The following is a 144,179-nucleotide window of genomic DNA, read 5'->3' on the forward strand; positions in this document are numbered from 1 at the left end:
CAGGGGACAAGGAATTGGAGTAAGACTTCTAGTCCTCGCTCTGCAGCTGACTTGCTGGGGGATGATTCTCAGTTTCTTCCCCTTTAATTCAAGACATTGGAATCAACAACTTCTAAGCTTTTTTTGAGAACTTATGGAGACAGTGAAGGAATTAACATTTATGATGGATTCCTTGTGTGCGATAGCTCATTTAGACTTCACAACAAAAACATGAGTAGGTGTCATTATCCCACTTTACACTCCGGGATGCTGAATCTCAAAGAGATCAAGTAGCATTCACAGATCCAGATCTTGTGAGTGGCAGAGTCAGAATTCCAACCAGACTCTTCAGGCCTTCAAAGCCCTAGGCTTCTTTCCATGACCTAAGTTTTCTCAAAAGGTAAATAGGCTCATTCATTTTTATTTACTGAATTTTAAATAAACCAGTGTCTTTTGAAGCGAATCTGGTGCCAGGTGTAGCAGAATCACTAGGATGGAGTGGTGTTGTGGGTGGGGGGAGGAGTGTTTATTACGAATGCAGATTTCTGCACTGTCTCCAGAAGAACTGAGGCTGACTTTCTAGGGCTTCGTCCCAGGAATCTGCATTAGAAAAAGTTCCATAAGTATTTTGGAGACACTTTAAAGTTGAAGAACCCTGATTTTAAACTTACGATTTACTGTTCCAGCCTAACATGGCTTATTTATGGATCAGTGGTTCATGGAAATTTCCTTCTAATATCAGGAAGATGAAATTTAAAAATAGTCTATTTCTCCTTCCTGTTCCTCAGTTTTCTATTGAACACACTTGATTCCATGGAAAATGTTAAGGACCTGGCCATGTGTCATAGAAGAGATCCTCACACTGATTAACATAGGCTCTGTAAGGCAAAGGCATGGATTAAAATGAACTTTAATGCTGATTGGAATCATACAGAGCTGGAAAGGGGATGGGCAAAGGAAATGGCATTAACTACATATTTACTATGTTCCAGACACCGTTCCAGACACATTACGTCATTGAAGGGGCCCAAGACATGTGATTCATAAATGGGGTAGGTACTATTATTTTTTACGTTTTAGAGATGGCTAGAGAAATCACTTTCTGAGATGAATCATTCATTCATTCATACAATAAAAATCTCTTGAAGGATTATCTCATGTAAGCCATTGAGAATAGAACAGCAAAGAGGCAGTGTAAAGACCTCAGGTGTGACAAGGTCCATCAAGTTCCTATTGAAGGTGAGTCTGAGTCAGAGGAGAGGTAGCTGCTGGTGGGCCAGGAGCCCCAGATAGCAGGCAGAAGGCCTCGGGAGTTGCAGGCTGGGAATGGTTAACCGACTTGCTTAAGCGTCCTAGAGTGAGAAGAATAGGAGAAAAGCAGGTCTCAGACCCCAGCTCCAATCCCCCATCCCTCCCCTTTACAGCTCCCTGACGGAAGTCCCTCAGATAACATGCTCAGCTAGTAGCTCTACAGTAATTTACCAATCGATTACTGGAGGCTGGTTGATTCCTACCAAGCTTTATTTAATTCCGAGTTCAAATCACACAAAAAATAAAATTTTCTCCTTAAAAGGTTCTGCGGAAAAATGTTCTCTGTGCTATGGAACAGCCTCCTTGGCTGTGTTTGTGTCTGAAGAAAGGACTAGTCTGACAGGAAGAATTACAAATCTGGAGCTCATTTTGGCGTCCCAGAGGGAAGGTGGGTGGAGCGTCTCACAGTAAATTAGGAATTCAGAATGAAAACGTAGTTGAGTTTATTTGGGTTTTTAGTGACACCTCAGAATTATTACACAGGCGTGTCGGAGACAGCTCAAAGTAATGATGACTGCTCTCCCTCCACCCCCTGGCGGGCGCCGGATGCTAAGTAAGGGAATCCCTCTCCTTCGTGGGGTGGAGTGAGGGACCCTCCTGTTCCCACCTGGAGTAGAAGAGGGTAGGAGAGGGTAGGAGAGCGGCTTGGCTCCCCGTTATGGGTTTGTAATGGAGAGAGGAGGGAGGCTACTCGGGGGTGTGTCTGAGCTCAGGATCTGGGGTCCGAGGCTGGAATCTGAGGGCTCTGGGGCCTGGAATTTGGGGAGAGAGGCTAGGTTTGGGGAGGACGCTAAGAGTAGGAAGAAATAGGTGCCTGGGTCGTATACGAATGACACTGAGGGTCTTGGCGGGGGTCCGTTGAAAGTTGAGGCGTGGGTCTGGGGAGGGGAATTTGGAGTAGATGTTGAGGCCTGACCACAGTGCGGATCCGGTTGGCGCGTGTTGGGGGTTCGCCGATGCGGGGCTGTGAATGGAGGTTCAGGGTGCGGTTGGAGGTGGAAGAAAAGAGCGTCAAGTGGCCACAGTCTTTTTCCCAAAGCAACTCACACACTGACACACCCATCGGCCCGGGCCCGCGCTCGGGGAGCTGGAAGCTCCGCAGGCCGGGGGCAGGCTAGACCCTGCCCCCACGCGCCTCTGGAGTCGGGGGCCGGGATCCGCGAGCCGCGAGCCCCGAGCGGCTCGGGCTAGGGCAGGGGTCTGGCAGCACGGCCCCGGGAGTGGGGGGCGTGGCCAGAGGCTGGCGCCCGCGGCTCTACATTGGCTGCCTGGCGGGCCCGCGGGCGGGGCTCCGGGCCGGGTCCCGCTCGGGCGCTCTCAGCCGGCGGGAGGCGGGGCCGGCGGGAGCCCTGCAGCCAATGGGCGCGCGTCCCCGGAGCAGTTACAAAGGGCCGGAGCGAGGCCGCCGCGGCGGCGGGGGAGGTGGGGCGAGGCGAGCCTTGCTGAGGCGAAGCGGCGGCCGGGCCGGGCCGGGCCACAGGCGGTGGCAGCGGGACCATGGAGGCGGGAGCCGCTGCTCCGCGTCGCCGGCTGCTTCTCCTCGTGCTGGCGGCGGCGGCCACGTTGCTCCCGGGGGCGACGGGTGAGGTTCGGCGGGCAGGCGGGCGGCCGCGGGGCGCGCGGGCCGGGCCCGGCCTCTGGCTCGCTCCTGCTCTTTCTCAAACATGGCGCGGGGCCGGGGGCGCAGGTGGCGGTGCTGGGGCCCAGGCAGCGGCCGCCACGCGAGCCGCAGGCGGGCGGGAGCGTGGGTCCGAGCGCGGCGGACGTGCGGGGCAGCCGGAGGCCGTCCCACTCGGGGCTCCCCGGGGCGGCGGCGTCGGGAGGAGCCGTCCGAGTCTGGGCTGCGCTCTGGAGAGTGAGTGGGCGCGGGCCGGAGGTGTGAGGCTGGCCGAACCGTGTGGCCTTGCACTCGGCACCCCAGCCCCCAGCGGGCCGGGGCTGCCGGGCCCGGGCGGGGCTGGGGTTGGCGGCGGCTCCCAGGCCCGGGTGTGGGCTCTGAGCCCGAAGGGCGTCCCGGCGCGGTGGGAGGGGGGCGCCGTGTGGCCGAGACCCCCGGCTCGGCAGGGCTGCCCTGGGCTTTGGCGCCGGCCCCGGGCCAACCCTGCGGAAAGGGCTGCCTCTCCAGCCAGGAGCTGGTGGTAGGGGAGCTGCGAAGCTTTGTGTGAGGAGGCACGAAGATGCGCGGAATGTTTCTTCTTTCGTGCGTCTGGAAGTGTTGAAGTGAGTCCAGTTACCAGAAGGCTACGGATTGTTTTCGTAGTAGAAACTTGAACGTTTGCTCACTCTGCGGGGTTTGGAATGTTTGAATGGGAATGACTCTGTGAATTGATCAGATGCTTTTATTTCCTCGAAGGAACCTTGCTCGTGATGTTCTTTTTCATCAGTGACAGTATTTTAGAACCAAAAGTCTGTGTAACTAGTTTTCACGGGAGAATGCTTATGCGGTTTTCCAAAATATGAAATCCGGTAGTGATAAATGGTTGTCATCTCCTCTAGTGAAGGTAGGAGTGAAAAACTTTGTTGGCGACAGAACTAAAATATGGGGAACTAAAAATACAGAGTCTGAAATATTAGCAACTACAATACAGCAAAAGTACATTTCTGTTTCTGAAATCGGACAGCCAGAGTTGAAAAAAAACCTCAAGACTGGAGATGCCAATTATTATTAATCCTAATAGCTACTGTTTATTGAGTTTATTTTGATGTAAATGCATAAAGAACACTAAAGTATATTAATTCCCACAGCTAAACCGTCAGGGCTAGTGACTTTTGCCCCATTTTATTACAGATGTGAAAACTGAGGTGCGAGGTACTAAGTGCTGAAGTTAGAATTTGTACTTAGTGTTCTGTTTCCAAAACCTGTACTCCTGATGTATGCACCAAATTAGCATAGCCCATTTTTATCAGATAAGCATTTGATATTTATTACTTTAAGATTTTGCCTCCACAATTTGAGTATCAAATTGACTTCTTTTTGATTCCTAACATATTCTTGAGACCCTTTACACAGGCCTGCATTGGAGGAAACTGTGTTTTTGTCCTTGACCTAAGGAATGAGGTAGGATAACTGTGAATACATGGAAGAATTAATGTAATTATGCATAAAAAATATTATTTCAGTACTACTGCTTGAAGAATAGTTCACTCTTCCACCTGCAGTACTTCAAGTGTTATGTATTTAAGAAACAGTATTGGGTTTAATTGGATGTTCAGAATATTGCTTCGTTCAATCCTGGGAGGAGTTCACATTTTACGTGGCACATGTACAGTACAAAGTTGATATAAATGTTTATATTACTTGAAGCCAAGATTACCTCCCCTAATCTGCCTACTCTGGTTATGTGGATATTTCAGTCCTCCTCTTTACACATATGAAGAAGCTCACATGCTATGTGAATTTGGCTTCCCTTTTTAAGACTTGCAGTTGTTCCTTACTGTTTGAGGATCAGTGTTGTATTCTCTGCTCAGCTTCTTTCTGCTCTTTCCAACATAGATTGCTCTAGGGAAATTGGTTCCTTGTCCCTGGTACACAGTTAAGCACCACTGTGTCTACATATGTATCCCATCTGAAAATACTACTTGTTTCCTTTCTACCTAAAACCTAACTCTTCTGCCTTTTTTGGTATGTTGCCATCAGCTTAGTTCTGCCTGTCCTCCCCCATGTCTAGTTGTTTTCCAGTGCTCTCATCTAGGCTTTTCCATGGGCTACCGCCAAGCTAATCTTCCTGAGACATCTCTGTTCAAGTTTGTAGGACTTCCCACTTGTAGTCAGCACCCAGAACAACACTTGAGGCTTGATTAGGGTCATCTTGGAGTATCCAGCCAGAACTCTCACTTCTAAACTGCAAACCCTCATTTCCAGTTATCTCTGTTTTCCCACTGACTTCTGACTCTTCAGCCTTTTTGCTACATATTTAATTTTGGATCTTTTGTGGAGCATGAAGATAGTATTTTCAGACTTTACTTCCTGTACTGGTGTAGTTGTCTTTGAACTCTTTACCTCCTTGAACCCTACAGCACTTAAAGCTTGTGCTGTCCATTTCTACCTTCTCTTACTGTTATATAACTGCATTGGTGTATTTTAGGTACCCAGAGGGCAAGAGTCATAGATTTTCTTTCATGGCCTCAGAACCCAGTACTGTGTTTTATATCTTGTTCTGCATAAATACTTGTTGATTGAATGAATTCGATTTGAGAAGTCCTGTTTTATGCCAGTAAGGGTCATGCAATATTAATTTATGATTCTGTGTATGTAATCATGAAAAGTTGTATGGTGTGGTGAAAGAAGCAGTTACTTAATTTGCTCATTAGTCCCAAATTCACTTCTATTTTGCAGAAAATAGGTGGTACTTGTTTTGCCTGATTCATGAGATTGTGAAGATCAGATGAGAAGCTGTATGCATATTTGCATTTCAGGATACTCTTGTATTCTTAGTAGTAATTAGGACTGATGTTCAACTAGCAGTTCCCCTTGGACCACTTGTGTTTTGATTGATTAGATGTCCTTTCTGATTGGTTTGTACCTTTGTAGTGCCAATTATTACATATTTTTAATACCACCTCTGTAGAGAAGCATATGTATTCAAAGAGCGAAATAGTTAGTGTAGGCTGAGTGACTGGGGAAGCCTTCCCGGACAGTGGGACTTAAACTGGTTTTGAAGTGTGGCTAGAATTCAGAAAGGCAGGCAGTCGGATTTGATGAGTATTAAAGTTATATCCCCAAATGACCTGGGCCCTAATTCAGGACAGGAAACAAAAGTTTTTATTGATTAATTGACAGGTTACTCTTTAGTATTAGGTTTCTTATTCTGTACTGTGAGGTTTGGATGTATTAGCCTCTATTTTTTGCCCCCAATCCTAACAACTGTAGTAAGTGGCTGGAAACAACACAGAAAGATGACATAGGTAGTCTGAGTGACGGAAAATAACATGAAGGGGTGTTCACCAGGGCTTGGCATTCTAATGGTAAATTCAAAGGCATATTATCACTTCTGTTTACAGATGCAAAATACAACTAAGATTCAATGAATTTCTCATGGTTGCACAAGGGCAGAAGTGACACGGGAAGTATAATTTTCTGATTCCAAATCTTGTGCCCTAAATGGTGCTTTAAAATGTGAAGAATTTGAAGATGGAGGAGGAACAGGATTAGTGGGGTGACCTCCGTAAGTGAAATTGGTCTTGAATTTCCCAGAATTTATGAGAAGTGAGTTCTCCAAGTGAGAGAGAGGAAGAATGATTATAGATTAGAAGTCTTCAAGGGAAAGGTCAATTTTTTGTTTGTTTGTTTGTTTAAAATTGCTGGTAAAAGGACCTAGTATATTGATTACTGATTGAGAAAAATGAGCTTGTAGATTGGAAGACAGTCTTGGGTTAAGGAGTATAATTGAGTTAGGGTGGATTTGAAAGACCTCGGTTAGGTTTAGAATCTTAGATGATAATACTCTGCTTCTAAATTAAATGAGGGAGCTGGCCGGTGGCACACACCTGTGGTCCCAGACACTGGGGAGGCTGAGGCAGGAGGATCCAAGCCAGCCTCAGCAAAAGCCAGGTGCTAAACAACTCAGTGAGACCCTGACTCTAAATAAAATACAAAATAGGGCTGGGATGTGGCTCAGTGCTCAAGTGCCCGAGTTCAATCCCCAGTACCCCCCACCCAAAAAAAGAAAGAAATTAAATGAGGGAACTGATGTGATCAAACTAATAACGTGGGAGGTAAATCTTGTTCCTGTTGTGGCAGTGGTGGTGCTCATGTGGCAGTGACCCTTGCTGAAGCGTCCTAGGTCTGTTTGTAGTGTCATTCTCGAAGTGTCATTATATTGCATCAGATATGCTCCTGTATAATTGAAGTGAGTTTTGAAAATGCTGTTATCCATGGGGTAACCCTTGTGACATAAGGGCATGTCTCTTTAGACCACAGAGTCCCCTGAAGATGTTGGCAAACCACATCCCTTTTGCTGATCTTTTTGGTCATGGCTTACATAATGCAGCGTCCTCTGAGCAGATGGACTGTGGTTTGATATCATGTGATTGGGTCACATCTTTGCTTCCTGCTTCTGGAATTAAGGGCAGATGCTGGCATGTTTCTCAGGGATTTTTATGCTTTGTCTCATAAAACTAGCTCCAGAAAATTTTTAGTCTTCTCAAATTTATGGTCTATCTTGACCCAGCCAAACTCTAATACATAGGATAATATTTAATGCCTTTCTTAACTGAATTTTCTCAATGACAAATCTAAGCAGTTACCACAAACATTAAAATTTGCTGCCACTCTGAATTACATTCATTTTTGGCTGTGTAGTTTACTTTCAGCTCACATATTACAGGTAGATTTCTGGTGCTTGCTTCTCTTTAGTATGAACTTAAAATTGGCCAACTTGTCAGTTTTCTTCTTTTGGACATCCCTTATCAAACACTAGTGGGGTAAATATGATTAGTTTTTTGGGTCCAATTTTATACGTCATGTTTGACCTTTTATAAATTGCTTGCTCGTTTTGGCAATGTGGAATAATTTCTATTTTTGTGGGGGTGGGCACCGGGGATTGAACTCAGGGCACTCAACCACTGAACCACATTCCCAGCCCTATTTTGCATTTTATTAGAGACAGGTTCTCACTGAGTGGCTTAGGGCCTTACTACATTGCTAGGCAGGCATTGAACTCGCAATCCTCCTGTCTCAGCCTCCCCAACCCTCTGAGGTTACAGGCATTGGCCACCACGCCTGGCAATCTGAAACAATTTCTAACTTAAAAAAAAAAAAAAAAAAAAAAAAAAAAAATGACTTGCAGACTATATACCCATGGGCTGCTTTGGCATTTCTTGAAATAATATAATTATGTGCCAGCCATTCTACCTGTCTTATCCCATTTAATTCTCATAACCAGCCCTGAATGATAGTTGTATAGTAGTACACAAACTTTTTACTTACGTGCTGGTTAATTTCTAAAAGATTATTTTTAAGTCCATTTGTTTCCCGTCCAGGTGACCAGGGCTCAGAAGATTTCTGCTTTTTGATGACACTGATTTTAACCAAACATTTTTTTCTCCACTCTCTTCAACACTAACCAAGGATGCTAATATTTTGTCTTTCATCCTTTATTGATAAATTTATAAAAGAAAGACCCTACTCGAATTAGAACAAATGTAGACTAACAGTAGTCCAACCTCTGAGACTCAGTTGTTACCATTAACTCCAGCTGCCTGGATAGGCAGAGTTGACAGGAGGAGTTGGTTCATATTGGGACCTATTTTGTATCTATGAATGTTTATAAATAGAAGAGCCTCTGGTTTCCATTTTACCAACAAGGAAACTGAGGTCATGCTGTTAATCAATGGGGCAGCCTGCATGTAAGCACTCCAGGGTAAGTGCTCTTGCATTTATTGTGCTTCTTTTTTATACAGTAAATAATGTTCAAGCCCCCAGCAGAAAGGATTTCTTCTTTCAGCCATGAGAATTTGCTTCAGCTTATCTTAATTGCAGTTTGGCTCTTTTGCAACTGCAGTTTACTCAGGTGCTTGACATCTTTGACATTATACTTTAAGATAATTTGAATTTAACTGATGAGTCGAATGGAAGTTGATCACTTATTTTTATTGATTTATATGTGTTCATAGAAAACTTTGCTTCTGTAAGTAATACAAGCATGGAACTAGACATTTGAACTAGGGGGAAAAATCTATGTTATTAACACTTTATCCTATGCATTTTTTTAAAGTAAAAATCATTCTGTTTCAGTTGAGCAAAGCTAATAAGTGTTTTTTGTTTATTTTTAATGAGGCCGGGTTTGTAACTCCATGGCACAGTGTATGCTTAGCATGTAGAAGGCCCTGGGTTCAATTCCCAGGACACACACACATTTTTAAAGTGTTTTTAAGTTGGCAAAAGGCATTAACTTGTAGGAAAAACAGCTAATTTATTCTTTGCAAATATTTAGTAATGATCAACATGATGGGAAGTATAGAAAAAAAACATGAAACAGACTTGCTTTTAAGAAATAGTCTGGGCTGGGGGTATAGCTCAGTGGTAGAGCTACATGCATGAGACTCTGGGTTCAATCTCAGAATGGGGTGGGGAGGAGGACATGAAAAGAAAGAAAGAAGAAAGAAATGTAGCACTGAAGGAATAAGATATATTCAGACTCAATAATAGCAACTATGAGGACTACTTTTCAGAAGTGGTGTGGAGTTTGATCTCTGTGCCTTGCAGCATGGCAGGGTTTGGAGTGGATGGCATCTGGAAGGGAAGCACTTGTAGGCTAGGGAGAATGGCATGTGTGGAGAAGGACCATGTTGTCTTTCAAGAATTTTCAGGTCATGATATAAAAGGTAGGTTGAGAGAATTATGGATCTTGAAATTTAGTCAGGTGGTTTAGTATGGGAAAAATGTTTACTTTTTACCCCAGAGGAAATGGAGCAGGGTGGTTACCTAGGGAGGTTTGGGAGTTGTTTTGATGGCATCGGAATGGAGTGAAAATGTGAGTCTGTGGCATTTCAAACAAACGAGAGGAGTTATTCTCTTCCCTTGCATATGTGCTCTTCCCCCACATAATCTCCATAACCTCTTCCATGATGTCTTGCAAGCCTTTGTTCATACATCACCTTTTTCTCAGTGATGTTTATTTACCTTGTTTTCAAAAAAATTGTTGATATCCTACTCTGCTTTTCTGTTTTGTAACACTTCCTTCTAATATACTGTATTTACTTACTGTGTATATTTTATTACTATGGTTATTGTTTCCTTCTTCCTACTAGAATATAAGCTTCATGAAAGCAGGTACCTTTGTTTTGTTTACTAAGGTATTTCAAGTGCATTGAAAGTGCCTGGTGCATCGTAGGCACTCAGTAGATGTCTGTTAAATGACAGTGGATCTCAACTTTAAAAAGACAAGCAGAAATTAAGAAGGACTTCATAAAGGGGGGTGGAAATGAAGTTTTTATACCTAGAAGATGTCTTTAATAAGAAATTTGGTGAGAGAAAGATTAAGGGGAAATTAATTCTGTCTTGAGCATGTTGAGTTAGCAGTGAAGGTGGCCGAAGGAGTTGTTCAGTAGGCAGTTAAGATAAAAGACTGGATCCTGGTTGGAAATGAGAGAGAACCTAGAAAAGACAGACTTACCAGTATTCCCTTTTCTCCTCATTCTCTTTTTCTTTTGGATTCCAGTGGCCCAAAAGACCACCTTACATGGAATATTTTAATCCTGAAGTCCTCATTTGAGTCTGGAGCTCTGCTCACCATGGTGTTCTTCCCTCCTAGGTTGCAGATTCATGTTTTATATTTTTCTCCCACCTCCATAACACCAAAGCAGTATGTATTCCAAACATGATCTTTTGGTTGTACTGCAGTGAGTAAAATGTAGGTCTCTTGGGAATCTGTTCTGGTTTCCAGCTAAGGTAGATGATGGGAAGTTTTTTGTTTGGAAGATGAATTTACACTACTGATCAGCTCATGTTTGTGGTGGTATAGATGTCACCTTTGTTATCTCTTGGAGTTTTCTGATGGCTCTCTTATTAAATGTGTTTCCTGCTACTGTTTTGTTCAATGAGCCAAACATTGGTCTCATTGTATCTCTAGACCATCTTTAATTTTCTGTTTAGAGTGATCCAAAGCTTGCTTTCCTTCCAGTTTTGAAGGCAGATTCAATTCATGTGACTTGGTTCCCCGCAATTTAATATAATCTTTGTTTATAAGAATAGGTGTTAAAACCTGACATACTTTTTCTGGAATTATATTCTAATCCGCGTATCTCTCTGGGACCACATCCCAAAGGAGGATAACTCCTAACTTACACGGTCCTTGTGAAGATAGTTTATGCAGTGTTTTTAAAGTACCTAGCTTGACATCAAGCTTGACATCAGTTGGTATTATATAAGTGGGAATTGCATATTTAAATAAGTAGAAGATTATCTTTGGGAGAACTAGAAATAGGTAGTGAGAGGCAAATTTCAGCTCAATGTGAGGAAGGACTTTCTATCAAAAGTAGCTGGTGTGAAATGGAACATTATAAGATAGTATGTTCTCTGTCTCTGGAAATATCCAGGTAGATGCTAGATAATCTTCTCTTTGAGAAACTGGAAAAAACTCTTGCGTTAGGTAAAAGGTTGGACTTAATTATCTCTAAGCTCTGTTTCTTTATTCTAGAATTCTATACTTTTAGGTGTAGTCCCAACTTACTTGTTTACTGTTTAACATACAGGCTAAACCTTCCCCAGGATTCATGGTTTCAAAATGAGCACTATCTTGTACCTTCCTTGTTGTATGATAAAAATTTACTTATTGATTGGCTTATGTTCTAGCTGTTTTACAGAAAAGAGTTTAGTAAGCTTGAAATAAAAAAATTGGTGAAACCAAACTAGTGACCACAAAAGGTAAGAACAAGTAAGTAAAAGGAGAAAAGAAAGAGAACAGTTATCTGTAACTTTAACTGAGGAAAGCTTTGACAATTGACCATGATAATTAACTTTTACTTTTCTAGCAGCAAGGGCAAATAAGGAAACTTGATAGTTTACATAGATCTCATTGCCTGTTATTGAGAATTCATGAGGAGCCTGCCACTTTCATTAAAACACCAAGATTACAATGCACAGAGAATCTCCAAGTGAGTAAAGGGGTATCACTGGACCTGCAGTCCTATTCTTGTTCTCAGGCTTGGTTTGTTTGTTTCTTTTTTTTCCCCCTTTTTTATGGTACTGGGGGTTGAACCCAGGGATGCTCTGCCACTGAGCTACATCCCCAGCCCTTTTTACTTTTTGTTTTGAAACTGTTTTGCTAAGTTGCTGAGGCTGGCCTCAAACTTGAGATCCTCTTGCCGCAGCCTCTATAGTAGCTGGGATTACAGGTATATACCACCATTCCTGCCTCAGGCTTTCTCTTTAACATGTATTCAGGGTTTAGTTTAGTACTACTGCCACTATCTTTCTTGTCCAACTTAAACTTCTGATTCAAGTTTGGACAAATTGTCTTTCCCTCATGCCAATGGACCAGCTGATGTAAGGCTAGGACATTTAAATCAAGCTTTGCTAAAAGCTAGGGGATAATGAATAGAGAGCAACTTTAAACTATTCAACCTGGCTTACAAAGCATTTTCCTAATGTTCTTATCTTTTTGGCTTATTTCCATTTGGCAGACATCATCAGAGTGCTACCATCAAAGATGAATAGAGTCAGACATATACCTTTCTTCAAACAGTCCCAAATAGGTAGGCCAGGTCTAGAGTGTTTTTGCTTGGGTTTCCTGCTTGAAAAGCTGTGTCATTTCTGACTGATGGTTGTTGGGAATAATGACTTTAGGAGAGACCACACTTAAGCAGATTGTGGGCCTACTGTCCCAGTCTTACACTGATATAAAAGATACCCACATGCATTAGCATGAGAGGCATTCTTTGGTTAGAGGTATTCTCATTTCATGGGGGAAAAACAAACTTCCTGTACTTCAGCAGAACCTGTTGTAGAAGTTTTTGTATAGGAACCATTGGGAAATAAAGTGAACAATTGGTTTTTATCACTTCATTATTTACTTTCCTTATTCTGCAGTTACTGGGTACTTTAGGTCTGTTCCAGTGTTTCCTTGTGCTCACTAGAAGGACTGAAATCTTCTTATTTTTGTTCACATGCTTCAGGATATCTAGATTTCCTAGGTGTGAACCTCACTGATTACATAATAGTGTATATTTATAGTTCTAGGACACCTTGTGCAGGCATCCTATTACATTTCTACAATATAAGATCCTTAAATATGCATTGAAGTACAAACAGGTCTCATGAGAAAAACAAAACTGACTTTTTCTACTAGAAGCTAGAACTAAAGTATTTGTTTGTGAGCCCTGAACATGGGGGATAGCTCTGTACCTGAAGAGGAACATAGAGATAGAAAAGCAGAAACTATGATCTTTCATTTGTGTATACACACACACAAACACATGCACAAAATATGTATTTTTTTTTCTTTTTTGGCTTGATGTATTCATTCCCAAATTGAACTATAATGTGCTCTAATTAAGTGTCTTTGTTTAGCACATGGCTGTTGATTTGAGTATTCTCCAGTTGAGAAACTGACATTTTAATTTTGTTATTCAGTGTGCAGCAGATTTAAATAAAACATCAAGATGGGCTATTGTAGATTTCCTTCAACAATAATTATATATAATTATTTTACCAAAATAAACAAGTTAAAGTAGTTTTAGTTATTTTATCTCATTTCACATTTGGAAAAAAAAATCATAACTCAGAGGCCACCAGTTTTGCTTGTGTTTCTCAATGAGGAAAAATAAATTCTGATTCCACATCACACCAGAGCATTGTAAAATTAGTCTTGATACTGAAAATATAACTAAATATGTAATATAGCACTGCAGATTGCTTTCCGGTGAACAAATGCTCTGTGTTTTTTTTCCCCCTTATTTTTCTCTCCTCCTTTTCATGGTGCATTTTGCATTCATTCTTTGCCCTCTTATTTTTATCCATGTATAAACTTGAATCTTTCTGTTCTCAAATACTCATTTTCCCTATGATTACAATTATTTCTTCTCCTTTATCCTTTTTATTAAACACACACACACACACACACACACAAAGGCTACATAAATATTCCTCAAACTCGATTTCATCATTTAAGTTTTGTCAGATTCAGCTTACCCTTACCAAGGTAATTAATTAAGAGTAGTATGGGGGCTATCTGTTCTTCCCTATTAGACAACTGCATATTCTTATGTAGTATTAGCTGTGTCTCTGAGACATGATGGTGAAGGTTGAATAAAATGGATCTGACTGTATTGAGCACCTGGTCACACAACTCCAGCAAGGTGGATATTGTTTGCCATTAATGACCCCTTCACTGGCCTCAGCTACATGGTTTACTTGCTCTAGTATGATTCCACCCATAACAAGTTCAATGGCACAGTCAAGGCAAGAGCTGGAAGCTTTTTATCAATGGAAAGTCCATCTCCATCTTTTCGAATCAAGATCCTACCAACATCAAATAGGGTGATGCTGATGTTGAATATGTTATGGAGTCTGCTGGTGTCTTCACTACCATGGAGAAGGCTGGGGCTCTCTCAAAGGGTAGAGCCCAAAGGGTCATCGTTTTTGCCTTTTCTACTGATGCCCTCAAGTCTGTGAAGGGTGAGAACCGTGAAGTAGCTACCTCAAGTTTGTTGTGCTTCCTCTACCATTGTTTAGCATCTCTGTGTAAGGCATGGCAACTTTATCATCATAGAGGGCCTCATGACCACAGTTCCTCTGGCAAACTGTGGCATAATGGCCATGGGGCTGCCCAAAATATCATCAGTATATTCACTGGTGTTAACCAAGGCTTTAAGGTCATCTATGAGGTGAATGGGAAGCTCACTGGCATGGCTTTCAGAGTGCCTGATCCTAATGTGTTGGTCATGGATTTGACTTATTGCTTGGAAAAGCTGCTAAAAATGATACCAAGAAGGTGGTGAAGCGGGCATTGGAGGTCCCCCTACAGGACATCCTGGCCTATACCAAGGACCAGGTTGTCTCCTGAAACTTTACAGTGACATCCTTTTACCTTTGATGCTGGGGCTGAAAGTACCTCTCATGCTACTACAGCAAAGTTCTTAGGTTAGCCCTGTTCAAACAGTCATATTACTAGAAAACTGTTTGGAAGAGAGATAATTGCTCCTGTGAATGTTCACTGCTTTTGTGGCTGTGGTTTACATTGTGTTCTGTCAGTGTTGCTTCCTAGAGCTGTCTAAAGGCTAGCTCTGATTTTCTGTCCAATATGTAGAACACAGACTGGCTCATAGTAGGAGCTTTAAAGAAATACTTGTTGAATGAATGCATAAACAAATTTTGAGCATTTTATTAGATATTGGGCACTGTGTATGTTTTAGCCCTCAAATGAATCTTCATTTAACCCTTAAACCTTCTGTGACTGGTACTATTATAAATTTAGGAAATAATTTGAAGAAATTTAGGCTCAAATAAGTTAAGTCACTTCTGAGGATTACTTAGTGGATGACTGGCAAACTAAGAGTCAAATTAAGTCTTTTTGTCTCTGAATTCCTTGAGCTTAATAACTATATTCTTAATACCAAGGGGTCAAATTAAAATCTAATAAGAAACTATATAAAAGTATGTTTGGATTGGGGAAAGATAAGAAATTCAGTTATTGCTTCAACACTCACTGGCAGAAATAGAAGTTTCCCATTTCTTTTTAGGACTTTTGGTAACATTGAGTGCACACATCTGCCTTCTGTGTTAACGTACCCCCTCAACTCATTGAAGTGAAACAAAAAAAGTCACTTGGCAGAACAGTAATCATAATTATACCATACATAGTTTTACTTCTGCTCTTCCAGTTCAGTTGATAATGTGTCCATTTGCCTCTCTTAAACATGCTTTTAGAGTATAAGTTTTAATATTCATATAGTCTTCCATTTATGATTGCATCATAATTTATTCTGTCATCATTGTCATTCATAAAGGTTTTCCATCATAAAATTGTAACAGACATCTGTGTGCCTGTATCTTTGCTCTCATCTGTTATTTCTTCAAATTCTAAGGAGAAGAATGAATGGATCAAAAGGGGTAAACTTTTAAAAAGCTTTTAGTGAATATTGGCAAATTATTTTCTAGAAAGAACATAAATTTTAAATTAGTGTAAAGTGGCTATATGCCATATGATGAATATGAAGAGTTACAGTTTTGAAGGAGCAAGGGAAAAAGGATGGCGTATAGAGAGGCATTTTAATTTTTTAATAACTTCAAGTAGGTATAATACATTCAAATTTTTCAAAAGCGTAAGTGGGTATGTAGTGAAGTCTCTTCCCACTCCTATCATCTAGGCACCTAGTTCCTTTCCTGGGAGCGGGGTTACCTATTTCTTTTGTATCTTCATAGGGTGACACTTTGTAGTATACAGTATATAAGCCAGTATTTGTCTTCCTTCCTTCCTTTTTAAAACACAGATGTTGCTATACATCAAATACACTGTTGTACATGGTGGCTTTTCACTTAATACATATTAGGAAATGGCTTACATTGCTACATAATGAAAATCATCTTTTCTTTTTTTATAAATAGCTGCATGGTCTTTCATAGTAGTACCATCATTTTACCTTCCCAGTTCTGTTGATAGATACATAGTAAAGGTTAGAAACAATATAATATAAAAAAATTATGAAATTAATAACAGCATATAAGCCATTTACAATATGCTACATTCCTTCTGGTTCAGATGGTTTATTCATTTGTTATTTGGACATGTGCTGTTGCTCTCCATGTATATTGAGGAAAAGGTTTTTCTGTAGTGAGATTTATTACATCGAATGGGCTGGAGGGAGGTACCTATGTGGGAATTTGGGGTAGTTGAAATAAGAGCACTGATAGGAAAAAAACTTCAAAGAGGAAGGTAGTAAAGGATGAAAGAGAAAATTTGCTTGTTTTGCTATTTTATTGAGTCTTCTGGTGGTTAACAACTACCTGCATGCTAATGAAATATTCTGTGATTGTTCAAGAAACACACTGGATTTATCTGTGTACCAAATAATGAGCAAAGACCTAAAGACACAGACATGCAAAAAGCACTCAGTCCTTACCCTGAAGAATCTCACAGGGCCTGGGAAGATAGCTCAGTTGGTAGAGGGCTTGCCTCGCAAGCACAAGGCCCTGGGTTCAATCCCCCCCAGGACCGTGAAAAAAAAAAATGTAGGTTGTAAAATAAAAACTTGGGTTTCTGACTTGATATAACTTGTAAAATAGCAATCTTACTAAACTAATGGAGTGTGAGATTTTAGACCAACTTGTCATTCAGTGTGGAAGATTCCCTGCTTCATCTTTGACTATTGGTCATTAAGCGTCTTCTTAAAATCTTTTTAATGAAAAGGAAACCATGACATTTTGAGGAAGCCAGTTTCATTGTAGGGAAAAGCTGTAGTTGTTAGGAAATTATTTTTTATGAAACAAAATTTACTGTATTCTGTGTCATGGTTTAGTTTGTCGTTGTTGCTGTAGTTTTGGTACTGGGGATTGAACCCAGGGGTTCTTTACCACTGAGTTACATCCCCAGCCTTTTAAAAATATTTTATTTAGAGACAAGATCTCACTGAGTTGCTTAGGGCCTCACTAAGTTGCTGAGGCTGCTTTGAACTCTCAATCCTCCTGCCTCAGCCTCTGGGATTACATGTGTGTGCCACCATGGCTGGCATAGTTTAGTTTGTAATAAGATATATGGACTCAGTTGCTACATCTATATAAGGAGGTGTTTGTTTCCATAGCTAGGGTAACTTTCTGTTACTACTTTAATTCTTTGATTTTCTGACTGATGTGGCAGATTCATATTCGAGTGATACTAAATACTTGTCATATTGGACATTTGTGGGATTTTTGTGCCCTGTTTTTCCTACCATCATGAATATAGTTAACTGTAAATATTGTAAATTCTCTTAAAATTTGTTATTAAACAGTTTCCCAAGTCTGCTAAGTAGATCTTTTATCTAGTACTTGTGTAATTTATTTTATTTTGAACTTAAACGAGAGCCTTTGTGATAATCCCCCTCTGTTAAATCTCATCTTGCCATTGGACAGCTTATTCTTAGTGCTGCTTTCTCCAATATCACTTAACATTTTATTAGCTAATTCCATGGAGCATAAGAGATCAGAAAATGAACGTATTGTGGGAAAAAAAGTGGATGGGAATCCAGCAGTGCCTCCATTCTTCTAAGATGAGATATGAGTAACATTATAAATAATACTTCTTTAAAAGAGGCAGAAGTAAATATAATTTACCTGGGAAAATTACATTTTTATTCTGAAACCCTAAATTTGGAGAAAACGAGTCATTTAGATTAGATTGCTCTGTGTTTTGACAAGCTCACTTTGACATTACTGCTGCAGGGTAATCCCCAGGGTGTTGAGTTGAGAAGAACCAATGAATGCTTGAGGAACAAAACAGGCAGTAGGCTGGAGGGAGTAGGTAGTCAGGGTTTTAACCTTGTCTACACAGAAACAGCCTGTTAAAGAAGAAAAAGAACCTACCTGGTGCACTTAAGCCAGGTAAGAGGGCCAAGAAAGAGGAAAGGGGTCTCTTTGAGAGAGGGGCACAGCCTTGGGAATGGAGAAAAGGGGGAAGGAAGATGACTCAGGAGAACTGGCATAGAAGAATAGGTTAGATGGTGGAAGGGATTGACATTAGTACCTGAAAGGATTTGTTTATACCTTCTGACTTTTTCTTTTACCTTTGCCACCAGTAGTGTGATCTGCTTTTAACGGAGCTAAGTAGACTGAATAAAGGACTTGTTTAGGTCTTTCATCTGTCTGTTTGTGTATGTTTGTAATATGTGGAAATGTACTCACTGCAAAATAAAGTATAATTGTGTACTAGTGGTCAGGGCAAGGGAAACAGGGGTATCATCTGAAAAGTTAGAATGCTGAAAAGATTGGATTGCTGCCTTTGATCAGAGAAGTCTTCCTTTTTAGCTGCTGAGCTGTCTTAGCAAGAAAGAGCCTAGATCCAGGTTTTTTGTTTTTTATCATGGAATTGTAGGAGTAATACTATATTTGGTTTTGAATATGTTGGCTTTGCATTAGAAAGTAAGCCTAGCAGGGAATTTTCTGGAGGCAGTTACACATGAATTTGGAGCACAGGTGAAAGACCAGGAAGTTCAAAGATGCAGATTTGAAATGTAGCAAAAGACTGAAAGCACAATAAGTTCAGGAAGTGTAATTTCATGTCAACTAATAAAGGAAGGGTGTCACTGTGTTTCATATCCTAAGACATTTTAGAAAAAAACAGCAAGGACATCCCCAGAGAATTTCAGAGAGCTGTTTCAGTAGAATTTGGGATTGGGGAAAGTAGGTGATGGAAGGATAGAGAGGGCAAGAGCTGGAAAAGAAGAGTATTAAAATGGTTTCATAAAAAGAGGGGTTAAATTGGGTAGACACTTTCACTTCAGGCCTGGGAAGATGAGGTTTTTGATGCAGTTTTTTTGTTTCTTTGGCAAGGGTGATAGAAATGTGTACTTCATGTACTATACAAATCTCTCTGCTCTTCACTTCTCTAGACAGATGGACTTATGAATCAATCCTTGGAGGTATAGAAGTAACAGTGCTTCCAAGTGTGCCCTCCAGACACTTTGAAATGAGATAATCATAATAATCCTCTGTAGTTGGAAAAGCCAGAACCTCCACTTGGGATTTATCACTCTCAACTCTAATACAGTGAAGATAACTAATGGTCCTGCTGTCTCTTTTTATAATTATCACTTTCTTTAACAGGCTAGGTGTTTGGTTTTTGGTAGTCCTTCACATCACACCAACATCTACAGACTTTGAAAATTCTGATTTATTCTGTGATATTTGGAAATTTCATTGCTGGTATTTGGATTTCCTGGCATGGAACTCATGCTTTCCTGCAAACATAATAGCTTTTCCTTTTAGTACTGAGTGTAGGGAAGTCTTTATTCAGACCTTTTAATAAGGACCCAACTTAAGTTAAATTTTAGTTGCAGAAGAGCTCCCTAGGCAGATTAATTATAAAGTGATGGTTAAATGAATAATACCTTCTATGCATAGCCAAATTTGCACATGGGTAGGTTGCAGCAACTCCTTCTGTCCTGCCTGTCTGTTGGAGGAACTGGAGTTTCCTTTTTATCTTGATTGTGAGGTGTATCCAGATTTCGGAAATGCTGAAGTGTGAGGAAACGTAAGTCTCAGAATTAAGAAAGCTATGTCTACTAGTAGAGCATAGGAGCATGGTAGGGAAGTTGGACAATTTAGTAGAAAGGTACCAGGCAAGGAATTTGGGGTTTTTTCTTTGCTGTCAAGCAGAGAAGTTTCGAATTCTAGGGGTCTAAGGAGGAAGCTGTCCTTGATCCACCAGGGAGCCTTTAAAGTTTAGGGTTACGTAGCATAGGGGTACCAGTACAGAAAGTACCCACATTTATTTCATTCATGTTCATGATGATAATCCACTGAGAATTCACCTCCACCTGTAATCTGGATAGAGTATCATTACAGATCATTTTTGGTACTCCTTATGTTTTGGTTTCCTCATTTTCATAATACAACAGAATTGAATTACAGCTCGTTGATCTTCAAGTTTTCATGTGGTTCTGTCAACCTAGTATTCTACAGCACAATTTTAGGTACCACTTTTGTGAAGAAGTTTTCATTGTTGGTGAGTTTTTATCATATGTGGTAATTCTATATAATTACATAAAATTTTTATTAGTTTCAAAGTGTGTTAATGTATCTCACTTGATCTCAGTAAAACATTGTGTAGGTATGTTCATTTTTCTGAACCATGAAAGCATTTTATTTAGCATCTTGAATAGTTATTTAAACTATGAGAACTTACTTGGTATTCTGACCACTAAGGTTGAAATCCTGCCACCGAGGGAAAACACAAAAAACAAAACAAAGCCACCCTCAAAACAAACAAACACCAACCCAGTCAGAATTTCTTTCCCGTAAGTATCTATCTAACAGATTGTACACATTTTCCAAGTTCCAACTTGAATGCCCTGTGCAGCTTTTCTTGATACATTTTCTACCTCAGCAGAGTTGAGGTACTTTCTTTTCCTTGGTACTGAGTTTTAATTATCTATTTAATGCCTTACTCATCTACCCTAATGAACTACATAAGTGCAGATGACTTTGTTATTCATCCCTATATCTGGTAGCTCACATAATACCTGGCACTTAGAGATGCTCAATGAATTATTGCAGATACAATGGAAGAGTCAAATTGTGACCTGGTGTTGCAGAGTGTGGAGGCGAACTTGGGCTCTGGGTATGGTAGGAAGGACACATCATTTTATACCTCTTTTAGATGAAATTTTGCTGTGTGCATGCATTAAAAAATTAAAACTAAAACCTAGCTTAATAAAAGATGGAGATGTAGCTAGGGGCAAGATCTATTAGTAAAATTAATTTGAATTTTTGAGAAATGGGAATTAAAATTCATATGTTTACAGGAATCTTTAAATTTCTGTTTTAGTTTTTCCTTAAACTGTTTTGCCATGTCACATAACAATAATCTTGTATTTAATCAAGATAACTAAGAGTGACAAAATAGAATTTTAAAATTCACTAGGGATAAATTTATGTTGTATGATGTTTATATTTGTCTAGTGACCTGTTCTTATTGAAAGAGTAGTTAAGAAAAGCCTTTTAGTGAACTCTTTTTTCATGTTTGCTATAATGTAATAATCTCTTTGAAAGAAAAAGTACTGACATAATGTGTTTTTCATGATGTTACATAAATTGCATAGACATGAAACTAGATACAACCCCCTTGTGTTTCTGGTTCATTTACCACTATAAATCAAATCTTCAAATTAAATACAAAGACAACTATTAAAAAAACTCAAATTAATTCAGTTATTTAGTGTGACAGATGATGTTAGGTTTCACAGTAGAAAAAGAATAGCCTTAGGTCTGATTCCATTTCAAATCTGTTTCAGTGTTTTAACTTCAGTGATAATAAAAGCTGCAAGTGCCTATTCTCATCATTAGTGTTGTGTAAGATGATCCTAATGACTTCAGGGCTTTGTTGGTAAGTTCAGGATAATGAGACCTGATACCTAACCAAAACACTTGCCAGCAAATATTCCTCAAATATCAATTTTAATGAGATCTCAGCTGTTTTGTTCACTGGAAAATAAGGTTAACAATATTATATTATTGAAATCTTCATTAAATAGTTTTCTAAACCAATTAATTATTGCCAGAAGTGAGAATGGAGAAATATCATCCTGTACTTAGAACCACATTCAGTACTAATGAACTTTTGCAAATCGAACTACAAAGTTAGGATTCATATAAGATTTCCATATTTTATGTTTATGGGATTTCCATATATTATGTGCATGGTATTGGCTGTTAGGCTTTTGGCTTTTGTTTATGCTGTGCCTGTATTGCCAAATGCTCCTATGATTCAAGTTCTCTACATTTCTTATTGTTATAATTACAGTGAAGTTTTTCTCTGTGTAAAGTATGCCACAAGGACATTTGACCCAAATGAGATCTTCACACAGTTGCAGAAGCAGCAGTGAAAGCTTAGCAACAGTGCTTGGTTAGCTCTGGTGGTTACTTCTGATCCAGAACATCCAGAATGTTTATTATTGTTTTGGGATTATCTTTGAAATGAAAATATTTTTTAAATGTGTACACAACTATCTTAAACTCCTTTTCCCGCTATGTTTGTGACCTCTTGTATCAGAAACATTGTTTTAGCAAATGTTTTTCTGATCCTTATCTAGGGATCCAGAACTGAAAGACATAATGAAACAAAATATGGCCCTTCTTAAGCTAATGAGAGACATTTTAACAGCAAACTGTAAATAGATTGATTTGTCTTCAAGGTATGGAGAGGGATGTGGGAACATATTGAAAGGAGCTCTCAGTTTTCTGAAGGCAAGATGTATAGAGCACGTTTGGAGAAGATCTTGTTTGAATAAAATCTTAAAGGATGAGAGGGCAGAAGAGAGGGGTTTAAACTTAACTAAGAGAGTATGTATAAACCCAAGGTTAAGAAAGACATGATCATCTTAATAGTTAGAGAGTTTTACCCTAGTAAGTCTTGATTGTTAGACATAGTATTTATTTACCCCTTAGGTATACTATGGCAGTCATGGTGGTCTTAGAATACTTTGAACTTATTCATGACAGTATTTTTTAGATGTAGCAGTTGCCATATTGTATTGTACTCTCCTGCAGTTGTCATTGGAACTCTTTGAGGGCTGTGACTGTGAGTTTTGCATACTAAGCGTTTGGTAGAGTAACTGGTAAAGGTAATAATTAGACTACATAGGTTGAACAACTAACTACTCATGAGCAAGGAGGATTCAAGAGAGGATGATAACAGCATTGGTGGTTTTAGTGTTTTTTAAAAAATTTTGTTTTTAGATGTAGATGGACACAATACCTCTATTTTATTTATTTTTGTGGTACTGAGGATCTAACCCAGTGCCTCACACATGTGAGGCAAGTGCTGTACCACTGAACTATAACTCCAGCCTGGTTTTAATCTTTTGTAGATTACAGATCCCTTTGTGCATTCTGTTGAAAGCAGACTTTCTGCTTGAAAATGCAGATACTTAACATTTGGTCTTATAGTTGATGGGATTCATGTATTTGAGAAGCTGGACCATGAATTCCTAGCTCAGAACCCCTCCTTAGAAAATTATACCCAGGGGTCTTATACTCTAGCAAATATCACCATGAATAATAGCTATCTCTTTTAACTTAGGTTATTTTTGTGTCTGCTAGTTTTCTTGAGTTCCTTTCGTACTTGGGAAGATGTAAGTCAAATAAGTGTCTAGGAAGAAAGAGAACTTTTTTTTTTTTTTTATAATGGTTATGGCAAAACTGCTGGTCTGTAAAGATAGCAGACAAGTGTGATAATTATAGGAGCAATCAAGAAACAGCTGGTTGAGGAGAACCTGACATTCCTGAGTGAGTTTAGCAAGTCAGGGAGAGTCCCAGGATCACCCTCAGGCATAATGATTTGGTAGAAGGACTCACAGAACTCAGAAAAGTTATTATCATCTTGGCTATGGTTTGTTACAGTGAAAGGATACAAGTTAAAATAAGCAAAGGGGAAAGGCACAGAGGTGCAGTCCCGTTCCAGGTGTCTACAGATGGTGGAGTAGATGATGGAGTTGACAGATGGCCTTCATTCTCTCAACAGCAACACATGACAATGTATGCAAAGTGTTGCCAACCAAGCAACCTCACCTGAGCTTTGATGTCCAGGGTTTTAATCGGAGGGTCAGTCATGTAGGCTTGCAGTCTGTGTGACTTGACCTCAGCTACTCAGACTTTACTGCCCTCCCAGCTCCAACATCAAAGAGAGGTATGCACTATAAATCATATTGGTAGCATAAATTATCAAATTGGTACTGAAGACCTCAGGCAAACAGAAACATTGTTATCAGGGAGAATATTCCAAAGACTTGGAAACCCATGTCCCAGGAACCAGCCAAGGCTAGTCCTGAAGATTGGGCTTTATTGAGAATGTGCAGGGTTTGAGCAACTTGGGCCTGCTGACTTAAGTCCTGTATTGTTAGTCAGTCATTCAGGGAGTTAGCATTCTTCTGGCCTGCCTGTCTGCCTAGCACTTCATAACTGGTCTCATCTTAAATGGCCATTTCCTGTATCTGGACTTTTCCTTTTCCCTTGCCAGTGAGTTTGAAGCAAGTTTGATTGGACTTAAGGACATGTCTGTACTTTGCAACATCATGAGAATATAGTGAGATGTAAGTACCCATTCTGTTGTTCATTCAACAAGCATTTTTTGAATGCTGCTGTGTATCAGGCATAGTGCTTGATGATAGATTTACAGAAATGATTAACACAGATCTCTGGCTTCAAGGAGTTTATAGTTTCATATGGGAGAGAAAAACAAAATTAGCAGTTCTGGTAAGCAGTGTGTACCGTGGGGAGCATTTAACCTTATTAGAGAGCATGATTGAGTGTATGTAGGTGTCTATGTATATGGGTTGTTGGTGATAATTAGATGACTTACGTACAGGGGTCATTCTTGGAGTTGAGCTGTGAAGATCAAGTAGACATAAGTGAACATGGAACTAGTATTTCTCCAGTTATTTATGTAACTAGGTTGCCTATGAGGTTGGAGCATTCTTGAATTATTGATGCACTTTACTGAGAGAGAATACCCCCATCCTAGATAGAAGATAAATGTCTTTCTCAACGTTTGCACAAAAGTGAATAAAGAGTATCTGACTCAGTATGAATCTGTTTGCATTACTCCATTACCATAAATCCACTGAAATGGCATTTCCAACCCACAATGGTGTTAGTGATTTCACACATTTGCTCCCCAGTGGGGATGTATGTGAATGCAGTATGGGACTAAGAACAGGTATTTAAAATTTAAAATTTTTAAATTAAAAATTTAAATGCACTTTGTTTCAAATAGGAGGGCAGTGCTTTATCTCTATGAAATTTTGCATAACATTTTTTCTACACTTGGAAACATTTTTAGGAAAAAGTCTATGCAAATTTATTTCCTTGGGCTTCACATGTATGTGACTCTCAACAGAATTTGGAAGGTCTAAGAGCAAAGAGTTGTTTTTGAATAGTGCATTGAAATTGTGCAATAATAAGGTTGAGAATATAATAATAGTATGAAATATTGGCTAATTTTAAGCTGTTAATCTTGAATTTTTTTCCTAATAGGATTTTGTTCTCTTTCCAGCATTACAGTGTTTCTGCCACCTCTGTACAAAAGATAATTTTACCTGTGTGACAGATGGGCTTTGCTTTGTCTCTGTCACAGAGACTACAGACAAAGTTATACATAATAGCATGTGTATAGCTGAAATTGACCTAATTCCTCGAGACAGACCATTTGTATGTGCACCCTCTTCAAAAACTGGGTCTGTTACTACAACATATTGTTGCAATCAGGACCACTGCAATAAAATAGAACTCCCAACTACTGGTAAGTTGTACAATTTTTTTTCTTTTCTGTCTTCCACAAAAAAATGTGCTTAGATTCTGACTATGATTTCAGAGAAATTCCTTCAGAAACTGACAGGGATTATAGAAATTGTCCAGTATAACTTGTTTTAAGGTAGAAATAGGAATTGACTTTTTCATAGTTGGAGAGTTGTAAGAATAACCAAGATCCTGACTCCTGGATATTTGTGTTGTTAGAGAAGATGGTTCCAGCATATACTTTCAATGAGATTTATTATACCTAATAGGTTGGCCTCTTAAAAGCAAATTCTGACAAGTCCCAAAGTAGCAGCTTGTCCTCACAGTCTCCCTGCCTTGTGCTCAGAATAAATTTCTTCTTTGTGTAGTGCTCTTGCCTATAAAAGCAATAAACAGACAGTTAATGAGCAGGAATTGAAAGTAGAATTTAAATCTAAATGTTTTCATTTTGTAATTTCACCTTGTTTTATGATCTTTATGTATAAGTTAAGTATACATGGTTTCTAGATTTTTGGCATTACCCATAGTTTACATTTTAAAATGTCCTTGTGGAGCCAGCAATTTGAAGATTTCATCAACTCTTAGGATTGGATTAATTTTAAAGTTTTAGTTTAAGATGGAAGTTTGAGTACATATTTAAATATTTTATCACTTTCCCCAAATTCCTTTGTAATAATCAAAGGAATATAAAAATGGTGTAAACTTACATGAATACTAGCAGAATTAATGGAAGAATGCTGCTCACAATGCCAGCACTTGTGAGGAACTTCTTTAGTTTATATACAGATGATACCAGTCTGGTGAAGAATTGACCTACCATACAAAGAGGACATGAGTGAAAGGACCTTTTGCAAAATCCCACTGGAACCTTAAGTTGAGGGACTGGGGTAAGGTTAGACTACAGAGGCAAATGCCTTCCTCTTTTAGGGAGCCTCTGGGACCATTGTTCAGAGTCAGACCTCAGTGTTAACTCTTCACTCAGTAGGTCCAAGCCACATGCTGATTAAAGTAGGAAACAAGGCTGTAGTTCAGAGGAAAGAGGCCAGGCCCATTAGTTACATAAGGAAGGCAGCCCTCCTGGTTTCAACAAGCTAATGCAGCTCCCTGTGATAGCACTCTCAGCCTATAATGTCTTTGTGACTTTTATATAGGCACTTACAATTCTAAAATTGCAAAGAAAGTGATAATTCCCAAATTTTCCATTTCCATTGTTCAAACTGTCAACATCTGAATAGAGATTTATAAAACTTTGTGAAGTCACCTTATTTTTAATGCTAAACATACATAAACTTCTCATTTCCAACTCAAAATAATCAAAGCAAAAAATTAATCAAATGAAAGGATTCAGTGGTTCAAAGAAGTAGACTGAACTGGGTAAGTTAGAGTAGATGTCATCCTATGAAATAAGCTTCCAGTTGTTAGGGAAGAACTTCTAGACAGCCCAAGGTCTGTTTTCAGTTGTTCACTACAAAATGAGAACATTTCATAATTGTTAAAAGATTGCTTTTAGAGAAAAGCTTAGTTGATGGATGTTTTTAAAATGCAATATTGGGAGCTAACAGCAGACTGATGCTTGTAATTTTATATCCAAGCTGAAGAAATTGTTACAATTCAGAGAAAAAGATAGTTACTGAGCAAATTGAGAGAAATGGGGAACAGTTCTAGATGACACAATATGTGTATTAGAATTCCAGAAAATGACATGAGAATAGACAGAAGAGAGAAAAATGTCAGATAAGATTAATGAAAAACTAATTACTTAAATACAAATAATTTTTAAAAGCATGATTTCAAGAATGAAAACAAAATCTATAAGCATTTAATGCACGTAAACAGTGGTTACCTATAAAAGGAAAAAAACTAGATTTTCTGCTTTTTTAAGTATCAAGAGGGCAATGGAACATTCTATATTGATTGTCAGAATTCTTGAAATCTAGATTTTTTTGTATACAAAGGCAACAACCATCTTTAGATAGTTACTAAATGTATAAGCATCTAAATATTATTCATGAAAGAAGTCACTAGAAATAGGAGTCTACACAAGGAATTAATTCAGTTGAAGATCTGAAGAATAGGTAAGATGTGTGAAAAGAAATGGTAGTGAGCAGTGAATCAGTCAGGCTCTGGATGCATGTTAAAATAATGATAATTAATGTGGTTCTGAAACAATGCAAAATGTTAGTTATTGAGGAAATAAATGATCTGGAATTTAAAGTTCAGGTGGTTAAAATAATCTTGGAAAAAATACATACATGTCTATAAATCATTAAAAAAACAAAGGATATACTTTGCCTTAAAAAATTGTTGAAACTGGGTGTGGTGGCGCATGCCTGTAATCCCAGCGTCTCTGGAGGCTGAGACAGGAGGATCTCAAGTTCAAAGCCAGCTTCAGCCATGCAGTGAAGCCCTAAGCAACTTATCAAGACATTGTCTTAAAATAAAACCTAAAAAAGGGGCTGGGGGTGTGGCTCAGTGATTAAGCACCCCTGGATTCAATCCCTGGTACTTTAAAAAAAAATTGTTTTTCTTTTTATTACAATTTAAAAATACTTCTACTGAAATGTGAACTGTTTTGAGATGGTGAGGTGATAGATAATGTTTTTCACTTTTTGTTTATTTGTATCTGCATTTTTTCCCCCTGCTATAAGCATGTACTGGTCTTAGAATAAGAAGACAAGCCAAAAATACTTGGGGAAAAAAATGGAACTGAGGATGTAGCTCACTGGTAGTATGCACGAGGCACTGGGTTCAGTACCCATTACTGCAAAAAACAAATTCTAAAAGACATTAATGCACGTTGTTTTAGATTATTGATTCCTTTATTAGTGACCTAAGGTGACAAATGGGGAGATCCTAGGATTTTGGTGATAGTGGCCTTGTAATTGAGATGATGGGTGGAGAACACAGGAAGAGTAAGAAGATATTGACAGAGTTTGTGATCATGAAGAGGGTTGGGGAGGCAATGGGGGAAGACTGAATCTGCACTCCTGGCTTTGAGCCTGATTGGCTGCTGTGATGAAGATCTATAACTAAGTGGTGGCAGTAGCCAATTGTAGGAAATGAGGAGGGTGAGGAAAATGTGGGTGCCACCTCTACATTGTTATTTGCTGTTGTTGATGTTTATTTCACTTGAGGCCCTTTTTCAGTAAAGCAGTCACCTGGCCTTGGTCCCGTGGAGCTGGCAGCTGTCATTGCTGGACCGGTCTGCTTCGTCTGCATCTCACTCATGTTGATGGTCTATATCTGCCATAACCGCACTGTCATTCACCATCGAGTGCCAAATGAAGAGGATCCTTCATTAGATCGCCCTTTTATTTCAGAGGGTACTACATTAAAAGATTTAATTTATGATATGACAACATCGGGGTCTGGATCAGGTAATGTAATTGTTTCTCCCTTTTCATAAGTTTTTTTGTTGTTGCTTTTTTATTAGTTATACATAACATTAGTCTTTTAAAAATTTGTATTTATTAGTTGACTAAGCCATTTGGCTTTGTTTGTTAAAATTTGGATTGTGCAAACAGTATTCCAGGTTTTTTATTTTTAATTTTTAAATTTTGGTTTTTTTTAGTAACAAAGATTGAACCCAGGAGCACTTAATCACTGAGCCACATCGCCAGCTCTTTTTTAGGTTTTATTTAGAGATAGGGTCTTGCTAAGTTGCTTAGGGCCTCACTACTTTGCTGAGGCTGCCTTGAACTCGAGATCCTCCTGCCTTAGCCTCCTGAGCCACTGGGATTACAGGCAGGCACCACTGTGCCTGGCTAGTATGCCAGGTATGACCCTATATAAAACCTATTTAAAGGCCTTTAAGCTTGTTCTATATCTGTGGCTAGTTTAGTATAAACAAATTGGAGTTTGCTTTTACCGTTGAAACAAGTCAGTAAGTCAGCTCCACAATTGTATAACTTCTAAAGCATTCTCGCCTATATAATCTCATTTGCTTCTCATTACTACATTGAATAGAAAAGATAGGGACAACTGTGCAATACAGATAATGCTGAAGTTCAAAGATGTTTAAATGATTAGATTCTTATTCTACTCAGGACTATATAGCACCTTTATTTTTGTATTTGAATGTAGGCTTGACTGAAGTTGGCATAACAGAAATGTTTGGAACTAGGAAGGTTATTTGCTATTTTAACTTCAGATGGAATTGCTGCTGTTTAGCTCAGGTCCGGTTTTTCATTAAACTAATGAATTTTTAGTCATTTTCTTCAAAAAAAAAAAAAGTCTGACCACCCTACTATTTAATATGCTTTGTGGCTCCATGACCCCTGTCATCTTTGCTTTTATCAAGTTTTTTGGTTGATTTTTGTGGGATAAAAAATAGTCTAATTGCCAGAATCATCCTGAGGTAGATTTTGGCAATACTTTACTTTAAAAGAGATGGGAAGTTGTCTTCTACTTTTTCTTAGATGTGATTTGGAAGGAGAGAGAGAGGAATGCTCCTACACCCTACAATTTTGGAATTTGGTACTTGGTGAGAAATCAATAGCTCTAGATTGCAGTAGATACTTTGTCATTGATTGACTTGGTTAAACCCTATTTCTTCTTTGGGCTTTTGTTTCCTCATCAGAAATATGAAACAGATACCATTGATAAAAATACTTAAAGTGGTTTTTTAGGACTTTTAAATGTGATATACTCTTCTCTGAAAACTATAAATTAACTTTATATAAGGGCCAAATTCATGGAAAATGAAAATCTGAAAATATGCATAATGAAAATTTTAGTAATTTTATAATCAAGTGATAATAAAAGAATGTTAAAGCAGAAGTGACTGAGGAAGATAGCTCTGAATCATAAAATCACATTAATGGAAAATCCGTGTAATGACAAATGCCTGTTTTAAGCAAACAAATATGTATGGTATGACTATCTCTGTTCATTCATTTAAGTAACACAAGGAAATTGATTCCACCTGAAGCCTTCCTTTGTAGAATTTAGCAATACATATTCAACAGGGAAGTTCTTTCCCTGACTGCTATAACAGGCTTGTACTGGAGCCCAGGTCTCTCACAGTAGCCCTAGGGACCCCTGAGACTGGTGTGAGAGGGAGGCCATGAGAGGTTGAACTGAGAAGGAGCAGCCGTAGTGCAGAAGATAATGAAAATCTTTGTGGACAGAAGTGGTAGACAAAAGGGTATTTTAGGGCTTTCCTAGGGTTTCTCATTGACTCTTAAAGTTCAAATGGTTCCCAGAAAAAATCTCATAGGTTTTTCTGGTTCAAAACTATGAAAAGGACAGAAGTCACAGAAAATTGGTGTGGCTGCAGGTCATTTGGAATTCGTCCCTAGCACCTGTATTTTTATTGCCAAACTTATACCTAGGGTCATCAAGCAGCTTATGCTCACAAGTCCACCTAAACAATTACAAGGCATTGCTGTGTGGATGGCAGTTGATTTCTGAATAAGAGTATGTTTGTTTACCTTTTAAAATATAGACATGAGATAAGAATGGAATTATTCTTTTTATACTTTTTATGTATTTCTGAGTCCATCAAGGACCATAGCTCTCTGTTGTCTGAAAGTTTCTCTCTTTCCAGCCTTCCTTTAGAAAGTGCTTTGGGCAGTTAGCTGATGTCACATGCTTGATTTATTTTATCTTTAAAATGAAAGTGATGAATTCTGCCTAGTATATGTCATTGGGCTGTTGTGAAGTTCAGATGGAATAAGATGTTTGTGTAAAAGCACTTGGCAAATTTAAAGTTATGTCCAAATGACAGGTGTTACTGAAAACATTTAGAAGAAAATTCTGATATACAGCATCAATTTGCAACATTGTACAAAAAAAAAAGAGAAAAAACTCTAAACAAAAAATTTAGTTTAAGATCTCCTTTCTCTGATAGTTTATTGTTAGCTGAGTCATTTTTGAACTTATCTAGGCAGAAGCCATCTTCTGTTGAATGATAGCAGAAGGGGCCGTCTTTCTTTTATATTTTAAAGCCTCGATGCCACCTTATGCATAGGACTCATGCCTGTGAATGAGTAAAATGTCTGTTGAGAATTCCTATTTTAATTCTTTCACTCATTGAGGAAAAGGTAAAGCTAAGTGTTCCCTGTTTTGAATTCATGTTTATTACTCAGCACCATGACCATGTTTCAGGAAAAAACTTCTCTCTACTCTTTCAGACTTTAACTTGGGAACTACAGGGAAGACAGTGAAGAACTGGGTTGTAGTAGCTCTAATGTGAAAGATAACCTAATCCCTCTTGCCTTAGTGTTTTGTTTTGTTTTTTGTTGTTTGTTTGTTTTTTTTTTTTTTTTTTTTTTTTTTTTTTTTTTTTTTGCTTTTTAGTTGCCTGGAACCCACTGCCTCACATGTGCTAGGCAAGTGCTCTACCACTGAGCTACAACCTCAACCCTCTATTGCATTAGTTTTAATTATAGGTTGTATGTGGGCTCCTTCTTAAACTGTAATGAGATTATAAAGTAGTCCCCATTTTCGAAAGAGTGAGACTCTTAGGCAGTGGTCTTTAGGTCTTTTGCATGCTTAAGATCTCTTGTAATGTGTGCATACTGCCCATTTCTTAATTCCCTTGTTCACTGCATGTATAACTTCTGGGATGCTTTCCCTATTGATGCTTCCTTTCAAGTGGTTTTAAAGATATAAAAGAGTAAAGCAGAGAGAATAGAGATCTAAATTAGGCCTGTTTGTCTTTAGAAGAACATTGTTAACTTTAAAAAGATTCTCAAGTATTCATATGGGTTAGGGTAACCTAATATAGATAATATGGCCAAGCTAGATTTGGGTTTTAATTTTATTTATCTAACATCTAGTGATGAGGAGAAAGACAACAAACTTCCCTTGTCCTGTGTTAGCCTTTCTTCACTATACATTTACATAAGCCCCTAAACCTGTGATGCATCTTCCAACTTCCTGTTTGTGGTTGTTGTTTTCTTTTATTAGTTGCCTATGTAACTTCCAGATCAGTCCTAACTTTTTAGTATACTTGAATACATGGTGTGTCCCTATACAAGACTTTAAGAAAATGTCATAAGTTAGTATTTAGCATGTTGTATGTATTAAACAACATGGAGTAATTAGGAGTTGATTGTTCATAGAACAAAGAAGCTCCTTGATTTTAAATAAGAATCTGTCACAGACCTGTTTTTAACTAGCAGTCTCCTTGTACATAGAAGTAATTATTTATAATTACACTGCCAACTGCTTTGCAGTAAGAAAAAACCCATGTAAGAAATACACAGATGAAAAGAGAAGATTTTCTGATCTCTTTAAAGACTTAACATTTAGATTTATAAGTATTTCACACCAAGGAACCAAAGGTTAGATAATTTCTTCTTGTCATGGAGTTAATTTGACCTATTTAGTGACTCCAGATATAGTTTATAAATAACACAAATTTATGCATCATTGATTGTATAAACAAAATGCTAACATAGAACATGGTGTGTGTTTTACTTGTTAGTATAATTTAGAATGACAGTTACTTAGTGAATGGGGATATGTTATTAAGTGATTATGCTAGATATAGAACTGCTTAAATGTAGTAGGCAGATGTTTAATTCTTTTAAGTGAAATAAGTATATCGATATTTTAAATTACATATTTTGGAGTAATATAAGGTCAATTAGTGAAAAAACACAACTACCCCATTATCTAGGTAAGTTCCTTGGTATCATTTATTCAGATATCAGGTAGGCTAAGTTGTCAGTTTCTAGCAAGTAAATTGTTTGCCTTGAAATGGTTTCTATGATAATCTCTACTGATTTATTAAAAGTTAGATCAGAATTTATTTTTGTTTCTTTTGTTCACATCCTTTCTCCTCCCATCAATAAAATCATTATCAAATTCATCCTTCTAAAATAAGGTTTTAAAATATTTCCCATACCCCCCAACTCCCACGTTCCTGGCCCCTTTTTCAGACATCTTTAATGGGTCTTCTTTCATCACAGCCCTCATTGGTCATCGTGAACCTGACCTTCAGTACTCTTCATCTTCTGGCCACATTTTACCTTCTCTTGCACTGCTCTGCCACATATATCCTCTCTGATTAAATAGGCTGATTCCCAAAACATTCATTATTAATTTCCTTCCTCTGCCTTTGCTTGCATACTCCTTCTACCTAACCATCTTACTTCCTTCTCTCTCCTTTGGTCCTATCCCTTCTGCAAATGACAGTCAAAATTCAACTTATTTTACAAAACCTACCCTGACCCTCTAGGTGGGAGTTTCTGGACTCTTCTTGTATTTCTTATCTTATTTTCCATTTTTCATGGAATTTTTTTTTTTTTTTTTTTTTTTTGCCAGTGTAGTCTATATTCCTCATTGAGGTTTTAAGCTCCTAAAGGTAGAATTCGAGAAGTAATACCTATCTGGGGCACTCTTTAGTGTCATGGTGTTTGAAACACATTGTTGACTGTGTTGAATACCATTTATTTTGTCTTTAGGTTTACCATTGCTTGTTCAGAGGACTATTGCAAGAACTATAGTATTACAAGAAAGTATTGGCAAAGGTCGATTTGGAGAAGTTTGGCGAGGAAAGTGGCGGGGAGAAGAAGTTGCCGTTAAGATATTTTCCTCCAGAGAAGAACGTTCATGGTTCCGTGAGGCAGAAATTTATCAAACTGTAATGTTACGCCATGAAAACATTCTGGGATTTATAGCAGCAGACAATAAAGGTCAGTAACATTTGTTTATCCTTGTGCTGAACATAGCAAAGCTATGTTAAGTCTTTTTCTTGTTATGACTACCAAACATTGTCAAATTTGGTGAGAAATAGATGTTTATCATATAGATGAGACCCATAAAGTCAAATATAATCTTTTAGAAACAGGAACTTGTTAAAGATTTCTTACGACAACATGTTTCAAAATGTATCGAAGGTTTATAAAATGTATGAACTATCAAAGCCATATACTTTTGTTATTTTAGTTCTGGACAGTTAGTTGATTATAGTATAATATAGAAAAAATTTATAAGCTTTGGTTTCTCAAAATTTTGAGATAGGATAGGGCTCAAATACTTGTCTCCTTTTAGTCTCTTCCTGACTAGTACGGACATGTCAATAGAGACCAATGAATGGCTTTATTTATGAGGGGAGAAGAAATAACTTCTTGATGTAACTTCTATATTGTGAGTTGTCTGGGACTAAACTGGTTAATTTTTTAAGTAAACTAATTAAACAAATAGTTTCTACCAAATTCCCTCACTTCTGGTGACCATGTGGACATTTTCTTGACCCTGTACAAGTGCAGGTGCTGAGGAAGCAAGGAAGCTTTATCAGTGGAGTGAGAATGAGTGGTGACCACTAGCAGGCACCTCACTTGCTTCACCCACTTTTTTGGCTTCAGTGCCCACAATTTCTACTTTTACAGCTTGTGATAGACTTGTGTTACAACTCAACTCCCAACCATCCTCACCCTGAATCAAATGTATTTCCCAGCTTTCCTGGTTTTTTTGATTGTTTGTTTGTTTTAAATGCTATCATTGTTTTTTGTAGCTTGGGCAGACTTATAGTCATATTTTCCTTCTTTCCTGTTCCCCCCTTTTTTAGAAACATTTATTTCTTCAAAATATTGGCAGTGTTTAATCTCAGTTGGTGGTTATGGTTGATTTCTGTGATTTTTCTTTTTGCTTCTTTGTTTTTTCAAATTTATTTACAGCAAGCAAGTATGTGTTGTTTTCTTTTCTTTTTTTTTTTTAATAGAAAAATTTTAACATACCGAAGAGTGGAGCAGTGTATTGATTCCCCTTCAATCAGTTTCAACAATTATCAACTTATTGTCAATCCTTGATCCTCTGATGCTGCCTACTTTCCTCTAATCAAATTGCTTGAAGCCAGTCCAGATAATATATATTTCATCCATAAACATTTTCAGTTCACATCTTTAAATGATGAGAAATCTACCACTGTACTTTTAACAAATATCATCAAATATCCTTTCTGTTTCAAATCTGTAGTTGCCTCCTAAAATAACAACAACAACCAAAAAAACCCCATAATTGTTTATTCAGCTAGGACCCCAAATTCACATATTGTCACATTAAAAAGTAACATACATCCCTTAAAATCCTTAGGTTTCCCCCATTTTTTGTTTTCTTCTTACAGTTGGTTGAAGAAACTGGGTTTTTTGTCCTGTGGGCCTAATAACACATTCGGTAATTTGGTGGTGTCTATTAACTATTCTATTTTCTGAAAACTGGCAATTAGATTTTGAATCTAATTAAGGTTTTTTTGGTTTTCCCAAAATACATACCAGGTGTATTATATACTTCCTATTATATCATATCAGGTGGCATATGTTTGATCATGATAGGGACAGTGATTGATATAGGCAGTGATTATTTAGTTCCTATTTAGTATCAGTCAATTTTAAGACAAAACAAGTTGTCAAAAGCCGTATTCACAGTCTGACCAGATCCTTAGTTTTCATTGTCTTCTGCCTTTGACACTATTTAGCTCCTTCCCCACCCTGCCTTTTAAAACAATTTATATATGTGTGTGTGTGTGTGTGTGTATACATAGATGTATGTGTGTATATATATATATACACATATACACATCCTCCTGAGACTGCTCTTTCTGTGCACATCCTCTTACATAACTTTCCTTCTGCCTCTGGTTAGTTACCTTGGAAAAATATATATATTATATATTTTGTACTGGGGATTGAACCTAGGGGTGCTTAACCCCTGAGCCATATCCCCAGCCTGTTTTATATTTAATTTAGAGACAGGGTCTTGCTGAGTTGCTTAGAGCCTCACTAAGTTGCTGAGTTTGGCTTTGAACTTGCCGTCCTGTCTCAGCCTCCCAAGCCACTGGGATTACAGGTGTGCGCCACCATGTCTGGCCTTCCCCACCCTTAAAACAACCTTTTCTTTATTATATTCTTTGACATTCTTAGTTTATTCTTATATCTTAATGATTGTCTTCTCTCAAAGTCTTTACTCTCCTTTCTGATTCTTAAGAAGGCCCTCACTCTACAAATAGTAATTAATTACTCCTATAAAGGACTTACCCACATTCATGGTTTCAAAGTTTATCAGTAGTGACTCTCAAATCTTAGTTTTGAAGCTTAAGCCTGTGTTAGACATGTTTCAAGTTGCAAACACATGAGCACAAAATGCTGGGGCTGCTATGCCCTGAACTTTCTTTTCCCTTTTGTTTTAAGTGAATGCTGTCATCTGGTGGTCACCATGGGAAATAACTGACCCTACTGGCTCTACCCTACTCCTTCTCTCTTTTTTGTCAGAGTTTAATGGTCTTTGCTCAGAACCTAGCCTTTCCACCCTGATTCCTTATTTCTTTTTCTTCATCCTCCTGAGACTGCTCTTTCTATGCACATCCTCTTACATAACCTTCCTTCTGCCTCTGGTTAGTTACCTTGGAAAATCTCCCTCTTTTCCATCTGCCAGTGTTCCTCTTTATTTCTTCCGTTTGTGAGCTTTTCAAAGTTCAGTCATAGTAAATGGGCATGCAGATGAGCTGGTAATATACCTTTATCAAGGAAAAAAAAGATATGTTTGAATAGTCAGTTTATAGTTTATGAAGAATAAGTTAATCCAAAACTAGTATCATGAATCTCTTAAGTCCTTTGAAAGCTGAAAAATCAACTCTCCCCTCTCCTTCCTTGCTTTTCTGAAAGTAACAATCTTCAAAATAGAGAAGTCAATTTCTTTCTATAATTTGTAGGGGACAAAATAGCACATTTTAAGCTCTTGTATGGTAGGCAGTATACTAATTGCTTTTTAAAAAGCATAGTATTGGTGTTGTTTTTTAAATAGCAGTCTTACAAAGTACCATATTATTCTTTATAAAAGAAGATACAGAAGCCCATTGGTTAAAAAACTTGTTTGAGGTCATGTAATGGATAACAGGCAGGCTCTGGATTCCACCCCAGGTCAGAACGACTCAAGGGTTGTCTTTCACTGAATTGTTCTGCCTCTTAAAGTTTAAAGCTCCCCCCCCCCCTTTCATGAGTTGATCAAATATATGACTTTCCAGTTACTTCTAGGTTAAATAACTTTTGTAGGACAGTCTAACCTAGGAGCCTATCTAGCATTAGTCTATTCCTGTGAGAAAACACATTTCAAATCCATGTATAAGCTTACAAAAGAACTCTCAGAATCCATGTTCCTAACTGTCCAAATCACCTTGTGTATTTGGTTCAGTCCCTACCTTTTCAGTTTTTCTCTTCCTGACATTTCCATTCCCATCTGAGCTTCCCTGTGTGTTAGAGGTACCACTATTTTTGTTTTTCTAAGCTAGTAACCTTGGAGTCATAATCATACTGTCTGGTATTTTTGTGAAATACATACACACTTCGGTCACTAAAGCGTGTCTCTTCTCATTGACGTTCACTTCAGTTTTGTTTCATACTATTTTATTCCCACTGTGGCCACACTGGACTTGCAGTGCTTTTTATCTCCTTCCCTCAGTATTGCCCTCCTTTTTTTTTTTTTTTTTTTTTTTTTTTCCCCTTTTTTCCTTCTTGAAGTAGCCACTGAGTATCTAATTTGAACCAAGTATTCTTTAGGTACTTAAGAGTTCCAGCTCTGCTACTTGTGCAGTTTCAAGAAAGTCACCACCTATGTCTCTTAAATGAAATTATCCTTGCCTTATCTCAAGAGTAGGGGAGTTAGAGATTGTATATGTGAAGCACATAACAAGCTGAATATGCAGGAAAATGTGAAGGAAATACAAACCTGGAGGTGGCATCATGTTGCAGTTGTGTGGTTCAGAACTAAGAGAAAAAGTGGTGATTTTATATTTTATAATTTTTTAGTAAATCTTAATTGTTGTAAAGCCAACTAAAATATGTTATTCTATTTTGCAGATAATGGTACATGGACTCAGCTCTGGCTGGTGTCAGATTATCACGAACATGGATCCCTTTTTGATTACTTGAACAGATACACAGTTACTGTGGAAGGAATGATCAAACTTGCTCTGTCCACAGCAAGTGGTCTTGCCCATCTTCACATGGAGATTGTTGGTACCCAAGGTAACTCTTCAAACAGTTCTATTTAAGTTTTAAATTCCCTTGAATCTAATGTCTATTCAAAATTAGAATTAGCCTAACTGAAGATATTTGAAATGAATTTTTAGATGAGAAATTCTGTTAGAAGTCTCAGAGTTAAGAAATTTGTTTAGAGATTCTACTCATTGTAACAACACTGATATTTTTGTAAGTTCTAAATGGTAGCCTTCAGTTTTGTTCAGTTTTTGAGGATCTTAGCTTTAGAATTCAAGACTCAGAATATATTCTTAAGTGTGTACATGCTATATAAATTGTGTCTGGCCATATAATAATTATATTTGATCTTTAGATTAGGAGACTGCATGAGATAGTTTTATAGTCGACAAACTAAATACTAAGTTGTAGTTAGGAAGTTTAACTCCTCCCCCAAATCTTAAAACAACCTGTTCTTTATTGTATTCTATGACTCTAGACTTTCTTCATTTTTCTTATTTCTCAAAGCTGTACTCTTTCTTACTGATTTTTATGAAGGCTCTGAGTCTACAAATAATAACTTTATGTCACGGTATTTATCAGAGGCTGATAGATCTCTCCACTCAAGCTGGTGTCCATTTATTACAAGATGGCTCCCCCACTCTTCTGTTCACATTTTGCCAGCCCTATCTGTGTAACATTTTTTGAGTTACAATTCACGTCGCATGGATTTGCCCATTTACAGTGTACATGTCATTGATTTTAGAGCACTCACAGTTGTACAGCCATCACCACGGCCATTCACTACATCTTCATCACTCCATAAAGAAACCCTGTAGCTGTTAGCAGTCATCCTCCTTTCCCCCAAGCTCCTTAGTATTAGACACCACTCATCTGCTTTCTGTCTCTATAGATTTGCTTATTCTGGACTTTGGTTATATAGATAGAATCTTATTATATGGTTAGTTATATAGATGGAATCTTATAATATATGTGAATGTCTTCTTTCACTTAGCGTTTTCAGGGTTCACCTATGTTGTGGCATATATCAGTATTACATTTCTTTTTATGACTAACATTCCATTGTATGGATATACCACATTTTGTGTGTCCTTGATAAACTTTTGGGTTGTTTCTGATTTTGGCTATAGTAAATAATACTATAGTGACCATTAGTGTGGAGTTTTTATGCTGATGCATTTTTTAGTTATCTTGGGTAGGAATTGAATAGCTGGATCCTGTGGTAACTGTAGTTAATGCCTTGTGAAACTGGCAGACTGTTTTTCTTCAACTATTGTATTCCTACCATCAGGGTTTTAAGTTTCCACGTTGTAACAATAGTTTTTTAATAGGTCTTTTTTCTAGTAGTTGGAATTAAAGATAGTATATTTAATATTTAATATTGTATACATTCCAAGAATGATAGGCATGTGATCTATATGTTTGGTTTCTGGGCTAGAAGAGCAATTTGTGACTGTGGTTCTTGTAAAGAATGCACAAAATACCAACAAACCAATGACTTTTTTTCACAAACTCCAGTCTTTGAATTGATAGACTTTTGTTGTTTAAGCATGTTTTTGGAGCAGATTATTGTCTCCATTTCCTTTAAAGAAATATAATTCCAGAAACTTTGGGTATAATTCTTTGGTTGAAGTTACTTAATACTCCCCTGGGTGTGGCAGGTATGTGACTGAAATGCTTTCATACTGGGCAGAAGGAGAGGCTTTTGGTATTACTTCTTAAGCAGTCATTTTAAATTTTTGGTTGTTCAGGAAAACCAGCCATTGCCCATAGAGATTTGAAATCAAAAAATATCTTGGTGAAGAAGAATGGAACATGCTGTATTGCAGACTTAGGACTGGCAGTAAGACATGATTCAGCCACAGATACAATTGATATCGCTCCAAACCACAGAGTGGGAACAAAAAGGTATACTTGTGAATAGATGATATTTAATATCTCCTGCAATCTATTTCTTTTCCATCTCCTTATTTGTGAGTATGTATCTTTTTAGAAACTGAAACTTTATTAGATTGCCCACAGGTAAAAGGTCTCATTGTGTTACCTGCTCTGAGGCTAATGTCTCCTGAATTTAAAATAATGCCTGTTGATGGAAGGTGATCCTTCCTGAAAATATCATTAGTTCTGTTAATTATAATGTAGCTAATGTTTATAGGGCACCTCTACTATGTGGCAATCATCTTAATAGGTATTTTATATATATTGCCTCATTCAGTGCCCTCAAATGCTGTGCTGTAATTATATGCTTTCTCTCTTCCTTAGAACTTTTGCTTGTGCTGTTTCCTTGAACATACTTTCCCTGACTGCTTCCTTAACTTATACCCTTCCTTTCTCACAGGAAGCTTCTTTTGGTCCTGAGAACTCTTAGGGGTCCCTGATGAGGGCTCTCATAGCCCTTACCTCATTATGTTGTAACTGTCCTTTTTTTTGTCTGTTTGTTCCATTGGATTGCAAGCTGCTTGAGAGCAGCCTTGTATTCTCAGCATCTGTCATATTGCCTAGTATGTGATAGGTCCTAAATAAATATTTGTTGAGTTCGTGAGTTCTCAAAAGAATCTAATTAGGTAGGTATCATTACCATTGATTCAGAGGTGAGGAAACCACCTCTTAAAGGTAAAGTGATATGACCAACTTAATATATGTGGTAAGCTTAAAGAGCTGAGATTTCTGCCCCCAAAGCCCTTCTTCCCATTTATCACGTCATGTTGTCACAGGTGTTTCTTCTACTGCCTAGACCTTGGAGAGAAATAGCAGTTTTAGTCTATATAATAATACTTAGGATTTCTAGATTCACTGGGGGTACTCAGAACTCTCTCCTAGGTAAGTGGTTACTACAGTCCTTTGTGGGTCTGGTCTGTAACTTTACCACAGCTTTTGAAACTTTAGACCCTGTAAAGTAGCGTCAGTATGAAGACTGCCTTTCATTTCTGTCATTATGTTTCCTGGAGTATGTTCCTGCCCTTTTTCATCTTCTTTTAGTGAGAAGACTTCCAGATAAAAAACAAATCGTCCCTACACAGTATGTGAAGTGATGTACATTATTGTATTTGTAAACAGTCACACCCATTATATGTGTGTATTCCACTGGAAGCCAAGATCAGAAGGCAGATAGCATAAAACTGCTGTTTCAGCATTTTGTGGTATTTGGTTGGCATTAATTTGCAAACAAGTGTAGATATTTAATGTTTTTCTTGAGTCTAGTATGATCTCAGTTATGTTAATATCGTGTGTCTTTGTATAGAGAGAGGTCTGAAAGGATCTTCATCCAGATCTTTGCACTGTGAGGTTTTTCACATTGTATTTTGTGTACTTGGGGAAATTTCTGTAAATGTGAATCATTTTTAAAAGCAGAACTTTGCTAAAGATGGGAAAAGTTAATAATGGGTTTGTTATTTTATTCTCAGGGATAAAAGAAAATGTATGAAACAGTTAAAAAATGATGTTGCTACTCTTCAATAAAATAAAATGTCAATTTCTTTTTTAGGTACATGGCCCCTGAAGTTCTAGATGATTCCATAAATATGAAACATTTTGAATCCTTCAAACGTGCTGACATCTATGCAATGGGCTTAGTGTTCTGGGAAATTGCTCGACGATGTTCCATTGGTGGTAAATTGCTCTCCCTTCTCCCAACAGTTTATCACGAACAGAAGTTGTTCAAGAATTGCCTTCTTTTTTTATTGAATGAAATTCTATAGTCAGCAGTCTAATAGGTGATCACTGAAAGTACCAGAGCAAACAAAGAAGGTAAAACCTGGACCAAGGGGAATGGCATGGCATGCCAGTGCCCAGCTTTATCCTAGTGTCTTCCTTTCCTGTTTACATTTGAATCTTGGGAAGCATCAGAACCCAACCCCTTGTTATCTTGGACTGTAATTATTTAGAATGAGGAGTAGCTTGGAAGGCCACCCAAAGAAGCTGTTTCTAGCATGTATCTGGGTCAAACTTCTTTTCCTTGAGATTAGAGTTATTTTCTCCAGCTTGATCACTGGAGATGAATGGTAATACAATTACTATTATGTTACATTATTTTTTAGAGTAATGGAATTTAACTTTTAGGTTTCATTTCAGATTGAACACTTGTTAGTGTTTATGCAAGAAATAGTCTCCTTAGACTTTGGGGTCCAGGTTTGATTGAGACCTAGGAGGACCTGAAGCCTGTGTCAGTGAAGAACAGAGTGTGTCTTGATATTGTAGCAAATAGGACATGTTATTGACAGATGCAAGTAGAGGAAGGGACTTGTACTTCAGTCTTTCCTTGTAGGATTCATGTCTTGCTGTGAGAATAGTATCTGTACCCAGTAAGATATTGTGCCCTCACAGAATAAAATCTCAATTTGCTGTACAGTACAGTTATAGGAGAAAATGTTAACCTAGTCATCATGGCTCATAGTTAATCATCATTAAAAATGACCTTTGCCAATCTCAGAGCAGTGTTGAATTTTAGGGTACGGGCTTAGTTCTCAGGGAGGTGAATTGTTGATGCATATATGGATAAGATAGAGAAAATGGCGAGTCTTGTTCCACATACCTTATGGAACAAGTAAAAGAACACAGTAATAGACCTCTCAGGAGAGCCTTCTAATGGTTTGGCATTAGCTGAATAAATTCTTAAAAATAGATTTTTATTTATTTATTTATTGCCAATATAGGAATTCATGAAGATTACCAGCTGCCTTATTATGATCTTGTACCTTCTGACCCATCAATTGAAGAAATGAGAAAAGTAGTTTGTGAACAGAAATTAAGGCCAAATATTCCAAACAGATGGCAGAGCTGTGAAGTGAGTATTGATTTTTGATACAAGACCCTTTTCTAAACTGCTTCTGCTTAGTAAGTGTAAATTTGCTACTTTTCTTTAAGCGGACAAGAATTCTCTTTTCTTTTTTTGTGAGAGTTAGACAATGTATGAAAATTGAATAATTTGGTTTTCTATTTTCAATTTTAAACATATTTAAAAAGACCATGCCACATTTGCAGTAGCCACCAACCTACCAGAACATTGTTAGGTTTGCCAAATGAAGGCAGGCACCTGCTTTTTAAATGAATGCCTCCTTTTAGCCAGGGCAGCCGAGAATATTACAAAGAGTACGGGATAGGAATTAAGAGACATGTATTCTAGAGAAGCCTGCTCCTGTTTCATAGTTGAACTTTGAACAGGCCACTTCACTTCCCTGGAACTGAACATCCCTTTGTAAAATGGGAAACTTGGATAAGATAATTGCAAAACAGCTTCAGGTGAATTTGCTAATTTAATCATCTGATATTGCCCAGATGACCATTAACTAGAACTTTGGTGAAAATATTTTCCATCAGTGTCAGAGCCTCTCATCTCCAGCTCTCACAAAAAGTTAGAAATGTTTTCTTAGTTGTAAATTTAAAGAACTCATGATACAGATTTTGTTGAACCTATCCTTAATTGCCAGCATTACTTTTGTGATATTGGTGAAGCAGCGGATAGCCTTCCAGATTTGAAGTTGTAGAGCTTAGGAAGAGTAAAAAGCCACAGTTTTATATCTTAGAATAATGTGGGACTGCACAGAGCCTCTGCTACCGGGAGGAAGTGCTGCCTCCAACAAAATGATGTATGCAACCCAGAAAATGGTTGACTTTTGACATAGTTTAACAAGTGAGTCTGTCTTTTTAAAGTTGCTTCTGGGTACTGCAAATCATAGACTTGGATGTATTCATACACTCTAATTATTAGAGCGAGTATTATTAAATGATTTTTAAGCATGAAGAAAAGTTGGTTCATATTAAGAACACACATAATTTACAGTTATATCAACTAAATTAAGGTGATCACTGTCATTTTTTTCTCAACTTATTTAGCTTTCTGTGTACTTATTGCTAGTTTGATCCTTTATTTTTCTGAGTTTTATAAATTTCTTCTTGATAGTTGAAGCATATCAAGAAAATGAAACTCAGAGACTTTTGCAGTCTAGTCTCAAGATCAATCCTGCTGCTTTTACCTTGGAATAACCCTCATTTTTCATCTTGGAATTCCCTTTGCTTTTTATATTGAATCCTCCTTTGTGGATCTCATGTCTTACTATTTTTGGTTTATTCACTTATTCTCTTCTCTCAGATCTTTGTTCAAATGTTGTCTTATCAGGGAGACATTATTACCTATTTAAAATACCCTCCTTTCCTAGCACATTTTATCTCCTCTAAACTATTTCCTTAGCACTTGACCAGGCCATTTATTTTACAGTAGTTTGTTATGTGATTTGGCCCTCTAGAATGCAAACTGCATTAGAACAGGGGTTTTCCCTGTCTGTTCACTGCTATATTCCTAGCACCTAAAAATGGTTTCGTATAGAGTAGGCATTCATTAAATATTTGTTGAGTATGTGCTGGCATGTGGTCCTTTTAATCTGGAAATAGATGTTCTTTTCTAGGAAAACTTCCTGAAGTATTCTTGGGTTACTTTCACCTATTTTCCTTTCTTCTGTTTCTTTAGTTTTAGTTACTTGAATGTTGTATTTCCTGAAGAGACCCTCTAATTTATTTTCTAGTTTTCTCATCCATCTATTGAGTTCTTTTTTGTTGTTGTTGTTTCTCCGTATCCTGGAAAGTTTATCAGCTTCATCTTCCAGTTCTTCCATTCTGTTTTTATATTTCTGCTCTCATATTTTTAATTTCTAGGATCACTCATTTGTTCTGTGAATGTTCCTCCTGTTCATTAGTAGACACTAGAGGAAATCATCTAATATGAAGTACAGGAACTGGAAGAAACATCGGGGAGAGTGTAAAGCAATTTTGAGTAAACAGATTATGGAGAGAAAATAAAGTATTAAGTCAATCCAAAAAACAACTATCAATGATAGATACAATATCAGTATTTTATCTCTTTGAGGGTACTAATAGGTTTTTCGTTTTTGTTTTTCAGTGTTGGGAATTTAACTCGTTTCATGCCTGCTGGGCAAGCGCTCTCTGTCACTGAGCTACACTCTCAGCCTCTAATGATCAATTTTTGATATTCATTCTCTCTCTCTCTCTCTCTCTCCAGTTTGTTTTCTCTACGTTGCTTTTTTCTGTTTATGTTAGTTTCTCCATTTCATGTTACTTTCCTCAAATGTGTGGTCATACTCACTCTCTTCGTATTCAAAAAGAGATCTGAAAGTTGATAGGAAATTGTACTTGTAAATGGAGCTTATTCACTGCTCTTTAGGTGATCTCACTAGGTTGCTTTCTTGGGGAACTAATGGTACTGTCTCTTTAGGTCTTTCTTCTTGAGCTACTCAGATTTCCAGAAAAGATTCTTTCAACCTCCTGCCTGGAGGAATTTGTACAAAGGATTACCCATGTTTCTGGGAGGAAGCTTTTGGTCTTAGCATTCAGTATGTTTCCAATATGAAACTTCTGCCTTCATGTTCCTCAAGCCAGAAATCTATTTTTCCCTCTCAGATTTAAAACAAAATAAAACAAACAAACAAACAAACAAAAAGCAGTACCTGTAGTCTTCTGCTGGAGTGGAGGTAGACAGCCACCCACCCATGTTGTGGGGGCTGGGGGGCAGGTACCTGGGGTTCCAACTTGTTGAACTGATCATCCCATTTTTTTTTTTTTTTTTAACCTGAGCTTCATCCTAGAGGTACTTCATACAGTGCATTTTTCAATTTGGGGGAGACTCTGGGTGAGTCAGGTTCCTTCTTTGCCTTCTGGAGCACTGGTTTAGGATTCAACCTTTTCAGATCTACCAAGTCAGTCATCCCTTGCCCATCTGCTTTCCAGCTGTTGGCACCAGTACCCTGTGGATGGAAACTTAGGCCATTTTCAAACTTGTACATGTGTCATTTTAAAGGAAAAGTTATAGGTAAGGATTCCTTTTCCCACCAAGTGTGGGCGCATGCCTATAATCCCAGCTACTTGGAAGGTTGAAGCAGGAGGATCATAAGTTCAAAGCTAGCTTTGTCTTAAGAAATTAAAAAGAGACTGGGGATGTAGCTCAGTGATAGAATTCTTGCCTAACATATGCAGGGCCCTGGGTTCAGTCCCTATGTGAATAGGGCCTAAGTGAATGAATAAATAAATAAATAACTTATACAGATGGATGGCAAGTGGTGCATGGTGTATGCATTAATTATTTTTCTTGTATTTTCTCATAGGCCTTGAGAGTGATGGCTAAAATTATGAGAGAATGTTGGTATGCCAATGGAGCAGCTAGGCTGACAGCTTTACGGATTAAGAAGACATTGTCACAGCTCAGTCAACAGGAAGGCATCAAAATGTAATTCTGCAGCTTTGCCTGAACTCTACTGTTTTCTTCAGATCGGCTCCTGGGTTCTCGTTTGGGAGGTCAATTGTTCTACCTCACTGAGAGGGAACAAAAGGATATTGCTTCCTTTTGCCACAGTATATAAGGTTGATTCAAAACTTCCCAGGATTCTTTGGACCCAGGAAACAGCCATGTGGGTCCTTTCTGTGCACTATGAACGATTCTTTCCCAGGACAGTTACAAAATGTTGTGTAGTCTATCTTTATTTTTGATTAACAAAACTTGTTTTTTTTTTTTTTTTTTTTTAAAGAATATTGCTTGTCTTAACTTTAGGTAACTCTGCTGTGCTGAAGATCATATTTAAGGGTAAAGGAGCTGGATTGTTGAGTTACATGAAACATTTCTTATTCTTAAAGAAAGTGATTTACTCCTGGTTAGTACATTCTCAGAGGATTCTGAACCACTAAAGAGTTTCCTTGATTCAGACTTTGAATGTACTGTTCTATAATTTTTCAGGATCTTAAAACTAATATGTATAAAACTCTTGAGTCTAAAAATGACCTCATGTAGGAGTGAGGAACATAATTTATGCAATTGTATTTTGTATACTATTGTTCTTTCACGTATTCAGAATATTACATGCCTTCAAAAGGGATTGTACTATACCAGTAAGTGCCACTTCTATGTCTTTCAAATGGAAATGAGTAGAATTGCTTAAAGTTTGTGTGTTAAATCTTATAGTGTTTGAATTTAAAAAGTTTATTTATCTGGACAACCCAAACCTTTTCTGTTTTGTTTTTTTTTTGGAAGGGTTTTTGTGGTATGTCATTGGGTATTCCATTTTGAAAATGCCTTTCTCCTACCAAAATGTGCTCGAACCACTAAAGAAATGCAGTGTCATTAAATCAGTTGTTCCATGGTCATGTTGGAGTAAATCTCACCCCTAGCTTTTGCAGTCAAGTTATGTTGTCCGAGTGTACTTTAAACAGTCAAATGGCACTCAAGATGCTCACAGTGCTCTAACTTAACCTTGATAGCATACAGACTAATTTTCTATAAGGGAAAGTTTGTCTAGCTCTTGTGAAAAGTTGTGTGGTATTCTGTAAGCCATTTTGCTCTTTATTTGATCAAAGACAGTGTTATTTTTTTTAAGAAATGAATTACATTTAAATTAGAATATGGTTGATGTTAAATAATAGGTCTTTTTCTAGGAAGGCAAGGTAGTTAATAATTCAAATAGACAAGCAGATGTGCATAGCAGTCACATTTGTTTTGTAGGTATAAGTGTTCAGTGAATTCCGTCTTTGTGAGGTTAGAGTTAGTGTAGATTGGAGGTCTCACTACACTTTGAGGAAGGCAGCTCTTAATTCAGTCTTTCCTTATCTCATATGTGCAGATATTGCAACTGCTTAATTTACATGGTTATATAATAAATTCAGTGCACCTTGATATTGGGAGAGGTGATAACTAAAGAACATTGAGTAGGTTCTCCACTTACAGATGTTTTCAAATTAAATGTTTAAAGTAAACCTTGTCATGGTCTTCTCAAGTGAAGTTGAAACTAGCTTCTAACAACTGGTTTTTACTTCTAGTGCTGTAAAGTCTCTTTGTAGGGCTTTTATAGTTTTCAGAGTCTTTCTTATCACTGTGATCTTATTCTGAGGGGGAAAAACTATCTCATAGCTGTGAGGGGAAACTTTGACCTTGTAGTGCTGTCCCTGATAAGAGGGTCACAATAACCTTCACAGTATTTTGGTCAGAAAGATTGTGGCCATTTACATTTAATGAGTTACATTCTGATAATGTCTTCTCTTATACATAGAATAAATTTGAAAGACTACTTGGTCTTAAAACCAAAGTAATTTTAGAACGAATGACATTGCATAGGAATTTAGTGTTGATTTCATGTGTTTAAAAACATCACGGGGAAATGTGCTTAGAGGCTAATATTTTGACTACAAATTTGAGGGTTTTTTCCCTGTAGTTACTATGATTTCATTGAAGTAAATGAATAAGTTTGAGAGGTTCGTTTTTATAGTCGAGTTATATTACCTGTTTAATAATCTCCAGTTCTCGGATCAAGTACTGGGTTTTCTTGTTTTTGTTTTTGTCTTGGCCTTTTCTAAGCCTACAAGATCTGCTTTATGAAATCCAGGGGACCAATGCATTTTATCACTAAAACTATTTTTATATAATTTTAAGAATGTACCAAAAGTTGTCTGATTTAAAGTTGTAATACATGATTTCTCACTTTCAAATAAGGTAATCAACTTTTACTAAAGATAACATCAAAGATTGAGTTATTGTATTCTTGCCTAAGTGGATAAAATGTACTTTTGATGAATCAGGGAATTTTTTAAAAGTTGAAATTTAGTTCTAAATTAAGTTTACATATTACTGCAGCTAATTTATTTTTTGGTTAGGGACAGCTTGATGAACCCCAATTAACTAATATTGAAATTGAAAGTAATATTAAAAGACAAGATAGGTCATGGCCAGATAAATTTGGCTGGAGTAATACTTGTGTCATTTAGAAACATAGTGCTTTGTTTATACTGCCTGTGCTAAGATGTTCACCTTCCAAGATTTAGCAGGGCTAAAAAGTATCTTCTAGCAAATAACCTGTCTACATCATCTTGAGTGGGGAAAGTGTGACTTCCCCACCCCTGAGGAGGAGAGTGGGGAAAGTGTGACTTTGGGGCATCAACATCCCTGGTCCTTCCTTCCTATCTTCAGCTCTGTTTCTTCCAATCTGCCTTCCTGCTGGCCACTGCACCCTACCCTTTTGACTGAAGAGTTGCTTTTGAGACCTAGAGTAAAGTGGTTGATGGAAGTTGTGGGACATACTCCCATTTCCTTGAGTCACTGGATGTGGCAGAGAGCCGTCTCCAAGTATGAAGAGTGAGTAGATGAGGCTTGGGATGTTCCTGCTTTAATTTTAGTTAAAGTATGGTGACAGCAAGGTGGCAGCTGTGACAGTGGGAGTTGTGCCAGAAACAGTGGCCACTTGTGTCCCTTGTAGGACAGTAAAGTCTGAAGACCCGAGCCTGTAATTCTGCTGTAATGATAGTGCTCAAGAAGTGCCTTGAGTCAGTGAACAGTGCCACTCCATTAAGAAATCCAGATTCACTTCTTACTGTAAAACTTAAGTGGTCACTTGACCATTTTGCAGTCCATGAATGAGTTACCTTTTTTTCTCATGTCTGAGAAGTGTCAGAGACGTTTGTGTAAAACAAATGACAAAGTGCTAATTCACATGCACAACAAAATCAGTATCACATTAGAAATCAAAAGTTTGTTTTTATCCATGTACCGAAAGAATGATTGTAAATCAACTGTTTGTTTCTTATTGTCACAGTGTTCTGACTCCAAATGGTGGATAGTCCAACTAAGGGTTCTGTTATAGTGAGGCAGAAAATATTCAGATATTTTGAGATCCTAAAGAATAGGATAGCTCCATACATGTACTGCAGCTTCTTGTGTGTTTTGGAATGCAGGAATACCCATGGGCCCTCTCTCTAAGAATTCTGGACTTCTAGAACATCATGAGGACTGTCAGTACACTATTTTCAGTCCCATTATGCAATCTTATTTTTAAATGAAAACTTTTTAAAACATAACATTCAACTTCTTTCTTCAAATTTATGAACTTCAGTGAATTTGTTTTTATTTTTAACAAGATTTGTGAATTATCATGAACCGTGTTTTGATACCCCCTTTTTCATGTTGTGCCAATGGAATAGGGTGTTTTATATTTCTTTATATGTCAAGGAGATGCTTCAAAATGTCAATTGCTTTAAACTTAAAATTACCTCTCAAGAGACCAAGGTACATTTACCTCATTGTGTATATAATGTTTAATATTTGTCAGAGCATTCTCCAGGTTTGCAGTTTTATTTCTATAAAGTATGGGTATTATGTTGCTAAATTACTCAAATGGTACTGTATTGTTCATATTTGTACCCCAGATAACATCATCTGTACTTTTTGTTTTCTGTATTTTATTGTATTTGTGCAGAATTCTTTTGACTTTATCAGTGTAGTCTCTGCCCTTTCAGATATGTACATAAATGTCCATATAAATTTTCATTTTAGTTGAATGATTTTGAGAAGCCTGTAAAGAGGAGAGAAAACATAAATTGCATTTCCCCATAAGTTTTTTAATATTGTATATTGTATTTGTAGTAATATTCAAAATGAACTGTAAATAGAAAATAGAAGAGTGATGCTTATGTTAAGTCCTAACACTACAGTAGAAAATGAACGCAATGCAAATAAATTACTTTTTTTCCCAAGTGCCGGTGGCTGCAGTCTTTTCTGAAAGTTCAGGATGAATAAGCCTCCAAGCTCATTCAGGTTGTTTGCAGAATGCATTCAGTTTCATGAAGTTGCAGGACTGAGGTCTCCCATTTCCTTGCTGACTATTGCCTCTTAGTGTCTAAAAACCACTCACACTCCTTGGCCCATGGCCCCCTCCTCGACCCTCAAATTCAGCTGCAACTGGTTGAATTCTTCATCCATTTATTTCCTTTCTCTGATAATCCTTCTGCCTCATCTCTCCTCTGCTTCTCTCTTCCAGTACATCTCTCTTTGCTTCTTGTGCTTTGCTCAGTTTCATCTGCAAAGTCCTTTCACAGCAGTATCCAGATTGAAGTTTGATTAAATAATGGAGGTTGGGAATCTTGGGGATGCATTTACCTAACATGGTAAATATGTCTAGGTGGCATTAAATTGCATAAAGCAATAAAACTACATTTTTGGCTCTATAACATAGACACAATGTATAATAATGGCACAGAGGAGGGAATAAGAGATGGAGCAATACTGGAACAAAGCTGTATTTTATTGAGGATTTTATCAGCTTTAATCTGAGGAAGAGTGTGATAAATTGAAGTGCATATTATTGCAGTCCCTAGAGCGACCACTAAAACACTCAAAAAAGTTGTAGTGGCAACAGAAAAATTAAAATGGTACATTAAAAAATATTTAAAAGACAGAAGAAGGGACAGAAAAGCAAAAAAGATTTGAGACATTTAGAGGCATTTGCAAAATGGCAGCTGTAAGTCTTACCACACCAGTCATTTCATTAATGTGGGTGAAGGTAGTAATTGTCATGAGTGGGGCAAAAACAAGAACCAACGATGTGGTATCCACAGAAGCACAATTTTTAGATTGAGAAGCAAATAGAAAGGGAAATATGGGAAAATATATTCCATGAACAGTAACCTTAAGAGACTTGGCTTGCTATATTAATATTGAAGTGGGCTTTCACTAGGAAAAGAGGACATTTCAAGTGATAAAGGGTCCAAACTATTATGAAAATATAATTACAAATGGATATGCACCTAAAAGAACCCAGAAATACATGAAGAAAGTGACAATTGAGAAGAGAAATTGACAATTCAACCATATTTGAAGATTTTGAAGCCCCACTCTCAAAAATTGATAGGTAACTTGAAATTTTTGAGCATGTGGAAGACAGTGCTGCCAGCTGACTTGCCCCGACTTTCATGGAACACCACCTACTAACAGCAGGACACAGATTCTTTTCAAGTACACGTAGAACGTTCTCATGGGGAAGACTGTACGCTCTATTATAAAACAAGTCTCAATGGATTTATCAGGATTGAAGCCGGCATGGTGGTGCACGTCCTCAGCTGGGGAGGCTGAGGCAGGAGAATCATGAATTCAAAGTCAGGCTTAACTTACCAAGGCCCTAAGCAACTCAATGAGACCCTGTCTTTAAATAAAATACAAAAAGGGCTGGGGATGTGCCTCAGTGGTTTGAGAGCCCTGGGTTTAATCCCCAGTACAAAAAAAAGGGTTGAAATAGAAAGTATGCTCTCCAACCACACTGAAGTTAAATTAGAGGTCAACAACAAACTTTTGCAGGCCTCTAAAAAATTGGAAAGTTATTTCCAAATAACCCATGTATTGAAGAAGTCTCCAGGGAAAAACTAGAAAATAATTTTAACTAAACGAAAATCAAAGCACAGCATATCAATTTAGAAGTATCAAAAGCAGTGATTAAAGGGCAGTTTTGTAGTTTTTATATAACTATCCATGAAAGGTATTTAATGCCCATGAAGATAGAGTCAAGTGTCTTAAAACAATATTAACAAACTGAATCAAGCCACAGATAACAAGGTTTACGTGCCAGGACCAAATGGGATGTATGCTCTGGCTGCAAGCTTCACCTAACGACCCCAAATCAATGTATTATTCCATATTACTAGAAGAAATGATAAAACCACATGATCAACTCAAGAAAAGCATTTGAAAGAATCCAATATCCATCCATGATGAAAACTCAACAAATTGGGAATAGAACTCTCAACCTAATGAGAAGCATCTATGAAAAGGCCACAGCTAATGTGTTTTATGATGAAAGAATGCTTTTCTCCTTAAGTCATGAACAGGTTAAGATCATCCACTCTCCTTTTTATTCCATGTTGTAGAGGAGATTCTCTCCAGCTCTTGCTCTCCCTCCTCTAAAAGTGACTGAAGACTTTCAGATTAGAAGAAAAGTAAGATATGTCACAAGTAACACAGTCCTGTAAGATTCTAATGAATCCATACAGAGAAAAACTACTAGAACTAATTAATACATTTAGCAAGACTATACAATACGAGATCAATTATTTTAAAAATTGAAATTAACCAGGCGTGGTGGCACATGCCTGTAATCTAAGTGGCTTAATGAGGCTGAGGCAGGAGGATTGAGAGTTCAAAGCCAGCCTCAGCAACAGTGAAGTGCTAAGCAACTCAGTGAGACCCTGTTCTAAATAAAATACAAAATAGAACTGGGAATGTGGTTGAGTGCCCCCAAGTTCAATCCCTGATACTCAAAAGAAAAAAAATTGAAATTAACGTTACCCCAAAATTTAAAAAAAAAAAAATCTCAGCATAAAAAAGAATACAGGACTAAATTTATTGGAAAATTTAAAAAGATTACTAAGATATTAAAGAAGATATGGTTAAGTAGAGAGAATCCCCATGTTGATGTGTTAGAGGAGTCAATACCGTTAAGATGACAGTTATTCCCAAAGTGTTCTGTAGATTTAACTCCATCTCTATCAGTGTTCCATCAGGATTTTTTAAATTGACAAACACATCCTAAAACTTACATGGAAATAAAAAGTATCTAAAGCAGCCAAAATGGTTTTGAAGAAGATCAAAATTAGAAGGATTGCCCTACCCAATTCTGAAAGTTACTAAAGGCTCCATTTCTCAAGACTTGTTTATTGCCATTAGGATGGGCACAGAGTAATGGAACAAAAATGAGCCCTTACATAGATGTCCAATTGACTTGACATTCATGCCAAGATAACTCAGAGAGAAAGGACAGTCTTTTCAATAAATGGTGCTGGAACAATAGGACACCTACATTTTAAAAGAAAAAAAGAAAGCCTGAAAGTTAGATTCTTGTTACCATTACTAATGGTTAAGTGCTAAGGCTATACAACTTTTAGAAGAAAACAGAAGAAAATCTTTGTGACCTTGGGTTAGGCAAAGACTTCAATCTGATATCCAAAGCCAAATCCATTTAAAAAAAAGAATTGAGAAACTGAGCATCATCAAAATTAAAAATCTGGGGTCCTATATAAACTGTTAAGAGAATTTTAAAAATGAGTCAAAGATTGGGAGGAAGCATTTGCAAATTACATATCATAAAGATTCGTACTCTGAATATATATAAAGCACTTTTACAAATCAAGAAGACAACCCAATTAACTGGTCAAGAGATTTGATAGACATTTTCTCAAGGAAAAATATGAATTCCTTATAAAGACTGTTGATGAAGTTAAAACCACAAAGAGAAAACACACTAGATTGATTTTTGTAATTTGTTTGTTTGTTTTTTGGTAACCAGAGATTGAACCCAGTGGGGCTAACCCACTGAGCAACATCCCCCTTTTTATTTTTTATTTTGAGACAGGGTCTCACTATTTCTTAGGGCCTCTCTGATGCTGGCTTTGAACTCCCAATCCTCCTACCTCAGCCTCCTGAGCTGCTGGGATTACAGGCGTGAGCCACTGTGCCTGGCTAGAATGGCTATTTAAAAAACAAACAAACAAATAAATAAATACCAAGTGTTAGGGAGGCTGACAATTTCTCACACATTGCTGGAGTGTCTAGTGGTATGGGCCCTTTGGAAAACAAATTGATGATTTCTTAAAAAGTTAAATATGAACCTATTTTATGACCCAGCAATTCAATTCCTAGGTATCTATGCACAATAGTATTGCTAGATAAAATTCAAGATATGCCAGGTGCAGTGGCACATTCCTGTAATTCCAGCGGCTGGGGAAGCTGAGGCAGGAGGATCTTGAGTTCAAAGCCAGCCTCGGCAGTGGTGAAGTGCTAAGCAACTCGGTGAGACTGTCTCTAAATATAATACAAAATAGGGCTGGGGATATGGCTCAGTATTCAATCCCCAGTACCCACCCCCCAAAAAAATTCAGAATGCCCAGTTAAATTTGAATATCAGATGAAGAACACATAATTGGTTGTATAAATCTGTCCCCAGTATTACATAGGAGTATATTTACACTAAAAATAATTGTTGTTTACCTGGGCATCCTGTTTTTTAACTTGCTGAATCTGGCAGCTCTAATTTAGGGGAAAATGAATACAATATCAAAGATTTGTATGTAGATGTTCATAGCAGCATTATTCATAATAGACAAAAATGATTGCAATCTAAACGTCCATCAGCTGGTGAATTGATTTAAAAAGCAGTATTAACTGGGTATGGAGGTTCATGCCTGTGTAGTTAGTAAAAAACTCAGGAAAAGAACCAGTGGCATTGTTCTTTGTTGGTGGATCTGGACATTAAGCAGACAAAGAGAAAAGCTTCTGTCGTTCTCTGAGCTCCTGTAATTCAAAATAACCAGTATTCTAGGGTGCTATATTTTGGGGTGTCAGACCCCTAACTCCACCATTATGCTAAGTGGAAGAAGCAGGACAAAGAGACTAAACATGGTCAAAGGGGACTTTCTGAGATGATGGGAATGTTCTAGAACTTGATTTTGGTGGTGAATGCACAACTCTAAATTTACTAAACACCATTCATTGTGCACAGGCAATGAACAGATTTTACAATGGGTAAATTATGTTCCAATAGATCTGTTAAAGAAACAAAATTCACCTGCTGCCATCCCTCCCAGCCTCCCCTTCCCCACACACCTGCTCCCTGCCCTCTGCTCAGGGTCTGGCCCCTGCCCCGGCTTTCCCACTCCTCCTTTGAGTCCTCCCTGGGGCTCAGCCTGAAGGGCATTTCCTCCGCATTCTTCCTGGTCCTTCCTTGGTAGATCACAGATCCTCTGCAGATTTCCAAATCACTCACCTTCTAATTGCACTTCCCTCCCACTTTAACCCCTTGAGGACCTTTTTTTTAGGATTCTCTTTCTCCCTTTTCCCCTTGAAGAAAGTAGGTGGTTTTCACGTGTTTCCCTTTCCAAACATCCAGCCCTGTGAGTTAAGAGGGAGGTCTTCTCTGAATGGCTCCCCAACACACTCTGATTCTGATGTTATATTGTGCACATGCTTGTCACCAAGCCAAGCCCTTCTACTTTTTAGTTTTGCGTTCTTGCATGTTTCTGAGGCTGCTGCTACGATGGATATGAATGCTCCGAGAACGTGAGCCATGTCTATATTTTCCTGACTCTCTTGCCTGGCCAGGACTGGGCTCAAAGCAGGAAGAAGCGCTCATTGAATGAATGAACCTCAGGTAAAGAATTCCAGATAAATATGGACCCATCTGACCAGATGCCGCTATGGAGATGGACACTGGGTAGAAGCAGAGTCCCTCACCCTGGGGTTGCCCAAGGTAAACTGTTCATGAAGGCACTCCTCACTCCAGCTTTCCCTCTGTTTTTTGTTTTGGTTTTGTTTGTTTGGGGAGTTGTTTTGTTTTTTGCTTGTTTGGCTTGGGTGACAGTGGTGGGTTCTCCATCAAGTTTCTTATTCCCTTCCTTATTTTCTACCGATCTCTGTCCTCCTTGGTATTGTGGGCATTTTATTTATCCCATTACTTTCATTGTACTAGTTTGTACTTTTTTCATAATTGATGTTTAAAATTTTTTTAAAAAGTTTCCTTAGAACCTTTTAGAAAGATGAAAGTGTGGGATCTTTCTAGTTGTTTAAATGAAAAAGCATTTTTACCTTCTTACTATCCTTTAGCACTGACTATGTAACAAATCCTATACATGTTATTTGCATCCTTATTTCTTTTCTTGTATTGTTGTCCCAAATAAAAAATGATGAGAATACTTATTCCCATTGTTTTAGACCTTAGCCCAGCATATGAGCTTAGTGTACCAACTGATTTGGGAAGTCTTTCCAGCTCTAATAATTTGTGATTTTAAATGTAGATTTTAATCTATATTTCTTTTTTTAAACCAGAAAAGCAAGTGAAGGCTGTTTTGATCTTATTGGGATATTTATATTTTCAGTCTTTGACTTATGAGAAGAACAGAAGTTTGGTTCCTCAGACTGTAGGGCCTGAGCTTTGAATGAAAGTGTTTTAAGCGTGGAGGTGTGGAATGGACATCCAGGGCTTGCCAGATACAGGCTGGGTTTCACAGGATGGCTCACCAGGCATGTAGTTTGATTCCTATGGGACTCTTTGGCACCTTAGTTATGTTTGAGTCATTCCAAAAACTAGTCTACTGGGATCTGTGATTCTAGGAAGGGACCTTCTACAGAACCCCAAATAATAGAAGACAGCAGTAAGTACGTGTTGAATACATGCATGTATTCTGAGGCCCTAGAATCTCAGTTCCCTTAGAAAAGCAAACATCCTTTCTGTATCAACCAGAATGGAAGGTCACATTGCCTGTTTACACGTTTTCAGTGAGTAGGGCAAATTTACTGTTTTCATGTAACATAATGTTATTTTTGGAATGTAATACTTATTTAATTCTTTCTACTAGAGCAAAATATGTCACGCTGGTGCTTCTCCCTATGTGTTTTCCTGGGTGCCACACACAAAGCCTTTGCCCTGGCACAACTCGGTCAGAAATTTGAAACCATGTCCCTTGTGTGGGCCCTTTAATGGGGCGAACAATCTCTGTTTCTTCAGGGGTCACCCATTCATTCCCAAGCATCTTCTCAGGAAGAGCCTGATTCTTCCACTGCACATGATCTAAGGTCCCTGGTGGAAGATAACCAGACATAGGTCTTTGCAGATCTCAGAAGGTAATATGTACAAAACAAAACAGAAACTTCCCAGGTTAGCCTATTCTTCAGGACATCCTCAGTAGGTGGCAGTGTGGATCTTTCATTGGTTCTGGGTCCGTGGGAGTTCTTGGTTTTGGATGAGTTAGAATAGCTGAGGTTGTCTAGCTTTAGACTGAGGCTTCCACAAAATGTAGGTTTTTTTTTTTTTTTAACTCAATTCAACTTATTTACTCAGGGGCCTTAGAAGAGCTATAAGACTCCTAGGCAGGCCAAAAACCTAAGTAAATCCTTAATACTCTATTATTTTAAAATTACAAACATCCATGCCTCTAAAATTTCAAAGAAAACCTATAGAATTGTAGAAAATGAAAAGTGAATGAACATTTTCCAGGTGTTTTCTATGCATATAAAATATATATAAAAATAAAATATATTTATAAGTAAAACATTAAAATATATTTTATATTCTTATATGTATTAAAATACATATAAAAATAAAACATTTTATATATGCATATGTATATTTTTGCAACTTAGATTGCTTTACATAGAGTGTGTTCTTCCACACCCATACATAGGAACTTCATCCTTCCCACACTCATGGCTTATAACATTTGCATTCTGTTCCGGAACTATAGTCAAGTCTTCCAGGCTTGAACTTCTGAATAATTAAACCCAATAAAAATAGCACTTACCATATTGTGGTTATATAAATATTAATCACTGCCGAGGACTACAATCAAATCTATGGAGAAAGATAGAAAATTCCAGTTATCCTCCCCTGCCACCCAGTTGAGGTTCCGAGCTTCGTCTTTCAATTTCACTTCCTCAGCTAGCGCTGCTTTTCATATATTTTCATCTCAGACTTTTTGTTCTGCAGCCATGGGGATTGAACCCAGTGCTCTACCACTGAGCCACCCTGCCGCCCCCAATCTCATACTTAAAACATTCCTTCTGCTTTTCTCAAGTACTCCCTGGAGTCATTTTTAAGTTTGAGTGCACGCATGACACATTTTCCTTGCAGAGCTGACTGCTGATTTCACCTGCAGTTTATATATAACTCATATTCCTTTGAAATTTTAAAGGCGTGGTTTGAAAGCTTTTTGTACCAGGGATTGAACCCAGGGGCACTTAACCACTGAGCCACATCCCCAGCCCTTTGTTATATTTTGAGAGACAGGGTCTCACTGATTTGCTTAGGGCCTCGCTAAGTTGCTGAGGCTGGCTTTGAACTCACGATCCTCCTGCTTGAGCCTTCTGAGCTGCTGGGATTACAGGCGTGCCCCACTGCAGCCAACTTTTTAAAACATTTCTGATGGGAAATCTTATGGAAGTTGAATTCTCACTCCTTTGTAGATGATCTGTGCTTGCTTTCTGGAAGTTGTCAAGACTTTCTCATTGTTCATGAGTTTCTGAAATTTCTCTCCCAAGCATCTAGGTATGGGTCTTGTTTCCATTTTTCCTTCTTGGTACCTAATGGGCTTTTATAATAAAAAAAAAAAAAAAAAAAAAAAAGCTGTGTTTTTCCCCAGCTCCAGAAGATTTTCTGTTCTGTGATTTATATTAGTAATTTTAGTTTCTGCAACTCCTGAATGAGTGAGTGCTGACTTCCTGCATCTTTCCTCTATCCCTGGACTTTTCTGTCATTGTTCACTCCTTCATCTTTTTCTTGTTTTCTCAGACATTTCACTGACTTGCAGATAACTGGTCTGGTTTTTAGTCTTAACAAAATTTTCTTCTTCCTTCTGTTTGCCGGATTTAAAAATTTTTGACCATCATTTTAAATGTCTAGCAATTACTTTTTGCTCTCTGAGGGCTCCTTGTTTTGTTTTGTTTTCTTATGGCCACTTGCTCTGATTTTAGAGATTCCGCATTCTCTCAAATCTCTCCAAAGACAGTAATTATAGAGTTTTCCTCCTTAACATTCCCTGCTGTACCTGGCTTTTTCCAGGGTGGCTTCTTCTGTCTTCCTTTGACTCTTTCATGCTGTTGGTTTTCCTCAAATGTGTGGTGACCCCTGACTTTTCGTGCACTTTTATAAATGCAGGATTCATGACCTGCACCAACAGCTGGGCTGACCTGTCTGTCCCCTAAGAGGCCTCTCCCTTGAGAGAAGGGCTGGTTGCGGGTTCCCTAAGTGTCTGGCCCTTGCTGTTGGCAGGCTTCATCCTAGACTTTAGCAATCGCTGGGGCTGCCCACACTTGCCAGCATAAGGAGGGTATTAAATCAGGGCCTGGAGCACTTTGCTGCCTTTTCCGCTGCGGCTTAGGAATTTCTGCCCCCTCCCATCCGCCTTCAACTTGCTGTGCAGATCTGTTGTGGAGCTCTCGATGGACCAACGTCCTGTTCTGCTTCTCTCTTATGATCTTTTCCTGAATAAATCATCCACATTTTTTTGAAGTATTATTCTTGAGTCATGAGGTCCCCATAAACAAAATTTCACTGCCAGTTGCTGCTGGTTGACTGAGGGTATGTTGAGAGGCAAAGGGAGGGAGAAGGGTCCAAGAGGTTCAGCGCTGAATGTGGCTTTTGCCCCCAACTCTGATTGCAGTGGAGCCTGCTCTTGCTTTCTGTGTTTTGCTCCGAGTCTGGAGTTTCTCTGGGGCTCCCCGGAGAAGGCAGGTTTTAGGTCCTGTTGTTGGGCTGTGGTTTACCTTGGCTATTTCTCATCTACTTTCTAGCTGTCTATTTTCTCAGTCTTTCCTGATCTGCTGTACCATGCCTTATTTTCTAGCATTGATAAGATTTCATTTTTAATAATTCCTTATATTTTATTCTCATGGTTCCATGTTATAGTGAAGAGATGGATGGGTGTGCTCAACTTGTGAATTCCAATCTATTTTCAGACAATTTTTAAAAAATTCACCTTGGGTGGGGGTTGTGGCTCAGTAGTGAGCGCTTGCCTGGCATGTGTGAGGCGCTGGGTTCGATCATCAGCACCACATAAAAATAAATAAATAAAATAAACTTATTATGTCCATTTACAACTAAAACAAAAAAAAAAGTTTTTTTAAAAAAAATATCTTGTTTAAAAGATATAGAAAGAGGGCTGAGGATATAGCTCAGTTGGTAGAGTGCTTGCCTTGCAAGCACAGGGCCCTGGGTTTGATCCCCAGCACCCCCCCCCCCCCCGAAAAATATAGAAAGAATATATAAAGTGAAGCATCTTTTTCATCCTGTCCCAGATTGGAAAAAAAAAAAAAAAAAAAAGCTATTCGTTGTCCTCATATGTGTATGCCTTTCTTCCTTTAGAAATAGAGCCCCAGATTTAGCTGGGCTCACAACTGCTCAGTTAAGATGGTGTTTCCTGGGTGTATCCCTGTGGTTGGGATCTGGCCATTGGCCTGTGAGTGGAAGCAATGAGCTTAATGCTCCAGAAGCTTCCTAAAGGGCATGGAATTCCCCTTTCCCTGACTAGATCACAGTTGTGGAGGTGGGCCATCCTCATCCAGACAGGATGCAGAGCAAGCCGAGGGAAGGAGCCAGGCTCCTCAGCACTTCATTGCTACCGTACTTGATCTTTGTAAGCAAAGGAAACACCATCTTGTTTAAGCCTTGTATTGAGGGGTCACTTCCTATGACAGCCTATCCTACCTCCTAACTGATGCAGTTTCTGGGCTATACAGCTCTTTCCTGGGGGCAGCCATGTAAACACATTGCTGGATCCTTCAGGGATATTTCATGCAAAAACTAACAAATATACGCACACAGGAACGCGCACGCGTATGCGTATATGAATATGCATGTGCATACATGAATATGCACTCACATACATGTAGCTCCCTCTTCATTTTACATAAAGAAGAGACCAAGCTCTGTTTGGAGGGGATTACTGGTGACAACAGTCAGCTCGATTTGCCTTCTTGATACAAACTGAATCTGCCTCCAAACATGCACCAGCCCCTCAAGATTCCAAAACACTGCAGCTAACTGGACACACATCCCTCTGGGGTAGTTTATTATCAAGCTTGTCCTGCAGGGGACTCATTACCTCATCACATTTTCTGAAATGTTCCAGCCACCTGGAATGACTTCTTTGTAAGGAGTTCCAGTTAATTTTTCTCCCCACTTTGAAGTGTTTCAGTGACAGGGGTTGGGGCTCTAGCTGGATATTTGGGGAACCCACCTCTCAGTCCATGGAATATCAATGTCTCATGGAGGAATGAGGCTCATGGTCTTGGGCCTCCTCCGATGGCCTCTTCTCTCTCTGTCCCTCTTTCTCTCTCCCATTGCCACATCTCATTCTGGGTCCTGGGTTCTGAGCTGATCAGGTAAGAGAAAGCCCTGGAGTTTGGACAGATTTCCTCTGAACTTTTGTATATTCTAAAATGGAGGGAGAAGCCGGGAATCCACTGAGTTTGGTTGTGTGTGGCTGGCGGAGGGATGGGAGCAGCCTCCGAGCTGAGATCAGGGATCAGGGCTGTTCCCCGAGTGGCCTTGGCCTTCATGGTATTGTTAAAGTTTTATCTCCCCAGATTCCCTTGCTCCTTCTGCCTGAGTCCTATCTAACTCAAAACCCACATCCTCTACTGCAGGTGGCAGTGTCTGTCTGTCTGTCTGCTGTCCGTCTGTCTGCCTCTCACACACGGACTGTTTCTAAAGCGTTTCTCTGTTTCCCATGTCTATCACCGGGTGCTGAAGAGCTCAGGAGCTTCTTGGAGAATAACTATCTTTAAACATTATTTATTTTCTGCATATGTTATATACTTGATTAAAAAAACCCAAATATCTTTCACTGAGAAATCTCACCCTCCTCCAATTAGCTCCACCCATCCCCATTACCAAGTGTGTTTATTAATTTATTTATCCTTCTGGCATTTCTTCATGTAAATATGAACATATATTCTTATTCTTCCCTCCTTTTTACGTTGAAAGTGTCTGATATTTTGTTTATATTCTTTCCAATCATAACCTGGAAGTTTTAAGAGGAACAAATTAAAAATAATTTTTCTAAAAAATTTAAATAAAAATATCCATTTTCTTTTTCACAAGAAAGCATGTACAGCTACAATCCCATGGGTTTTTTTAGAATAATTTATGTTTTTTGCAAGAAAAATCTATCCATTCACTGCCTTTTCCTGAGGAAGCTTTTGGGAGAGAATCTGTCCTGGTGATGGTAGCATCCTCAGTCCCAAAGACAGCTGAATTTGGGGGCCTGGATCCCCAGAAGGGGCTCTGAGAGCTGGAATATGAGCCAGCCCCAATTCACGTTTCTGAGATTGGCAGTCAGGGAAACTGACAAGGCTCAGAGGACTGTCCTTCAGCCCTGAGTGACTTTCAGGTTGTGACAGGTTCAAGTCCCCAGAACCTAGAGGGGTGTTAAGATAGTGCTAAGAGATATTACAAGGGATGGTCTTTATGTAATTATGGAGCTGAAATTTGAAATCCTCTGGGTGGGCCATGGGGAAAGGCAGGTTGGGACTCAGGGAAGAACCTGAAGCTGCCGCCCTTAGACTGCCATCTTCAGGGAAGCCTCAGGTCGGCCCTCAGAGCCACCCAACCCATCTGGGTCACCTGGGACCCTCTCCCCTGTGCAGTGCCAACAGACTTTTAATACGATCCATTATGCACCATCATGGCAGTACGTAGCCTTGCCTCTGAGTAACGGGGCTGTCATCTGGCCAAGGTGACACATCCAACTGGCCTCCCCAGGCCCACTTGGCCAAAAGGGATGGAGTGAGGGCAGAGTCTTAGCGAGGGCTTTTGGAGGTTGGTTTTTTTAATCAATTTTACTTGCCCAGATGAAAATATTTCAGGGTACTCACTGAGCCAATGAGTTATTCCTTCTACCAGGGGAATGAAGCACTTTTTGTCAGCATTAGCATGATGATACTTGGCTCCCCTAGCACACACTAGTGGGAAGGGACTCCCAGCCTGTTCCACAGGTGAGGATCACATCCCACGGGTACTTGTTCACCAGCCTAGTAGGTGCCACTGGGCTTTTTCTCTTCTCATTCTGGCCACTGAGGGGTTAAGCCTGCGCAGCCTCGCTGACCTCAGGGATTCTAGTGGGTACTCCAAGGCCATTAATCATCCAGGACTAGGGCTGCGGGACAACACTTCCCAGCAATTAACCTACAGTAGAGGGAACATTGTTCCCCTCTGCAAGCCCCATCATCTGCACGCCCAATTACTCTAAATTAACATTTACCAAGCAAAGTGCCTATTAATTGGAAGGGCACTAGAAAGAAAGGCCACACACCTACCCTGGTCTAACTTAATAACTGCAAAAGCAGCCATTAATTAACAGGGAAACGTTTCCATTCAGATCTTGTTTAGGCGGTTCGCAGTTAACTGCGTGTCTGTGTCTCTGAGCTCAGCTCTGACCCACCTCCCTGACCCCCTGACAGCAGCTCGGATGATAAAGAACACACTCACAAAGAAAACTTCCCTTTGGAGAATGACCACCCTGGTCAGGTGCCTCAGGGATTCCTGGAGACATTGTCCTTATTGTCTCAGTGGGAAACTGAGGTTGAGGAAGAGAAAGGCGCAGGGCCCACCCAGCAGACAGCCTCCCTGGCCTGGCTCCCTCCCTGCTCTGCCGAGCACAGGTAAGATTGAAATGCTGGCTCGGTGATGTGGGTCCAGTTTCCCATCTTTCCTGAAGTGGGGTGGGAGGAAACACGGGCTTCTTAGAGGGGCTAGAGAGGGTTGGAAAGGGGGCATCCTCTTGAAGTGCAAATGTTCCAAAGGCCTCCCAGACTGGCTGCCTTATCTCTCCCACGGGTGCGATTGGGTTAATTGGCACCTGCATCCCCCAGTGTAGTAACCGGAGGATCCTTGTAGATGCCCCTTTCTCCCCGCCTTGCTGGCCCTCAGTCCCCACCCAGGTCCTGCCCATTTTATCCCTGGCATCCCTTGAACCCTGCCTTCCTGTATACACCCACGGTCTCCAGTTCCAGCCAGGCCTCCAGTTAGTTGGTCTGCCATTCTGTGTGGATTCTGTCTCCTCCATTCTCCTTGGCATCCTGGTACCATAAACAAACAAGACCACCCCCGCTCAACTCTCAATGGACGTGAAGGAGATGGTGCGGCTGGGAGCTGGACTTTACTCCCCACAGTGACTCGGAGCCTCCTCAGGGCCTGGCGCCTTCCCCCCCTCCCCTCTGTCTTCTGGATCCTTCCTGCAGCACTGGAACAGTCTCAGGTGACTGCTGTCTTAAGTCAGCTCTGCTTCGTGAACACGTGGCACAGGCTGGCATCCCAGCAGGAGGATCGCGGGTCCTAGGCCGAGACTGGGTGCGACTGGTTTCACCTCTGAAGACCAAGCAGCCCCGCCTTCCTGCTGTGCTGCACCCACAGTGCTCTCTCCTCTCCCCCGGTGTGGACATGACACACATCGCCTGTTCTCACCTCCTACCCACTCAAATTGCCATGGCTGACCCCCTCCAGCCACCCCACAGACACAGCCTTGTCCAAATTCGAAACAGCCTCCTTGTCGAGACCTCCAGGGAGATGTTTCAGGTTTTTGTTTTTAAACTACGACCCTTTAGTCAAATGTCCTGCTGTTGGTCACTCCCCCACCCCCTTGTTGAGTCCCAGGGTGCCACTCTGCTCCTGCAGGCATCTCTTTCTGCCTGTCCCCTCAGGAGTTTGTGTGCTGGCTTCTTCTCATCACGGTCTCCATGGGAACCTCATCCACTCTGGCTTCCATCAGCAACTAGATGATGGAGATGAGGAGGAGGAGGAGGAGGAGGAGGAGGGGAAGGAGAACTAGGAGACCATGATGACTGTGGCCACCGTGACGCCTGAATGTCCATGCTGAGCCCCCACCGATGCCTGAGCACCAGGCTCACATCCTACCACCTGGAAACATCACACGTCAGAGTCTAACACGCATCTTGCATGCATCGTGTTCAAAATGAACACAGGTACTGCTTCCTCTCCAGGGCTTCCTGTCTCACCCAGTCTCCTCTGAACGTGGAGCCTTCCCTGCCCCCATCTCACGTCCAATCAATCAGCTAACTTCAAGTCCCATGCAGTCAATCTCCAACAAGCCTCTGAATTTCCACCCCTCAGTGTGATGAATCCCAGGCTCCCCTTCCTGCAGGCAGAGTGATCTTGATAAGCCTCTGTCTCATCGAGTCACACCCTCCAGTGGCGTAGCCCTGGCAAGCTCTTTGGCACACCATACACACATACATTTACTTAAGTGCTTGAGACTCCTCGAGATCACCCACCGATGTGACATGTTGGGGGAAATTCCTGGACAAGGGTTCTGATCTCAGTCTCAATTTTCTCTTTAAAAGTAAAGTGAGCATCCCATCAACAGGGTTGGTTCTTAGAACTTTGATATCCATTTTCTAATATAAGTCTTGTAACTCTTCCCTGAGGTAGGTGTTTTTGTGCCTGTTGTGCAGATGAGAAAAATTGAATGTCACAGAGTCCAAGTTCACGCAATACAGTCAGGCACCACAAAATGACGTTTTGGCCCACGACAGACCACAGACACAATGGTGGTCCCCTAATGTGGCCGGGTGACATCATGGCCAGCTTTGTGTAAGGACACCCTGTGATGTTTGCCCAGTGATGACCGTGACTAATGGTGTATTTCTCAGAGTGCACCTTCATCAAGCAGTGGGTGAGAGTGATTAAAGTAGGATTCGAACTCAAGCCTGACTTTTACTATGCTCTCTCCATGATCCCACAAGGGAGCAGGGGCAGGGGCTTCTGGTGACTCAGAGGTCAACCTGCCCAGGCTACAGATGGAAGATACCCTTTCACATTGCAAGTCTTTTCCTGGTACCCCTGGGAATCTGCACCCGGGGCCTGAGCACCCACCTGAGTTCTGGGTCAGAGAGTGCCTGCCCCCTCAGCTTGCCTCAGATGGGACAGGGATGACAGGCTTGCGGAGAATCGATAGCCATCTGTCCCGGGCTCCACTGACAAGCTAATCTTTCCCGTAAACATCTCATTAGCTCCTGCCAGGCTGCAGCACCTGCTGACAGGAGAGGCCTGGGGGCGGGGGAGGGGCTCTGCTTCATAAACTGGCTCAGATGTCAGCAGGGGTCTCAGGCCACGGAGAACTGGCTAAGCTCAGCTAGAACACCCCTGCCGTGCACTGGAGGAATCCAAATTGCCTCCAGAGTTTTGTAAATTCTGGAGAAGTGTTCTTTGAGTTTCCTCTAGCTTCACATCATGACCCTTCATGAAACAAGAGCCGCCCCAACAATCCCATAAGTTCTCACTGCTTTCCTCTTCACTGTGCTATCACGCCTACTGCTGCCACCAGTGATAATGCCAGGTGTGTTGATAATCACAGTACAAATGTTACTGAACACCCACTACGTGCTCTGTGCCCTGGACCCTGTACCAAGTGTCCTGCGTGTGTTATTCTTGGTAAACCCCACCACAGGGGCTTGGGTGGGTGCTGGTACGCTTCCCCGTTTTGCAGATGCATTTATCTCACTCCACAACCCAAGTTCTTACCGCTGTGTTAGCTCTCTGTCACTGTGACAAAATGCTTGTGACAAACAACCAAAAGAGGGAAAAGTTTACTTGGGCTCAGGTTCCAGAGGTTTCTGCATGGCTGCTGGGTCCATTACTTTGGGCCTGTGGTGAGACAGCACATGGCAGGGAGCCACTGGTGGTGCAAGGCTGCTCAACTCATGGCCACTGGGAAGCAAAGAGCGAGGAAGAGGCCCGGGTCCCAGTATCTGCTTCAAGGACACACCTCCCATTAGGCCCACCTCTTAAAGGTGCTACCACCTTGCAATGGCACTGAGCCGAGGACCACGCTTGGTCCTCCTGGGCCTTTGCAGGCCACTCCAGGTCCAAACTATGGCAAATTCCATATTTGCAACTTGGGGAATTAATCTGACTGGGCCCGCAATTGTGAGCTCTACAAAGGTAGGGCTTCACCGCCCTGTTCCCAGCACGATTTTTTGGCTTAAAAAATAGCAATGATTTTATTATACTTCAGGATATTTTGGGCAAAGAATTCAAGTAGACGTTGGTGGGATTACTGCCTGACTTCTGTGGTACTGACCCGGGTCACCTGCTGTGTTCCGGTCAGCGGCATTTTGGCAGGGATCACAGGGCACCGCCTCACTGAGCCTTCATTCTCTCAGAAGCAGTACCAGGCTCTTTCAAGTTTTCTCTCCATCTCAGTTATGAGGCTTCATGCACAGTGTTTCAGGACTGTTTCTGGAAGTCTCAGTCCATAAATGGCCAACTCCATAGCTCTGAAGCATGGAGGAAGAAAGCAGATCAGGAAAGGGCGAAAAGGAAGCAGAGAAGCCCAAGGACAGAACCCAGCCAGAGCTCTCTCTGACATGAATGTTCTTTTCTGGAACAGTGCATTCAGAGGTTCCACTGGCAATCCTATAGGAAGAAAAATAGAAAACAGTGATAAGATAAACAGTTGAAATCACTCATGATTCTTGCACCCAGAGACATCGACTTTTAAATGTGCACTGTGGTAGTCAAAAGCGTTCAGATTTTTTTCTAGACCTATACAGTATATGCACACAAAGGATGAGCTGCTAGGTATGTGCGTCTGCTACCTGTTGTTCTCACACAGCATTGTGTGATGGATGTATTTCCATGTTGGTGACACGGGTTTATTTAGTTTTTAATGGCTTTATGGCATTCTGCTGTATGCATAGTATGTGATTTCCTTAACTAGTCCCCTACTGATGAGGAGTTTCCAGTGCATTGACTTTTTAAACCATGTGGCACTGAAGACCCTTTGTCATACATTCTTGCGTCCTTACCTGAGGACCTCCCCCCATCACTCCGGCATGGCAGGGTCCTCATTATTTTGGACAATAGTTCTTCTCCTGAGGGGCTGTCCTTAGGATGCTTAGCGGCCCGTACAGCTCAATGCCAGAACAGCCCTTCCCCCCAACACTGTGATCATCAATGTCTCCTGATTGCCAAATGTCCCCTGGGTGGCAAAATGGCCTCTGCCTGAGAACCACTGTCCTCAGCCGAGTTCTCGAGATAAAAGATAAAAGAATGTGCACAGTTCAAAATGGTTGTGATTTGTTGTCAAATCGCCTTCCAAACTTGAACTGATTTGTCACTTTATAAACAGCAGTTACACAAATGTCCAAATGAAACAACAAAGCCCAACGCATTTTTATCAGTCTTATAAGACAAAAAGTTCTCTCACTGATTTGTTTTTTTTTTAATTACTAAACTCAAACATTAAAAAAAAAGAAAAAAGAAAAAACATTGATGGTATTTATTGGCTACTATCTATGTGGCGAATGATCTTTCCTTAAAATTTACTGTTTTTTCCTTTGGAAATTTTTTTCCTTTTTCTTTTTCACATCAGCTTTTATTGTAAATAAGAGCTGCACTCTTTCCCAGGTTGCTGCCTGTCTCTTTGTGTTGATGTTTGTGGCCTTTTGGTTTGGGATCCTCAGTGTGGCACAGGCCGGGGAGAGTTGGCAGTGTTCTCCGGGACTCTGTGCTGTGTCCCCACGGCCAACCCTCCAGCCAGCTGAGTTTCCCCCGGCAGAGGCTCCTGTTCCCTCATGTACCTTTATATTAAAATCTGCTGAAAGTGTCCATGTTCCTTTTGCATCTGAGGGAAAAGTTCTGGCTCTGAAAGCGGGTTGTCGGGTTGTCAGGAGGAAGCCTTGCTCTGGAAACCTGACCTGGGGCCTGACAATAATTAGTTCAGGTTAATTATTGCCAATCTGTAGATCTGCAGCATAGGGGCCTCTTTCCCCCTAATCCAAGGCCTCTGGAGGTTTCTTTTATGAGCTCTGAGCCCTGAGGGAGGTCTTAAAGTAATGAATTTTCCTGTAATCAGATTTGAGGGCTTGTTCCCTGAGCCACACAGTCAATTGGAGAATTGAGCCCTGCCTGGTTTATTTGGCCACAGGAAGCAGAACACGATGCTCTCGGCATCCGATAAGCAGCCAAGTCAGTGTATTGGAAAAAAAAAAAAACAACAGAAAAAACGACATGACATTTTAGAGACACCTACCTCTGCTTCTAGGGGAGCAGTTTTATTTTCAAGGGGGAGGGACCATCTGGGAGCTCTTCGGGAAAGAGGGGGTGGTTTTATTTGTAGTATCGGGGTGTAGCTCTTGCTCATCCTGGAGGGGAGCCTGGTGACGTTCACTGTGAACTTGAACTTCTTTCCGCGCGTGTACTTGTGTGTAGATATGCCTTGGGTGGACCCGCATCATGTACACCGGGGCCCACAGCATGGGAACCTACGGAGGCCGGCGTGGGGGAGAGCTGGAGGGGCAGCTGTTTGGGTGGGGAGATCCGCCCCTCTAAAGGACCACCATCTCAGCTCCGGCTTGTTCCCAGCACTGCAGTACGGGCCAGTTTTCCAAGAGTGACAGAAATCCAGATTCGGTGGGGTTAAAAAAAAATTTTAGCTCATAATTTACTAAGCATTCTATGGTCCAGACAAGATGGGTCAGCTGGTTGGCTTTGGCTTACAGGCAGCTGGACATGACTATAAGTACTTCTGCCAGGGATGCAGATATTCAGTTTAACAAACACACCTATAAAGAGGATGAGAACACTTCACAGAAGTTAGAAACAAAATAGAGTGCAGGAATGAACTGGGAGAGAGGAGAAATATTTATACCAGAATATTTATACAAGGCCAAGTGCCCAGTACAACCTGAAGCATAAAATGAGTTTAAGGCTTCCTGATGGCCAAGGCAAAAAGGGAAATGTGCAAAAGTAAAACTAATGTGGCCTATTTTTTTCTGATAAGAGGACATCGGCAAATGTGCTCGATCCAGCAGAGGTGGTGTGTACTTGCCTACACTCCTTGCCCACTTCAACTGTCAGGGCTGCTGTGAGCTAGACAGGAGGATCCCCATTGTTCAGGTGAGGAAACTAAGGCCCAGGTTGCTGAATTGACTTAAAGAGCTGGGGCTTGAACTTGGACCTGCGTCAATGCAAGCTGCTTGGTGGGGTGGCAGGCTGGCTCCAGGTTGCTGGGGCTTGTGAGCAGGAGGTGGGAGGGCAGATGGCGAGGGTGGAGAGGGACTCAGACCAGAGGACACAGAGACACTAACGGGCCTCGCCTGGGGAAGGGGCACTGATGCTCACCCTTGGAACCCTCAGAAAGTCTTTCTCTTGCTGAGCTGAAATTGTGCTGTGGGGATGAGTGCCCATCACGGGCCCCTGGAGGTGACAGTAACGAGCACCTAACCCGTGCCAGCTCTGTGCTAGGCTCCTGGGCTGTGATGGTAACTCAGGAGCACACAGCTGACCCAGGGCCTGGACAGGCGAACAGACCGTCATGCTAATCTTCCTGCTGCTCTGCCCAGCCTCCACCCTGGGACTCCTGCTGTCGCGTCGGGTCTCCAGTCGGCAGCCCTCTTGTTCCGTGGGCGTGTTGGACATACAGAGACTGTGGCACCCCAGCAGCCTCTTCTGGGCCCCCGGAGTTCTCCCGCAGTCGCAGTGGGTGGTCCCATCATGCTGGTTATTTAATTTCTAGCGTCTTTGTCACTTGCTTCTTTGTGGATTTTTTTTCTGACACTAAAAGCATAAGGTGGGATGGGGGTGAAGGTGGGAGTGGCAATAAGGGTGAGGCTGTGGGGTGGCAGCCATCAACACTAAGGGCTGGGGTCCCTGGATCAATGCCCCGTGGGAGAATGGGGTGAGGTTCCATGTTTCAGAGGGCCCTAGAGGACGTCCTGCAGCTGCCCTCCTTGGCTTCTGCAGGCCCACTCTCCGCCTCCTTTCCTCTCTCTTCCTTTCCTTGCTGCCTGCAACCACCCTCCACATGTGCGACGCAGGCCAGGTCTCACCTCAAGGCCTGCTTTTAGGGACGTCTAAGACAGGCAAGAAGCCACAGAGGGGAGAACTTAAGTCTGGAAAAGGGGCAGTGGCTTCTCTAAGCCGCCCAGGTAGTGAGTGCAGAGGAGGCTTGATGGTCGCTGAGCTGGGCCCCTGCTCCCGGAGGCTCTTCAGCCCTTCTGAGACTTCCTTTTGCTCTTCTTTCTCTTTAGAAGGATTGAGGGTAATGAAATCAGAATTGCAGGTATTTTTCCAGTTTAGGGGATTTCCTGCCCTATGCTTTTGGGACTGCCGCTGCTGCACCCTGCTTTTCCATCCGTGTCGCCTGTCCTTCCTCCTGGGGTTCTCCATCACTGATCCCGCCTCCTCTGCCCTCTCGTTATTGGTTCATCTCTTCTTTGGAAATGTCTCCAGCGTTCTCTGCCTGCTTCACCCATCTGAATGGCCGTGTGTTAAGTTGGTGACTTGGTGCTCTCAGTGAGTTTTATCTTGAAACTATTTTACTTTCAGCTGCCTTTTCTTCTTCCCTGACTCCGTTCTTACTTTGTGGCCCTTACCTGCTTTGGTATCTGATTAAGATTACACTGTTTTCAAATTCTCTTTCTATTTTGTGAAGTGGCTGGATTTCAAGCCAAGGCTTCCTCTGGGCCTGATGACCTGGTTCCTGTTCTCTCCGTTACATGATGTTTAGAAGGCTCAACATGGAGGTTTTGTTATTTATCAGCACATCCTGGAGGAAGGGGTCTGTCTGGGCCTAGTGTGGAATTTGCCAGAAGCGAGGAGACCGCTCAGGTTCTCTTGTTTGCAGGGACTTGGCCAAACTCTCCTATCTGCTCTGGGGATGAGCAGGTGATGAGTCCCTGCAGAAGCCACTGATGATCTTCAGCAAATGCTGCTCCTCCTGCCAGGGAGTGTCCCCCTTGGGGTCTTCAGAAAATGCAATGGTCTCCAAGTCTGTGGGGGACAAACAGCTCCTTGAAAATGGACTCCCCAGTGGAAGAAGAGGAGGAAAGTCCAGAGTCCTTCTCTGCCTTTGAGTGCAGAGGTCAGCCAGCAACAGAAGCGGAAGGAAACCCTGGGGACATTGTTAGTGGGCGCTTAAATGGCACACTCAGGCCTTTCCAGGCTGGGCTGGGCCTGGGGGAACGCTGAGAGGCTGAACGGGCAGCCAGGAGCTGGTGGGCACAAGGGCAGCGAGGACACAGGCTGCAGCCCCCAAGCTGGATCCGCGGCTGCGCGGGTCAGGAGTGCTACTCCCCAGCCCCCAAGCTCCTTTCTGGGTTTTCTCCTCAATTGCATGATTTTTCTTTCCTTTTCAGCAAGTCTCATGGGTGATGTGAAAGGAAGTCTCCAGGCGGTATCTCTGCTTAACCCACCTCTGCTCAGGGGCCACTGGCCTATTCCAGACAGAAACCCAGAGCTGGACGTCGATTGTAATGTGGAAATGAAGGGCAGGTTCCAAGAGGTCCATTCAAGAGCAATTTTGAGAACTCGGAATTGCCTTTCTGAGTTGATTCCATTCTGTGATTAATTTCCGTGAAGAACAGGAGAGGGAGGAGCCAGAGGCTGAGGCAGGGCTGCTTGACCAGGGTAACTGCCTTGTGCCAAAGATGGGCAAGAAAGTGCCCCCCCAACACCAGACACACACACACACACACACACACAGGAGCAGAAAGAACATCTAGGGACAGGGTCACGATAGTAGCAGAGTGGCTATTAATTGTGGAAAATAACAAAAAGGCTTTGCTGGTTCAGTTCTGTGTGAGTTCAAAGTTGCATCCAACTGCTGGAAACTGAGACCTGAAAAATAGAAACTTCAACAAAATGGAAGTGCGTCTTTTCTCTTTGGCAGTGCAGGATTGCTCTGGTGGCTTCATAATGCCACTAAAATCTTGGGCTCCTCTCATTCTGTTCTGCTATCCTTAGAGAGTAGCTTCCATCCACAAGTTTACCTCATGACCCAAGATAGCTGCCAAAGCTCCTACCATATATGTCTGTGATCTAGGCAGACAAGGAGAAGAAAGTGAGGAAGAGCAAAGAGAATGCCTTCTAAATGCGCCAGGCCCCTATAAAGTATTTCCTGTCCAATGGGTTCCATATACATCTGATTGACCACTCCCTATTTGCAAAGAAGACTGAGAAATGTTGCGTAAGCAGGGCACATTGCACATCAGACAAGAGGGGGATGCTATTCTCAAGGGAGGAGAGGCGATAGACAACAGGGAGGCAACGAGCAGTTTTTCACACAAGATCAAGAAATCAACAAGCAAAAGAAGGAAAAAGCCCTCCTCTCTCCTCCCCAATCTGGGGCTTAGGGGCACTATTAATAGCCCCCCAGAGCCCAAGACTCAAAGCTGTTCTCCTGTAAGTGTCAGAGGATAGTTCAGCCCCAGGATGGTGCAGAGAGCAGAGCAGCTTTAAACCATGCCAAGCCCCAGCTCCCTGCTCAGGTCTGAGCACAGCACAGTGGAAAGGCCAGGACTGAGCAGTCCTCAAGGATCTGATGGGGAGCGGCTAAAGCAGGAACGGTGTTTTCTGAAGTGTGTTCCAGAAGATGCTGCTGGATGTTACATAAAAGGGAAAAAAAAAAGTCTCCCAGGTTGGAAAGTTTGGGACACTGCAGTTTATTTGAGAAAATTTTGGAACCGTTTGTAGGTTGACTTACCTTGTGAGGTGTTTTTCTGTCTAAAAGGGAATATTCCCAAGCTTCTGAGGCTGTGAAACTCACATCTTACAGAGAATCCATGGAGCAAGTGTTCCATGAGTAAACATCTGGGAAGGCACAGGATGCTCAGAGGGCAACTCTTTGCTCTGCCAGCTTTCTCAAAGTGTGGGCCATGGACCACCTCCTTCAGAATCCTCTTAGCTTTGCTCCACAACTACCAAAGCACCATCTGAGGCCGGGGCCTGGAAATCTGCAATTTGCTAAGTTTCCTGAGTTGTTCTTAAGTTCAGTGAAGCTTGAGATCCACCAGGTGACAGAACAGAGCCTCCACTTTACAAATACTGTGACTCCATCAATTTCCATCCAGGGCCCTCCTCCAGGCTCCCTCAGAGCTCATTTCTCTCACCACCATTTGGTGTCTGATAATTTTCTCAGCTCTGTTCAAAGCGACTTGCATTTATCTTTATTGTCCCTCTCTTTATTGATTTAGGTCCATCTCTGTAATTTGTCAAGCTTGGATTGCATTTTAATCTTGTCCTCCAAAGTGGCCAAGATCCCTTCCAGCTCCGTAGAATCCAGAAATCGGATTAGCTGGACCTCGATTCCATCCTTCAAGCCATTAATGAAAATATTAAATGGTCCCGGTTTGGCATGATGGTCTTCGGGGTCCTCAGAAGATACATGGCCGTCATGCCCGTCATCAGCTCTGCTAGGTGCATCGTGGGTGGGACATCACACAACATTTCAGCTGTAGGTTACTGCTTCCTTGAGTACAAACCCCAGCATGTAGTGAAAATCTAAGCAGGAAAAAGCCTTATTAACTAATTGGCTCATTCATGCATTCAATAAACATTGGAGCAACAACAGCTTTAAGATGTCACAGTTTTCCTTTCTCGTGGATGGCATGCTGACCTCAGAATGCAGAAGCTTATATGAAGTGTGCCGCTAGAAAGATCAGTGTGTAGGTAAAATGCATCTCAGCTCCATCTTTGAGAAGCCCCATCTCGAGCTGAGCAGCCTCGCGACCTGCAGCTTCTCCATGACAGAGCTGTCCCGTCTCTGAGTTCCCCTGCTCACCTGCCCCCAGTCACTGCTCTCACTTTTCTTTCTAGATGCTCAGTCGCTTCATCCCAGGAGGTGATGATGATGACGAGGAGGACTGGACTCTTTCTAGAGTTGACCTGGGGAGAGTCAACTGCCAAAGCAACTGACATAAATCACCTCCCCTTTCTACACCAGCTGTCTGAGACAGCGTGCTGAGGGCTGAACGAGGGTCAGAGCTAGCCTTCAGACGCTAGCAGTTCAGTTCAGCACCCAGGCCGCAGCCACTGTTCTTTATCACTGTGGCAATGACTCAGGAGTGATTTGGGGGAATGCCTTCCCAGGCTCAGATCCAGTCCCCGACATGGTTAGAATCACTGGCTGTGGTGCTAATGGGCACTGACCACAGTGCTAATGGGCATGGACCAGCTGTTTTTTTTTTTTGTTGTTGTTGTTGTTTGCAAACTCTGACCATGTTCTTTGCTCCCATTGTATAGATAGGGAAATAAAGGCACCAAGGTAACTCCCCCAGGGTCAACCCTGGCAAGAATCCAGGCAGTTTCCCTCCAGGGAGGCTGCTCAACAGGCACCACCTGGGAGGACTCCTTGGAGAGGCCGAGATTGGAAAAGTGGGTGAAGGAACAAGCCCTGGGGACCAAGGTTCAGTTCCCCCAACTCCACCCAGAAACTCCTGTGGCCACATCCTCACACCCACAGCAAAGCACGGACAGACATGGTGCCCACAGAGCCGCTTCTCCAGGGCAGCCTGATTCCCCTGTGGGGACTGGAGCTGGGCTGAAATGAGCTCTCAATCAGTGCTGGGCCCAGCCTGGCCTGACTCCCACTGCTGAACAAGACACGGTCTTAGAAATCCAAGAGCTGAACAGACCTCTGCCACCGTCCTGGCTCTGGAGATGGAACCAGGGCACAGCTGCTGATCCACGGCAGGAGGGAGAAGAGAGCTGGAAGTCAGTTGGCCTCCGAGTCCATCTCCCTGACAACTGAGGGGAGGGTGGGCCAGTGAGGGCTGGTGAGGGCCAGCCATGCTCAGGTGTTGGCCTCGTGAGCCTGGAGTGGCTCTAGTGGCCTGTGATTTCCCAGCTGCCAAAGCAACTGACATAAATCAATTTTTCATTTCATTCCTTTAGACTCAACCCTTCGGCCAGGCCCTCAACAGCTGTTTCCCGAGCTGAAGTGCATCTCATTAGTCAGTGGAGCCACGACAGCCAATGCCAGGACCCGCAGAATAAAAAACCGACCTGCCACCCTTCCTGTGCCAGACTGAGGCCCCTCGGAGCTGCTCGGCCTTTGTTCTGTGTGTCAAATCTGGAGAGCACTTCGTCTGTCGGCCACTAGGGGGCGGTGATTGTCCACACATCGCATTTTCCCTCGGAGTGGCCCAGCATCCACCCGGGAAATGGGGACATTGTGGAGGAGGACTTTGTTAAGGAAAGGTCGTGGCAAAACCTTTAAGGTGGCAAGTTCGGATTCTCTGGAGCATCTAGTTTAAGAATGGATCTTTAGGTGCAAGGATACTTGGATTAGGAAAGGAACTGGATTCGGACCCCAGGCCTGATCCACCCAGCTCTAGTGCCTCACATGTACAGTGGAATAATACAGTTTGTCACTCCAGCCTCACACAGCAATCACAAGGTTGGCTTGAATGGGACACAGGAGGTGACAGAGCTCCTAAATTGCATGGTGTGTGAAGATGCGAGGTTTTGATCACAGTTGCTGCTGCTTCTAGCCTTCATTTCCAGTGTCCTTCCTGCCCTGGGACAGGGTGCAGTTGGCTCCTTGTCAAAGGTGGCTGCTCTGTGGTCATCCTGTGTCCCTACATCTGAGGACTGAAGGGCCACAGGGAGGCGGGGCAGCTGGGAGAGGGCTGGCCATGGTTCCCAGGGTGAACTGCTGGGATCTGGTCCTCACAGCAGCTCACTGTGTAACCCTGGGTGTCTCATGGTGGACAGGTAAGTGGGATCTCTGTGTGTCCTTCCAGCTCCGTCTTTCCACACCTCCCAGTCTTCAGAGTTCTCTGAGCTGACCTGATAGGGGAGACAGTGACAAGGAAGGAGAGATCACAGACATGGGCAGTTGGTATGTGGGGGGAGGTGGGGGAGTAGCCTCTGATGCACAAGGAACCCAGGGACAAGTGTTTCTCCCAGTATTTGGGCCTTGCCACTCATCTGTGGGATGGGCAGGTTGGACTAGGTCATCTCTAACCATGGCTTTCTTCCAACCTCGTCCCAATAAACACACACAGATCCCTACTGATGCTAAAACCATTAAAAATACTCAGACATGCTAAACCCTTAGCTGTTTCTGATCTCTATGGTACTCCACAGTGTCGCAGCTGAGCAGTGGGTGGGGACCATGAACTCGTGTGTGACCTTTCTCCCTCCTTATGCGCTCAGGGAGAAATGATGGGACACTGTTCCAATCAGATGACGGCAGTGAGGATGGGGCAGCAGGTTGTCTCCCTGATGCTGGCTCCTGGGTCCATCTGCAGAGCAGCTCCACCTTCCATCCCACAGTAGTGCCCTTGTCCAGCCTCTGATGTCCTGCTCTCCAGATGACCAAAGCTGTGCTTAGCTCTGTGTTGGAACATGGTCCCTTTGTGGATCTGTAGCTCCTGGAACATTGGTTTTCTGTATCATATTTCTTTGGTTTTGTCTTCCAATGCTTCCATTGATTTTTAAATTTTGGTGCAGATATAAAGCAAACTGAAGTTTATGGAATGTAGGAAAATCCATCTGAAAACTCCCCAGAGTGGCACAAGAGATTGTAATATTGGTTGCACAAAGAAAGAATCTCATTGGCGGCACACTGCGTGGCCCAGCAGTGAATGATGCCTATGTGGTCACCCAAGCCCAGAGCACCAGAGATTTAATCATGGTCACTGAAGCGTATGAGAGAATCAGCAAACTTGACCAGAACCCAAACAAGCGAAACAGAGAGGGAAAAGCAAAACTGAAAGAAGCCAGGAAGCAGAGCAGAAGAGATGGAAGGAAAGGAAGTGGCTAGTAGCAGGAGTCAATAAATAAATGCCTAAAATTGATGTTGCAAGAAACAGAGGTTTGAGTATTTTATGTCAAGTTGAAAATGTTAGACGTTAGTGCCTCTCGCCAAGATATTTTTGACTCTCCTTTGTTCTGGATACTTCCTGTGGTTGGATGGGGCCATGTGATTAGTATTGGTAATTGCATTGTGCGCTTAAAAAAGGTGAATTGCTTCCAGGGTGAGTATTTCATCACTTATGTGATCCCCCTTCTTTCTGGATTGTGACCAGCCTTGTGTGAGATTATGGCTGTCCCTTCAGTCTTGATCTTTTAATAATTAAAATATGTAGATTCACCTTTCCCCACAGACCTGCAGTAGACATGTAGCTTGAATGAAAAATAAACCTTTACTTTATAGAAACCACTGAGATCTGGCATTGTTTGTTATTGCAGCATAACCTACTACATACTAACACATTCATATTAATATGTGTCATGGTTTGGCTGTGAGGTGTCCCCCAGAAGCTCATGTGTGAAACAATGCAAGAAGATTTAAAGGAGAAATATTTGGGTTATGAGAGCCTGAATTCATCCCTTGAATTGCCTGTTGAAATAAATGAAGTCAAGACAGTTGTGTAATCTTGCATGGCTGTGAGGAGTTCTAAGTGAGATTTCACATTCTTCAAATCCTTTTTGATGTTCACTCATTTCTTCCTGGCTTGGTCAATATTTATTGATTCATTCTGTGGTCCAGAGCTAGTAGGCTTGGTGTGGATGGGTGGCAATGTGAATGATTGGATAGGTGGATAAATGGACAAACTGATAACTAAACTCTCTCTCTCTTTCTCTCTCCATATTAGTGTGTGTGTGTTTTTTTTTTTTTTTTTTTTTTTTTTTTGGTATTGGGGATTAAGGCCTACTTAATCACGGAGCCACATCCCCAGACCTTTTTAAAATATTTTATTTAGAGACAGAGTCTTGCTGAGTTACTCAGGGCCTTGCTAAGTTGCTGAGGCTGACTTTGAACTCACAGTCCTCCTGCCTCAGCCTCCTGAACCACTTGGATTATAGGTGTGCGCCACTGTGCCTGGCATAACCAGGCTATAGTTCATCTATTGCTCAAGTATTGGGATTAATGCAAAAAAATTTTAGAGATTCAGAATATTCTTTCTTCTTTTAAAACACACACACACACACACACACACACACACAGTTCTACCCTGCTCTCTCCTGTTAAGTGCAAAACTGCAGAAGCATTAGTTTGGGGTGCTATTGTAGCACATGTGGCCCATCCCTCCCTCCTCCCTCCCACCTCCAGCATCTCCATGGCTACTGCTGCCCTCTCCTTGGCTTCTTACAGGCCCAGCTTCCCAGGTCCACAGGAGCCTTCCTCCCCTATTCCCTGGTTGTGACACTGTGCATTCCACTCTCCTTCCTCAAACGAAGGCTGGGGCAGGTCCCCGTCCTGGATCTGGTCAGTGACACCCTTTGCCTTTGGATGAAGCTTGGCATCCAGATGCACAGGCTTTAGTAAAGCCCCGCATGTGCTGACCTTCGCCTGCGCCGGGCTCTGCTCAGGCTGTGCACACTGGTTACTCCATCCTCACACCTGTCTTGGAGACCCAGTCATAGGAGAATTAGGTCTGAGAAGTGGCCCCAGGTCAACTCTTAGAAAGGGAAGGTGTAGCGATTTGAGTCTTGTTTTCAAAATCTGCCCTGATGATCGCACAGCCGGATTGGTGCCACTTAGATAAGCTTTCTGAGATTATCCCCAAGTGACAGAATTCAAGGTTCCTTCTCCCTTGCTTGCCAGTTCTTTTTCTGGTCTTCCTTGTAAGAAGACACCCTGCACGTGTCTCTGCCTCTGTGACTCAACTGGGGGTCATTCCAGTCCAGGGCTGAGGCAGAGGACCTCGGGAATGCTGGTTAAATGGAAGCCCTCTCCATTCTAGTGGCTTCCCTGAACCAGGTCTCTTTCCCGTTAACCCCTGTGCAGCTGGTTTGGATCTTACATGTCCTTCAGAGTTCCCTTTGTTAAATACTTGATCCTCAGGATGGCTCTCCTGGGAGCTGTGGAGCCTTTAGGAGGCAGGGCCTACTGAGAGGTCCTCGGGTCCTTGGAGGTGTGCCCTCCAGGGGATCATGGGACCCTGGCCTCGTCCTCTTTCTTTGAGCTTCCTGCCCATGAGGGGGTGGTTTTGCTCTGCCACACATTCTTGCTGGGATGTATTGCCTCGTCCCAGGCCCAGAGCCTCCGATACTGAGAGCCCGCACAGACCTTTGCTCTTGGGAGTTGTCTCAGGGGCTGATTGTAGGAGGGACTGCTGACTTGACACATGGGCTCTGCACACGCCTCTGCCCATCCCCGCCAAGGTTCCAGGGACAGAAATCTTGTGGCCACATACAGCATCCACCCTGGGCTCTGCCGTGGCCTCCTCCTGGTCACAGCATGATGCTGCCAACTGCCTCTTACCTTCTATTTCCAACCACGGTCCTCTTACCCCAAGTCAGGGAAGGGTGCCCAGCTTTGTCTTCCACCTGCCCCCAAGGCATGACTCACCCTCAATCTCTATGGGGGTGTAGGAGCCATCCCATAAACAGAAGCCGGATGAATATGTAAAGGGAAGTAGTATATTAACAACTTAACGTGGCTGTTGTAACGATCACCGTGAAATATTCCCTCACCTCTTGGTGAAATTATCATTCCAAACCACGGAATACATTAGGTTTTATGATCTACTTGCTTCTTTGGGGAAATATAAATCCTGAAACATCATCTTCATATGACAGGACAAAGAGTCCCCTGAGACGCAAGATGTTTAAGAACATTAACCAAGAATCAGAAATAGTTTGCGATTAATATCAGGGTTTTGTTTATGGGCACAAATAAATCCCAGATCTGGGGCGGACCTGTAAAAAAATCTGTCTACAACAAAAACTCCAATGGCAAATGATGGAATGGAAACAACCTGAATTTAAAGCAGTGATTCTGGGGGCAGGAGTGCAGTGTTTAGAAGCTAATATTTTCTGACTGTAAATTTGTATGCTGTTCACACATTCCTAGTCACCAACTCAAATAAATATGTTGGAGACTAGGAATTTATGTTGCTGGTGTACAGTCATCCAAGTTTCAGAAGTAGATCATGTGAAATGGGGCAGTTTCTTTTTCTAGGATCACTGAAGGAGGCCTCTTGTTCCTTCTTTCACCACTGAGTTGAGGAACCAGTGTGATACTTGACGTGGGGGTCTGAGGATGATGCACTGATATTCAGAGTCCTGTGTGGTCAGAGTAGGATGAGGGGTTCTTCAGCAAGAGACTGCTTTGGGAGTGAGAAGGCCCCTGTTTCCCTACTCATTGAGCCTGTGACTCTTCCATAGCCGAACCTGGCCAGGCCTCTTCCTTGGTCTGGAGCCCATCACAGACTGCCCATGGTTTGTCAAATTTTTTGTGCTTTGACCCTGCCCCCTTGTCAACTGATTTCCCATCAATCCAGGATTTTTGTCATTCAGTGCATGCTCTGTCATTTCGTGGTCCTTTATCAGAACCTGCAAGTTCTGCCATGGTGCTCTTCTTTCTCATTCATTTGTTAGATAATGACTCTTCTTTTAAAATAGCTCAGAGATCATCTTCCCTCTGGGAACTTCTCAAAGTTCCCTGGGAAGAGGTAGCATACTAGTCAACTTTCTGTTACTGTAACAAAATACCTGAGATAATCAATTTAAAAAGAGGAAAGGGTTATTTTGGCTCCAATTTTGGAGGTTTCAGCCCATAGTCCATAGACCCTATTGCTTTGGGGCCTGTGGTTAGGCAGAACATCATGGTGGGAACACATGGTGGAAGGAGTGGCTCACTTCATGGTATTCAGGAAACAAAAAGAGAACAAAAAGGAAACTGGGATCTCAAAGTCCCCTTCAAGTGCATGCTCTAATGGCCTAAGGCCTCCCATTAGGCTCCACCTCTTAAAGGTTCATCACCTCTAATAGCACCAAGCTGGGGACCAAGCCTTTAATACAAAGACATTTGGGGGCCACTAAAGATTCAAACTGAATCAGGTTGTTTCTCCCTCTTCTGACTTTCTAATAAACTCTGGACATCACTTTCTCTCTCTCTGTCTTGTGATCTTGCAGGACACAGAATGAGTAGAATATATTCCCCTTTCTCATTGGTGTTGAACTTGATCAAGTGATTTTTGAGACCCATGGGATGGGAATCTGAGCCGAGGCCATACGAGGCAAGGCATTTCCTATGTTTTCTGTGCTTCTTTGACTTTCCATGAGAAGAATGTGTCTCTGGCAGTTATTGTTCCAAGGGGAATATTGTTACATGATATAAATTTGAACCTGAAGTCAGTTCCCGCAACTTGAAACAGAGCTTCTCCTGCCACTGAAGATCTGTAAGCAAGAGGATAAATGCTGGATAAATGGCTTGTTGGAAGCCATCCAGTGCTGAGGTGGCTTGCTAGGCAACATGAGTGAGGCTGTAGTTGACCTGTGTATCTTCACCTTGGGGCTGAGCCCCAGGGAGAGGGAGGAAGTGTGGGGAGAAGACAGTGCTGGCTAAGTTTGGAGGAACTGAGCTGGGATTGTGGCTCAGTGGTAGAGCACTCACCTAGCCTCCGTGAGGGTTCTGGGCTCAATTCTCAGCACTGTATATAAAGGAATAAATAAAAATAAAACTTCATCCACAACTAAAAAATATGTATTAAAAAATGTTTGGAGGAATGAAAAGATATTAGGGCTGATGATCTAAGCCTCTTGGAGAATTCCACCTTTGGTGTGGCATCATGTCTAATATGGCATGGAACAGGCTCTAGAGAGGTTGGAGGTCTGGAGAGAAGGGGCAGGGATAGTACTTCCGATTCTTGGGTAGAGACCAGGGTTTCCCACATGCCTGGTGGTAGAGGAACCTCTAGGAGAACTATTTGACCTTTATAGATTAGGGGTCAGCATAGGGAAGCTACAAAGTACAGGCCTTACGATCTCAGTCCATGGAAAGACTTTAAGATACCTGCCTGATACTCCCAGGGCAGATAGACCAGCCACCCCCAACCCCAGAAGATGCCAGCAGATGATGCTCAGGACCTCACAGGACAAGGGCAGAGAGTAGAGGCCCATGAGAACCCAGAGAGGAGAATAAGGACAGTGTTAGTCAGGGTTCTCTAGAGGAACAGAATCGACAGGAAGTATGATTATAAAAGTGGATTTATTAGATTGGTTTACATGACCAGAAACCGGATAGTCCACAATGGCCATCTGCAGCTGGAGAGCTGGAAAACTAAGCAGCTGCACAGTGCAAGACGTGGAAGCCTCAGAACAAGAAGGATCAGCAGTGCTACCCAGTCCAAGACCAAGGCTTCTGGAAACTACCTGGAGAATCACTGGCAGAGTCCCTTTTGAAAGAGTGAAGAAGAGAGAGTCCAATATTCTCAGATGATGGAAGCAGCAATCAAGAACCCATCCAAGAAGAGTTGAACTTGCATCTGCATTTGCTTCCTTGTTCTCCCAGCTTTTATTCCATCCTATTGGGCGGTGCTGCCCATGCTTAGGGAGGGGCTCCACTTCAGTTCTTAACCCACATGCCAATCATTCCTAGACATGCCCTCATGGACACACCCAGAGACCTCTTAATCATCAGTATCTCTTAATCAAATCAAGTTGACAATTCAAATTAACCATTACAAGAGGACCAAAAGACTCTTCCCATCACTTTACTGATAGCTTACTGGAAACGAGGAGGTGTGGAGCAGAGAAACTGAGTGGATTCTAACATTAAATTACCTGAAGATCTAGTCCAAAGAGACTGCTATGAATGGAAACAGACTGACATACCATTAAGAAGCTTTAGCGCCCCTGACCTAAGTAGAGTTCCCTCAGAGGGAAGAGCAGGGGTTTGCATACAAGATGAGATCTATTATAGAGAAAAGTTCTTGTTATTTTTTGGACATCGAAGTTGCCATAATTGTTGATCTCACTTACTAAGACATGAATGTTGGTGTTCCTCTAAAATTCATATGTTAGAACCAAACCCCCAAGGTGATGGTATTTAGAGGCAGGGTCTTTGGGAGGCCAGCAGCCCTGAGGGCCCGGTACTTGTCTGAGGTTAGTGTCCTTATAAAGGGGGAGGGCAGGAGTGTACCCTCTCCTGCTGTCTCACCATGTGAAGATGTAGGGTGCCATGTATGAGAAACAGCCTTCACCAGACACCGGGGGTACCTTGGTCTTGAGCCCCCAGCCTCCAGCACTGTGAGCTCAACATTTCTGTTGCTGACAGAAGACTGTCTCTGAAGGGATGGGGATGACAGAGGAGATTCAGTGACTCCTGCTCAGCACTTTGTGTAGAATATTTTTGTTTCTGTTTTTATGGTGCCAGAGATTGAACCCAGGAGTGCTTAACTACTGATCCACATCTCCAGCTCTTTTGCTTTTTATTTTGAGACAGGGTCTTCCTAAGTTGCTTAGGGCATTGGTATTGCTGAGGCAGGCCTTGAAATTGCGATCCTCTGCCTTAGTCTCCTAATTCTCTGGGATTATGGTGTGTGTCACCATGCCTGGCTGAATATCTTACCTTATGTGGTAAAAGGGACTTGGCAGATACAAGCTAAGGATCTTGAGGTGTGTGTGTGTGTGGTGCTGGGGATGGAACCCAGGGCCTCACACCTGCTAGGCAAGCACTCCAGCACTCTAGAATTCCCAACTATGAAGGATCTTGAGATGAGGAGATTATCTTGGATTATCTGGGTGGGCCCAACATATTCACAGGAGTCTTTATAAGGGGGATACAAGAGTAGCAGAGAGGAGACCGTGGAAGCAGCATCTAGAGTCCTGGGGTCACATGCCCAGGAATACAGGCAGGCTCTAGAAGTTGGAAGAGGCAGGAGTAGGTACTCTCCTGGAGGGTTTGGAAGGAACCAGGCCTGCCAACACCGGGATCTTAGCCCCATGGGACTCATTTTAGATGTCTGACTTCCAGTATAGTAGGAGGTGAGCATGCGCTGTTGTAAGCCACTGAGTTGTATTAATTGGTTACAGCAGCAAGGAAAAACACACCCAGGTCAGAAGCAATGAATAGCCCAGCAGAGATGGAACCTCATGGAGAAAGACGCTTGGGGAGGGAGGGAGCGCTGCAGTGACCGGTTTGGCCCGCTGAGGTGAGCAGACGTTGAGTCTGGTGCTACCCTTATCAGCTGGGACTGTGGCAAGAGATGTGCCCTCCCTAAACCTCAACTTCTTCATCTGAAAAATGGGGATACTGACCTCAAAGTCTTGTTGTAAGAACTAAGCTGTGCTGGGAACACAGTCAGCACTCACTAAGCGGCGATTCCATCATCATCGTCATTATTATTTCATCATAATCACATCCTAGAAAAGGAATCTGAAAGGACTCACAGCAATGGGACAGTCACCTCACACTGAAGATAACTTCGTTTCTATTGTCCTCATTTTCTGAATTTTCTACAATGGATACAAGTTTCTTTGGAATAGGAAAAATGCAGTAAAAGATACATTAAAACCATTCAAGAATTTCTAAGTGTTTAGGGTTTTTTAATTATCTAATTCAATCTCAAACAATGAACTGAAGTTCATTGCTTTCTTTCTTGGGTAATGTTTTTTTTACTTCAAGTTTTAAAATTAGTTGTAAATAACTATCTTACACCAGCAATTCTCTTATGTGATTTTATGTGTTCTTCAATTTTATTTATTAGTGTCTCATAATCATACATGATATTGGGGTTCACTTTCACATAATTATACAAGCATGGAATATAATTTGCTCTAGTGTAGTCCCCAGTACTTCCCCTTTTCCTCCCCTCCTTCCTCCCCTGTTCCCTTTCCTCCATTCTACTAGTCTTTCTTCTAATTATTTATAGTTTTAAAAAATTAGTGCATTATAGATATACATAAAGGCAAATTCACTGTATGTATACTCATGTATGTACATGGAATACTTTGGTTAGTTTCATTCCACCTTCCTCCCTTTTCCCATCCCTCCGCCCTCCCCTCAGTCCCTTTCCTCTGCTCTGAGGTTCTCTTTCTAAGTCCAGAGTATTGTTAGTCTAGAGCAGACTCGAAGGTTTGCCTGCAGAAGCACCACTTAGCAGATCAGTTATAAACACCCTTCCCCTAACTTTCCATCAAAAGGCCTTCGTCCACAGGGATTGCTGCCACGCTCTCGACGTGGCAGGGGCTCCCCGTGAGGGCTGTAGGCACCCAGGATAGGGTCAGGGCATTGTCGGCACAGGGGGTACACCTTCCAGAGGGTAATGGCAGGTCAGAGAATCTTGGGACAGAGAGCAGATCAGCTCTTATTTCATACTTCACTCCGAGAGGAAAAGTTGATGTTAAATTGTAATTTTTAGATACATTATATTTGCTTCAGAAATTAACTAGTTGTATTTTTTTCCCCAAAATGACTTTAAACTATTTAGTTATGTTGATATTGTAGGTAGAGAGAACTTTATCTTCTTTTATCAAAGTCTTTTGTTTTTTTTTCTTGAGATAATGAAGATTGAACCCAGGGCCTCATGCATGGTAGGCAAGCACTTTACCTGAGTTACATCCCTAGACCAAGAATTTCATTTTTAATATTAGTTCTACAAACATACTGAGTGTTCACCATGTGCCAGGCAGGCTGGAGAATGGATTTGGGAGGGAAGTCTTAGGTGAACAAGAGAAGCACAAACATGAATGAGTCAACCTTACCAGGTTCAAGAGCTAGTTATCCAAGTTCACATTTCCCATATTTTCTGTGCACCACTATTTATTTATTTATCTATCTATTTATTTATTTATTTATTTATTTCAAAACCATGAAGATCATTTCCAGATGTCAAGGCTCTTTATCACCATGTACTGATATCTCATGGACTAAACTGAGTGTCCCCTTCCCACCCCCTGCCAAATTCATGCACTGAAGCCCTACCTCCAGTGTGATGGCATTTGAAGGTGAGGTCTTGGGAGGTCATTATGGGCTCACAGGGCAGAGCCCTTGAGAAGGGAGCAGTGCCTCTGTTAGAAGAGGCTCTGGAGGCAGCCACGCTCTCTCTCCTTGCCTGATGAGGACACAGTGAGAGGCGGCTGTCTGGAAGTCAGGAAGAGAGCACTCGCCAGAGCCCAGCTACACTGGCACCTGGTCTTGCTACCTGGTCTAGAATGGCAAGAGAATGAATTTCTGTTGTTCAAGCCACCAGGTCCTGGTATTTTATTATGGCAGCCTAATCAGACTTAGATATCTCCTGAGAATAAGCGCATACTCTTGTATGACCAGATACTCTCATTATTAAGAAAATTCATAAAATTCTGATTTTGCCTAATACAGGTCTGTATTCAACTGTCCCCCAAATCAGTTTTGGGATTGTTGTTTTATTTACCTGGGGTAAAATGACCACAGGATAGCCAAAGGTGTTTCTGTTCTTCACCGAGCATGTGTTCACTCTGCAGAGTCCTGTTTAAAAGAAAGCCTGGCTCTGCAGGACAGTTCTCGTCCAGTAACATCAAATACGATGTCTTGTAGAAAAGCTAGACTTTTCCAGCTCCCTTCCTGCCTCCCTCAGAGGAGCCTTGGCTCTCGTCTCCAGGGCCATCTGATACGCTCAGATAGGTGGAAAGCAATGCAAGAAATCAGGTTCTTGGGCCCCTTTCTCAGCTACAAATTTTGAATGGATTTGATTCAGCAAACATTCACGAAGTCTCTACCACGTCCTGGGTCCTTTGACACGCATTATCTTATTCAAGGCTCACAGAAACTGCAGGATGAGTATGATTCTAGAATCCCAAGTGTGCAAGACATGTTATCATTCTTCAATTCCTTGAAGGCAACTTCTGGCCGAGTCCTTATTTTATCACTCTTGTGCAGCGACTGGTGGGCCCCTCCCGCTTTCCTTTCTCCAACCCCTCCCCTTAGTCCCTCCACCCTCTTTCATTCCCCTCTTGCTCTGCTTTCTACCTCCACCCACTCTCTGGCCCTGCACTCTGCTCTTCCCTCCCTCCTGCCCTTCCCTCCTTCCCCTTCCTCTGCCTTCCCAGCCACTGTGGGCTCCTGGAGGATGAGGCCCTCAGCCAGAGTAAAAGCAGGGGGTTCTCTGTGGAGTGCTCACTGCACACCAGGTGCATGGGGGATTAAGTACTCCTCACAACAACAACAAAAAAAAACCTAACCAACAGAGCACGGGCCTAGGGGCCATCTATCCTTTGCCTAACAGGACAGGGAGGAGCCACATTGCTGGCCTCTGTTCAGCTGTCCAGCAGTGGCATCAGGACCCCAGCCTCTGCTCTGCTCACTCACTGAGCATTTTTCTTTACTGTTACAAGATGGCTGTTGGGCCCACATCTGCATTCAAATATTAGGAGCAGACAAGGGGGAATGAAGGGAAGGGAGAGGGAGTGGGGATGGGAATAGAAAAGACAGTAGAATGAATGGGACATCACTTTCCTACATTCATATATGGATACCCGGCCAGTGAAACTCCACATCATGTACAACCACAAGAATGGGAAGGTATACTCCATGTATGTACGATGTGTCACAATACACTCTGCTGGTATGTATATCGAAAGATAATTTTTAAAAGTTTATATTAGGGCAAGGATGTAGCTCAGTGGCAAAAGCATCTGCCTCACATTTGCAAAGCCCTGGGTTCGATCCCCAGTTCCAAAACATAAAACAGAACAAAAAGTTTATATTAAAAAAATTAGGAGAGTGGAGACTGTGGATGTGTCTTTCTCTCCTGGGCTTGTGTCTTCTAGGGAAAGAGCATCTTTCCCTCATCTTCTCACCTTCCCTTTTGTAAACCATTGGCCTAAAGAGAGCTGTAAGGCTAGAGGTAGCTACAAGGGAGGCTAAGGGACTGGGTGTTTGGCTTCCTTAGCCTCTGCAGTGGTGAGAGGAGGAGGGGCGTGGATGTTTCCTTTGGGGAGCCCTTTAATACTGTCTGCCTTAGGGTTGGCCCCACTTTCACAAAACAAAATCTGAGGCTCAGCGAAGTCATGACTGCCCCAAGGGTAGTACTACTGATAAAGGGAGGGAAAGGACTTGAATCTGGAATCACCTCTCTTTGACTTCAAATTCACCAAAGTTTTTCTGATACACTGAGCGCACTCTAGGGGGCACATAGCTGTCACCAACCTCACTCACACCTCCATTCAAACGTCTCTGAGCGCTTACTGTCACCCGCCCTGTGCTGAATACTGGGGTCCAGAGATGGATGAGGAGGATATAGTCTAGTGGGCTCAGGATGCGCCACCCAGTGACTGCAGAACAGTGCATGGAGCGCTCAGGGAGAGCTGGCCTGTGAGCTCCAGCAAGGAGGGTGTGAAACGACCAAGCCTCGGAAACTCCCTTACCAACGTCACCAGACAGAAGGCAGCAGAGCAGGGACGCACAATCTGAATCCTTCGATTACAAAACCAGCCCTCTGTCTCTCTTGTCTTGCAGCTTCTGCCATATACAGTGGAGGGGACAAATGGCACCTCAGGGAGTGACGGGCCCCTGCTGGGGGAGGTGGTTTCTGAATGATGGCGGTTCTCCATGCGCCCATTCCACAGAACGGATGCTGTGAGCCTGAGGAAAACGACAGCTCTGCCACCCAGAGGACGTCCCCCAACCTGCTCAGAGTGGTCCCATCCATAAAGTGGGCTCGCAGAATGCAGACAACCATCTGGCCTCCATCTCTAAAACACGTATTTTTCTTCAATGGTAGCATTTCCCCTCTTATCTAAAAGTTCCCCACCTGTCTTTGTTCTTATAGGATGTGAGTGAAAGAAAAGGTCAGTTGCTCCAACTTGGAGGAAAATCCTGCTCAGTCCCCAGTCTCTCCGTCTTCCCCTGCAGAAGCTGAAAAAGGCAGACTCTCACATTCCAGTCTCCTCTGGACCAGGCAGAGCTGGGGTCTGGGCTCAGGCGGGCAGACTCATAGCTTCTGGTTTGAATTACGAGTGAAAGGAGCAGAGAAGAAGGGATCCTGCAAGAAGATCTTTTGGCAAGGATGTTGGCAACTCTAGTAGCTGTGCAGTCCCTGGAGGTGGCGAATCTGATGGCTGAATCTGAGTCTAACAGCAGAGGGCTGGCAGTGTGAGCTATGGCGGGTGGGTCTGTGGCAGCAACAGCCGGGTCTCCACAGGTCAGCTCTGCAGCCTGGTTTCCAACACTGCAGCTGCGTAGCCTCCAAGGTTGGCTTTGGGCCCTCTCAGAGACTGTGCTGTCCAACGTCCTGCAACCATTCATTTTCTGTGCAAACCAGTCAGAGCAGATGTCTGCTGCTGCAAACAGGGAGCTTGGCCGAAACGTGCACGACCTCTAGGAGGGCATCCAGGCACCATCCATTCCTGAGTAGAATAGCCTCACCATCAGCTTACCACTAAGTTCAACAGACACACTGAACTTTCTTTTTTGCTAAATAAACTTTAAATTTTAGAATCATTTTAGACATACAGAATAAGTGCAAAAGTAGTGCAAAGTTTTTGCAGACTCCACATCCAGTTTCCCATTATCAACATCTTACATTAGTCTGCATGTTACAGTTGTCATAAAACATTATTGATCTATTATTTTTAACTTAAGCTCAAAAATTATTCAGATTTTCTTAGTTTTTACCCATTTTACCCTTTACATTCCTCAGACTCCCATTCAGGATCTTATATTGTATTTATTATGTCTCCGGCTTGCAGGCTTTCCTTGTTTCTGATGATCTTGATGGCTTTGAGGATACCGTCAGGTATTTTGTATGATGTTCCTCTACTGCAATGTGTGTGAGGCTTTTTGCGTGTCTAGTCTGGGATTATGGATTTGGAGACGACCACAGATGTGAAGTGCCATTCTCATCTCATTGCTTCCTGTCAACCTGAGTTAGCACTGCTGACCTTGAACTTGATCTTGGCTTGAATAGAGCTTCCTAGGTTTTTCCACTGCAGAGTTACTCTTCTCCCCCTTCCCCTACTGAACTCTCTGGAAGGAAGTAACTATACCAGCCCCAAGTTAGAGAGGAGGGGATTATGCTCCATCCCTCTTCTATACTTAAATTGCGGCTTTCTCCTGCATGGGGGATTTGTCTGTTTTCTCTGTCCCATTTATTTATCTATCTATCTATCTATCTATCTATTTATTTATTTATTTATTTATTTATTTATTTATTTATTTATTCAATCATTGATTTACAGCTCTGTGGAGTCAAGGGTATGTGTCTTATCCTTTGGATTGTACCTGAGTTCTGCTTGTTTGGTTGTCATTCTTCCTGTGTGCCCTTGACACACCTTCCACCAGCATGGGGTGGGGGTTAGGTTTTCAAAGCACCTCCTGACTTTCTGAAGATGCTCTGAGCTTATCTGATATATTTCCTGTGCCATCGTAAAATCAGTCATTTCTCTAAGGGGCTGTGGTGCCCTTATTGGGCAATGGCACTGGTCACCAAGGTCTGGTGCCGATCCTCTCAGCTGATAGAGCAAGGAAATACATGTGTGTGTACATACCTGTTATATTTGCACACCTGTAAATATGTGTGTGTACCATCCGGGTCTATGGTAAGTGAAATAGGAGTCCATATGATGTTTCCCACTGTGATCCATTGCCACTTTGATCGTCTTAGCCCCTCCCCTTGCTCACCCGTAAGCTTCCACTCTAACCATGAGAAGCCGGGCTGCCACCACCTGCCATGCATTTCATGGTCCGTTCTAGTACACATGCATAGCGGCTGCAGATTTGCTACTCTACATCCCCATGGGAAACAACTTTGTCAACTAGACTATAGTGCTTATGCACCATTTCTTTTGCCTTTAGTTTTCCAGAGCTTACTCATTTCCAAAGTTACCTGGGTCAGCATCCTTTTTAGTCACCCATTTCAGTGAAGCTATTTCATACACTTGTACAAAATTCCTTTTTTTTTTTTTTTTTTTTCTTGTTACGGTGATTTTCAGTCTAGATTTAGCCTCACACAATCTCCTGGGCCCTGACCTATCTTCCTTCTATTTACCATTTTCCCTCCTTCTTGAAACCATGGCTTCATCCTGCCAGCCCTCAGCTGGTGTAGGCCTTGGAACACACATTTGTTTTCTTTCCTGATGGAGTAAACCTAAGTTCACACAATGGAATAATGTCCCATAGATCTCTGGGGGAGCAGGTGGAGTCCCTCAGACCTGTGAAACAAGAAAGTCTTCCTCTTTCTGATATGCGCAGCTGCTCATAGCTGAGGTATGCTATTATGATAACTGAACCTCCACCCAGAAATAAGAACAGAAAGGAAGGAAAAAAGGGGGTGAATGAGATCAGAGAACATCATTCTGCACCTGGAAGATGATGAGGACCTGCTACAAACCTGGGTGGGACTCACTCATGCTGCAGTTCTGCAGAATGTAGGTTTTCCAAAATGAAGTCACTCGTGTAACAAAATTTTATTTGCCTTGAAACATTAAATTCTTCACATTTCATTATGATTCTTATTAAAAAAAAAAAAAACCATTGAGCATTAGAATACTTTGAAAAATCATTTGCTCCCCATGAAAGGTGACCTAAATAACATTCTTGGGGCTGGGGAGATAGCTCAGTTGGTAGAGTGCTTGCCTCTCAAGCACAAGGCCCTGCATTCAATCCCAGCACCACAAAAAAAAAAAAAAAAAAAAAAAAAAAAAAAAAAGGAACAATTTCATAATTAAAATAATCCTGGTGGCTCTGGGGTAAGGGGCCTGAGGTGAAACGACATGCCTCATCAGTCTGTCCTTGGGGACGAAGTGGGAGTCTGACAGCTGATCACTTCTTGCTTTGATAAGTACCTTTCTTATTCTAATTACACCTTTCCCTAAAGTAACTTTTCCAGCTCACGTCACCCCTTGCATCCCTGTTTGAAAGGAGCTTATTCAGACAGCTGGCGGATAATGGTGCTCTGGGATGGTTTAATTGGGGAAAGGAAACCTGTAGAGGGTCTTATCTGGGGTGAACGTCTCAAGCATCCAAGATTATGTCCCTGTCACCCTGTGACCCATCTTCTTCATGCCACCTTTTAATTTTGGTAGCAATTACGGTGTATCTGGATAATGCCCATTAGCATATTCATGGTCATCTCTTCATATTTATTGTCCGCACAACTCATTAATCTTCATCTACTTTGTGTGCTTGACAGCTCAATCTATTTTGTAATCTTTGGGAAGCTGCCATAGCCCCCCAAAGCCTTTGTTTTCCTGTAAATAAACTGTGTTGGGGACCAGAGGACAATGGTGCATCCTGTGGTGATTGACACCAGCCACGGCTACTAATCAGGATGGGACTTCGTTGCCAGCTGAGTCAAGTGCATTATGGGGCCATTGTTCCATTGCTGCCAGGGCAAGAACACACACAGCCAGTCACCTTCGCAAGATGGGCCGATTGTTCTTCAAGATTAGACTGAGTTGCTTTATTATCCACCCTAGACAACAAGGCATCTCACCCAAGCAGACGCGATTGCAGGAATGGCCAGTGCACCAGCCACATTTGAATTGCTAATGTATAATCTGCCCGGCACAGATGTGCAATGAATATTTGGATGTTGTTTTGCCCGTCAGTTGAGGAGGATGAATTGATGAGGTGATGAGTATCCAGTGATGGATCCTGGATGTTGGCCAACGGCAGAGTTTGATCACTTGCACGGGTGATAATCAGATTACCCCCCAAAGTGCCTTTGCCACACTGCAGCAGCAAATTCTATGACAGTCTAGCAAGACATATTTCTGGTTGGTGCAAAGTTCTCTTTCTCTTCTGGTGCAATTCGGCACTTTGCTATGTTTTTCAGACTTGGGAAAGTTGCCTTTATTTTATTCTTACCTGCCAACTCTTAAGACCATGAATGAAATGATGAGAGCTGTCTGGGTTTGAATTTGGCTCCACTGTTTTCTAGCTTGTTTTTTGTTTTTGTTTTTGTTTTTTTTTTCAGCTCTTTGTGCCTCAGTTTCCTCATTTGTTAAAACAGGTTGAAAAATCCCACCAACCACATAGAGCTGGTGTGAGGATTAAAACTAGTTGATACACATAGACTGAATCCTAGAACAATGCCAAGTGAGTAAGAATGTTACAAATGTTACCTGTTCTCATATTACTGGCCATTTGCTTTCTCTCAATATAACTGTAATCAAATAGTGTGGACACATTGGAAATAAAGTTCAACCATCTTCCTTACCTCGGGATGTCTCTTGGCCTCCACTGTACTTCTTGGCAGGGTACATTTCCAGTAGAATGAAACATTTCTTTAACTTATGTGACCATGGAACTCTTTTTCTAGAACCATCTCTTGCATCTTATTTTCCCTAGAACACTCTATAGGAAAGGCTGCCCTGGGAGATGATGACATACCATTTACAAAACTTTGAAAGAAAAACATGTGACTCAAGAATTTTAATTAAGCTATATATGTTGCAAGACTATGGAAATTATGCATACTACATATTCTCTCTGGAAAAAATATTACTTGAAGATGAGTCCAATAGGAAGGAAACACTAAACCTAAGGTAGAAACTTAAGAATGTCAGATAAGAACTGGTAGGAAGCAGTGAGGCTGGTTGATTGTATTGATATAAGCCCAAACAATTGCAGCAAATATATTGCCAAAATCAAAATAAATAAGTAAAATATTAGAAATTACTTACATTCAAATAATGGGACAATGGCATTTATTAATGGAGAGCAAAGAATGAAGAGAGGAGGAAGGAGAAACAGAGGGTATATATCCATCAATATGCCAGTGTAATAACAGAAACCCCAGTGTCCCTTTTTTCTTTTCTCAGTCCTAGGGATTAACACAGGCCCTTGTGGAGCTAGGCAAGCACTGTTCCACTGAGCCAACTCCCTAACCACCCAGCAGTCTTTAATAAAGTATTAAAGACCAAAACAATAAGATCCAAAAAATAAACTAAAAAAAGAAATAGAGATCAAATCACAATGGGCAAATCCTAAGTCCAAGGTTCTCTGCTTATGAGAAAAATAAATTAATAAAAATTCAAAATTAAAACCTGGGTGAGACATGAGTCTTCAAATGTGAAAAAAAGAGCAAGTCAGGTCCAGGAATATTAACATCAAACAATACAGAATTATATGAGCCGCTATGGTTTGAATTTAAGTGTCCCCACAGGTTCATGTACCAAATGCTTGGTTGCCTGGTTGTGGTGCTATTGAGGGGTGGCACCTTTAAAATGTGGGGCCTAGTGGGAAGAAGCTGGGTCATTGGGGGTGTGCCTCTGGAGGGCTATTGGCATGTCAGCCCATTTTTTTCTCAATTATTTTTTTGCTTCCTGGCCATCATGAGACGAAAAGTTCTCCTTTGCCACAAGCTCCTACCATGATGTATTATTCTGCCATAGGCCCAAAGCAAAAGGAAGAAGCAACCATGGACTGAAATCTCTGCAACTATGAGCCAAAATAAACCTTCCTCATGTTAAGCTGATCGTCTTAGGTGTTTTGTCATAGTGATAGAAAGCTAACACAGAAGTTGAAGAGTATTAAACTATTAATCTATTTATGTGCAGTTTCTTGCACAAGGTAAGTAATAAATTATATTAGTAAGATTGATTTATTGTGGAAGTGGAAGCAATGAACAGAGGTGTGTGGGAAGGGATGAACTGCTTGCCAGCCCCCTGGGGTGCAAGTTCTTAAGGCTTTTCTATTTCTGAGCACTGGAGAGAATAACTACTCACCCGCCCAGGTCACCTTCTTCAGGGGACCGCTTGCTCTTCTCTCACAGCACCCCACTCCCCCAACTCCTCTTGCAGCTACATGATTCCTGCTGAATGTAACCCTGAATCTGGGCCCCAGTTGCTGGGCTCAAGGTTAGGTTGCTGACATGAATCTGGCAAACCCTAAGAGCACCTGTCCCTCAACCTTGCTTCATTAATTTTAGGGAAGTTTCCTGAACCAAGAAGGGTCCATCATAATTCTCCACTGGTGTCTTTTCTCTCTGGTAAAAAGAACCAGTGAGAGGGACATCTTAGCCACATTTCCTGCCATAAGGAGGAAACTAGTTTACAGTGAAATATTATATAAAGGTGTTCTGGTGGCATTTTAATTCCTGATTTCTTTTGAATCTCAAGCCTAGAGCAACATCCCTTCACTTTCTCTACTTCAACTGTGCAACTCTTGCTTTAATTGTTTGAGCTATCCAAGTAGCTTCCCCAACATTTCCCTTTTCTAAGCAGCACATATTTATGGCATATGGTGTGGTTTTGATACATGGATATATTGTGTAATAATTAAATAAGGTATTTAGCATTTCCATGATCTCATATACTGATCATTTCTTTGTGATGAAATAACCAAAATCCTGTCTTCTAGCTATTTTGGAATACAATATTGTCACCTAGTCATCCTACTGTGCCACAGCACACCATAACATACCCCTCCTGTCTGCACGCAGAGCCTATTGACCCATCTGCCCACCAGCTCCTCCTCACTATCCTCGGCAGCCCCTGGCCATCACTATTCTACTCTACATCTATGAAGTCTGCTTCTTTAGGTTCCCTATAAAAGATCATGGAGTGTCTTTCTGTGGTTGGCATATTTCACTTAATATAATGTCCTTCAGGTTCATCCAAGTTACTCTGACATACTTTTTTGTTGGGAAAAGTCCCTCCTAATTTATGAATATCAATAATAGTTAGAAAACTAACTTGTGGAGTATCAGAAAAAATAAAAGGACAAATGAAAGATATCTGGCCTGGTGCCTCTTTCTGCAAGCCTCCGCCCCTCCTCTAATCCCCAGTCCTCTTGACAGGGACCTAGCTGTTGGATCCAGCAGCCTGTTGTCTCAGGAGTCAGTAGGTAAAATTCCTCCTCCTTCTCTTCCCTCCCACGAGCTACTGTTTAACCAAGGACAGTCAGGAACTGGTCTGTCATTGGGAAAGGCCCCTACCCCAGAGTTAGCAAGCACAAGTATCTGAATAGAGGCATCCACACAGAGAACAAAGATGTAGAGGGTTGAGGTTAGGAATAAAGGAGGAAGTTCAAAGTGGCAGGAAATGGGGGCGGTGATAAAAGTGGACGTGATGGCGGGGGGTTCAGAAAGAAGGTGATGGCGGGGGGTTCAGAAAGAAGCTAGAGGAGGGCTGCAACTGTCCTGTACCCTCAGGCAGGTCCCTTCCCCTTTCTGGGCTTGTTACTCATCTGTGCAAGAGCAAATTTGGATGGGTCATCTTTGGGCTCAATATGGTCTGTCTGGCTTTGATTTTGGGAGCTGGAAATACAAAGAAAGGAAGTCACAGGGTAGTTGGTGATTCTGCCAGAGGTGGGCAGAAGGGTTGACTGGATGAGTAGAGGGGCAGTAGTGTCTGGGAACCTCATTTCCTTTAATAAGATGGAGAAGATAGGAGAGATAAATGGGTGCCTGGGGTAGGTCAGGTGTTGAAGCATTTGTGGAAGAGGTGTCCTTAGTTCAACTGAAAGAACTCCACCCGTAGTTGCACTGACCTAGGCTTGAACTACTGCTCTATTGCCTCCAGGTTTTAAGTCTCAGATTTCCCACCTGTAAAAATGTTTATAATAATCACCTGGAAGGACACTGCAGCGCAAGCACACGGCATTACAGAACAAGGATCTGTTGCATGGCTGAGGCAGCCACAGAGCTCCTCTGACACTGCTTCTTAACAATCATGCTAGAAAGATTTCAGACATGTCACTGAGTAGCAGTGAATTTATTAGAAAGGATAGGAAAAGGGGAACAAGGGACACTCTCAAGGTAAAGAGTATGTTCTCTCAGAGAGGAAGACAGCACAACCCTCCTGCTCTCTAGTTTTATTAGGGGGTCCAAGGGAAGTTTCCAGAGTCACGCCCAGTCTACCTCTTGACATCTGACAGGACTGCCTCAGACTTCTAAGGTCCCACTGCTCATGGTAAAGTCCAAGGCAGCTCTGGGTCACTTCAGTCCACAATGATTCTAACTAGAACTTATTCTTACAGATTTTATGGTTGGTGGTAATTATCCTTGTCTCCCTGAGTTCTGGAATCTGGTCTGTGTAAGAATCATGGAAGTCCCCCCACCTTCAGGGTAACCTGTGTTCTATTAGTTGGGAGACTTTGGGTCTGGATTTTCCTGCAGATAAGAGGTTGTATGCTGAGGAGTACAACATTCTATTGACTTAAGCCAGGCAGGGATGCACGTAAATTGCCTTTTACAAGACAACATGTGAGGGTCAGTACAATGGGCCCAGTTTATATAATCATCCCCTTAATCTCATGTTCCCTCTGCCCTCTCCTGTCTATCACCTACCAATGGGACAACTTAGAGTGAGCTTTGTAATCTCTAAAGGCCACCAATAGGGGCTCAATAGTCACAGGATCGTTGTCAGGCAGGAAGAATTGCAATTCTGCTCCCCCTTAGTTGAGCTGGTAAATCTATGTGCAACATGACCACCCCAGACCCTCACTGGATGAGTTCATATGATAGATATATAATATTTATACGTATCTAAGGGAAGCAGGCTGAGAAATTCTGGTCTGTGAGGGGTCCTGAACAGATCAGGTAACGTTGACACCCAGCTGTCATTTTTTTAGTTGTCTTTGGCAGAGTCTTTTGTCTGAACTTTGGGCATAAAATGGGAGAATTATATCCATTTCACAGATGGCCCCAAAGATGAAAAGTGAAAGTGAAGGGCAAAGCCCTTCTGATTCGGTGGACCTGAGCAAGCCCCCTGCAGAGGTGAAGGGTAGGTACACTGACACACACACGTGGGGCTTGCTGACTGTAGGATGAGGAGGTGGGACTTTAGAACCAGAGCCTTGAGACTCTACCCATCACTCAAAGTTGTGACCCAGGCAAATTGTTAAACCACACTCATCTACAAAGGGAAGAATACCTACACGGAGGATGAAATGAGATGTCCTCTGCATCTCCTGTAGTGCCCAGCACACAGAGAAGAGCTGATTCTCTAAGTGCTAGAGTTACTACTGATGAAGTCACTGACAAGTCACCTCCAATGTTCATGCTGTTTTCCCCTTCTTCGTGTGTTACAAACTTGAACACATTCTGTGTGCAAAACTCCATTCTCAGCTGGCATTGGCCAGGAGCCAATGTGTCAAAAGCTGGAAGGTCATGGCAGGCAAGGCTCTGCAGCCCTCAGACCTCTGAAGGCCTAGTGTCACCACTGCAACTGAGGGTAATGAAGTCAAGCTAAACTAAAGCCCTATGAACCCATCTACTCCATTTTGGAAGGATCTGCATAAAATAGTGGTTAAATAAGCAGAAGATTTAGTGCTTGACGGGGTGAACAGCCACTAATTCTGTTCATCCTAAATCCAGTGGTCAGTCACCAGATATTCTGGAAAGACTGCAGTTCCCAGAAACACAACACACCAAGCCACAAAATGGGGATCACCTATTTTACTGGATGGCAAACTTTCACAATGCCAAAGGAAATGAAATCCAACGGAATTTTGTATTTGGCACCCTCACTTTGTAGAACTCCTTTTGGTGGTGGTATTGTTAAAATACTCCTGTAATACAGATGCACATGATGAATTATAAACTAAAATTTAACCTTTAAAGAACACCAAAATACGGGAGTGTGGAATCAACCCACATCGAACTTGTAATAATTTCCACATCCCCCAATTGCAAAACAGCAGCAGTTAACATTACATGCCAACTATTAGGTATTTTATGTATGTTATTGAAATCTGTCAGAACCACCCTATGAGGAAAGCATGATAGGACAATTATCCCATTTGCCACGGATAAGGAAACTGAGGTGCAGAGATAAATTTTTCCTAGGTCATGTAGGCTGTTAGGCTCTCAAGTCTGTGCTCTTAAGAGATGATTAATACGGAGCCTTTGACTAGTCATATTTACTCATTTTTTAAAAATAAATCTATCTTTAAATACACCAAACATTTTGCTTTATGTTTACAATTTATACTTGGACCAACAGGTGAATATTGAACTCCAAGACTGGTTAGAGTCCTAGAGTATATGAAGGGAGATCACTTCCAGTTTGGGAGGTAAGCTTCACAGCAGTAGCATTTCAGCTGGCCTTGGAAGGGTAAGAACATTTGTGTACTACACTTACTTAATAGGAACCTAGTTAATACAACAAATATTAACAAAACTGGTGACTCAAACAACATGAGGAAACAGGTCCTAAACAAAATGCAGGTTGCAAGTGTGACAATGTTCCCTCTTCAGGTCAACATACAGTTTACTCAGCTTTCTAAATTCAGGTTGGTTCTTATCTATATTTCTAATAATACTAACAGATCATGGAAGCCAAAACCTAGTATTTTGTGTCCTCTTTTGATAAACATCTTTTATTGTCATGTCTCGGTGTGCAAAAATATAATATCATCTTTGTAAAAAAAATAAAAACAAAAAATAGTGTACTCTTGTTATGGATTTAGGCAAGGGTCTAACAAAAATTTCCTAACACTACAGTAACCCTGTTCTCAATATGCTGCAAAGTCAAATTAATCAACTTTGATAATGATGCACTTAAACTATCAAAATCAATTAAAGCATAATATGATTCAAAATTCAATGCAGAGAAACAATAATTCACAGAAAACATAATTACAATATTTTGCTGAGGTGAATTTGTTCCATTTTTATAATTTCATACTGGTAAGTCTTGGAATGATAGCATGAAAGATAAAGAGCAGTAAGCACTGCATGTACATAGCATGTTTTTCTGAGACAGGGATCTGTGGCATACAGGAAGAGAGCTCACATTCAAGACTTGAGTTTATTTTTTAAAAAATCTGTTCTGTGCTAATTCTGGATTTTTTTCTTCTTCTTTTTTTGTTTTCAAAATTGTAGCATGAAGAACTTAAAGACCTTGATTATACCAGCAGTTTGGTGACATACTGGTAGAGCTGTTCTGTAAATGCTTCAGAGGAAAACTTCTCCTTCACCCTGGCTCTTCCGGCCAGGCCCATTGTGGCTTTTAAAGAAGGGTCACGGATAAACTTTTCTATTGCCTCTGAGAAGTGCACTGGGTCAGGCTCACACAGAAACCCTGTAACACTGTGTATGACGGACTCCAAGGGCCCTCCAGAATTAACAGCAATGACTGGGCATTGCATGTACATAGCCTCCACAGGGACAATGCCAAAATGCTCATTGATTGGTGTGTAAAGCACACATGTGCAGTTGTGGAGGAGTGAAATTTTTTGTTTGTCTGAGAAAGACCTCAGGAAGGTCACAAACCCACCAAGGTCAGATTGCTGGACCATTTCCTTCAATTCCTGATAGTGTTCCACATTCTCCAGGACTCTCTCATCATAACCACCGGCCATGATCAGATGAACCCTCTCCCAATCTTGAGATGTTAATCGTGCACGCAGCTGTACTAGGGCTTGTAGTGCCAAAGTCAGATTTTTCTTCCTTTCATATCTGTTAATGGAGAGAAACAGGAATTCTTTTTCCTTGGGGACTAGGTCATCAAGTTTTTCAGGAACAGTTGAGTCAAAGCTGGTGACATGCAGAGATGGGTAGAGAACATCAGGGTCTCTGTGAGATAAGGACTTGAAGGTTTCCTTAAAAATGGCAGCCGTGAACTGGCTGTTGACCAAGATGCAGTCCGCCATGCCGGTGGTGTATTCTTCTATCCAGTCAATTGGGGCTCTGTATAGCCGTTTAAGAAAAGAATCTCTCCTGGTAAGTAGCAAATCTGGGAAGTGGCAATAAAACAGGATCTTCTTAGGCCGTCTGGCCAGCTTGAACACTGGGATACAGGCAGACACCTAACCAAAGCAAAAAATCAACAGCAGATAAAGTGACTGGTCACTCAGCCTCAACCACAGCAGAAAGAACAGACAACCTGACCTCCCTTCTATGTCCAGTACAATGACTGGTATATAGAAGGTCAGTAGGCATTTGCAGAATGGGTGCTAAACATTAAATGCTTCAAGTCCAGTGGTTTCCTCTTGAACAGTGTTATTCAACAGAAATAAAATAAAAATCTAGAAACATTCAGCACTTTTCAAGGATGAAGTTGATTTTAGTGTATTTTACTCATTTCAAAATGTAATCAATTCTCAAAGGTATGAATGAAATAGTGCCCACTAGCCACATGTGGCATGTGGCTATCATATTGGACAAGGTAACTGTGGGATCTTTTCTCCTCCTAAGGAATTATATAAATGAGCAATAGTAGTTTAGAGCACACTCTGGAATCAAGATCGCCAGGGCTTAAATCTCAGTTCTACTAACTGTGTGAATATGATCAAATAATCTACCCCTCTTTGGATTTCAGCTTCTTCTTATGTAACATGGTGACCATCATTGTTCAAAAAACTAGTTTTTGTGATTATGTACTGACATGCATAAAACTTTTAAGAGTTTAATATATAGTATGTGTTCAATAAACATTGATCATAATCATTACTGAGAATGAACTACAGGCATTACCAGAGATCTTTCCTACTGGGTAATCTTTACAAATCACTTAATCCCCAGTTCACTTAAATAACACCTGAAGAAAGTGAGCTTTAGGGATCCTGCAAAATATACAAAGCTACTTAGTTAAAGCAGCAGAAATGGAACTTGGCTATTCCTACTTCTAAGCCCTCAGTTTTTCTTTACCAACTGTATCTCAACTGACTGACATATGCAGGATGTTTGATAATGTCTGCATTTCTTAAATAACTTCCACATAAGCAAGGTCGAACAAAAAACAATTCAGGAGTCATAATTAAAGAAACAAATGTGAATATGATGCTATTTCCACCTATCAGTTTGGCAAAGATTAAAATGGCTGATATTCAATGTGGACAAGAGCACAGAGTAATAGGCTCTATTATTACAGACTGTGGGAAATTTAAGTGACAAAACTTCCTTAGAAAGGAAATTTGGTGAGTGCTATTGACTTTTAAAATCAAGTGCTCTTTGACCTACAACCTTATTTCGAGGAATTTACTCAAAGGATATGCTTGGATAAGTTAACAAAAAGTATAGAGATGCTTATCACACCACCAGTATCCTTCAACAGAAGAATGCAAAAATCATGGTACATTCAAACAAAAGTGCATTTCCTGTCATTACAAAGAATGAAATGAATCTCTGTAATGATATATAAAGATGATCCAAATAGAAATTTTTGCTGAAAAAAAAGCAAGTGCCCCAAAGCAGGTATGTCATGATCCCAATTATGTACAAATAAGATGTATCTACAAACAGATACACACACCCTCGTATATCCACAACTTTTGGAGAGATCCAGGCATTGTTGACAATGGCTACCTTAAGGGAGCAGAATGGGGGGCTTTTATATTGTACTCTTTTATACTACTTAAATTTTTACCCCTGCAGAAATGTAACTTTTTAAAATGAAAAACTGGAGACTGGGAAAATACCCAAGAAAAAGTCTAGAATAGCTACAGGGTAGATTCAGGTGGATATTATTTGCCAAGGTAAAGAATTTGGACTTTTCCTTAAATACCAATGCGGGGCCAAGTTAAAGTTTTATTGGGCATGTAACGTGTTTAGCTAGCTGGATGTTTTATTTTTAATGTATTTTCAGTTTCGAGACGGAGTCTTGGCTAAGTTGACCGGCCTGGTCCTGAACACACATGCTCCCGCTTCAACCTCCTAGCTTCGTGTTTTAATAAACGACAATGCAGAGGGACCAAGGTGGCCTGGAAGCGAAGTCAAGAGATGTAACGGAAAAGAAGGAAGACAACACACAAGTTAGACATAAAAGGTGACAGAACGGACTTCTAATGCCAATGTCTCTTAGAGCTATCCCCAAGTCCCATCTGCTGCAGAGCGACCGAAGACCCAGTTAAAATGCAGATTTGTGGCCCCACCTCAGGGCTCCAGGATGAAAGTTTCCTGGAGCGTGGGCTCTGGACATGCAACTACAGAAAACAATCTCAATCCCGGGGGACTTCTCCAGGCCAGTTCCGACCCGCACAGGGCAGAGGTCCTCCCTCCGAGGCCCGGTGGCCGCCTCACCTGGTCGCACACCACCACGTCGAACTCCTCATCTGCGAGGAACAGCACGTAGAAGGCCAAGAAGACCATGCGCACGTAGGCGCAGACCGCAGCGCCGCGGCCGCCCCAGCCCAGGCTGCGCGGCAGCCAGTCCCCGGCGCAGCGCACGGGTAGCTCGCGGCTTTCGGCAAAGCAGTGACCCGGGTCGTAGTGTGCTGTCCAGATCTTCACGCTACACCCACGCGCCTGCAGCGCTAGCGCAGCGTCCAGCACCAGCCGCTCCGCGCCGCCGACTCCCAGGTCCGGGTGCAGGAACAGCACCGACGGCCCGGGCCGTGATCCCCCGCCACGATCCTGCTTCGGCGCCATGGCCCGGAAGCCACGGCTGCGCCCCGCGCCCGAAGGGGGCCTTCCTGCACGCCCCGCCCCCGGCTCCGGCTGGCCAATGAGGGCCGACTCCGCCCTGCTGCGCGTGCGTCCGTTAGGACACATCAGCACAAGTATGTGGTAGCTTAATAATTGCCGGAGAAAGTTTCTCGTCTGACTTGGCGGTACCTTTCCTGTGGGAGACATTGGGCCCTGTTAAGGAAGCTTTGAACCAAGGAAAAGAGAATGACGGTCTGTGCTTTCCACTCAGCCAGGTCGTTACAGACAGGATTTCTACAGGCACACCGTGGGACAACCCCAGCGTCCTTGGAGTCAGCGAGGACCCTGCCAGCAGGTTTGGGGGCGGGGCCTGGGCCGGTCTCTCAGTCCGTAGTCTCTCAACGCGTCCCGCAACTTTCCTGCCGTCTCCTCAGTTCCCTGTCTACCTTCAGCATGGTATGCGGCCCAGACTTCTCCTTGCTCCCGCCTCCCCCAGGAGCGCTGCCTCTTGCCTTGTGTCTCGCTCTTTCCCCGGGGTTCCCGTGCTTCCCCCAGCTTCGAATGCGGGTGTCGGTCCCGGCGGTCCGGGCCAGCGGTTCCGGGGCGGGCCCGCGACGCTCACCGTCTGTCTGCTTTTCTCCCTCTACAGCCAGGTCCGACCCCCAGTGGCACTAACGTGGGCTCCTCTGGCCGTTCCCCCAGCAAAGCGGTGGCGGCCCGGGCGGCGGGATCCACTGTCCGGCAGAGGTAAGGATCTCCACGGCCCCCTCGCTTGCGGACTTCGGAGAAATTCTTTGGCCCGGAGGAGGAGATCTTCGGGTAGTCAGCTCACAAGCGCATTGGGAGGGAGACACTATCTCCCGGGTCAGTTTCGGGTACCACTGTTAAAAAATGAAAGTTACACTGCAGTAGGATCAGGGACAGCTTTGAAAAAACGAGGTCATTAAGTCTGTGGGTTTGTTTGAGCTTTTGTCTTCACCTTTCCATCGGGGGGTCCCATACACACTCACATTTAACATAAACTTGATGGTCGCAAAACAGTTTCTCCTTTCACTCCAACACCTCCATCCCCACTTATGTTCTTACTTCCGTATGACACGTTCGTTTCTTCTCCATTTCTGTTGTCCCAGGTTAGCCCTTAACCTCTTTCATCTACTTTTGCATTTGATGCTAACCTTTCTGCCAGGCCATTTCCATTCCAGTCCACCCTCCAGTCTGCTTTACTCTTCTGATTAGTTTCTCTGTTAGTTTTTCCTTGTTGATCATGTAGAAAAGAGGGATACCAAGGATTGGTGGTTTTTCCAGTCTAACCTCATCCCGAGTTTCTATTTATTTTCGCAAACTAGCTCAGGTTATTTCCTCATGAGACCTTCTCTGACTATAGGCGGAGTAGCTACTAGTTTTTTTTTGCCCCATACTGTTTTGTTCCTGTTAGTGTAAGACCATTTATGCTTCCATATTTATCTCCTCCTTTAGGTTTTGGCAGAGCAACTGCACAAGACTTCTCTCTCCCCAGTTTCCATAAGTCCTAACAAAATGATGAATAAGTAAAGGGATCAAGCGACCCTATTGTTTTGGGATTTTTGAAGTAACTAGTAAGGTGGCATCTAGAGAGGAGATGAACTTGGGATCCACGAAAACTATCCTTAAGGATGTGAAGAGGGATGATTAAAATAGAAACTCTGAATTTGCAGAAGTAAATTTAAAACTGATGATTTGAACATACATGAAACAGATTTCAGCTCAGAACAAAGAAATTGTAATAGACCTGTGAGAAATGGTCAGAGTATCCTGAATGAGAGAATTGGCAGTACTAAGGCAGGGAAATTTGGCTATTTGAGAATTTTTAGAGAAAAAGCAAATATCTCATGTAAACATGCTATTTGCATAACTGGTTTACATAAGAATGAAGTGACACATACGTGGAGTGGATAAATGCAACTTCTGAAGTTGTGGATGGTGATGTCATCTTTTAGGTTTAGTTATGGTAGGACCACTGTAACTGGGAACATTTTATATCATTTAGAGACCCTGCAGTAGTCTCTTCTACAAGTTTGGTCCTGGTTAAGTATTAGTTCATGAATGTAATGTAGTGAGTATTGGCTAAGAACATATTCACGTTCTGTAAGTTTTTGAGAAAAAGTTGAAGCTAATGTTTAATAATAGTGCTCTGTGTTAAATAGTTTGAAGATTTCTGTTCTCCAGGATCAGTGAAGTAATAGAAGTAATAATACCTTGGCAAAGAAGTGATAAAGAATTTAAGTGATACAGGTTGGGCTGGGGTTTGAGTCTTTGCTCTGCTTAATACAAGGTAAAAGGTACCTTTTTATGAGGGTGCAAAGTAACAATAATGCATTAAAAACTGTAGACTGTGAATGCTGTACAATGTGCAAGCAGAATTAATGGGAATCAGGAATAGTAAGATGGTAGTATATTAAGATATTCATCAAGTAATTATTAAGGATCTACTACATGCTGAACACTGTTTTAGCTTGAAGAATATATCTGTGAACAAGGTAGTGAGGGTTTGTCCTCATGAACCTTATATTCCAGTGTGGCATATTTATTTTGCAAGCCAAATAGATAAGTAACATAATTTTAGGCAGTAAGGCTATGAAGAAAATAAAGAGTGGTGGGGATAGGGTAGGGGTGGATAGTGGTTTTAGATAGGGTGTTCAGAGTGGGTGGTATTTGAGTAGAGAACTGAAAGAAGTAAGGGAGCAAATCATGAGGTGGTCTGAAGAGGAATAGAATAGACTTCTAGGTGGAAGGAATGGTTAAGTGTAAAGACTGAAGTTAGTGAACTTGGCGTGTTTAAGAAACAGCCAGCAAATCATTGTGTTAGAGCAAAATGTGTAAATAGGTTTGAAAATCATTTTGTTAAGATATAGAAGGAGGGGCTGGGAAGATAGCTTAGTTGGTAGAGTCCTTGCCTTGCAAGCACAAGGCCCTGGGTTTGATTCCCAGCACTGCAAAAAAAAAAAAAAAAAAAAAAAAAAAAAGGTATAAATGGAGGAACACAGTTACAGTCCAGAAAGTAAGGATAAAATAGACCCCAAATAAAAATTTAAGAGATTAAAGTGGGCTCTGTTATTAACCTCTGCTTAGCTTCCTAGTGATGAAATGAAGTATTTTGAGTACATTTTGTTATTTCTTGTAGCCCTGATTTTCAAATCCTTTGTTGTGTCCCATGTTATCAGCAGAAGTAAGAAGTCTTAAAAGGGATTGCACTAATTCTGCTGGGGATTCTGTAATTCCAACTTTGAAGGCAGGAACTGGAGTTTGGAAATTACGGGAATAATGACAAGTATGTGGGTCCTAGTCCTGGCTGAGCCAGGGACTTACCATGTTGATGATGGGTTTTACCTTCTAGCTCAAACTCTTTTTAGGAACAAGGAGGAAAGTTTCAGGTACCTGCCCTATGGATTAAAGGCTGTGTATTTTTGTGAGTGAAAGCTTTGAAAGTGCAAGAATTACTTGTAAACTATTTTCATTATTTGCAATCAGTCTTTCCATAGAAACAGTTATACAAAAGAGTTGTAAGTGCCCGGTTGATACAGTAGCCCATAATTAATGTGTCTGAAATATAATACTTGCAGTACAGTAAACCAAAATCATTGTTTGATACTAATTGCTTTCAGAGTTGTATCATGAACAAAACTTTTCCTGCTGGAACCCAAACTGGTCTTGATTGTTCCCCTCATCAGAAGAGCAAGCTCCTTGAGCTATAGACAGTACTTTTTGCATTCAGAGTGTGATGTAAAGGCATGGTGAGGTGGGCATTAGGACCAGAGTTGGGAAGAAAGCAAGAAGAGATGGTAGGGATTGGGTTTTCACTTGAATTTCTCCCAAATACTCTTCCCTTTTCCAAAAAGCTAGAGCCAACAGCCCATATCTATTAGAATGGAATTTTAAGGGAGTGTGTATTGGAACTTGTGGGGGCTGTGATAGGACAGGGCTTTCCCTCTCTGCTCTTTCTTTCTACTTACCTAGGACTTCTGAGTTGGTGATAAATGGGCTGAAAAAGATGCCTTTTGACTTCTCCTCCCACCACTTACTCCTTACCTCCATGTTATATACTATCACAGGGGTCAGATGAGCAACTGGAATTGGGATAATTCATGGATAATTGTTGGGTAGGGGTCCCCACTGACTGAGGGATGACCCCAGAGGAGGGAATGGATTCCCTGGGCCTATTCCTGGTCAGCAGTGTCAGTGCTGCTTGTCTGCTTGTGTCTGCCAGGGGTGCCTGTACCATACCTCATCTTATAAGCCTTGTCCCTTTGCGAGGAACAGTTCTCATTGGGTGTTTTCTGCATTTTCCATTCTGCCTCTCTGTCCAAGATATATGGTCACTATGTCAAATTGGCAAAAACAAATTACAAAGTTCTTTTTCATAAAATAAAATACACCATTTTTGAAGCCTGGATGTAATTGAAGCTTATACTTTTCTTTTTTTGCAGTAGATTTAGTAATGTAAAAATATCTTTTAAAGTAGTGATTTTAAGACCAGATTATGTAGATTTAGGGCATTTTTAACCAGAGGTTTATTACCTGACTTCACCAAAATAAATGTGTAGAGAAACTGAAATGCACTCTTCAAATTAGAAGACTGGATATGTTGGGCAGTGGAGGGGTGCCAGAGTCAGAATTGAGTCCACATTCCAGGTTGGCCACCTGCTGGACCTGTGGTCTTTAGACACTTCCCTTAACCTTTGCCGAACCTAATTTTCCTCATTTGTAAAATGGGAAATAGTTGCTTCTCAGGGTTATTTGTATACTTTGCCCTGAGGCAGAGGTTCACTTCATAGTGGTTTTGATCAGATGGTAAAAGCAGGAATTTGAGTCTTACTAACAAAAAAGTCTTTTTTAAATAATTATAATTTTTTATTTATTTTTATTTATTATTATTATATTTTATGAACAAACAATGGGCTGGCACTTACAGTATATGATAAGTAGTCTCTTACTTTTTTTTTTTTTTTTTTTTTTTTGGGTGCTGGGGATCGAACCCAAGGCCTTGTGCTTATAAGGCAAGCACTCTACCGACTGAGCTATCTCCCCAGCCCCCCAAAAAGTCTTTTCTTAAGTGATTCTTTAACCACCTCATGGCAGCATTTGTTATAGTGCTATTATAAGAATTTCCAAGAAAAGGCTGTTGGTAACATTTTCCTCTCTCACAGGAAAAATGCCAGCTGCGGAACAAGGAGCGCAGGTCGCACGACTTCAGCAGGCACTGGGGGGATGTGGCGATTCTACACGGAAGATTCACCAGGGCTCAAAGTGTAAGTCTTGGGACAGATCTTGTGTATTTGTCCACTGTGGCAGAGTGCAGCAGTGTTGTCTGTCTCTGCCACATGTGTCACTTGGCTCTGATGAGATTTACAGTACACAACAGCTTTGTTTGCGCCAGTTGGGCTGGAATTCGGTTTGCTTATTTTTCACCTGGTTAGCCAGGTTCAGGCCTGCAATGACATCTCTTCATGAAGTGAGTGAAAAGAGAGGGAGATCCTTATGTAGCTATGTCCGAGTAAGTGATGGCAACAGAGAGAACTGGAGGGGATGTTGCTTAATTAGATGAAATTGCTTTTCATTTGGTGTTCTTACCCCACACTGAGAAGTAGGAGTAACCATTCAAATAGGAATTGGATGATTTTTCAGCATTCAGCTGGAGGCATAAACTGATATTAAGGCCTAATGGAAGTTTTCCCATTATGCTGCATTACCTATAAGTCCCCTGGCTGCCTTGCCTTTGGTGGGTGGTGAGTGGATTCGAGAAGATGAGCATATCACTTGCCAAGTTCTCAGGTTTGGGAGTGCTCATGCTCATTAGGCGATGGGAAGTAGGCATCCAGGAGACCATACCTGGCTCTCTCCGAATCCCAGATCAGGTTTCTGATCAGAGTAGGCTCCAGAACAACACTGCTTATAGCTGTTTCCTGACTAAACCCAGTGAGTGAGGAATTGGAATAATAATAGCAAATTTCATTTGCACAGCACTTGGTGTTTTGCAAAGAACTTGAGTATCTACTTTCTGGTTTGATCTTTCAGCAATCCTGTGAGGTGGGAGATGTGCCATTTGGCAGGTGGTAAAGCTCAGGTTCAGAGAGGCAAAATGACATGCTGAAGACACACAGAAAAAGATGTAACTGGATATTCTGTTAAGTCCCATGCTATTTACATGCCTGTCTGGTAGAAAAGAGACAAAATTGGATTAGTTTAATTGAACCAATGGCTTGACTTGGATTACAAATTGTTTATGGGGCTTCCCTAGAATCTTTGATATTTGGTTTAATTAATGTATTGATTTTTTTTCCTTGTTATTTTTTAGATTTGAAAGATAAGAATATATTTAGGAATTAATTTGGGGGCTTGGGGATATGTGAGTTGGTGTCATTCTGACTGACAGCCTTTTGGGCTGAGTATTTCAGAGAGGATTTTGAATTTGATAGCTCTTGAGATATCCAAGGGATTTGTTTTAAACTCTTCTTAAGCAGATGGGAAACCTACTCTCCAGTGAGTGAGTCTTCCTGTGCTTGTTTTGAGGTCCTTGCTGTGGTACAGCCAGACTTGTGAGTCCCTCCAGGATTGTAGAGATTATTCCTTGATGTTATAAACCACATTCTCATATTTTAGAGATATGTATTTTTGGTGAAAGTTCACAGTTGGGAATTTTTACCTAAAAATCTACATCTTGGAATAGTCAAGCAACATCTTGGAGCTTGTTTTTGGCTGTTTGTGGGAGTTCAGAATTATTTTCAAGTTAATGATAACAGCACTTTATGAGAGCTTCCTATACGTCAGTGTTGTGTATATGTTAATGTATTTTATACCTCAGCAACCCTATAAGTAGACACTATGATTGTCTTCACTTTACAGATGAGGAAACTGAGACTTGAAGAATGTAAGTAATGGAGGCCACAGTCATAGCTTGTGATTGACAGAGTTAGTATCCAAGCCTTAGCACTTTGACTCTGAGAGCTATTCCCTTAACATGCTCTGTCGTTGACGCTACTCCAACGTTGCCTTAAAGAAAGGGAGTAAGATCCAATGTAGTATGAGGACAGTCTCTGTACAGATGCCTTTAAATTTATTTACACCCTTAATTGTACATATTTTGGAAGAACAAAATAGTAGTGTAGCAAAGACTTTGATCTCTGTGCATTATTCATTGTCTAGTTATGGTCTCTGTTACTCCTTTTACCTCACTGGATTTCTTCCATTACCTTGATGATTATAAAGATTCCTTTTCTGTGGTCTTTCTTACTCTCTACTCCCCATTTGTATCTGGAAGGTGAAGTGAGACATCTTCAATTCCCCAAAAGTGATGTGAGCAGGAAGAGTCATGGAGGTGGTGCCTAAAGTACACATTCACAGCTTGTGAAGATCAGGGAGATCTTTAAGGAACCCATAAACTAATTCCCAACTGGAAAAACATTTGACTTAGGGAAGGGCTGTGTTAGTCAGTTTTTTGTTGCATGACCAAAATACCCAACCAGAACAACTTAGAGGAGGAAATGTTGGGCTCACATTTTCAGAGATCTCAGTCCATGGTTGTTTAACTCCATTGCTCTGGGCCCCCAGGTGAGGGAGAACATCATGACAGAAAGGTGTGGTAGAGGAAAGCTGCTTAGTTCATGGGGGCCAGGGAAAGGGTGAGGGGGTGTAGAATGCATGGATGCATATAGTTCAGGCCACAGGCCCCACCCCAGTGACCTCCTTTCTATAATCATGCCCGACCTGTCCACAGTATATTTAGTAGTCTCTTCACAGTGTTAAATCCATTAAATGGATTAATCCACTGATAGTTACAGCTCTTGTAATCTAATCATTTGACCACTGAACATTCCTCTATTGCCTTACACATAAGCTTTTTAGGGGACATTAAAGATTCAAACCACAACAGGCAGATGAGTAAAATCTATTTTCTTCCTACACTAATGTATAAATATAAGTCAAACTTACTGTATACTACCTAGAGTGTTTGCTCTTTGAGAATGGGAATGTTGATGCAGCAAAGTGAACATATGTGTGGAATCAGAACACCTGAGTCCAAGTCTCTCCTGTTCTGACTGTGTGTTTTGAGGAAGATAATAGTCCCTCTGAGCCTCAGTTTTACTTATTTATAAAATGAAATTAATACTTGTCTCCCTTGTATCATGAATTTGTTGTACAAATTGAATGGTATCATACATTTACACTTTGTAAATTATATAATGTGATACTCATCTTCACGTATCTAATACATCATAGTAACACAATGAAGTTTGTCTTTAAATAAATCTTAATTTGAGAAGAGTGGTTACCTGCCTTTTCTCTCCTGGATGCATCTTAAGTGCTTCCACCTTCCTCCTGCTTTATTCCTAGGCAGTCTTTAGTATTAAATATATTATTATATTATCACTAAAGTAAGCATGCCTTCTTTTCTTATTTCTAGTGGCCCTGTTCCAGTATTGGTTATGAGTCTTCTGTTCATCGCTTCTGTATTTATGTTGCACATTTGGGGCAAGTACACTCGTTCATAGATTCAGCTCCATCCATCTGTCATCTGAAGAAGAAGGAAAAAACCCAACATATCTTGGACCAAAAGTATAGTGATTTTTCTGTTCATGAGAAATAAATTATCTGTAAGCTTATTGTTTTACAGGGAACTTAACAAGAATTGATATTGAGGAATCATTTTTTTTCTATGACTAATAAACTTTATAATTCATTTATACTGGAAATCATTGCTGATGCCTCACTGCTAAGGCCTTTAGTCTCTCTGCCTTTAGAGTCATAAGAGAATATGAAGAAAATTTGTCTTGTGGTGTTTGTGTTCTTGGTTGGGCTGGCAGTTCCTTATACAACCCTGTAGTCATTTAAATCCAAGATACTTTAATTGGCCTTGTCTTGTTTTCTTCAAGGTATTTCTGTTCTGGTGATTGTCATTTTGGGTATTCTGCAGTTTGCAAGTGTGTGCCTTTGACTTCCATCAGGCAGATCTGTGTTCAAAGGCATCTGGTACAGGGGAACAGTTGTAGAAGTCAGAAATCAGAAATCTTGGATGAAATATTTGCTCATTCTGTTCTTTGTCTCCAAAACCATAGAAAATAGCTTGCCTCTTCTTTCTCCCAGTTCTTAATTCTTTAAGTGTATATTTACCTCTTATTTCTGAACCTATTTTGAAGGGATTTATTTGATAAATTAGATTTTATCAAATAAAATTTTGTTTTCACTTGGAAAATTAAAGACCTTTATAATCAGAGTGAGATACTAGCATTTCTACAATGAGTTACTCTAATTCCATCTCAGAATAAATTTATGAAGTTTGATTTAGCATGTCCTACTACCCTGGGTATAAGCATTTAGTTACTGTTCGACCTGAGGAAGTACCAAGAATTGCTGAAAGGTAGCACATTCCAGGAGTCTTGGACTCCAAACCAGAGTTTCCAAAGAAGAAATAGGACCTGTAAAGTACATTATTTTCCAGCAATGAAGAGGTATGTTGAAAAACAGACAATTTAAAAATATATCCTTCATTAAGCCTATTTATTTTTCCGTTTTTTATTGGGGGGATCCTGGTCTTGAAGTTGCAGTCATCCTGCCTCTACCTCCCAAGTAGTTGGGATTAGGGGCATGTGCCACTGTGCCAACTAGTAAGCTAATTTTTAAAAATTCTTTGAATAGTTAAATGATTCCCTAAGTTCTTTAAAAAAACTATAACCATGTAATAGTTTTATGGTCCTACTGGGTCCGTAGGACCTTAAATGGTCCAAAGTCTCAAATTTAAATCATAAAGTATATATCTTTATAAAACATTTTTTGGGGGGGTACTGGGGATTGAACCCAGGGACACTTGACACTGAGCCATATCCCCAGCTTTTTTTTTTTTTCTTCAAATACTTTTTTTAGTTATAGATTGACACAATACCTTTATTTTATTTTTATGTGGTGCTGAGGATCAAACCCAGTGCCCCACAGATGAGAGGCGAGTACTCTACCGCTGAGTTACAACCCCAGCCCTCCAGTTTTTTTAATATTTTTATTTTGAGACATGGTCTCATTGAGTTGCATAAGGCTTTGCTAAGTTGCTGAGGCTGGCTTTGAACTCAGATTCTCCTGCCTCAGCCTCCCCCACCACTGGGATTACAGATGTGCATTACTGCACCCAGCCATAAAACATTTCTTAGAGCAATATATTAGTGTCTGTGCTGTTATAAATCTTAGCATGGCATTTTATTGGGAAACAATTGATGAAAAACTAGTTTCCTTGTGTCCTGCAACCTGCTTATTGCAAAAAACAGTTGTCTACATTTTTGAAATGCAGGGAAAAGTCTTGATTTCATTTAGAATAAACTAAATATGACAGTATTTATAATGAAATTTTACCTTTATTCAGATTGGCAGTATTAATACTAGCAAAACGTTATGCCTTTAATTTGGAAAAGCAATTGTGTGTGTGCTCACGCATGCACACATATGTGTTTCCCGGGGGATGCTGCAGCCACTTGGGGAAGTTCTTTGGTGGCAAGGGGTGCATTCTCTTTGGTGTACCCATCTGCTTAGCCAGGGTCTCTGGTGAAAGGATAGTTGAAAGCCACTGAGTTTTCTGATCCAGTGATTTATAAGAAGATGCTAGTTTTCAGTGGCAGAATGAGGTGCTTCATTAAGCAGAAGGAAGAGAAAGAAAATTGGGAGTTGGGTGCAGAGATAGACAACATCTATTATGTAGCTGTTTTTGGCTCAGTGATACAATGCTAATACCATTGCTGAGAATCTTAGTGTTCAAGCTGTTCTTTTCTTTTTCTTTTCCTAATTTTTATTGTGGTAAAATACATATAACATAAAATTTACCATCTTTACCCATTTTTTAAGAGAACAGTTCAGTGGCATTAGTACATTCATATTGTGCAACCATCACCACCATCCACCTCTGAAACTCTTTCCACCTTGCAGAAAGAAAACTCTACCTATTTAACAATAGCTCCCCTTCCCACAGTCCCTGGCAATAACCACCCCACTTTTTGTCTTTATGATTTTGACTGTGTTCCTCATATAAGTGGAATCACAGTATTTGTCATTGTGTAACCTGCTTATTCCAATTAGCATAATATCCTCAAGATTCATCCGTGCTGTAGCATATGTCAAGATCCTTTTTTAAGACTGAAAAGTAATTTCATTTTATATGGAAAGCACATTTTGTGTTCCTTGCTTTTTAAATAGGTGTTTCTACACTACTGTTTCCTGAGCCCCAGGGAACCATAAGCTATTTATCATAATTCCAGAAGCCTAACAAATAAGATCTTTACCCGAGTTAAGGTTATGTTGGCCCAAAGAATGCTCCAGCACCCTTCACTGTGGGCTATACTTTTAACCACTTTTGAGTGGATCCACAAGCTGGTAGGTGCTGAGTAGAAGCTCCAAGTGATTAACCAGAACTGGGAAAATGAGTTAATTTCTAACTGCAGTTTTTGGGAAATGGTGTTAGGGAGAAGCTCCAAAGTTCTTGAGTCTAGTGGAGGATAGAGAGACTAGGATATCTAGGCCCTACTGTTGCTCTGAACACATCAAAGAAACTGGAGGAGGTAGCACTGTGCCTCAGATGCCTGTAGCTCCAGTTTTCACATCTGTCCTTGTCTCTACTTCAGTTTTTTCCAGGTGCCAGGGCCCCACAGGAAGAATTGAAAAATATTCTGAAATCATGCAAATGTTGGCATCAAGTTGAAGATGTTCACAAAGCTGGCTTCATTGAACAGCAAATACTTGGAGCCTGTGGAGCTCCTGAGTGCATGGAGCCATGTTCTTGTGAGCTCCAGAGCCATTGTCCCTCCCTCCAATGCTGGAGGAAGAGGGTTGAGACCAGGACCAAGTTTATTTGACTCTTTGGGTGCACTTCTAGGACTTCCAAACTTACTGCACCCCGTTTTCTGGGCTTAGAAGTGTTTCTGACCTGGGTTCAAGTACTGGGCCTACAATTTAACAGTTGCAAGATCCTTGGTGACTGGCTTCATCTTGGGTGACTTGCTTCATTTCATTCTTAAGTGTAAATGAGTATGCGTGTGTTAATTCCTACCAAAAGGAAGATCAGATGAGGAGAAAAAATAAGAGTTCTTTGTTAATTAGCTAATGGTTAATTGCGTACTTTCGGTAATTTCCAAGATAAGGATTTCTTTTTCTTTTCTTTGAGAGAGTGACTCTTGTTTTGTTGCCCTGGCTGGTCTCAAACTCCTGGGCTCAGTGATTCCTACCTCAGCCTCCTGAGTAGTTGGAACTATGGATGTGTGCCCTGTGCCCTGGGATTTATTTAGTTAACTGTTGAATGAGGAGTTTGCTATTGGCCCCTTTTTATACAGAAGGACACTGAAGCCCAAGCTGCTCAGTTGGTAAGTGAAAGAGCTGGGACTTAACTTCACATCTTGGACTTACCCACCGGAGTCACACAGATGGAATTCTTAAGTATTTGAGGTTTGGGTAAGGGATGGGTGTCACAACACAGAGCTTTGACAGTAGCACTTGAAAAAGTAATACAGTTCAACAGAGTGCCACACTATCGTGTGGTGTGTTTCAGGTATAAGTAGCTTTAGTGTGAAGAACTGGTTTGTCTAGTTCAGTTTTTCTGTCTTCATTCTGTGGCTCTTGTGTGGAGGAAGCATGGTGTGTATTCATCCAGCAGACATTTGCTGAGGTCTCCATGCCATGCCCTCTTAGTGGGATTTAGAAGTAACCTGGGGAGGAGGTTCATAGCCCATTCTCGAATGCTAAAATCCTATTCCCACTTGGGACTACAAATTATGAATAGCCATCTGATTATGGAGATACCAGACAGGGAACCCTTTCAAACCCCCCCCCCCCCCCCTTTATTGGTGACATTGATAGTTGGAACAACAGTTTAGGAACTAGTATGTTCCTAATGTGTGGGCAGTGATGTGAGGTACTGCTGCTAGAAAATCATGCTGTATGGTCACATATCCAACAGAGGAAAATCAAGGGATCCTGGGATCCCCTAGCTGAAAGGGCATGGCTCCTCTTGATTGTACAACAGGGGAGATGGGCCCAGAGAGGGGAAGTAGCTTACCTGAAATTATGTAGTTTCTGTTCCAGAGCAGACTTCTTTCTTTCTTCCAGGTTGGAGCTGCTTCTTTCCCAGTGTTGTACTGTGAACCTTTTCTTGAGCCTGTGTGTGGCCAACTGGCCTCCCTACACAATAGGCTGTGGGAGCAGATGAACTGAGGGTGGCTTTTATTAGTGGGCAGTGTTGGTCATGGAGAGGAGTTAGGACCTCAAAGTTAGTAAAAATGAAATGGATTATGTTTGTAAATTTAAGAAGAATTCAATAGGTTCATGTGACTTTAAGGAGAAATAGAATAGGGAGAAGCAGCCAGCAGAACAATGTTTTGCATTGTTGTGACCGCAGTGTGAGGTGAGCCAAGAACATGGTGAAATTGACCAAGTAGGGTTTGAGTAGAAGCACAGCTCTTTAAGTGCTAGGCGTGGTCACTCTGGCAACTGTTTCTCTTTCCCAGGCTAAAGACATTAAAATAAAACATGCAGATGAATAAGAGAAGAATTCAAGATATAGATAGTCTGGATGACCCACTTTAAGGAAAAGTCTAGAAATTTATGCCCCAGAATGCACATGAACATATGAATGGAAGACACTGAATTGCATAAAAAATTATGCAATTAGAGTAAAATTAGTCTTGCAAACATACTAGCTTTTCTTCCATTGACTCTGGCCATAGGCAGCATAGATTATAAATCATGTAGTTGTTCATTGTTCGTGCAATGTAGTTGCCAGTAAGAAAATACAAGCTCATTCTTTGAAGGCCCTGTCTGAATTGGCTTGGGTTGTAGAATTTAGTCTGCTGCTTCCTAGCAGATTTTGGTAGTCCTACTCTTAAAGCAGGAGACCAAAGCAGGAGTCCCTTGTGGGGCCAGGACAACTGGTCTTATAGTTTATCCCAGGCCCATCGCTCACACATTGTGTTAATTTTGTTTCCCTTATGCTTCATTGAAGTTTTAACCATGGTACTCTTTGGTTTGCATTCTCTGCACATAGCTGGGGAAATTCACCCCACCTTTTAGTATTTATCATTCTGTATATTAGTAACCCAGCTGTATGAAGTCACACAGTCGTGGGGATAGAAGGCCTTGAGAGGTCACAGAGTCCCATTCTCCCTTTCATTCTCTTGATTTGACTCAGTGGCAGTGTCCCCTTTCGTGGAGGACATGGAGCCCAAAAGAATAGAGTAAACCCTTTTGAGACCGTCTTTGTACCTTCCATTTTACTGTTTGCAGTAGGCTAAAGTAAGCTGACAGCATTGACAACTTTAGTTAAGGCAGAAAGCAGTAAGAAATGAGGAATTGCAGTGCATAATTAATGATCATTAAGTATCAGGCAAGAATTTCCTTACTGGGTGGACCCATTAAACACTGCTGTGGCCTCCACTACCCCTCCGTTGGTGTGCTGTGAAAGGGAACCATGGTTCATTGACCCTGTACCCACAGATTCCTCACTGCAGGAGAGCTGCTGAGTCCTTCAGACTTGGGTGTGCCTCTGTGATACTCCAGGGGAGGAAGGTATCAGGGAGCCACAAAACATTTGTGTTAAGGCTATGCGCATCCTTTGCACGCTAGTTTTTGGGTCTGTTAGTGCACCAAAATTAAAACCAACTTAGGTGAGTGAGAGTCGGTGTTCTCTCAAATCTCTGAACCTGCTCCAGGCTCGGCAGTCTCATCAGCTTGCTATTCTTCCTTTTTCTTTTCCTCCTTCCTTTTCTTTCTCCTTCTCTCTTCTTTTTCCTAACCTCCTTGCCCTTTTAGCCTCATTATTCTCTTTCTTTTATTTATTATCTCTATAACTCAGTTGTTTCAGGGGTATGTGTACAGAGTTGTGTGCCAAGTAATAGTTTTCTGACAGAAGTTATGATTTTCATTTACATTTTTCCACGTTTGTATGGGTTAAATTTTGTCCCCCCAAATTTGTATGTTGAACATAAGTGCTAGTATCTCAGAATGTGACCTTACTTGTAGACAAGGTCTCTATAGAGGTAGTCAAATTAAATTGGGCCCTCATCCAGTATGACTGGTGCCTTCCTAAGAGGGGCAAGGGTGCACACATCGGGGAGTGGCATCTGAATTTGAATACAGTTGTCTACAAGCCAAGGAGCAGCTCTTTCCTCAGAGCCCTCAGAAGGAACTGAATCCACCAGCACCTTGACTTTGGGACTTCCAACCTCCAGAACTGTGAGGTAGCGTATGTCTGTTGTTTTAGCCATCCTCTTTGTGGTACTTTGTCACGGCAGCCCTAGCAAACTCAGATATAACATGTTAAAAGGGAAGCCAGTCTAACTCCCAGCAGTGCTACTCAAAATTTCCCTGTTGGTCTCCTGGTTCTTAAACATCTGCAGCTCCTACGCAAACTCCAAATCTCTGAGCTCCGAAACTTACTCCCCACTTCTAGTCTGGATGACTTATTTTTCTAACACTTCCCCTTCAGAAACAAGAAACCAGCATGTTCTCTCTCCATTTCTCTCAAAGCAACTTTTTGATCATTGATTTTGCATTTTAGTTATCTTCCTCCTGAGAAAGGTGGTACTCAGATTTGACTAGATATGTATGTGCCCTAGTCTAAATAATGAGCTAGTCTCTGTTTAGGCATGAGGTGAGCGATAGTTCCATTTAGATTGCTTTGTCTGGATATTTGTTCATTTGTTGGTGAGTAGAGAAAAATCCCTTGTTCTGGTTCAGAGACCAAGATGGCTTTGGCTGCTGGTCAGGGAATTTGGTAGCTTAGTATAGTGGATGATATTCATCACCACCAACAGGGTTTGGACCAGTGAGGGCTGGGTGCAGCCAGCCAAGATTTGATGGAAAACAGCAGCGGGGGGAGCCAGATCCAAGTTAGCACTCATATATTATCTTTGCATTCCTAGAAAGATCTCCATGTGGTCGTTTGCTGAGGAGAGTTAACCATGACTGGCCAGGCATTGCTATTTTTGGAAAGTCCTATTTGCAGGGTTGGCCTTGGTATCTGGAAATTTGGCATTTGAACCATTTGCCAACCGATAAGGCCGATCGACAATGTGTTTTATCCTAGACATTAGCTTCCCTTCTGAGAGTTTGGAATTTTGGCAGCTTCCAGTCTGAAGAGGCCTCTGTGACTAGCTACTAATAAAAGCCTTTGGTGTTGAGTTCCTAGCAGGCTTCCTAGGCAGATCATTGCACCTTTTTTTCACTCTTGGAGAAAGGAACATGCTGATGTCCCTCACAGGAGGTGAAAGTATAGGCAACCCAAGCATGGATTTCTTCATCCCACCTGTGTCTTTTTCCTCTGATGACTCTGTGGTGTGTCCTTTCATTGTGATGAAGCTTAACCATGATTATATACTGAGTCCCTTGAGTCATTCTGGATAGTCACCGAACATGTGGTGGTCTTGGGTACCCCTGAAGCAGTTACAAGTATCATTTTTAAATGTGCCTTAGGTTCTGTTTGCTATATGTTGCATATTTTATCATTATTCTTAAGTTCCACTCCCATTAATCAAGGTATTAGTTCACCTACACTTTTGCAGACATCTTGACATGCAGCAATTCCACCTCTATAAACCTGTGAGATTCAGGTTGCCACTGTGACCTCATTTTATGGATGAGAGCACTGAGTCCTACAAAGGTGGAGTGACTCCCCCACATCATGCGGCTACTGACTATAGCAGTGCTGGGAAACTGGGCACTCTGTCTCCAAGTTAGGGTGACCAACCATCCTCATTTTCCTCCTGGACTTGAGAAGTTTTCAGGACATGGAACTTTTGAGGACTAAATCTGGGACAGTCCTGGACAAATTGGGACAGTTGCTCACCCTGCTTCAAGTTTACTGTCTTTTTTTAAGTGCTTTATCCAACTGGATGCTTCTACTCGCCTGAAGAAGTACTTGTCCCCATTAGGATTTGGGCATATTTAGGCCCGTATTGGAAGTGCTGGACACCTGGTCTCAAGGACAACAGTCTCCAAGTCCTTTTCTTGGTGCCAAATGCTTTGCATTCACAGCCCTTTTGCTTTGCGTGGTGTGTTGGCCCTTTCCTCTCCTCTGCCAGCCCTTCCTTCCCCAGCTCTGCCCACCACATTTTTCAACATTACTGGTTTTAATTTCCTTTACCATCCCCTTTGCAAAAACTTCTTTCCTGATTTAATTACTATTTCTCTTAATTTAATTTCATTCTCTTGATTGTCGTTAAACTCCTAAAGTTGTTTCCCCAAAGAATTTAATGACTAGGCTGAGAGATTGATTGTTGTCATTTGCCTTCAAACACAGGTGCTTTCTTACTTCACCTCAATTATCTTTGGGAGGAAGAAAAGTGAACATCCTTCTTCCCAGGGTCTTTCTGAGAATAAATGCTGCTTGGGGCTGTTAGAGAGAGGGGGGGGGGGTAGGAAAGAGTGTCAAGCCTCTTGAGAGTTTCTTGTACCTTCTACTGTCTCTAACTTCAGCCTTTGGGAGCAGCCAGAGGATCCCAGGCTCCTCAGATGGGCCCAGGCTATGAAGGAATCTAGGGACAGCAGTTCACCCTTGAGAGATGGTAGCTCTGTGCCAGGAGGGGTTGGGACAGTGAAGAGGGGCAACGGGGGTTGATTCTGGTCTCAAGCATCCTGCTCAGCCAGTGTTCCCAAGGAACCAAGGCTATGGCTCAAAGGAACAGGCACACTTTGGGCCAGCCGTTTCCTTTCCTGGATCTTCCCTCTTAGGAAACCAGTTTATCTCTGGACATCTTTGTTATGTTCCTAATACAGCACTCTTATGACCCCTGTCCTCAAATTGTTACCCTCTGTTCTACATCCTGTATAGACTCCTAAAAATGGTTAGCAGAGGAGGAGAGAGGACTCCAGGCTGGGGCTCTGGCTGTCTCCCTCGATGCAGGTCATCTTCTGCAATGCAGTTGCTGTAACTCTGTCCCTATGCAGGCAAAGCACACAGAAAGGTAGAAGTTGCAGGCTTAGGTTGGGGTGGGGACTCAACTAGGGCCTCAGACACCCTGATACCTCATGAGCTGTGATCTTGGGGCTCTGCTGCCTCCATGCCTCAGTCTCTTGCATGTGGAAAATCGCATATAATTCCAGATAAAATGAATACAGAGCTGACTTTTATGTGAAGATTAAATGAAAAACTTGAAGTAGAGCATTTAGCACAGTTTTTGGTACATAATAAACCTTAACTAACAAATATTATTAACACCAAGTAGTATTTAGTCTGATGAAAGTCTAAGAATCTCCAACTTTTAGGAGGACTGAAAAGGAAATTAAAGTCCTTGAGGTCACCCTTCCCTCCCTACCTCCTCCTATTTGATTATAAAACTCCCTTATTTGACCTTTGACCCTGCTTGGATACCTCCTGTGATGGGAGCTCCCTGTCTTTGAGTCAGTTTGTATGTCAAATCAGGAGCTCTCTTGACACGTGTGGTGTGTTTAAACTGCTTTCCAGTGGCAGGGAACAGGGAGCCCTTCCCTCTGCAGCTTAGTCGTGCAGGCTGCCAGGGAACAGGATCGAATCATCATATGGAGGTAATTCAGCAAGTAACTCAGCGACATACTCACAGGTGAGGGTTCCAGACTCCTGACTCTGCTTTGCCAGCTCTTGGGAGGCTGATGCAGCTGAAGATGAGGGGCTGGATGAAGAGAAAGACAGCTAATCCAGGCATGTCTTATAGACCAGGCCTCAAAGATCCCAATGGAACCTTTGAAATCACTCTTTGCCTGGGTTCATGAGGACTCATTAATGATACCTAGTTATGCTCTTTAAATGCCAGAATAAAGAGATTAGCACTCACGAGGGGCTCCATCCCCATTATTTGGAGGCTGCTGCACTGCATTTATGATGAGAGGTCCCAGGGGTTTTAGTAAACTGTCTGATTTGTCTAATAAAATCCTCTCATGGCCCTGCTGATGTGACTAGCTTCATGTCACCTGCTTTTGTGCTCTTGAGACAGTACCAGAATGCATTTTAAGTTTCTGTTGTGTCTACTTAATTTTTATTTAAAGGAAATGATTTCCGAGGTTAAAAGCAGGTTTTTTAATGTAAATATGCTTAGACACCTAGGTATGAAGAGTTAGAACTGTGCTTTCATATTTATCAACACAGGAACAGAATGATTGAAGGATGGTATTGAAATAGGCAGGTGTGCCCTCCTGACTTATCTGCTCATAGATCCATATTGTTCTAAGAATTGCAGTTTGTGAAATAGTGATTCTTATGGTCATGCAGCATATGCTAATATAATGTTGAAATCATTGTCAATGCTGAATAGATCTTGTCTTACTCTATGGATATATTATTTAAGTGCTGAGACTGGTACAGCAGGATTGAACCTTAAAACTTAATTTGGCTAATTCCTTTCTGATACTTGAGACAAAATTGAGGTTCAGAGAGGTTAAGGGATTAGCTCAAGATCATGCAGGTAGTAAATTCAGGGCTGGGATTCAAACCTAGATTTGTAAGCTTCACTATGGTGCTTCTTAATCATTAATAATTAAGGAGAATTAATATACCTATATGTGCCTGGTTTGCACACCTGTATGAGAGGGAGGAATATGTATGTATAAACCTGCTCATGACAGGGGAATGGTCAAAACATTGATCATCACTGGCCATTAGGACTCACCTGGTGTATGTGGTCGCCTTGGTGACTGGTCTCTTTCTCTAATCACTGCTCTTCTTGAATTCCTTCTGTGGCTATGGCACGATAGAAGCAGGCACACCTTGAACTTGAAACAGCTGGGTTTGGAGCCAGCAGCCACTTTACCTGCCTGGCCCTCAGGTTCCTTGTTTGTCCCTTCTCCCTGTAAGCCTTTTGCTTAATGCAGAACTCTCCGAATGGATGCAGATAGATGGTCCTGTTGCAGGCCAAACCGCCCTAGTACTCTGGTATTAAAGGGAAGAGAATAGCTGTGGGTGTTTTCTCCTGCTCTCCAGCTCTGAGCTCCCCTTTCTTCTGAGTTCATTTGGTGAATGGAGCAACTTGCTCTCTCGCAGGCACTGCCCTGTCTTGCAGCCACTGATGGGGAGCCCCTGCCATTTGCCTTAATTTCCCCTCATGTGCACACAGGCATCTGCATATTTGTAGCAGAAGAAACCAAGAGGTTTGTGCCACAGTATTCCTTGTTTCCTCTTCTTTTTAGACACCCTTCTGCAGGTGCTCTAAAGTTTCTTCCAGAAATTCCCTTTCACTTCAATTTAGTTTATCAGTTCTTTTATTTACAAACTGTGTTTTGCTGGAACAGAGACCTGTAAAACAATGCCTTAAACAAGGTTTTACTTTTTTTTTTTTTTTCCCATGAGAAGGGAGCCTGGAGGTAAGCACCTGTCTCAGTCTGTTTTGTGCTGCTGTAGCAGGACACCATGGACTGAGTAATTTAAAAAAAACAAATTTATCTCACTGTTCTGGAGGTTAGGAAATCCAAGTCAAGGCCCTTGCCGGGTTGGTTGACCGGCAAGGTGCATCCTCTGGAGGGGCTGAGCATTGTGTCCTCATGTGGCAGCAGGGCTAGGGAGAGAGCTAGATAAACACAGCATGAAGCCTCTTTTAAAAGAGCCTTAATTCTGAGTGAGGGAGAAGCCCTAATGAGCTAATCACCTTTTAAGTGTTCCTTTCCACCTCTTATTCCTCTAATATCATATTATCTTATACCTCTTATATCATATTGGCAACACTTGAATTTTGGAGGGGACACAATGAAACCATAGCAGCATTCTAGAGCTCACCAATGTCTAATCTCCTTGTCTTTCTGTTTTGCCATTCTTGGCACAAGTCTTCTGTCATCAGTTAAAGTAACTTCATGATTACAAAATAGCTGCTGCAGCACCAGTCACTGCATCCATATTTTAGGCAAAGGAAGAAGGATGACCAATAAAGGCCCTATTGACTGAGTCAGTCCACGTTTTAGGGAGTATTTCCTTTTCTTTTTTCTTCATTCCGTTGGCCAGAAGTTAGCATATGACCCTTTTATCTGGAAGGGTGGCTAAGAAATTTAATTATTCAGCTGGGCACATTTCCACACCTAAAAAGTCAGAATCCTGTATAAGAAGAGAAGAGTAATTTTGGATAGGCAGCAAGCACTGTCAACTGCAACCCTCACCTCAGCTCTGGGCCTACCTTTGCATAATCTGTGGCTCATTTTTCTGTTAAAACTGAGAGACCATCTAATTGCTGAAGGGAGGGAGCCATGGTAGAAAAAATGGCCAAATCTTTCATCTGCTGTCTCCACTAACATTCCTGGAATAACAAGGGGCAGCTGAAATTTATCTTCCTGCCAATGTGGAATTTACCACCCTCCTTAGAAGGCAGAACCAGGTACAGTGGCCTTTTATTTTCCTATTACTACCCCCAAGGGTGGTTGTGAGAATCAGAAGACAGATAAGAGAAAACACGTTATAAACCAGAAATACTGTGCAATGACAGAAATGATCGTTGGTCATTATTATGACTGTTGTCATTCGTCCTAAAACTGCCTGCTCAGTTGAAGAAAAGTGTCTTCTGAGAAAGTAAGAGAGCTGGAGAGGTGAGGAGGGGGGGAAGGAGAGAGGGGAGCCGGGGTTGGAGGACAGAGGGGGATAGACTGAGAAGAGAGGGCTGGCGGGGGAGGTGGGAGAGGAGGGAGGTTAAATTCTCCATGTGAAAAACAGGAAGAGGAGGAAGCTGACATTCCCTTTCAGTCTGCCTTTCCACATCCACTCTTCTGCACTTTAACCCGGAAGTTCCTAAGTGCCATTATTCATGTTCTTCTCTAATAAAAACTTAACTTTATGTTTCTTTGAATGTAATCATAAGAGCAATTTAAGTCAGTGCTTGCGGTCTAAGACTTTTTGTTTGTTTGTTTTAAGGGTTTGGTGCCCTGTTTAGGTTTCAAAACGTTATGATTTTCCTTGACCTGCCTGGCAGATGGACCACATCCCCTGGCCCAGCCCTTTCCTGAGAGGTTCTGTGGGTTCCATTCCCCTTCAGTGGCTACTGGGGCTGAGGTTTGCAAGCATTTTCTCATGTGGTAAAATTGGGTCCCATTTACCCCCAGGGAGGGGGAGAAATAATCTGAATCACTGTGGTTTAGGTGAGATAACGGAGCACAAAGAATGTGGGGTTTCCAAGGCCACAGTACTTCAGGAGAGCCACAGACCTGTTTCCATTTCTTGGTCTAGGTGACTCTGGGTGCCACAATTCCATGTGGGGAGGCCCAGCCATAGATTTTGGTTTAAATTGGCGTGCTCTGGAACAAGTCTTTCTGTAGGTGGCACCTAGTGAAGCCACCATGGAGACAGAAGAGCAGTCAGTCAGACTTTCCTGGGTGGGGAGAAGAGGTGGAGTGGGGCAGTAGCTATCTTTGGACACAAGAGTATGCCATTTGTCACTCAGCATGTGCCCGAGGTCCCACTTACTCTGTCTCCCACGCTTACGTAGTTCTTTTCCTTCATGTTCTAAACCTGTGGTATTTGTTTTTTATTCTTCTGCGATTTTTAGTTGTCCCACTACAAAGAAGCACTTCCTCTTTCTTCCCCTTATTTATGTATCTTTTACTAATTTATATCACAATAATTTCATGGAGTCTTATTTAGTAGGGCCTTATTTGAGATCATGGCTTTTGATGATCACATTGTACTGTATTTGGTCAGTGGAAACCCTTTCATTCTGGCTCCTGTATCCTTTGTTTTTTAAAATAGTCTCTGTTATGGTTTGGATGTAAGGTGTCCCTAAAAGCTCACGTTTGAGACAAAGCAAGATGGTTCAGAGGAGAAATGACTGGGTTGTAAAAGTATTAACCCCCTGATTGGGATTAAATGAGTGGTAACTGAAGTGGGAGGGTGTGCCTGGGGGAGATTGGAATTGGGGTGGCTTTGGGGTATATATTTTTTATCTGGAGACTGGAGACTTATCTCTCTCTGCTTTTTGATGATGTGAGCTGCTTCCCTCTGCCACACTCTTCCACCATAATGTTCAACCTCACTTCGAGCCCTAAGGAATGGAGCCGGTCTTCTAGGGGCTAAGACCTCTGGAACCGTGAGCCCTCAAATAAGCTTTTCTGTCTTTAAAATTGTTCTGATCAGATCATTTAGTCACAGCATTGAAAAAGCTGACCAAAACAGTTTCACTATGTGGCGCAGGCTGGCTCCAAGCTCCTGGCTTAAGTGATCCTCTTGCCTCAGCCTCTTGAGCAACTGGAAATATAGATCCCAGCTTTCTGTGTCCTCTTGATGATCTATTTTTCAGCAAATTCTTTGAAATCTAATTTTATAATTTCAATGTGTATATATAGACACACACACACACTTTTTCTGTTATTATCTGTAATTTTTAAAATACGTGTTATCTTAATTGTACAAACTTGTGGGGTAAAATGTGATGATTTGGTACATATGTGCAGTGTGCAACAACCAAATCAGTGTAGTTAACATTCCATCTCTTTAAACACATTCAAAAAAGTTTTTAAACACATAGTAATTGTATGTATTTATGGGGTACAGAGTGCTCTTTCCATGTTTAGTGCATATTTTGTGCATGGCTTCCTTCAGAAAGACCAAGTGGTGAGCAGAGTAGTATCCTAGTTTTACTGAGAGGCAGCTAATTTTACTCATAGTTTTCTTTGTTTGGTAGATGATTTTACCTGGAGGTTCATTGAGAAAGGTCTTCCCTTTGTTTTCCTCTTTCCATACATAGTTTGTAGAGCCCCCCCTCACCCCTCTCTCCCAAATGCTCCTCCTACTCTTTTTTTTTTAATCTGCATCAGTTTTTATTTCTTGATGTCACAGATTCCAGCTTTGATTGTTTTATTCAGTCATAATCTGAGTTTTGAAAAATGTAAATACCCATGCACCCTATCGGGTATAGTTCCCATTATCCAAGAAATACTCTTGGTTCCCTTTCCGAGTCAATCCCCCACACATTCCCCAAAGGTAATCTCACCAGATGTCAATTACTGTGTTTTGATTTTTTTTTAAATTTATTTTTATTGTAAACAAATGGGATACATGTTGTTTCTGTTTGTACATGGAGTAACAGCATACCATTTGCGCAATCATACATTTACATAGGGTGATGATGTTTGATTCATTCTGTTATTTTTTCCTTCCCCCCCTCCCCTCCCACCCCTCTTTTCCCTCTATACAGTCCTTCCTTCCTCCATTCTTGCCTTCCCCACCCCCCATTATGTGTCATCATCCACTTATCAGCGAGATCATTCTTTGGTTTTTTGAGATTGGCTTATCTCACTTAGCATGATATTCTCCAATTTCATCCATTTGCCTGCAAATGCCATAATTTTATTATTCTTTATAGCTGAGTAATATTCCATTGTGTGTGTGTGTGTGTGTGTGTGTGTGTGTGTGTGTGTGTATATATATATATATATATATATATATATATATCACAGTTTCTTTGTCCATTCATCAATTGAAGGACATCTAGGCTGCTTCCACAATCTGGCTATTGTGAATTGAGCAGCTATGAACATTGATGTGGCTGTATCTCTGTAGTATGCTGATTTTAAGTCCTTTGGGTATAGGCCAAGGAGTGGGATAGCTGGGTCAAATGGTGGGTCCATTCCAAGTTTTCTAAGGAATTTCCACACTGCTTTCTAGAGTGGCTGCACTAATTTGCAGCTCCACTCTTCCTACTCTTAAGAGGAAGAAAACTGGTCCTGGGAAGCAAGCAGAAGGGTTAAGAAACCAAGGAGCTGGAGCAAGGGAGGCCAAGGGAGACCAAGGGGACTGTAGAAGAGATCCCCAGGGGCTGCCAAGCTGAAGTGTGTGTGTGTGTGTGGTGGGGGGTGTGTGTGTCTGTGCACACTTGTCTAATGACTTAAAACGGATATGGTAATGTCTGTACCCTCTGCCCTTCTTAGTGTTGGAGCCTTGCCAGGAGACTTGGAGGTCTAATGTCTTCATTGCACAGAGGGCAGACTGAAACCCACATAGAGACAGGGGGCTGCCTAAGGCCACCTGCTTCTAAGCCACAGAACTGGAATTTCCCATATCTACTTGATTCAAAGACTTCACAGAGGCACCCCCCACACACCCAGTGCACTTGTGGCCCTGCAGTTGGTAAGAACCACAGGGGCCTGCAGGACACAATCCTGTGGGCTTCCTGGGGCTGCCTGCATGGGGCTAACCACAGGGCAGAGTCTGCTCCACCCAGGCCCTGCCAGGTGGCTTCTCCTGTGTGTGCTCTCTTTCTCTGCAGCAAAGTTTCCAGGGGAATCCCTCCTGCCTTCATCAGGTGGCCCCATGAGGCAAGTGGCTTGAGTCACTCTCACCATAGCACTGGGATCGTGACCACAGAGGATGACTACAGACTGGGGAACTGGGGATACCTGAGAAGTTTCTCTTCTGTCTGTCTGATGTCTGTCTAGAGGTGGCGATGCTCTTTCCACATCTTCTCGCCCCTCCCCATACTCCTCCCAGTTCAATTGTCCTAAGCCTGGGTTTGACTGTGTCATTCCCCAGAGCCCACAGAGTGCAGCCAAATGCCTGGTAGGGCATTCAGGGGCCTTCTCCAGCTCCCAGGCCCCTTGCACACGGTGAGGGTGCTTCTGCCACGTCCAGAAGTGCCAGTCACTTTTTGCCCCCTGTGCTTTTGCATAAGCCACTTCCATCAGATTGTTTTTTCCACTTGACTGCTGTGAACGCTCCCTCCTCATTCTATTTTTAAAAACAATCATCAGTTTTTAAAAATTGTGGTAAAATATACACAACATAAAACTTAATGTTAACCATTTTAAACATACAAATCAGTGGCGTTAACACTGACATTTCTGTGTAACCGTTGCCACCATCCATCCGTAGGACTTTTCTCATCTTTCAAAACTAAATCTCCATACCTATTAAATAATGGCTCCCCAACCCCTGGCAGCCACCATCCTGCTTGCTGTCTCTGAGAACTTGGCTACCCTAAAGTATCTCATAGGAGTGAAGTCATAGTATTTTTTTTTTTGTGACTGATTTATTTCAGTTGTCTAATATCTTCAAGACCATTCATGTGTAGCATGTGTCAGAATTTCCTTCTTTTAAGGTTGAATCATATTCTATTGTAGTTATATACATTTTGTTTATCCATTCATCTACTGATGGAGACTTGGGTTGAGCTACCTTTTGACTATTATGGCTTAAAATATGGTCTTGGAGACCGTTCCATGTGATTTGACTTGAATGTGTATTCTGTTGTTCTTTTGAGTAGTGCCCTAAGGATATCTGTTAAATCTGGTTGTTTTGCTGTGTTGTGTTCAAGTCTGTAGTTCTTCCTGTATCTTCTGTGTTTGTGCCTGTTATCAAAAGAGCATAGGCTATTGTGGTCCCTGACTGTCATTGTAGAATGGTCTATTTCTCCCCTCAGTTTTGTCCATTTTTACTTTATATTTTTGATGGTCTGTTATTGGGTACCTAAATGTTCCTCTTCATTTTTAATGACTTTCAAATGCCACTTGTTCCCTACCCTCACCCTGGCCTCCTGGCCCCAGGCAGGGTGTTCTCCTCTGTGCTTCCCCTGTAATTTGTACATACCTCTGAGTGCCACATTTGCTTTACTGAATGATTTACTCGTTGTCTTCCCAGACAGTTTGTCTTAGAGGGCACAGAATTATTTACGTGTGCATCTCCAGAAGCTGGCACTGTTTATGGCTCGCAGTAAGTGCCTAGTGAATGGTTTGTTCAATGGACATTTGCTATTGAATGCAATGGTCAGGTCACCCATGTTCTTCCCGGGACAAAATGATTATAGTCAGAAATTCTCAACACGTCACTATTTTTTATAAAAGTATTGCAGCCTCCACAGTGCTTACTTTTCCTCTCATCTGATACTTGCCTCAACCCTGTAAGGAGTTGGGGGTTATGACCTCATATTATGGGACTCAGAGAGACTGTCTTGCTGAAGCCTAAGATGGTAAGAGGCAGAGCCAAGACTTGAACCCAGTCTGGTCTGGCTCCTGCCCAGGGCTCTTTTCTCTGTGCTCGCTGCTCTTATAAGCTCTGTTCTCTGTGTCTACCTTGACAGGGGCCACAGCTTCAATGTGTGTGGATGAGGCTGAGACTGGACTCTGGGGAGCTGAGCCTCTCTTGAGGAGTCTCGAGGTGGCCTTCGGATGTGTGTTGTGAGGGATCCAGTGAGTGCGTGAGACACACATCATCCAGTCCGTGTTGGAGATGATGATTGAGTCACTTCTCAGCATGGCGCACAGAGGAGCCGAGACTCCAACACAAGCTTCTGCACTTTATATATGACACACCTGCCATTTGGTCTGAAGTCCTGGACTGTCTTGGGATACTTCTCTCCACCAAGGAGACTTCTTATTTTTTCAAGCTCATCCGCTTTTTCAGGGACTTCAAGTCTGGGCTTCTCCCCATTTGACTCACCTTCTCCAGGTGTGCTCCCACTTGTCCATTAGTAACAGGAGGATGCACACTCCACAGGGCATCTGCTCTTATTTTTTACCCGTAAGGGCACCTGCTGGATCCCAGTGATATTTTTCTTGTGACATTGGGTGAGATCTGTCAGTCTGTCCTCTGTAAACATTTGTGGGATGAGATTGGGACTGAACAGCAAGACTGGTTTCAGTCCCGACTCTAAGTTGCTGTGTGACCTAGGGAAAGGTCCTATTCCTCTCTGGCCTCCATTTTCTCTCCTGCACCATGAAGAGTTTAGTCTAGATTTGAGGTCCTTTGGCCTGTCGTAGCTGGGGGATCTAGACCACAAGAGGGTGTTGCTTTCTGATGCCCTTGACTCTATCTGTGGGAAGGGCATCGCCCTCAACTCCACCATGTGCTGAGCTGGTCTGTGGTCCCGTGAGGGCATGCTGGAGCGAGATCTGGAACAGGGCTTCTGAGGCCAAGACTGTCTGTTCTCCCTTGCACGAGGACGGGAGCTGGGACCACTGCCTCCCTGCTGTGTGACCTGAAGATGCCCTTAGGAAAGGGACGCTGTATGGATTGCTCCCAGGTTCTCTCCCCACCTGCCCTGGGCAGCCTGACCCATGTCCTCAAGTCACAGGGAGAGCTCAGCGTGTCCTCTGTGACATATGGCAAGGGGGCAGTAAAACCCAAGCCTTCAGGAGGGCAGGTGATCCTCCCCAACTAGCCAGGCCTGACTCAGAGCCCTGCCTGCCAGCCCCCGAGCCAGCTGTTCCTGGGGCCACAACACAGAAATCATGCCACAGGGATGGCATCAGGCGGCGGGAAGGGTCCCATTACCAGCCCAGGCAGTGAGCATGTCCCTGGCTCTGGGGCCAAGGAGAGGAATGCAATATCACCCTGGCACCAAATGGTCTGAAGGAACAGCTGACTCTGAGGAGAAAGCTGAGACAGAGTCCCAAGTTCAGGGCTGGCCACTGGCCTCAGGACAGCAGTCGCTGATGCTCTGACCCAGTGCCCGGGAGAGGCTGGCCAAAACCCTTGAGGCCTTGCCCCTAATCCCACCTTCCATCTGACTCTGTGACCTTCACTAGGTTCCTATCCCCTCTGCAAGCCTCAGCTTCCCCATCTGGACTCCATGTCAGTGTTTAAAGAACACATTTTGTGGTGTCATTGTTGAAAAGTTGGAGTCCTGTCCTGTCAGCCTCTAATAGAAATGTTACTGTGAAGGGTATGCGGAGGTCATCAACCATCTGTGGGGTCCATGCTTTCTCCTTTCACTGAAGCCCCTCTTTTCTCACCATGCGCTATAAGCTAAGCTGGGTTTCTTCCACTCTCCTACTTTCTAGAAGGAAAATTACTGTAGATTTTAAGAAATGCTGAACTGAATCTTTCGGGGTCTAGCAGGAGGAAGTTTGGACTGACCATATAGAATTGACCTCTAATTTCCACTCCACAGCTGGGATCTTGAGCGAGTCTCTTCCCTCCAGGTCTCAGTTTCCCTCAGAGTATGACGGGAGTTTTCAGTGAGAGTTTCTAATTTCCCTTTGGGAAATTAACTTTATTTTCCCCTTCCTGTGTCTCACAAATGGATTAAGTGAAAATAATAAAGAAACAAAACAACTTTGCTGTAGACCAGCTCAGGAGGTCAGTGAAAACTCTAATCCTTGAATGTGGAAAACTGTCCAAAACATGCAGCCCACACCACTTGTAATGAAAAATAAAAATAGGGTTCTCGAGGTTCACCTCTCACCCATGGTGGTCACAGATACCACAGGGCAGGAGAAGCAGGAGCCTTTGGACAATGCTTGCCCCCGAGTGAGTCAGGCAGAAGCATGTCCTTGGCACCAGGCCGCACTGGGCTCACCGTCCTGTAGAGCCATGATTTATCTCCCACAGACCTCGGGATTGTATGAGGGGATTCCAGAAGCTTCATGTGAGCAGTGAGTACCCATTATCCTGGGGCTGCCTGCCAAGAGGCAGCCTCCCTCAGTGTCTGTCGCCACCACCTGCTGACTGGGAGCTGGCTGCGGCCACCCGGGGCCCTTACAGCATCCTGGTCACATGAGAGACTTGCCAGGAAGCTGGTGACTATTGAATCCAGTATTTGGATGAGAACCTCTGTCATGGAACTGTCAGCATGACCCATGGTGGGCTCACTGGCATGTCAGGAGAAAGGGCCTCATGCCAGGACCCTCCTGGGACCTGCCACCCTGCTCTGGGGTCCACAAAGACCCCTGCAGCCACATCTGTCATGGGTACTCGTGACAGCTGGATGCTCCTGTGAACTGCGGGCATTCTGTGTGGTGCTGGATGAACTTAATACTCTGGCACTCTGAGCAGTGAGCATGAGAGAAGGAGAAAGAGCTTTCTGGATGCCCAACTACAGGGGAAAAGTCACAGAAGACTAGGGTAATGCAAAGTAAACCAGAGCATCTGACTAGACAATGACTCCCATGTTCCTGGCCACAGACCTGTGAGGACTCATGAATACTGTACATTGTCCCACAGCAAAAGGAGAAAAATAAAAACACAGTGAAGTTCATAAAGCTAATGTAACTCAAGGAGTTGCTTGATTTCTCCCCTTATACAAGGATGGTGATAGTGGATGATAGATTGATTTTTAAAGTGTACCTACCTGATAACTCTTTGTCTATCCTCTGTCACTAAAAATTTTTATTTTTCCTGATTCATGAATCCCAAGATTCTGGGAGCCACAGGACTCTCAGAGGACTCATGGATGGAAGATGAGAAAGGGCAGAGGAAAAGCAAGGCTAGATGGCCGAGGCCTTGATGTCTGGCCTTCATGGTAGCAGAGGACCCTGTCTATTCTACTTGTATACTATTTCCAGCATCTAGAATGAGGGCCAAGAAACCTTTTAAGTAAAGCACCCAGTAGTAAATATTTAAGGCTTTTGGGCCATATTGCCTGTCACACTACTTGACCCTGACCTCAGCATGAAAGCCCAAACAGGTGATATGTAAATGAGTAAGTGTAATTATGTTTCAATAAAACTTTTTCAAAACAGACAATGGGCCTGAATTGGCCCAGAGCTGGTAGTTGGTTGACCCCAGTTAGGACAATGCCTCTCATCTGGTGGGTGTTCATTGAGTTTTAATGAAATCAATATGAATTGTCTTTAGTAGGCTAGGACATCAGAGAGCCTGAGCTTAGGATCTCAGAAAGATCATCGTGTAGGATGGGAGCAGGAGGCAGAGCCTGGGTGTGGGAAGGAGCTGGTACTGCAGTCCAGGTCTGGCTGAGGTGCAGCTCTTGCCATCTCCCTTTGCAAAGAGGAACAGCAGATGGAATTCTGTGTACCACAGAGCCGCTCAGAGATGGAAGGGGAGCCTTTAGAGGTTCTGAGCTCCCTGTCATCAAGGATGTTCCAGGGCTGTTAGATGACCACCTAGTGGGACTTTTAAAAAGGGGATGGAACTTTCAGTTAAGACCTTTCTTCCAAACTTGTGATTAGAGAACAAAATTCTGACTCCACTGTTCTTTCCCTAGATCTCTGGGGAGACTCTAACTGCTGTGCCTGGGAATTCTGCTGGAGGGGCGTGACTCCAGGAGGGGAAAGGAACAGGAACACAGCACTATGCAGTGGGAGGGATGCTTGGGCAGCAGGCAGAGCCCATGTCCTGCTTCCTGCAATGTCATTCACCTGCTGCAAGACCCTGGACACATCCTTCCCCTCTGGACTCTAACCTACCTTTCTGTACCTTGGGAAGGTCATACCAAGTGTTCATTTGTGGTGTTTTCCATGCCTCTCACACCGACTCCTGGGAAGAATTACTTGTTTTTGTCCTTACAGCTTAATATTGAGATATAGTTTACATACCATACAATTCACCCATCCAAAGTGTACAACTCTGGTTTTTGTACCATCATGGAGTTGTGCAACCATCACCAGAATCAATTTTCACCAACCCCCAAAGAAACAAACCCTATGTCCTTTAGGCATCAATTTCTAATCCCTCTTTCCATGCCCCCATTCCTAGACTACTTTCTGTCTTAACTTTGCCTGTTCTAGACCTTTCATGAAAATGCAGTCATATAATACATGTTTTATTTTTGTGTGTGCCTGGCTTCTTTTATTTAGCACATGTTTCTAAGGTCCATCCATGTTGTAGCATACATCAGTACCTCATTCATTCTTGATGCTGAATGCTAAATAATAGTGCATTGCCTAGATACACCACATTGTATTTATCCAATTATCAGCTGATGGACAGTTGGGTTGTTTCTACTTCTTGGTTGTGATGAACAAAGCTGCAATGAACATTGGCACATAAATTTTAGTGTGGAAGTATGTATTTAATTATACCTAGAATGGAGCTATGGGATGATCAGTTTCTTCTCTGCTTTTATATCCCCCCCACCCCCCCAGTTCATACTCATATCTGGTCGCAGTAGGGCATTGTTCACCCCAGTCCTTGCTTTAGGAAGATAGGCTTTTGCCTGTTTCCCCTGGGAGGCTCTTCCCTTGCATCTTATGTGTTACCAAAGCCAGCTGGAATGTCACTTCTTCCTCCAGTGCTGCCCCACATGGCATGACATGTGGCAGACAAGCCCACGTACCTGTGTTATAATACCAACCTTGGATGGCAAGGTTTTGTGTCCAGGTTTTATTGCCCCTTCTAGGCCATACCCCTCCTGGCTTCATTTGGACTATATTTGGGTTTATTTTTATAATCCAAGTGCTTTTTACACAGCATACCCTGCATAAATTTATGAATAGTGAGCTTTTAATGTACCCTGTTCTTTTATTAATCTAAGATGGTACCTCTGCACCCTATGTGACTCTCAGGACTGTGACAGCCCTTTGCATCTTCTCAGAATGAAAACACACTGTCCAGGCAGCACTTGGGAGGTAAGGCACAGCCTCTATCTTCTGTTTTTCCCTTGTCTCCAGTCTGACGTGGGCATCTCAGCCTCTTCCTCACGTTTCCAGCTAAAATCTAATGAATTACTCTGAAAAACAAGGTTGTTTTGGATCCTGACTTCTTTGAGCATTGCTCATGACTTTGAAATTGATAAACATAGACAGCTGTCTTCCCAGATGACCTACCAAATCATATTCCCCTAGAAAGCAGAGCTCAATTAGATGTTTAAAGCATTGAGTAGAGCAGTGAACGAGATGACTTCCTGCCCAATGTAAGGTAAGAGGCAGCCCTGACAAATGGTTATCTGGTCTTGGCTTAACCATTTCCCAACACAAGCAAATATCTTCCTTCCAAGGCCCCTGAAAGGGGAGGAAAATTCATCTTTACATTGAACTAAATTCTGGCATCCTGCAGTTCTCAACCATTGTGCCTGGCTTGGCCCTCCGGGACTCCTGATCACCTCCACTCACTTGTTCCCATGCAGCCCTTCAAGTTTTGAAAATAGGACCATGGCTTCTGCATTTGCTCTTATCCACATAGAAGAGCCTCATTTTCTTCAGTAAGTGCGCAAATACTTAATGAGAAATAGTTAAAAGGGGGGGGTTTAAAAAGGTAAAATAAGTAATTATAGTAGTTCCCCCCTTATCTGGGGGGAATTTATATTCCAAGACCCACAATGGTGCCTGAAACTGCAGATGGTACTGAACCTTATATACAAACACTGTGATATCCCTAAAACCTACTCATCAAGATGACTATGGAAGTGACTGCCAAGTGGGTAGCATGTACTGTGTGGATATGCTGGACAAAAGGATGATTCACATGCTAGGTGGGACAGCAGGATGGCATGAACTTTCATCATGTCACTCAGCATGGCACACAGATTAAAACTTATGTTTATTCCTGGAAATTTCCATGTAATATTTTCACTGGTAGCTGAAACCAAGGCTAGTAAAACTGGACAAAGGGGGACTACTGTAATAATGATAATTTGAGTAAGAAAAATAACCATGGTATTACAAATTTAAAAGTGACAATATTAAAATAGTAGTCTTTCATATCTAATTGTTGAGCATTTAGCACATACTGGGCATTGTGCCAAATACTCAACATGGCTTACCTCTTACAATAGCCACATGAGGTGAGGTCTGCTGTTGTTCCCATTTGACAGACAAGAAAACAGACTTGGAAAGAATAAGTAACTTGGCAAAAATCACTTAGCTAGTAGGGAAGGTGGTTTTGAGCACAAGCATGTCGTCTTCTCAGTTCGAGGTCAACTTCTATGTGCTCAGCCTCACAAATGGGTCTTGCCAGGCGAACATGACTTTCTCCAGGAGCTAAGTTGCAGGGGGTAGACCTTTCTCTTTTGTGGCTCAGTGGAAGAAGTGTGGGACTGAGTCAGAAGATGTGGGTTCCAAAGGGGACACACCTAACATGATATAGAAATCTGCACAAGGTTCCTCCTTGCCCAAATCTCAGAGAGTTATTCGTTAAAGCAAGGAGGCTGAACCAGATGTTCTGTAAGGTTGCTGTGGCCTGTGATCTCAGCATTCCAGTAGTCCCTGAATGCACTAGATTCTTTCACATCTGTGGGCCTTAGAGTCTGTGTTATCATTGTCTGGAAGTCCATTCTGCTGGACTCATCCTTGATTGTTATCTATCTCTTTAAGAGCACTTCCTCTGAGTAGCCCTCCCTGAACCTCATTTCTGTTTCCTAAACACGTGAGAGAATTCCTGCTCTACAGCCTGCAGTCGTCTTCCAACATGGACCATGAACTTCTCAAGGGCAGACTCTTGCTTTTACATCACAGTGACCTCAACCCTTAGCACAGTTCTAGCCTGGTGGCTTTGTCTTTTGAAGGAATTAAGGACTGCCCAGGTGGTTACGATGCCATTTCACCCCACGTCTACTAGATGGCGCTGCAGCCCGCAGGAACGGAACCGTCTGGTCCCCTGCTAGACCGCAGGTTCTGCCAGTGGGGGCGCAGGCGGCAGGCCAACCGGAGATCACTCGGAAGCAGCCCCCTCGAAGTTTCCATTTTTTCTTCATTTTATCAGTTTTTTTTTTTTTTAAAGCACTTTTTAGTTGCAGATGTACACAGTATCCTTTATTTTTATATGGTGCGGAGGATCGAACCCAGAGCCTCACACGTGGGAGGCAAGAGCTCTACCACTAAGCTACAGTCCCAGACCACGTCATTGATCTTGAATACAGCTAGAATTGAACCTTTACCTTTGCTGTTCCTTGAGGTCTGGGAGGGTGGTGGCCTCTCCGTCCTTCCTCTGCAGCCTCAGGGTGGGAGAACTTCGACCCTGCCTTCCTCCCTCGCGCCGCTGCAGGTTTATTGTTCAGTGTAGTGTGCCCCTCATTTACTCCTTTGAAAACAGGGGAAGAAAGATATTGGTCAGGACCTCATGGCAGTATCTCTGACCCCAATTCCTGCCTTTTCTGATCCTTTTGCCTCTTGTTCTCATCAGTTAAAAAAAAAAAAAAAAAATCTTCCTCCATCTTCCCATTCTTTTCAGGGACCATGGCACCCTGTACTTCCGTGCTTCTGCAGAAGGAAGGCAGTGTGGTGAGGGGAGTGGGGCTGTGTGGGTTTGAACCTGACTTTTGCTGGTTATGTGACCTTCGTAATTTTTTAACCTTTTGGGGGTTTGGTTTCCTCATCAGTAAAGTGGGAATGAAAATAGTATTTATCTCAAAGCATTGTTGTATCAAATGAGTTCTTAGTGTTTTACTTGGTTGTCCTCCCACCCCAGCACCGAGGATTGAACCCAAGGGTGCTGTACCACTGAGCTTCATCCCAGCCCTTTTAACTTTTTATTTTGAGGCAGGGTTTCTCTAAATTGCCCAGGGTAGCTTTGAACTTGCCATTCTCTTACCTCACCCTCCTGAATCACAGGGATTACAGGGCTACTGTTCCTGCCCTAATGTCTTACTTTTAAAGGGACTAATAAACACTACGTACTACAAAGTGCTTATGATAGAATTGACAGTTGGAGTTCATCAACTACATGTTTAATGCGTCTCTTATGTTAAGTTGTGAGCACCAAGAAGGCAGGGAATGGCTCAGTCTTGATCTCTGTCCTATGTTTAGCCCCAGTTCCTGGAGTATGACAGAGGCTTCATTAAAATTTTTGGAAGAACTGAAGTCTGTGTTGTTTCTCCTTATGATAAAAATGAGCCAAAATTATGATATATAATGGTTTACCTATTTAAATTAGTGAGGATTTAAAATTAATAATACCTAGCATTGATCGGGCACTTTCATTCATTGTGAATGGAAGATAAAATGGTAGAACCTTTCTGGAAGGAAATTTGACAATATATAGAAAGAGCTTGAACAAAGCTGATCAGTAAGTCCACTGTTTAATTTCTGTTTTATCTGAGTATGCAGACCTGCCCAAGTTTTGAGTACAAGAGTATTCATAACTGCAGTACACACACACACACACACACACACACACACACACACACACAGATACATAAAAGTTGTTGATAGATCTTTATTTAATTTATTTATATGTGGTGCTGAGAATGAACCCAGCGCTTCACGCATGCCAGGCAAACGCTATACCACCCAGCCCCATAACTGCAGTATTTATTTTCTAAAAATTGCTAACAACTGAACAGAAATTCTGAAATGATTAAATAAAGTAGGATTTGCCCATGTGATAGTATATTTTGCAGCCAGTAAGTGAATTCTTCTGAGGAATCATTAATGATGTGGGGAAATATTTCCAATATAAGTCTGTATGATGAAATGTCACCTGTGAAGCTGAGTGTACAGAGTGAGCACATTGCTTAGCCTCGCCACTCCTCCTTACCTGCAAAATCAAGGTAATGATAATGCCTGACCCAAAGGACCATTACAAGGGTTAAAGGTATTTTCGAAGGTTTAAATATTTTACTATTTATTAGTTTGGAGCATGAGAATAAGGGTTTAATAAATGTTAGCCACTGCCATAAAATCTATATCAGAAGAACAAGATTGGAAGAAAACAAAGCATGGTGTAAATGACAGTTTATCTCATATGGCAGGAGTATGGGAATTGTGACTTTACTAATACTTGCTGGACCATAGTAAGTGCTCAATAAAATGCCAGTGCTATTCTGTCTTTATTCCCTCTCTCTCTCTCTCTCTCTAATTTTCAAATAATGAACACTTATTTTAAGTTATGTAAGCTGGGCTTGATGGTGTACATCTGTAATCTCAGTGACTCAGGAGGTTGAGGCAGGAGGATTGCAAATTTGAGATCAGCCTCAGCAATTTAGTGAGCCCTTCAGCAATTCAGTGAGGCCCTGTCTCAAAATAAAAAATAGAAAGGATTAGGGATGTAGATCAATGGTAAAGTGCTCCTGAGTTAAATCCTCAGTACCAAAGAAAAAGGAAAAAGCTATTTTAATATTAAATAGCTATTTAATATAAAAAAAGCAACAATGGCAGCTGTTACTATTTGTTGATTAATTAATAAACCCTAGCATGCACTCTGTGCAGGGTTTTGTAATAGCCTCTAGGCTGCATGGCAAGGGGAACAACCGTGAGCCTTTTCCCTTTGGCTGGGAGCCCAATTTTGTTTGCATCATCTTCTATTTTAAGACTCTTCTAAATATTCCTTCCCTTTGGCCATCCTGAAGTCTTTTTTTTTTTTTTTTTTTTGACAGGTTCCTTCTATGAGTCAGTAGTTTTCTCTTTTGCCATTTCTTCCTCAGACTTTCCTTTTTCACAACAAATTCCATGACTGTCTTTACTGCCTTTCCCTGATTTTATCCCACACCACACTCTTCTTTCCCATCCAAAATAAATAACACTTCATCTCTCCTTTGCCAATGAAGTTAAGATTGTTGATTGTAATCATTTCTACTTCTTTTAAGTCCAAATAAAAATTAAGTGTATGAGTAAGTTGGGATCACAAACACAAGAGGAAAGGATGACTAATTTGATGAAAGATATTGGGAAATTTCACCAACTATTTTGGAAAAACAGAAGTGAGATTCTTAAGGCATATCATACAACAAAATAAATTCCAGATGGATTAAAAAATCATAGCTGGGAAAACCTGAAGAATATATTGGTGAAGATCTCATGTCAGGATGGGGAGCATCTTCCTAAAGTCTTATGATATACAAAGGTTTATGTGCCTAAATAAACATAAAATCTCCTCTAGATCAACAAAGTCCCAAACAAAATGGAAAACAAAGATATTTGCAAGATTCATGACCAAGAGCAATACCCTTAAGATAGAAAAAAGTCTTTATAAGTCAATTAGAAAATTTGAATAAAGCATTATAAAAATGAAGATAAGCAAAGTCAGATGACAAGTGATAGACCTGGAGAAAATGTTTACAGCATATAACAGATAACCAGAGAAACAGCTTTATTCAAGAATTAATTATATAAAGAGCCCCTCTGAGTCAATATGAAAAAGGACAACACAGAAACCAGGTGAGGTTGTGAATAGGCAAGTGACAGAAGAGGAAATGAAAACAGCCAACAAAGGATAAAAGATGCTCAACCTCATCAGTGATCAGGGATGTGCAATTCCTTTTTTTTTTTTTTTTTTTAACTTTCCCTTTCCATGTAATAAATTGACAGAAATCAAAAGATTATAAATTACCAGAGTAGTAGTGGATCTGAGGGAGGGAATTCAAGAGTTCCCTTATATTCTCATTGGTGAGACCAGTAGGGGCTTTTGGAGGCAAATTAGCAGTAAATTCTAAAAACATCCATCACCTTTGGCCTACCAATTCAAGAGAAGTACTCATACATATGCACAAAGATGTGCACTCAAAGGTGCTAATTGTTTATTATAGTGAAAAACATTAAAACATTAACAGAACATTAACAGAAGTGCATACCCATGTACATATAAAAAATTTCACTGAGTTTTTGGAAGGACTTGGAAATCTCTCAGATATTCAATCAGAGGAAATTACTAAATAAATCATGTGCACCCTCCTAATGGAATACTACTTGGCTTGTAAAATGAATGAGATAGATTTATACGTACAGATAGGGAGAAATGTTCATAATAATAAAAAATTAATAATGTTCCAAATCATTACTTTCTAAAGCAACTCATGGGGCTTTAGGTAAGTCTGATTCCATTTGTGTAAACAAAAATATGACCTCAACAACAGACCTGTGTCCTCTGTGGGGGTGGGAAGGAGCTCTGCTGGGGTGGGCAGGACTCCGCTGATGGGGGTTCAACCTTGACTGCTGGCAAAACCAAGAGGTAGCCCCATTCACAGCACCCCAACTTGAACAAACTGCAGGGCAAGAAGGTCTCTTCCCTTGCATTCTTTATCTCTTTTTAGTCTGCCGCGTGGGCTAGGACTCAATGGCCTTGTTATATGGTGGTTTGAGGTAAGACGTGGCCTATCCTGAAGATTTTTTCTTCAGAAGTAGAATGGGATGATCACTCTTTCACCGTCAGCGTAATGAAACACACAGCAGAAGAAGCTCCTAGACTTACCTTGGCTGGGCCCCAGGATGTCTTTCCCCATAGTCACAGAGGATCAGATGAAGGCTCGGCAGGAGCCCTCTCCATTCCAGAAGGAAGGAGAAAGACCAAAAAGACCATGAGGTTTGTTTAGCTTTTCTTTCTCATGGGAAGTTGAAATCTGCTTCTTTGAGAGTCTATTGCGGGTTCTGTCCTTGGAATCAGACCCTTTTTCCTGAAGAGAACCCTTTAGAATTCAAAGGTACTGTCCTGTTCTCTCTTGTGTCTCATGAGGTAGAATCCCCTGTCACTTGAGAGGCGTGAATATGGGAGTACCATTGTTAGAGAAACTGATGATGGAGACTGGACTGGACTGCCCCAACCCACAGGTCCTCAGAGTGCCCTTAGGTTCTATGAACTTGCGGTTTAGTGGTGAATGGCTATATTTGTCTTCATTATCCATATATCCCTGTGGTCTTTCTTTCTTTGTGTTTCATGAAGGGTCTTAGCAAAGATGGCCAGAGAGGGGATCTCTACATGAATGTATGTTGAGAAAGTGAGTCATAACCCTCAAAGACTTCCTGCTGGTTGACTGTGAAGAGGGTAGGCCTTTTGCATGAAGATCCTGATGACAATACCATTTTCTCTTTCGAGTTATGATGGGAATGATTCTGAATCCACCCTAGGTCTGTAAACTGCCTGTGAGCAAGGGAACACACAGCAGGTAGTCAGGGATGCTAGGAGGAGTAAGATGACCAGGGT

The 144,179-nt window shown here is 41.8% G+C and overlaps 3 protein-coding genes and 1 long non-coding RNA gene across 6 annotated transcripts; 3 read left to right on the forward strand and 1 right to left on the reverse strand.

Moving 5' to 3' along the window:
• The first annotated feature begins 2,696 nt into the window (after window positions 1-2,696).
• TGFBR1 (transforming growth factor beta receptor 1) lies at window positions 2,697-51,176 on the forward strand. 2 transcript variants are annotated; one of them, XM_079112246.1, is made up of 9 exons: window positions 2,697-2,872; window positions 25,476-25,721; window positions 28,852-29,094; window positions 34,132-34,362; window positions 38,521-38,688; window positions 40,410-40,566; window positions 42,143-42,267; window positions 43,311-43,441; window positions 46,770-51,176. In XM_079112246.1, exons 1-9 carry the CDS (start codon window positions 2,788-2,790, stop codon window positions 46,893-46,895), a joined length of 1,512 nt encoding a protein of 503 aa, XP_078968372.1. In that variant the 5' UTR covers window positions 2,697-2,787; the 3' UTR covers window positions 46,896-51,176. The 2 variants fall into 2 exon arrangements, with proteins under 2 accessions (XP_078968372.1, XP_078968373.1); XM_079112247.1 differs by having other exon boundaries at window positions 28,864-29,094.
• Window positions 51,177-69,862: 18,686 nt separating this feature from the next.
• On the forward strand, window positions 69,863-78,896 carry LOC306644751. Of its 2 annotated transcripts, none has more exons than XR_013759460.1 (3): window positions 69,863-69,941; window positions 70,756-70,871; window positions 76,647-78,896. It is a non-coding gene; the product is annotated as an uncharacterized lncRNA (long non-coding RNA). The 2 variants fall into 2 exon arrangements; XR_013759461.1 differs by lacking the exon at window positions 76,647-78,896 and adding an exon at window positions 72,601-75,321.
• Window positions 78,897-99,799: 20,903 nt separating this feature from the next.
• ALG2 (ALG2 alpha-1,3/1,6-mannosyltransferase) lies at window positions 99,800-104,932 on the reverse strand (the record flags this gene model as incomplete). Its single annotated transcript, XM_079113691.1, has 2 exons — window positions 99,800-102,168; window positions 104,381-104,932. The coding sequence occupies 2 exons, from the start codon at window positions 104,930-104,932 to the stop codon at window positions 101,266-101,268; spliced, it is 1,455 nt and encodes a 484-aa protein (XP_078969817.1). The 3' UTR covers window positions 99,800-101,265.
• A 24-nt stretch (window positions 104,933-104,956) lies between these two features.
• SEC61B (SEC61 translocon subunit beta) lies at window positions 104,957-113,444 on the forward strand. The gene is made up of 4 exons (XM_079113692.1): window positions 104,957-105,181; window positions 105,375-105,472; window positions 109,909-110,010; window positions 113,163-113,444. Exons 1-4 carry the CDS (start codon window positions 104,972-104,974, stop codon window positions 113,248-113,250), a joined length of 498 nt encoding a protein of 165 aa, XP_078969818.1. The 5' UTR covers window positions 104,957-104,971; the 3' UTR covers window positions 113,251-113,444.
• Window positions 113,445-144,179: the final 30,735 nt, after the last annotated feature.

Source organism: Sciurus vulgaris (genome assembly GCF_902686455.1).
Source record: "Sciurus vulgaris genome assembly, chromosome: 15".
NCBI lineage: Eukaryota > Metazoa > Chordata > Mammalia > Rodentia > Sciuridae > Sciurus > Sciurus vulgaris.

Excerpts from the sequence above, each read along its gene's own strand:
- SEC61B (XM_079113692.1), top strand. The coding sequence starts at position 104,972 with ATGACGGTCTGTGCTTTCCACTCAGCCAGGTCGTTACAGACAGGATTT. Across the intron at positions 105,182-105,374 it reads CCCTGTCTACCTTCAGCATG|CCAGGTCCGACCCCCAGTGG; the intron begins GTATGCGGCCCA and ends CTCCCTCTACAG. Across the intron at positions 110,011-113,162 it reads GATTCACCAGGGCTCAAAGT|TGGCCCTGTTCCAGTATTGG; the intron begins GTAAGTCTTGGG and ends TCTTATTTCTAG.
- TGFBR1 (XM_079112246.1), top strand. The coding sequence starts at position 2,788 with ATGGAGGCGGGAGCCGCTGCTCCGCGTCGCCGGCTGCTTCTCCTCGTG. Across the intron at positions 2,873-25,475 it reads GTTGCTCCCGGGGGCGACGG|CATTACAGTGTTTCTGCCAC; the intron begins GTGAGGTTCGGC and ends TTCTCTTTCCAG. Across the intron at positions 38,689-40,409 it reads GGAGATTGTTGGTACCCAAG|GAAAACCAGCCATTGCCCAT; the intron begins GTAACTCTTCAA and ends TTGGTTGTTCAG.